Below are 141,568 nucleotides of genomic sequence, written 5' to 3'. Positions count from 1 at the left end.
TGGAAAATGCCAGTGTAAGGAGTGACTTTAACCAAAGCATAATAAATGATAGCATAATACAAAAACAAGAGGCATTTTTCCAGAATCCCATGTCTATCTTTATATCGGAAAGCCCTGTCTGTATTGCTTTACATGTTGGCCATTAAGTAAATATAATTGCAGTATAGAAATTCCACATTTAACTAAAATTATAGGAGCAGCTTTTAATCTATAGGTCCTAGTTCTGTCACTTTTGGTCAGTTCTTAAAATACCCCACAAATGTACCACTTTTTTTGGCATAAGCTTGGAAATTGTAAAGTAATGCAGACAGACGTCAACTGAGTGACCTCTAAGGTATTATGGGATGTTTGTTTATGGTCAGTAAAACATGCTGATGCCGGTAAACATTCACCCTCTAGTTTTTGAATAATTTTCAAGCACATATTTAATGTCTGTCAGCACCAAAGGAATATCTGTGATGAATTTGAGAGTGGTTTCTCGCTTCATCTTTTAGTACATTTTTGTCCGAGATAAGTGCACGGTAAAAATGTGTTGTATAACGTTTGCCGTTGCTTTGTAGTTTTAAATAAATGAGACTTGGTGTTAATGTGGGACTGTTTTGATGTCAAATGCAAATGATCGGTTGTTGTGTGTGTTTTTGTAATTCTTAGATTAACTAAGATCTTAGCGAGAAAGAGAGAAGACGTGCATGTTGTGGGACCTTTTGGTCTCTTCTTGAAGACTTTGTTTTATTTAACTGGCCTTTAGCACTTGGCATTCAGCGATCAATAGCTCTAGGGCCAGAGTTTGATGGGATGAATACTAATGTAGCGGAACAGCATTGGCGTCTAACTGGCTCACTATAACTTTATATCTGGTGTTATCTCTTAATCTTATCCAGAGTGTCTCCCATGGGGCTCAGTGAATGATCACAGCCCAGTACATTTGTTCGTTTTGGTCACTGCATTAAGGCTCATCGATTAGAGTTAATCTGAAGCTCCTATAAATCATAACGTGGTGCCATCTAAATAAACACCTTCATCCTAGAGTTCCCCGCTGCAAGTGAAGGTCCCCCCTGTGCAAGTTTGTTGTGCTGTTAACAGAGATTTTGGTTACGCATTCAAGGACACCAGTCATTTATTATGGCTCTAATAGCATTCAACCTTCTTTGGAAAGACGAGCATAAATATGAAATTGTTTTTTATGTAATATGAACAGTGTCCCCTCCTTTTCTGTCAGGTATTGTCTCCAGGGAGTTCTGGTCTTGTGGATCTTAAATTTGTTTGGTGCAGGATGGTGAATTGGTGATGGGGACGATCTTAGAAGTCACACAAACACGACTAAAGTGTATTACCGCTAACTTATTGTGTATTAATCTGCCTGTACATGGTTTTGAGTCGGCGATTAATGTCTTTATTATCTCTCACAATGTCTTTACTTGATCATTTACAAGTCAAGTACAAGTTGTTCAAAGAAACAAAGAAGGAACTGAATGCTGTGAATTTAAGACTTGATTTAAAAAATACTATTATTTGTTTTTAAGTCTTAATTATATGGCACCTTCGTATCCAACAGACCTCTTAAAGCCTCACACTTCAGCCAGAACTCTGACGTCAGCCGACCGACTATTTTTGCACTTGCCTAGATCGTGGCTAAAAAAAAAAGGGGATAGTCCTTTTTCATTGGCAGCTTCTAAGCTGTGGAAGAGCTTACACATACATGCGAGAGTTGGTCAGACCATAGAAGAATTTAAAATAACTTTTGAAGACTCATCTCTTCTTACTGGCCTTGAGCTCTGGTTGAGCAAAGATACCTTTTTTTTTAATTGTGCACAAAAAACACTTTTGTATTTTTTGTACCGCACATTGATCAGTTGAGGTTGCTTTTAACAGTGCAATAGAAATAAACATTAACTTGACTCTCTTGCTTATTTTTATGTCTAATATCAAATGTAAAGGTACATGCTACCACGAGATGGACCGCCAAACTAAGAGTTGAACCAAATCAATTGTCAGAGCTCTTCCAAAGTGTCAGATGAGAACACATTCTCTCCCTTTTCTTGCAATAAAAAAAAGAGAAGTAATCTTCTGTTTGGAAATAGGTTCTGAAAGGTTTTATCTTTTCAAAGAGATGAAAACGCAATCTTAAAAGACTGAGCAATGAGCCTGGAATAAGAATTAATCTGCTCTTATCAGATTATCACAAAATTAAACCCCCGGGACAAGAAACTTGTATCGAGTAATAGATCACACATTTCAGACCTAACCAAGGAAAGAGGCTCTATTTATATTATCTAATCTAAAACCACCTTAATGAATGCTGGGATCTATCAGGGACACTTTATTTGCCAGTTTATCCGAGTTATCACACAAACGCCGTAAAACGGTAAAGCAGGAAGTCTCATGACGTTGTAAGACCCTGTCATATCTACAAATATGTTTTTTTGGGATCTGTAAACTAGTTCCATGGTGTATTCATGACATGTTGTCTTATCAATCTGTCATTTCTTAGGCTTTTTAGATACTTAATTATAATGTGAAGTTATAGTCTGTGCTATGTCTTTCAAACAAAATTTTTTATCAATTTTTTTTAATCCTCTTATGTCTTGATAGCCATCAGTAAATGCAGTGCAGTGTCATGAGCTGTCCCCTCAGTGCTCACTTTTCCACTCATCTACTACAGCAGAGTTTGTTCATGTGCTTGGTTTTTCCTTTTTCCCCAAACAACTTTTATTAAATGATTGCTATTCTGATGTCAGAGTTTGAAAATGTTATTAAGACTGAACTTCCAGAATATGAATATGATGATATGAATGAAGTGCCACTGTAGTTTTTACAATTCATTTTATGGAGGGTATGAGAGGGTTCCCACAGGTCCTTGAATTTGACAAAAAAAATGTGATTGCATGAAAAATTGATGGCACTTCAATTCAAAAATTGAAGGCCATTGAAAGTTTTTTGAAAATCACTCTAAATAGATATGGATCATTGAATTTGCTTGAGTTTTGTGCATGAAAGAAGCTAAGTTGATATTTAGATAAATGTCTTTCTTGTTTGTTACATCGCCACCGACTGTTTCACGCGCCCTGCATTGCTTGACAAACGTTGAGACATAATTACTAGCAGTTAGAGCTGAAACGATTACTCGATTATTAATCCATCACTAAATTAATCGTCAACTATTTTGATAATCGATTAATCGGTTTGAAAAAATTTTCATTATTAAAACAAGATTTCTGATTGTTTCAGCTTCTTAAATGTGAGTATTTTCTGGTTTCTTTGCTCCCCATAACAAAGAAATAATAATAATTTTGGTTTGAGGACAAGAACAAGACATTTAAGAATATTATAATTTCCAGGTTTGACAAACACTGATTGACATTTTTCAATATTTCTTGGCGTTTTATGGACCAAACAATTACTTGATTAATCGAGAAAATAATCGACGGATTAATCGATTATGAAAATAAACGTTAGTTGCAGCTCTACTAGCAGTGTTGTGGACACTGTACACTCTCTCTCCGCCCTTGTCGTGAGATTCCGTGCAGAAAAAGAGAGCACACAATGACGCGATGCCTGGGAAATGCAAATTCCTAGATCTCTGCCTCACCAAAGAAAATTACAAAGACTGGTTTGACTAAGATTCCAAGGACAATCACTTGGCCAGATGCAGACCATGCTGCAAATCAATAAAAGTGGGCGAAGCGGCTCTTACAGGTTGCCCTTCCATCTCGAGCTGTGTCAGCACATTTGGTGCTTGAATTTGAGCAAATTTGTCCTTGAAAAGTTTGATGTCAACCAAGGTGTATGAACATCTATACCTAATGTAATCACAATACATCAAACTGAAAACTTCAAATGTCAACCTCGTGGAGGCAGTAAATCTCACATAAACTCGAGGCTTTCGCCCAGATTCCAGGCCCTTGCACATTTTGATCCGGCCTTATATCCGTGTAGATTGTCAACACATTTTGGACGGGACAAGCTGCTGCTCTGGTCTGCACAGCATCGCACGCGTGCCAAGTCAAACAGACGGGTGCATCTCCTCTGCGTCAAGTTAGCAAGCTTTGCTAACATAGAATGGCACCGGAATGGAAAGTCAGTGCTGTAGGCAAACATGATGTCACAGCTCTGGTCTGAACAAATGTTGTCTGTAATGAAGATCAACAATTCCTCCCACAAACAGCCTGCCTCTAATCCGGCAGTGGCCACAGTTCAAGATGTTAAGCCAAGAACTGATGAACGTGCAGGAAAGACAAGATGTCAGGTGTCTGGAAGTAGATCAATTTGTGCGGCTGCACATCATGCCAAACTTGATTTGTCAAGATTTATTCTGCGAAAAAAAGGCTCCATCTGGGTTTGTTTAGAGTAAATAGTTAAAAAAAAAAAAAAATTAGTTTTCATATTGAGACTCATCAAATGAGTTGGTTGTGTGGCAGCATACTTATAAATTACCCTTGACAGCTGTGCCAGCCACTGAAGTTTTATATGAACGTGTGTGTGAATGGGTGAATGTCATCTGTAATGTTAAGTGTTTGGAGTGGTCGTTAAGTGTTATATGAATGTAGTCCATTTACCATTCCATTAAGAAGGGACGGCAATAGGCATTAATTTGCCTGAATATATGTTGACGTAGCAACGTTTTTGATGACTATTTCTCGCTTGTTGAGGTTCTTGACTCACCTTACCTAGTCCCATCCTCATTTGCTTGAGGGTCTGGAGCTATGGTCGCTTCCAAACCCTCCTGTTTCTAGCTGTGTGGGTGCATTTGGAGAATTATTTTTTTCATGAACATCCTTGTCCCACCTCCTACGTAGTCTCCCGTGGCTCCCTCTACCACTGATGATCCCTTGCAGAATGTGTGTGTAGAAATGTTCTGTGCCCTGCTGACATGGCCAAAGTACAAGTGTTCTTTCTGTGGCTGCAAAGATTCTACATCTATTTTGATAATCGATTAATCTGTTTGGGTGTTTTTTAATGATCAAAACAAGCTTCTTAAGTGTGAATATTTTCTGGTTTCATTGCTCCATTTGACAAAGAAATTCAAACTGAAAGACATCTGAGAACATTTTGAGGTTTGGGAAACACTAATCAACATTTTCTGACATTTTATAGACCAAACAAATACTCGAATAATCGGTAGATTCATCGATTATGAAGAATAATCGTTAGTTGCAGATCTAGTTCTTTACAGTCCCAGCTTCTCGAGTACAGAGTTGTTTGTGCGATGTGCAGTTCAGCTGATGCAAAGTAGCTTCCTGTAACATTTCATCTCAAAAGGCCTGAATCTTCTGGATGTCACTGGCATGGCGAGTCCAGGCCCCGCAGTCGTAGGTTGCCACAGGCCACGCCAGAGTTTGCAGCACTTTCAATTTGGTGGTTATCGTAAAGGCTCTATCTTTCCACACCACCTCTGGAGACTGGAGAGCTGTTCATGTGACTCCAAGGCATACATTTAATTTTGTGGTAGCAGCTGGCAGTTTCTTCCATCACGGAAATATGATAGAGATGTTGAAAGGGCAAGCCATGATATGCATAAATAGGAGTCTCTCATTTACTGCTCTAAGCCTCTGCTTAGTCCTGAGTGTGTGACCAGCTCTCCTCCTGCCGTGTTGAATCATGTGCCAGTCCAATGGGTTTTGGCGACACCGAGGACATGGATGTTGCACCTTTCCATTTCCCTGCGTTTGTATAGAGTTCACACCATTTGCCATGGTGCAAATCTTGCAGTTTTGTTCAGGTTGATTCTTGCACCCTGCCATCCGTAGTGGGCCTCCTGTCAGGTTTACCATCTGCGTTTGGATTACCATCTCTCTCAACTGAACTATGGAATATGGAAAATAAGCACATTCAACGATATGATGAAGGAGTTTTCGTGCCTCGCTCTCTCTCTCTCCCTCTCCCTCTCTCTCTCTCGCTGTGTGAGAGAGCCTTATTTCCCAGTTTGGCTCTTAGTGAAACTGAATTTGACTCCTCTGCACAAAATGAAAAGTCAGGGGAACACTGGAGACATTGGATTTCATTGTGGGAACAATAAGCATCTGTGCAAAATGTTGTACTCTCCCAGCAGGTAGATGTATAGATGTGTTTGACCTGCCCGTGGCTCTAAATGAAAAGTCAGGGGGATCACCAACCTTATTATGATTCATCTTCTGGGTGTAATGACTGTACTGTATGTTCTCAGTCCTACATATTACAATTCATCTTACAAAGCACGAGTCAGCAGTATTAGCTGAAATGCGGCGGACTTGACTTTCAGGGTTGGGGGGGATGTAGATGCTGTAGGGAAACACAAACCAGCAGAAATGAAAGGTGAAACAGCTTTTATGCACACAGAGTTAACAGATGAGCACAGCATGTATGCTTCAGTAAATCTTTATTTTATGATGACAATATTGTGCCTCGTTCTTAATTGTGTGCAGCAAAACAAAACTGGTGCCATTACAAACAATATTGGAATTTAGAGATATGAAGACAAGTTGGGAACATAATATGTTAAAATTTAATCAGACCTAGTTCTGTGTTATGTACAAGGCCTAGTCATAAATTAGTTTCCTCCCTTTATTTTTTTCATGCTGCAGTTAAAAAAATATCTGGTTTCCTTTTGGCGTAGATAACGTCAGTATGTGGAAGAAGGACTGGGACTTTAAATCCAAAGAGATCTTTTATCAGATTGTTTTCTCTAACCTTGATTTGTGAGTAAACATGAGGTTTGGGAGCGTCACTGATGTTGTTGGCTGGCGTCTGTCTTTTAAATGAAGACTAAAGAGAGCCTAATAGGCTAAACAACAAACAGCGGTGGGTCACTCAAGTGCAATTAAGTCCACATTTTTAATAGCCAACTGATTAATTTCTTTAATCAAAACTTTAATCCTTGAAGTGCAGTCAATTCTAATTATGGTGAAGCACAACAAGACAGAACCTGCTGTTACTCTTCTGTGAAAAAGCCTGAGAATTTCTGCAGACACATTCTAATGAATGGGTGATAAAATTTAATGAAAATTTAAACGGTGAGTCTAATTTCAGATTATCTTTTCACAACAGTGTATCTAGACTTGCATATTATCCTGACGGGTGTTATTTTTCTCCAGCTTTTCTCCCGTGTGCTCGGTTTTATTGACGTGTTTATTGCTGTTGAGGCGTTTTGTTCCCACCGCTGATACTTTGACAGGCAGCACGAATGGATGCTTGAAAACGTCCACATTTCCAAGACAGACTGAGAAGAACCGTCAGAGTTTAGATGCTGTTTGTGGTAGGCGATGTGATAACCACATAGTTGGAGGAGAAATGGTTCTAACTTGATGTTTTTTAGTGGAGGAAAGACATTGGCTGAAGAAAATTTGCAGTGGTTCTTTTACAACCCACATGGCCCTTCTTTATTGGGTAGTAATTTAAATGCTGGTTTTGTAGTGCGGCATTTATCAGGAATGTTTTAACAAAGTGCTTTTACGCCACGAGTCTTCATAGCCACGGACAAATTGCTCTTTCTTTGTACTCCTTTATTATCAGCGTGCCTGTTGCCAGTAATTGCCATTGGAATGGAATATTCAGCCTAAAGAGCAGCTCAAAATTGTCTCTGTTCCTCTAAATTACTGCAGCTTTGATTTGATTATTCACAGCAAAACATTAACCCAGCGCCGACTGACGCTTGAGCCGCGTTTCCTCCACGGCACAGTTTTTTTAATGCCGCTTTATTCCTTGAATCTAATGTAAATTCCAGCCACATGAAATGTACTGTCAGTGCAGTTGCTAAACCTAATGTAGGTCAATTCTTCTTCAGTGTTCACTGCGCGGGCCTTGTGATGATGTGTGATTTCATTTTGTGAGGGAACTGTGATTTCATTATTCATACCCCCAACCTAGATTGGAGTTGCGGTGCATTAAAGCACAACGTTGTCATTTCCACACTCGGAATTGTTATTCCCTTTGCCCCAAATTGGAATTAAACCCAACATTGGATGCTGGCCCTTATTGTTTTTTTCCCACACAGCCGCAAAACTCCAGTTAAACCCTGTCTCTCTGGATGAATAGTACACACACAGACACACACCTAAAAAGATGTTCTTTTATTTATTATTCTGCAGCTTTCCCATCAGGGATTCCTGAGTATTTCTGTCACTGTTTGATAACAGAAGTGGATTCTCTCACTTAGAGAATGCAGACCAGTGTGTATTAAATCTAAATCGCTCTGAAACCTATGTGATCCGATCAACACAATCTATTCATTTTCATTCATTTAATTTTTATTTTTTTTACAATGAAGTAGCTAAGCGCATTGGGTGAAAGTAGTGGTGTATGTGAGTTGCATTTTAAAGACTAAGGCTATTGAGTGGTTTCAAACTAAATGGACTCTATTTTAGACTTTTATTTGGAGTATGCGTATCACCAAAATGCCCTGACTACTATTCCCTCATGGTGGCCGCACTCTTAACAGATGCCGGATCATCAGCAGCGCCAATGTAATCACAACTCTTCTTGGGAGCAGTTTCTCCCCATTTGTTGCTCCAAAGCAGCATGAGGTCCCATATATCTTTTTGGTACTGTCTATTCTGTTGATCTAATTGGATACCCTCTGTTGCCTACAATGAATCATTGCTGGACGTCCTCTCTCCCCTCAAGTACTTATTTTTATTGAATGCAGGGTTCCCCTGAATCACAAGGCTCAACCTTAAAACTTGTATTTGTCCCTTGGCTCCAGTCATTGATCTTTTTTCTTCTCCTTTTTTCCCTTTTAGAGCCGTGTCAGTATCACTTTTATTCCAGCAGAGGATTATAGGCCTGCTTTTATGTGTTCTGCTTCCCAAGAGAAAGGCCAGGAGTTCGGGCCATTCTCTGCACTCCACTAATTGACTCCTGATTTGGCAAATGCATTTTTAAGGTGGAATGAAAAAGCCGAGCCCTCTTTATGTTCCCATCTGCGAATGACACTTGCACCCCTCCTTTGTGTACAAGTACTTATCCTTTTTCCTGCCCTTGACTCTTGACTTCTACTGGTGCAGAAGAAGCTCTGCTGCAGCACCGGGGGGATTTAGCTGTGACACATTAGAAACAGAGGTGTGGTGACAGAGTCGTTTTGGCATGCTTCCCATAGCTTCTCAGAGAGAAGTTTTAAATCCTGCCAGTTTTTGGGGCTCTTCAACATGGTGATCCTGTCACCGAGCTGCTGATTCACACTCATGAGGAAAAACACCTTCAGGAAAGTGGCTCTCACTAAGCCAATCGAAGGCAAAGATTTTTTTTTAATTACTTGCCCACCGCAGAATTGAAAGACACAGGTTTTGCCCGTGGCCATCGGCATTGACTTGAGTGTATGATCTTTTAATGAGCATGGTGTGTAAGTGATTTGTTTCAACTGTGAATGCTTGAGAGCCTAATTTGTTTGCTTCTGTGTTTGCAGTGAATGGATTCTCGGTCGACTCGGAGGCAGATTTAAGGTTTCACACGCAGTCCAGGATGTCAAAGATCTCCAAGGCAGCCAAGGCTGTGAAGAAGTTGGACACAGGCGGCATAATCCGGGCTATCGTGAGGTCAGGGCAAGCTTCCCCAGGACCTCCACTGGGCCCCATTCTGGGACAGGTAACTGATTACTTGCTTACGATTTCACCTCATGTTCCATTTGTTCATGCCACGTAATCAGTGTTTTCACCTAATGGCTAAAGCAGGGCTTCATTTTATCGACTGACCTGTTATACACCTCTCATTAACCGTGCGACAACCCGATCCTTCACCTCACACGGATGCCTTTCTCTCTCTCCCATCACTCACCACCTCATACATCTGCACCACCACTTCCATCTCCTCCCATAGCACTCTATGTCTCTATATATTCTTATTCTAGTCGCACAGCACCAGTGTGCAGGTGGGTGCCACACTCTGCCTCAGTCTGCCACTGCCTTTCTCACTGTCCCCAGGGACACCAACACCTCGGTCCGTAGCAGCTGTCCATACACGTTAGCTTCACACTTGACAAGCCGGTTGATATAATGGGATCGAAACCTGTGAAGGTTTCGTCTAAATTCCTTTGTGTCTCTCCGTGCTTTCATTTCTCCAGAGAGACACGGCCGAGGATGTCTTGTTCGTTCTTGAGCACCTATGCCATTTCCAACCGGAGGAATTACTGTATCGGCTTATGCATTAATATAATAAGTCGGCAGACTTCATGCATATTAAACAGGGCAAAGATGATTTGGAGTGAGTGGATGAAAAGATAACAAAGGTTTGTGTTTAAAATGGTTTAATGCCAAATTAACTACCTGCTCATTGACCTTATCTTTGTTCCTAATCACAGGAATATACTTTTTATTTTACTTGAAAATTTATATTTTATTTTACACCATAAAGTTGCCATCTGCTCCTGATTTAGTGTTCATTTGTCCATTAAAGTATGATTGTCCCTTGCAAGATTGAATGGATAAAATCCGGGGCTCGATCTCTACATACAAATGATCCAGTTAGCCGCTTTAATGGACAGTGCTCATCAGCCTTGGATGCTGTCGCACGCTTGGAAAGCAAATCAGTTCTCACAGTTAATTCATCTTTGTGACTTAATGACCACACACACACACTAACAGCCACAGGAGAGTAGAGGAGTGAACAGAACTGGCAGGGAAGGGATGTACATGTGATTATATCAGGAAATAACAAATGTCAGAAAGGAGAATGTCATAGTTATTTTACTGTATCTGTTACTGAATGAAATGTAAAGTATAATCGGTTAATTGCTGTAAAACTGACAAACGCTTGGAAACTGGAACTTCAATTTCACGCCTGAAATGACTCATATTCATTTTAGGTTAATTTTTAACACATTTCTCTAACCTTTTTTTCCCCCTAAACTTGTTATCATTTCTCTTTTTTATTTAGGATAATGTTAGTTTTTATTGGCAAATTTGCAATTCTTTCAATATATTCAGTTAAAAATGATAAGGGCTGCGACAATGAATCGAATAACTGATTACTGTATTAATATTTACACCAAGCTCTTTGGTTTTTGAGCTTTTTCAATTAGAATTTTTTTCCCTTGGTTTCTTTGCTCCATATAATGCAGAAGTCATTAAAACTGAACCATTATGGTCTGTGGATGAAACAAGACATTTAAGAGCGTCATCATTTCAAGGTTTGGTAAACACCTATCAACATTTTTTAACATCTTATGGACCAAATAAGTAATAAATAAGTTGAGAAAATCATTGGCTAATTCATCGATTATGGAAATAAGCATTAGCTGCAGCCCTTAATAAACCAGACAAAACAATTGAGAAGCTGGTAACATGACCCCCTTGGCATTATTGCATAAGCGGAACTACTGATCAATTGACATTGATTTTTTTGTCATATATTTGACATTTCAGCTTTGCCACATTTAAAATGTCCCCCCTTTTATTCCCATCCAAGTGTTTTCTTTTCACTTTTACGTATGATAATAAAGTAATTTAGTTTTACCTCGTTTGTGATACAGTTTCCAAAAGCAGCTGATTGAATTCATTGAACTCCCATTTTCTAAGATCGTGACAAAAGAGATTTATGATTCTGCTTGTTGTCGTCACTTATAATAGGTCTACGGCATGCGTTACTTGTCTGCTGGCCTGTTTGATTATGTTTCATCAACCTAAAGACGCCGTGTGACACCGACTTTATCCTCATGCTGTTGCAGGTTTTATTTTCCGGCTCAGAGACAGCAGCCAGTATTATTGCTGCAAAGTGTGCCAGTTGTGCCATCTCTGCAGTGTTTACTAGTTAGACGTGTAATTGATTTTTGGATTTTTACTGATGACATCTGAGGCTCAGCTAAATCTTGTCTCCTTGAGCGACTCTGGGAAATGTCAGACCTGAAGCAGAAAGAAACTTGCCACCATGTCATCGTGTCACTCATCCATTGACTCCAGAGGTCGTAGTGTTTTTTTTTCTTTCTTGGCAATTTCATAGCCATCTGTGCCTCGGTAACTTTGAAATATGACTGACAAAGTATGCTCCGTTGCCTAACTTTGCATAACAGAGGCCGTTGTAAACTTGTAACACGGTAGACAAGAACACCTTTCATAAAAAAGGAGAGAGAAAATCAATAACCGTGATTGACGGGAGCGTATTTCTTTGATGGCAGCCACCAACGTGCATGCATGAAAACTGAAACAATGGCAATCATGCATTTTTAAACAATCCTTTGTGTTCCTCACATCATAGAAAACTCGTCAGAGTGACTGGTGTGTTGGAGGTTGTGCAATATTCTCCCTAAAAAAAAGTGTTGGGTTTTCATGTCATTCTGAATCAGACCTTTCTGCCTCATGTCTCAAAGAGGCTAGGGTTGAAATTTGATCATTTTGGGGGGAAAAAAAGTGAAATATGTGACAGCTCTTGATAACACGCAGACTGAGTGTGCTGGATATTTACTAACTCTGGGTACACATTGTGATTGTTTCTGTGGTCTGGTTCACCAGACAAACATGTCCAGCTCAGATATTATCAGCAACATTGTATTCTCTCCTTTAGTCTCCACATTTTCCTTTTCTTTACTGTCCTTGTTTTTGATTTCATTACCCTCTATGTAGGTGCAGTGCAAAAACAAACGTCTGCCATTTAAAGAGCTTTAGCTAACAACTGTCCACCCACTCGCACTGGGGGAGAGCAACCTAATGATCAGAGGTTTTCTTGGTTCCATCCTGCGTTGAATTGTCCTTGTATGACACGCTGAAACCCCATAACTGCACCAAATACTGCATCGTCGGGAGTGTGTGATTTTGTTTATGTATATGTTTTATTGAATAAATACACGAGACAAACATTGAGTGGTCGACAGACAGGAAATGACTATGTAAGTGCATTCAGTTTATGCTTTTTTTTGTGCTTTTAGCCTCACCCTTTCATCTGACAGCTACTTTGCATACTCAGATTATTAATATAGTATATAGTAAGTAACACACGATGAGACACAGTTGTAGAAGGAATTAAAATGTTGTTTACTAGCTGTAACAAGAATGCGTCATCTTCAGTCCTTAAAATACTTTAGATGTTTTTTTTCCAAAATGTCCCATTACCCATAACTAGCATCAGAGGGTGTCTCTTTCTGTGGTTTTCCTGGTAAATATTTCCATAACTTCTGTAAAGTAATTAGTGATGTAAAACAGCGGCAACTCCTCAGATCAGTTCAACCATTTGTATTTCAGCAGCAATTATGACTTTGACATGTGAGGCCAGTATTGGGGTGCGTTAGTAAGTCTTCAGTATGGCATTGCATATCATAAGAGTCCCACATTTTATTTTTTTTGCATCTTTTCTTTCTTGCAGAACTGTCTTTGAAGTTCTTTCCTCAAAAGCTCGGGGTCCTGATGGCGTGTGTGCGTGTGTGTGAGTGTGTGTGTGTGTGTGTGTGTTATGATGAATGATTTAGACATCTGTCTGCTAAGTGTGGCTCCTGCTGGCAGACTGGTGGGTGTGAGCTCGTAGGCACACTGTCACTGTCACCGCATCAGGTGTAATGAGTTGAGATGGTTCGTAACCAAGTGCTCAACCGAGCAAAAACAAAGCCGTATGTTTGTGTAAAGGGTTCTGGAATGTTTGGGATGTTTGGGGGGGGGGGGGGGCAGCGAGTTGTGTGCGTGTTTGTTTCTCGCCTCGCATGCCCCGTCAAACACACACATGGCGAGCAATAAATAAATGGCAGTCGGCAGCCGCACCACTTTAGGCAATGGCCCAGCCCTTTACTCTTAACCAGCCTTCTCGAAGCATTCCCCCCCCCCTCCTCTCTGACTAACCACCCCTGACACACAAAGTCTACAGAGGTAGGCTGCTCGTCGCCTGCAGGGCAAATGAAACAAATGAGAGAAATAAAAGAAGGGACAAGAAACCGAAAAGAGAGACCGACACTGACATCTTTGGTATGGGAGAAGAAGAAGCCGAGTGCAATTAACACGGGTGAATGGAGAAGAATAGACGGCACTATAGAAGAAAGTGGCTTTGCTCTTCTTCAGGAGAAGGTTCTGACGGTGGGTGGGAGCTGAGGGAAAACGCTGAGCATTGTATCTAGAGCTTAACAGGTGTAACAAATTCTAGGAGCTTGCCATTACCAAGGCTGCTGCCTATGCAGTCACTGCTTTTAGTATAATAGAAATATGAGATGTTGCCCAACAGGGAGTGCATCCAGAATGTGTGTGTTTGAAATGTAGAGAGAGAGCAATGGAGGAGGAGATGAAGGGGGGGGTGGGGGTAGACGAGGCTTGAATGCTGTCTACTACACTGGTTTCCCTCAGTGTTTTTTTTTTCCCCCTTAAAAAGTCTCTCTGAAGCTAAAAGAAATTCCCCACTGAAACTTTAAATGAATTTGTTTTGGGGGCTGAGTGTGTACATTAGTCTTAATACGTCCTGTAAATACAGTCTGTAAATCAAGCATAAAGCAGTGAGAATAAGTGTGCATTTTGACAAATGGCCCCAATTTCAATTAATAGGACCATTAAATCTTAGAGGAGAGGCCGAGGAATGTGCATTCACAGCCGCTGTGAGCAAAAAGCCAGTTCACTCTTAAAAGCGTCGCATACACACACACACACACACACTTAATGCAACTCCTTCACATGCACCCCGGTACCACATCAAGACTTCACTCTCCCTCAACGTTAAAGACGGAACGCGACAGCACACATAAAGAGTGCTCCGAGAGGATCTGGGCTGATGGAGCCGATGTGGCCGCGGGCGTAATTATGATGAATGACGCCGTCTCATCAGCATACTACTCTGCGTAGCAAAGAGTGTGCTGCTTCCGTTTTGAATATGTGCGGCGTTTTCCCTTCACTTCACTGTGTTCAATAGCAGAAGAACCTTAAAAACATGCAATTTTCCGTGGCGGCAGAGTTGAATTTGATTGACTTTCGTGTGAGGCAGTCATTTATCTCTAAAGCCCCTTGGCCTTGAATAATATGAACCGACTCCTTCTGTGTTTTCCCCCTATGTGTGGGCGACAGACTGCCAATAACGCTCCTACATAATAGCCAATGAACTGTCAACACTAGGCGAGTATGAAACACTTTATTAGTTTGCACTCTGTCCTGGAGGTGTAGCTGACAGCTGTGGAATAACGTCACAGTATACACATGGCATATGTCCAAGCACCAGTATGGTACACATAACGTGTACGCCTCTCTGACAACCCAGAGGCTCATAGCTCCATGAGGAAACAAGGCACTTGACTGAACTGAACAATCACTACACCTGCTGCTCTAACCCATAACACCCATGATACCCAAATACTAACAAAACTGTGAATGAAAGCTCTCTTCAATTGTTGATGTGGAATTAAAAAAGTTTTACTCCATCTAAAGTGAAAAAAGGAATTTAATGTTGAGGCAAGGTTTTTTTTTTTTTAGAGATACAGATGACACAAGACGGTAAAACATGAATTTAACAAAACATTTAAAGAGATTCTTTACAGTAGTATTCTGTCTTTGTAATCCGTGTAGTGAAATAGACCTGTAGTTTGTTTTAAATCTCTCTCGGATGTTTTGCAGAGCTGGAGTTGCTCCGTGAAGAATTCAAAGTTTAAGTATAAGACTCTCTAAAATCTTAAACGAGATGGATTAGCTAGTTAATTGATGTCCAAATTCTGCATTGAAATCAAATTATCAGGAGACCAAAAAACCCAGTTTGGCAGGAAAGGTTGAACATGGGTCCAGAGAGTCTGCAGGTTTTCACTCCAGCCAAACACCACAGTAAATGATTCCTCTGATTAACATTCTCTCCCCGACAAGATGAACTAATAAGTGAAGTCAGCTACTGTTACCTTGGTTCAAAATGAAAACCATTCCACTTTTGTTGCACAGCCTTGGCACTGGAGCGCTTAAATGGGTGGAAAGATAAATCTGGGAGGTCGTCACATAGTGGGGAAAAAAACATTTTCAGATTCATTTGTTTCGGTGTCCTTTGCATTTTAATATTACAGGGGGAAAAAACTGGGTAGTTTTACATCTTATGGCCTCATAAATGTGTTCAAATTAAAAATTGTACCCAGGGTCACGTGAAGGCTGTGATTTAAAGGGTCACCAAAGAGGTTTAGAGCCAGTGAAATGTACATTAAAATATTGGAGCACAGTGTAGAGTGAGTTTTACTGCTAGATGGCTTTTAAATCATGCCTCTGTTGAACTGAAGGAAAAATAAATCATCTCTACTCTGTATCATTTTTTTCCTCTGTGAAAGTTCCCTGTGAAGTGTTGGAGAAAGTGTACACGGAAAGGTCACAGTTGGTTTTTTGGCATGATTGCAGAAGAGTGTTGTTCTGACAAATATTTCCACAATGAACAAATGAATAAATGAACTGAAGAGAACAGTCCCTCACCCTAATGCAGATTTGGTGCGGTCAGGTTTACAGCAATACGTTTAAATTAATTCAGAAATGTACAACTACAACGTGAGGATGGTGTGTGTGAAGGACAGAGTTCAGCAGATTGTGGCAGTTGAGGCGGTTGTGCCCAGATCAAACGAGAATAAACGCCACTTGACTTCAACGTCTGGAATATTCTTAACACTCTCGTGTTCACAGTGTTAAAATTTCACTCTCACAGATCACATTTTGAGTTTTTTCCCTAGCACAACAAAATGTGCAGAGAGCCGAGCTTGCCAAATGCATTTCCACAGCTCTGCATTATACCCATCAATACTGTACTGAAATTCAATACGAGTTATCTGTTTGGATGTGATACTGGCTTGGCTGGTCTGAGTTGTGAGTGTGGGTGTGCGTACATGTCGTTGTGCATGCGTGTGTGTTCAAACTGAGACTCTCTAGAGTTCGTGGGAGATGAAAGAGGGTCCTAAGGGCGTCTCTGCTGGCTCCAGGCTGACGTGGGAGAGAGAGTGGCTCTGGGAGCCAGTCAGTGTGTGATAATGAGAGGGAGGAGCTTTCCCCTGGGCCTGGCCCTCTCCCTCCTCCAAGCTCTGGCTTGGCAGGGTCGTGTCTCCTGGTTCCACTCCAGCCACAGTCCCAGCTCCTGCAGCAGCGCGGTCCTGCTTGTGTCTCTCCCAGGCTGAGCTTAGTTTGACAGCCAGAGCCAGTAGGTTCTTCCCCAGGAACACCGTGGACACACGAGGGTCCCGGTACCACAGCATGCCTGTGCCTCTCAGGGCCAGGGTGAAGATGTTGATGGTAACCAAGCTGAGCCATGGGTACAAAGCCTCCTTCCGAGGCCCCCTCTGTCCTGGCAGACCAGTGGCCCCAAGCTCCGTGAGGGCCACACACGGCAGCAGGAGCAGGAGGGCGTAGCAGTAGAAGAAGACCAGGCCCTCGACCCAGATGGGCAGCTTCTGTTCAGCTAACACTGCAGTACCCATGGAGGCTCCACCTTGGACTTCCCACAGCCCTGCCTGCAGGTCCAGTACATCCAGTAGATCCAGGACCACCCATAACAGCCGGCTCCTCACTTCCTGCTTTCTGCGCTGAGGAGTCATGTGGTCGGCTCCAGTCAGAATTAGGAACAATGAGGGCAGGCAGATGGAGAGCAGCAGTGTCAGGGTCTTCCTGGCCAGTGGGTCAGGCGGCCGGCGTTCCTGTCTGTAGTTATGGCAGACGAAGAAGAGCTTAAGCTGGAGAAGGGACAGGAACAGGAACCAGAGGGCATTGGCAAAACCACGGCGCGGTGACCGCACCTCGGACATCACGCCCACTGACACGAAGCGGAGTGCGAGCAGGAAGCCCACATCGCCTAGCAACACAGCCGCACACTGCCACACGCTAGGTCCTGGAGGACCGTGAGCTCCCAGCATGCTCTGCTCCAAAAGGTAGAGGTCCACCACTGCCATTGTGCTCACCGTGACCAGGGTTGATACGCACACCTGGGGCGTGGGCACCATGCCTGAAAGAGACACATGCACAGATGCACCGAGGGAAATCTGTTACATCGACAAAATTCAAACTTCACTAAACACACGCTGCCATCTGTCCCCAATAAAACTGACATGGATAAGAGCATGCTGGTTTTTCGTGACTAATACAAACCCACATGTAAAATAGTTTGTGCTTGTTGCTAAGGTTTGAGACACTGGCTGCTGAGAAACCACTGAACACCCTTTGTCCTTGGCCCAAGCTACATCCTTGATACTTAAGCTGAAAAGCTCTTTGAATTAAATAGTCTCCATTTTAACTAACATTACTCCCTTTTGATTAGGAGGCTTTCCCAAGTCCTCCACTCCTTTCTTCTGTTCATTGTTGCCTTTGCTAGTTTTTGTACTCTGCTCATTCATTATTAATTAATTGTGTTCAGGCACAGCTAGGTGCCTGTCAAAGTCTTTTCTTTGCCTCCATAGGCTGCCATGTTTATCCTCATACTGTGCCGCAGCCTTTAATCATCACAAATTCCCCTCTCATTTGAGATGAATATTGATAACTTGTTATTTGTATAGAAGTGCGTTTGCCTCGTGTCTTTGTGTGCACACTGTTTGTCTGCTTGAGTGCATGCAGGCAATGCTAATTTGTCTCCGTGTTGGGCTGATTCAATGTTGCGCCTCATATCTCAGCCATGGACGGTGCAATCTTCAGTATTGATCTCGACATGAAAAATCATCATTGACTTTTACTGTATAATCGAACCAACATCTGTTTGTTGTATTTAGCCGAAAAGCACAGCACAGACCCGCCGCACTGTCTGTTTATCTCCTCGGGGAGGAGGGGGGTGTCGGCCCCTCGGCTGGATCAATGGCATTATAATATAAAATCATTACTACCTCAGATGTGTCTTTGCGGCAACAGTTGAGCATGATTGAGCGAGGGATTGTGAGTATGATTGTGGCCTCTAAGAAAAGTGCTGGTGAAAAAAAATGTGTATTGATGTCTCACTGGTGAAAGACACATCGCTTTCCTCACTGTAAGACTAACAGGAGCTCTGGATGAAACACTGAAGAGGGCTGAGGAACTCTATTGGGGGGGAAAGTGGGGTTTTTGAGATTGTGTGTGTGTGTGTGTGTGTGTGTGTGTGGAGAAGGAGAATGAGCATGAGACGGAAAGTGAAAGATTAATCTTCCTTTTGGCTTTCTACATGTCTCATAAAGTATTACTGTAAGATGGTAATAGTTCATAAATAAGCCCAGGGCGAGAAGGGGGTGAAAGAGATAAAGAGGAAATGACTGAAATGCAGATACAAAGTGACTTCTACTCAGTTACAGAAACACATGCATATCATGAGCTAGCTTGGCCTACACAAAACCCAGAATGCACTCATCACTGCGGGCGTCGAAATATCCCAGACATTAGAGTTTGTTCTGAAACGGATGAATCAAAGAGATGAAGAAAGGAATGATCTCGACTGATTAATCCGCTCGGAGGTATGGTGGGAGGACAGGCGTGGATCACGCCAGCCTTCATAATACCCGATTGTCTATGAAGCCTTTGTCTCACCGCATACTGCAACTTGATTAGCATTCCCTAAAGAATTGAATGAAATTTCACCGAGCTGCAGATTGAGAGGATATTACTATGAGGGGTTTTTTTTTCCTCTCTCTCTGGGAGCAAACACCTCTTTGCGGTGGTGAGGGTGAAGGCCGACCACTTAAGTTTTTCCACCTGCTCCTTGAATTTCGCCCTGGAAATCTCCCTGTCACACCGTGTTTGTGTTGTGACTCGCTCTCAGCACTGTGTAATTGTATTCCGCTCTGAGTGAGCGACTGGAATGACAGCCCGTGTGTCCACTCAGCCCGTCAATAATGACCAAATTCATCATCCCCCTGTCTAGGAAATGACACTGCTGTTGACAAGGTGAGACAACCTATTTTCACTGTAAGCATGAGTGATGACATGTAATGGTGTGCTGGTGTTTTTTTTTGTTTTTTTTATTTTTACTGCCTTAAGCTTGTGTTGTGTTTTACCTTGGAGAAAAAAATCCACATCTGACACTAGTGAAAAATGAAGGGGAGCCAGGTGCACTAGTATCCCTGCAATCACCCTAGAAAAGGTCCTCCACTCTGCAGCCTACACTCTGACACAGATGAAGCCAAGTCTGTACCAAGTCCCACTTAACACTGGCTGATTTTCCATGTGGAGAAAAATCCATGAAGCAGAGATTAATGTCACTCCATCCAGTGCTCGTCTAACAATTAGCATCATTAGCAATTCATCTCTTTATTAAATAATTATTTGTTTTGACTGTGGTGTTGAACAACACTACCTCATGTGAAGCCATCAAAATATTAACTTTTATATAATGTATTGCATGGATGAGAAGTGAACATTCAAAAGAAAACTAACAATGAAATTGCAGTCCTTGAATTTTCTATTTAAAAATGATTTTCTGGCAGAAAAATGGCAAAAAATAGTTCTTTGTTTCCCAAATCCCAAAATGATTTCTTCTGATTTCTAAGGGTCAGGGACTGTCTGTCCACACAAACAAGTGTAGGTGAATCCGACATGGTGTTTTTTTTGTTTTTTTTTTTAATTGTATCGGCATTTCATCCTACGCGTAAACGGCATTTTGGGAGCCCTGAAGGTGTATTTTTTTCTCAAAACGGCAGACTTGTGTTTTTGTCAGACACACAACTTTGGGAGTAGTCCCATTGCTGTGCTGTGCTGGTATTCACTGTCAACATCCTGTGTTCGGAGATTGTTTGGTCAGTTCGCTTTACGATTACTTATTTTTCTTTCTTTTCTACTGTTCCCCTGGCTTCGTTCATTCTGTCTCTGTGATCGTATACATTGCATGTTTGAATAAAACTTTTTTAAATTTTTTTTAAGGTTGCACATGTTTAACTTCTTCTGTTTCTGGTGTTGCAGCGTTACAGCGCCACATACAGGCCTGGCATATGTACAACATTTAGAGTTATTTTGGGCACTGTTTGGATGAAGACATTTCCTAAAACAATGCCACGTTAATGCGGAAGTTTTAAAAAACGACAAAGGAAACAGATTTGTTTGTTTGTTTCCATGTGGATAAGGGCCTCGTTTGCAAAGAAATCAGAACATATTTGCATGTAACACTCAAATCAATGAGTGAGAACAGTTGATTTACTTATTTCGTAATCAATTAATAATGGATTAGTGGTTGCAGCCCCAGCAGCCAGTTCATCACCATAAACGCGGATCAAAGACAGATCCCTGAGGTTTTCACAGGTGGCACCAGAGCACCAAGGGCACCAGGACAACACCTAAGCCATTATGTGCAAACTAATTAATGAATGTGAAAGCAGGCAGTGTGCAGTCGCTGATAATGCGCTACAGAATTAATCCTCTCTCCAGACTCCATGACTGAAACACATGTTGACTTTTTTTTAATGTATTTATTTATTTATTTTGAAAGAGTTTGCCACATTTGTTTTCTTTGTTTGCCTCCATGTAAATGTGCTGATCATTCAGCATGCTGTCCTGTTCTGCGACGCCTTAATGTAGACATTTAATAATGTCCACATTAAACCACTTCTCTGCACCACCTGTTTCATAACCGCCCTATGATTCCACCAGCAGCTCTCACTGCTTTTAGGAGAAGGTTAATTTATTTTTTTCTGTCCGTGCATGGCTCAAGTGAGGTTCAGCTTTAGTTACCCAGACCATTCGTCTTGCACTTGGGCTTGATCCTCCTGGCAAAGTGGTGTTTCTAAGCGCCGTCGAAGACCAATAAAGTCGCTTTTCTTTTATTGTCGCCGACGAGGCGATAAAAGTCTGGTTCTGACAGTTGTTACAGTGCACAGTCAGGGCTCCAGCAGGAGGCTCGTGGTGCGGCTGCGAAAGGAGAAAGTCACCGCCAGCCACTGCCACATCAAGCCCGACCCGAGTTTGCAGGAAGAGGGAAGAAATGAAAAAAAACAGATCTTACTTATCAAGATCTCCCCCGCGCAGATCTGGCATGGCAGATACCACCGTCCCTCGGCTGCTGCGTGGCTGATGCAGGTGGAGCTGATTCTGGATCTGTCACCTCCCGCAGTGTCGGGGGGTTCTGCCGCTGCCTGTTTATCTTTTGACACAGGGCAGAGAGCCGTAGAGCTGCTGCTGCTGCTGCTGCTCTTGCTGCTGCTGCTGCTGCTCGATCTACCTCCCTCTGTGCGCGAAGTCGGTCAAAAGTGGAGCAGCAGCGTCGTCGGCGGCGACGCGCATGCAGTCGTTAAAGTGGAGACCGCGAGACCGATCCAGTCGTGAAGATGGCACGGGCAGAGCGGTGGAGGACGAACACAAACTCACTCATCCTGTCCGAGTTGGCTTGTGATGTTAATTTGTAAGCAGGCTACGTGCTCTATACTCCAGACCTCCCACCCTCCTCCTGTTCTCCTCCTCCTCCTCTTCTTCCTCCTCCTCCTCCTCCTCCACCACCATCAGCTGTGGAAGTTTGGCTGCAAGAATATATCATGAATATTTCAGAGCACCCACTTAACAGTGGACTCATTGGTAAATGGTAATCAGGGTGCAGAAGATTAATCACATTGTTTGGCAGTAGGATAGAAACCTTATTTACCATGTACCCTGTCCTGACGCCTGTAGCCTGTTGACACATTTGGCGCTCAGAAGGCAGATGTTACAACTTTAATTAGTCCGCCTTCTGTCATCTCACTGTCGTAGTCACACAAGCACATCATCCCTCCGCTGTGTTGGCTTAATGCACAGAAGGAGTGGGAGTTCCTGAGACGGATTTGGATGAAAATTAATTTTTCTGTGGAGGGGAAAAAAAAGGGTGTGTGCTCTACTGATTCAAAAATTCCATTTATTTTCCTTTGTCAGACACAGATGCAGTTTTTGGACGGGGAATTTCACAGCATCACCTTGTCCTCAAGGTCCTGCTTCTTCAAGTGGATCTGTAGGCACTTCAGCCAGCACATTTAGCCCAAAAAAAAAGAAGTCTTCAACTCCCCTGGTTTCTGTGGCTCTCAGCGTGCTGGCTTCATTTTAAAGTGAGAGGTTTAATCAGACTGGAGAAAAGGGATGGAGAGTCATCTTTCTTGTCAGATTCAGCTCTGCGCTCCGCTGGCTTCCAAGAGAAGAGAGATTTTCCATTTTCCTCACTTCAGTGTGCGTTTTTTTCCCTCTTCTTTTCGTCTTCGACCCTTTTATTTCTCTCATGTTTATCCAATTTCTCCCTCTATCCTGCTACTATTCCCCCATTTTTCTTTTCATTTCTGTCCCTTTTTTTTGTTCCCGTGGGTGTGGTTGAAGGTCACTCTGCACACTGGCTCACTTTCAGCATGGAGAGAGACACAGAGACAGAGGGAAAGCAATGCAGGGAAAAGGACAGAAGGGGAACAATGGCTATAGCAGAGTAAGGCGAGGGGCAGCCAGCTGGACAAACTGTCCACAGTACTGTGCAGTCATCACTTTTTGCAGCAGACATCATTGGGGAAGTTTGGAAGCACACATGGACTTACAGCCTGTCCGAGAAAGAATGTTAAAGGCATCAACAGTGAGCCAAGCTCCATGTCAGAGCCAAGGCTGACCCCCACAGACACGTCTGACATGGAGGACTCAGTCCCTGCACTCACCCGCTTTCCTCCACTTGACTCTTACTCCATCATCCCTGAGTGCAAGGCCTGAGTTAAGAGTATTCCACTGCTGTAATATTGTCTCACGGGCAGCAGAGCAGAGATATGATCCTTTTTAATTCTTCACACTGGCATCTGGTGCCTGCATTACCAACTACAGGATGTTACTCCAACAGCAGCTGCTGGCTCTTGCATTATGGTCTAATACGATTTAGCCTAATCACTATAGCCCCAAAAAACAAGCAGAGATCAGGTCATCTGACTTCTGTGTGAAGCCTGATTTAGACTTTGTCGCTTGACACTATGGATAATTTTCGCTTGACAAAACTTAACAAGTTGTATGGTGTTTTTAATTTATGCCCCATAGTGAAAGATTTCAGTCTGTGTGACCACACACCCTCCAGTCAGCTTGTTCAGTTTTACATGATATCCTCCTGATCAGTTTGTTTCTGCTTGTTGGTTCTGATTTCTATTTGTGCTACTTTGTCCTTGTTTATATAAATGATGGAGGTTGTTGGTTTAACTGAGTAGGAAGAGATTTATTTATTTATTATATATTTATAATAAATATTTATATATATATATATATATTATATTATATATATATTTATTTTATTTTTATTTAACCAGGTTAAAAAAGCCGTTGAGATGGAAATCTCATTTCCAAGGGTGACCTGGCCAAGAGGTCAGCAGCACACGTCATAATAATAATAATAAATATTAGATTAGGTATAGGAGACGGGTTACAAACAATGATTTTGACAAAAACGGTAATGTAACAATGTTAGCATGACATTTAAAGTGCAGGAATTGAGGTCACAGTAATAAATTAAAAACACAGGCACTGTTTACTAGTTTCTCTTTGTCTAATAAGAACGAAACGCTCCAAGTGAAATGATTTCAGGCATTTTCAGCGGCAAAGCTGAACGCTCTTAACTCTGTTTCTAACACGTGGAACAGAAAGATGGAGACCTTCACTGGAACGAAGAGAGCGAATAGTGGCTTTTAGTTCTTGAAAGGAAGAAGAGTGTGCACATATGAAGGGACTAAGCCAAGGTGAGCCTTATAGATTAATAATAGCCAGTGTGTACATCTGTGTACATCTGCGTACACTCAGAGAAGGCCACGCAGATTCAATATAAAGTTCACAATGATGAGTAAGTCGACGGCAACTGGTGACAAATCTCAGAGCACAGTGATGTGCAGTGTTCAAAGACTGTAAACATTTATTCAAAGCACCCATATACAGCACATGGCCATGATCTACTAGCGGCAGAGACGTTGCAGATCATACTTCTTGCTTTGATCGAGATTTAGATTTTCTCGTGAGAGCAAGAAATGGAGCACAAGTTAAACCAATTAAGAGAACAAGAGGAAGAAAATGTGTTGGTCTGACAGCTGAAGGTAGAACACCTACACTATGAATCACAGCGTGTGATGTTGTATGACGGTTTCAACGACCAGAAAATTCTACAAGTGTAAACTAAACTCGGGACAAAAGTGGTGAGCGACATTCTTTTCCTGTTCATTTCTGTTGCACAACGCTTGAATGTTCCAAGTGACTGAGTTTAAATCAGGCTTAATTTCCCAATTTTTTAATTTACAAAGTCACACTAAACACAACTGATGACTCACGTGGCTTCACAGTGGGATGCTAATTTGATTTTCTGCGGCTTCATCTGGAGCCACAAAAAATTTTCACATGTGCTGTCGTGACCCCGTTAACAGACGTTCATTCGTGACTAACCTCGCGTGAAGTTCCGCTTTAAATGACATCTTTACAAATGCACCGTTATCTCCGAATACAAATACAACACGAGCTTTGTTAAACAAACTATTTTTGTTGCCTGACTTTTCTCCAGCTCTTCAGTCTCTCTTTTTTGTGTGTCTGTCTCCTCCACTTGTCAGAATATCTTGTGATTTTTCTTTTCTTTTCTTTACACCTAGTCGTCTCCAGCAATCAGGTTCAGCAGCAGTGCAGCTTGTGCTCCTGTGGGTTTTTTTTGGGTTGTTTTTTTTGCTGCAGCCTCCCTCCACATGTGATTAATCATGTGAAGTGGCAAAAAGCACAACACTGTCAGAACTGTGAGGAGAACCTAATGGAGTTGAAAATGGAATGTTTTGTCGCAACGCTATCCATTTTGTTCCACCATCGCCAGCATGGTCACGTTCTCTCACTTCACCCCCCCCCTTCAAACACTAAATGGCTCTTTTGCCACCAGATACAAAAGGCTCATTAGGTAGTGTGGGTCATCGTCCAACCTAAAAGGTTGAAGGTTTGATGCTCGGCCAGTGCCAAGTGTACCTGAGCAAGTCACTTAACCTCAAAGTGCTTGTGAATGAAATGTGAAAGAAAAAACACTGAATATATGGAGGCGCTGTGTGTGTGTGTGGGGACATTTTGGCTGATCCTCACAAAATTTGAAAAGCTTTTTGAGGGTTAATCCTTGGTTTCTGGGTCATTGTTATAATCGTATTGATCTAAAGTACACGTGAGTGACTTATTCCAAGGCTAATGCAATGACACACTTAAATAAGCATATTTATGGGCAGTGTATTCCCTTTCAGCCTCCTTAAATGTTACACTCTGGACGTTTTTAAAGCAAAGATTTACTCCACAAAACCACAGCTGAGAAGTTTTGTCTTGTTTCCCCAAACTAAGTTCATGCCGCCAGTTGTGCACTCATGCACGTGTAAGCAAGACTCCTCACTTCTCTGATGCGGCACTACAGCACAGTTCACTGGAGAAACCGGGGGTGAAAATCGTTTTCATTTTCCACTTTTAAGACTAATCCACTGATTCCAGGGTGGAACATCAAGTGAAATGCATGTCTGGCATGAATTTTTATTTTATTTTATTTCGCCGCTGCAGCGCTGTCCTGCTTCTCCGCCTCTTGCTCTGTGTTGGCTCAACATGAAACCTAATCAGGTGGATGATGCGACAATAGGCCGCATGTGATAAAATGCCAACACTGGAGCAGATTAAAAGGACACAATAATGAAGGTAATGAATGAGAGGGTTTCACACTGAGGAGTTTAATTAACCTCGCCTCCCACCAGCCTATCTCCTCTGTAACACCTTTGTCACCATGCAGCTGACTTCCTGTGTGGCGACCACCCAGGGCAATTTATCCAGTTACCTTCTGTGCCAGGGGCAATTAATTCTGCCCCCTGTCCCAAGACCTTATCTTTTGCTTGTGTCCTTGGTCTCCATACGTGCCACACTTCCACAGGCACAGTGCTTCCCTTGACCTAGTCTCCCCCTCCAACTCCTCCTACTCCATTTTCTCCCTTATTTATTTGTTCTCTCTCTCTCTCCTCTTTATTCCTTTTTTTTTTTTTTTTTGTTCCTTCAGATTTTCAGAGACACCTGGGACCACACGCGGCGAACTCTTCCTCCCTGTCAACACTCTCTCACAGCTTAATATGCACAGATATCCACTCCTTAACTGATGGTCTTGTCAGATTGAAATGAGGCCTCGGTATTCATACATAAACATACACACTCACTCAGCCATATTCATGAGCACTTCCTGTGGCCTTCTCTGTGCTTCGCCCTCATTCTTCACCTCAGCCTGCTGTCATTGTTTAGATATTGACCACGATCGGCGGCCACATCCAGACAACTTTAATACACCTCAGCCGTCTCCCTCTTTCACATCCATGTCTCCTCTTCCCTCTTCACTCACACACACACACACACACACCAGTGCTACATCTTGTTAAAAAGAGTTAGTGAAGCTGAAAGGCCAATCACATTAGCACAGAGGGAGTGTCAAAAAAGAAAAAGACTGCAGAGATATGGTGGAAGGCTTGAATCAAAAGGACATTTCTCAGATTTTAATTGCAAATGCCTGATTGCGCTCATAATTATGAGCAATAATACTGCCGCGCTGATCTCGAATGGATCATATAGCAATTCCTCACTGCTGTTGCTGCTAGATTTGATGGCGAGCAATATCTTTAGTGGATTAGCATTTAATCCCAGTTCCCGGGATCGCAGAAGTCTTTGAAGATCCGCGGCTGAATGTCCCTTGTCCACAGCCGACGGGGAAGGCCCAGCTCTGGGTGATGGGCTGCAGCCATTTTATACTGGAGAGCGCTCTGCCTCTAATCAGTCATGGAGGGAGACAGAGGATTTATCCAGCAGCTCGGACTTGAGGGTGATTAGATGCTCAGATCCAGTGAGACGGGTTGGAGATTTGGCCCAGGCAAGAATGCAGCTCTGGTTCTGTCTCTCTGATAAAACAGAGGTCATCGGCGGTTGGCCGAGCAAACCTTGAACCTTGCGTTTATGACACACCAGCCCCTCTGCTTCATTTAAAGATTCTGATTGCAATAACGGCTGTGGTGGTCCCATCGCTGCACTTACTGTTGTAAAACTGTTAAATAGCCCGAGGCCAAAATATAACTTGCTTTCGCTGTCGTCTTCAAAGGATGAGATGTCTGGACTCTTGTGGAACAGCTTAATTAAAATATGATTACCTGTCTCTGGTGCATACTTGATTGTTTTTGCGGCGCTCAGGGCAAATTATCTGCTGTCCCCAAGTGAGTCGTGTCTCAGGTCTTTTTTTCTCTTAGAACTCCTTGGTCTTTTTTTAAGGTTTATACAAGTTTGTGTTACACCATCGAAGGACTGTCGTGGAAAAGCTTTTTTCCTTTGTCTAGCGCCTCCATATAATGTCTCTTTTTTCCCTCTTTAAGCACATTTTTAGAAACATCAGGCATTATCTCCGGCTGGTCAGCGAGGCCCTTTCTACATTGTGTGGCATGAAAGAACTGTCTGAGTCGGTGGGAGAGATCATTATCCGCCATGGGTTGAACTGAAGGAAAGGAAACCGGGACGTGAACGTGTGAAGCAGAGCCTGAGGGTTTGCTTTTGACTCGTACCCAACAACATCATAGCCTTTATATTAATACAAATTTAATTAGACTTTCCTTCGGTGCTTCCTCCCCGCTTGTTTAGCATTGCTATGTTGTTTTATGTGAACTGAAGGAAGGCACAGGGAGGAGATGGTGTGGTTTCGGATGGGATTACTATTAATAAGCACTGTAGGGGAGGGGAGGTTGAGCCTGGCTGCGGCTCTAGGGGATGTAAGTGTTTCATTTCATTAGAGGCATTGTAATTCAAATAGCACACATCAGCTCAAAAACTATAACCTGCTTTGATTCATGTGATGCATCGAAATTGTAATGTTTATTGTTTAGTTCTCAGATGCACAGAAATTCCAGCGAGCATCACGCGGCACTGTAGGCGCTAATGAAGCAGTGGCGTTGTGTCGATTGAGCGGCTGATTAGCATTCATCAGGTGCTTTGGAAGCCTTTAGTGCAGATGACGCTCTGAGAACTTTATGCTCCGTTAAGTTCAAATAAATGTCTTGCCCCGAACTGTCATTGGAGAAAGTGTCAGGATGACTGACTCTTCATCAGCTCCATTATTAGAATCCGAGGCATCGTTTGTGCTGTTGTGGAGCAATAGAAGCTCACGTGTCCGGTAAACTGTATAAAAAAAAAGAGTCCTCTTTCCTCTCCCTCCTTTCTGAAGCAAACGCTTCAATCAGTGCGTTGCCTTTGGGAACAATGGCACGTGAAGGTCGGTTAAAATTTCAGCAGTGTTAATTACATTCTTTATTAGTTTTTGCCACCGAATTCAGCTCTAAAGAAGAATGGAGCAGAGGCGGCGGCGTTGCGGCGTTGGCCGGGTGTTGACTTAATGTCACCCATCCATTTTGCTTTCGCTCTGGTTGCCCTCGCCGGAGCTGGAAAATTGGAGCCTCATTCATCACTGGGTTGCTCTGGGCTCTGGGCACCAACATGTATTCAGTCATAGCCCGAGTGACAGACACGCAAACACACACATGCATCTCAGCGTGAACAATATAGAGTGCAAAAATGTCTCTCGCACACACACACACACGCACATACATATACATTAGCCCTCTCTGAAGCTCTGACTGAGTGACAGCAGCTCGGGCATCTGTATTCTTGCAGTGCAACACTTCAAGTGTTAGAATGAATGTTTAAAGCAACTCTCTATTCACCATTTTCACCATGTTTATTCACTTGTGTTTTTCCCCCTCTCTCTATCCAGAAAGGAATACCCATCGGGCAGTTCTGCAAAGACTTCAATGAGAAAACCAAGGAGCTGAAGGAGGGCATCCCTCTCCCGGTCCAGATCCACGTGAAGGTGCGTCTGCGCGGCTCCGTGTGGGCCTCGCTAACCCCACGCCGACCCCTTACTTTACACTTAGCACGGTGCCCCCCCACAGCTGTGGTTAATTCCACCAGCTGCATAACATTACTAGAGCCCCTCCATTATTCATACTATACCACCGAAGTAAGCCTTTTCATTTGCATTCATTAATGAAGCAATACCCACAGGAACTCGGAGTCAAGAAGCATTAAGTGCGTACAAGAGAAGTGAATTACTCAGAAAAGAGGTGTTGTTAGCTTGGGTTTTTTTTTTTTTTGTCAGAAGTACATGTTGTTTGACCCTCCCCCCCCACCCCCCGGTGTCAGAAGTTGTGTCTCTTCAGCTGAATAAATGGGTGTTGTAATGAGGTTTTCGATAGATGCAGGAGAAGCCTAATCCTTTTAAAGGCTTAAATTTATTTTGACATGCAATATCCAGCAACAGCCCTGCTATCACATCCGAGGCCTTGTTGCCGCTCGCTAGTGCCACCTGGTGGTGGGTTTCAAGTGCACTGATTGTTCTGTTAACATGTGAAACAAGTGTTATGTCTCCGTATGCAGTGTGTGGTTCTCAGCTGCCTTTCACGACCGCTTTGAACACACACTCTGCGGTGAATTTGGTCTTTAAGTGAAAGCTATATTTTTCTGTGAATTTACCCTTTCACAGAGTTAGATGACGAGGCGCTAATTTCTGCATTTTAAGTACGAAGCTGAAGCAGGAAGGTAATTAAATTAGCATAAAGACTGGAAACCTGGGATTCTGACTTTGGCCAAAGTTTTCAAATCAGCCTGCTTGCACCTTCCTCAAATTGTCTCTCATCAGTGCACTCCATGCACAGATAGACCTATAACTATACTAGAGTCATAGTGGTGCTGTCGGCGAAACTCTTAACATCAGATTTCTCACATTTAATTAGCAGCATAAGTGTTTTATCTGACAGGCCAGTCAAGTTTTTTTTTTTTTTTTTATATATCACATTAAAATCACAGGAGTTTCACAAAAGGTTAAATGAGACAAAACACTGAAAACACATCAAAACAGTGGTAAAGCAAATGTCAGGCTCAACAATTACAGTTCATCCTGAGGAAGAGGACGGAAAAGTTTCAATTTCATGGTACTAAACTCAAAGCCTCTCATCTATAACTCTTGAAAGCAGAAGTGTTACACTTTTGGAGGAGCCGTCGCTCTCCTACCTGTCGTTCACTGTCTAGTTTTGCCAGTGGAAAAAAAAGGGGCTGCTCTTGAATGTGAATGTGTTTGTTTTATGAGATGACGGTAGAAATAAAAGCATCCCATCAGGCTTTTCCAGCCATAAGCTTTTCCAAAGGTAGAGAAAAAAAGTCCGTTCCCTCAGTGGAAAGGTCACCGCGGTTAGATTACATGACTGTGATGACAAATCACCTGCTGTGGTATCCTCTCAGCTCAGCCTACAGTTTATTGCCTGGTGTTTGTTTGTTTTTGTTGTTGCTCTTATGTGACAAGTAACAGATGATCCAAAGTAAGCTCTCCTCGGGTGATTTATCGATCGGATCTATAGGTCAGATTTTTAAGGCCCCCATCGAGGAAATAAATCTGAATGAAAGAAGGGCGTCAGAATAACTAGGCGATGTTGAAGAGATTACTTTTCATATTGCTCCTGAGGGGAGGATGAAAAGGCTGGAGAGCAGATCTGCAGCCGCATATATTTTGAACGCACGCTGAAATAATGCAAAATAAGTTGCTGATCATCTTAAACGGTCAATATTTGTACATCTGTGTCATCAGTGTAGTCGTTGTAGATCGTTGGTCTCTCCACTTTTCACTTGGTTCTCGTGTTTGTGAGCTCGTATTGATATTTTACTGTTGTGAACCACAGTGTCGATGCTCCTCATTAGTATAGTTTATGCTGCAGCATTAAAAACACTCTTAAACACTCCACAGTGGGCCGTGTGCCCGGCTCCAGCTGGCTGCAGAGGTGCTAGAAACTACATTCAGACATTGACGGAGACTCAAACAGAGCTGAGAGAGGAATTAGCATTGTTCGCTCGGTGAACGAAACCCCATGTCTTTTGTGTTGTGTGAAGAATCAGCAACCTCATCAGATCAGTTTAGGTATCGATTATGTGCCAGTGTTGATGCGCTGCATCCAAGAGGCCCACACACAGAAAGGAATCAGTGTGGCTTTAACTTACCGTCTCGTATTCAGCTCAACGTCAGCTCAAACTGTGGTGTTTAACTTTTAAAAATAAACAAACGTCTGTTACATTCGAACCGCTGTCAAGTGAGTTCACACAAAGCTGACGAAGCCAATCAGCTCCTCACTTCTCTCCCTGTGTATAGCAGCGTTTAGATCTCATGTTTGCCTGTGAAGTGATTTGTTTCATGTGATGACACACGGAGGCAACGGCAACATTGTGCAAGGGAAAAGATACAGTTTGAAGTTTGACTGAAAACACAAAGAAACGCCCCCTGAAAAAAAAAACCTCACCATTAAGCGGTTTGATGGGATAAATGCTTCTTGCCCCCTTTGCTGCTGCTGTATATACACAAATGCACCATCAATCATGTCTAATAGCATTGCTTTACAGAGGCTGTTTTAAGATGAAGGATGCAGTATGCACATTTATGGAGCATATACAGTATTTCCAACACGTTTCACAGTGTTGCTGTTGAAGTGGTTACTTGGGTTTTGCCTCACCTCACCACAAAATGTCAGGGAACATCAGTTCAGTTTTTTGTGGGGGGGTGTCACTGACAACATAACCTCCTCGACAGGGATAATAAAACAATATTTTTTTGTTTCAGACAGTAACTGACTGACATAATAATAAAAAAATATATGAAAGCCGGGTGTTGGTGGTATGGCTCAAGTCTATCACACTTTTCTGAATGCAATATCTGACACAGTGTGTGAAAAGCAGCAGTGGTGCAGTGGTGGTGGAAGTGTCACCAGAATCTGATGAAAGAAAAAATCCGCTCCAAATCTATTGGGAATTTACTTCCTCCAAATGCTTCATTTAAGACCTTGAAAAAACAGGAGGGAGCTGTTAAATTGTGGCCTTGACTATGATTGACATTGTGTGTTTTTCTGTGAAAAGGTTTCTTTAATGTCCTAAAGTTTTTCAAATTTGTCTCTGAAGGCCAAGTCTGCCTGGTTTCTACAGAAGTGTATTGCATTCACCTAAAATCATTTTTATAAAGGATCTGTTTTAACGAGATTTTTTGCGGGGTGGATGAGTTTTATTGAGTGAATGAGAAAGCAGAGAAGCTTATAATCTTGATAGCTGAATTGAAAGCAAAGATGTCCCATTTGTTTAGTTTAATCCAGTTTTTCTTTGCTTTTGGTTTGAGACATTGGGAGATTCTCCCGTGTTTAAGTAATATCGACAGAATTCTCATTAGTTTGTTGACTTTGCGCATGCAGGCACCTCAGGACTTTGTGGTTGTTCAGACGGAAAGAACGCTTAGATTTGCTGGAGATTGCAATGTTTCTTCAAGATCATTTGAGTAAATAATACGGCATGCTTCACGGATATGAAATGGTGCACTTGAAATGCACACTGTACAACTAAGGAAGCTATGGAAGCTTATTGCAACCAGTTTCTATTGGACGCGGAAGGAGGAGCAAAAAAGCCCCCCAAAAAAATCTTTGTAAAAAGACCACGAAAAAAAATCTCATAAAAACAGACCTGGAAAAATATTTTAGAAAAAACCTCGTAAAAACAGACTGTGACAAAAAATCTTGTAAAAACAGACCCGCAAAAAAATCTCGTAATTAACAGACCCGATAAAAAATCTCGTAAAAACAGACACAAAAACAATCTTGTAAAAACACACCCGAAAAAAAAATCGCAAAAACACATCCAAAAAAATCTTGTAAAAACAGACCTGGAAAAAAATCTTGTAAAAACAGACCTGAAAAAAATCTAGTCTTAAGCGTTTCCACAGCAGAGTTGAACACTGACAGTGTGATGACACACTGTCTAACATGTTGAAAAATAACTGTTACTGTCACAGCAGTCCTGTCAATCTCTGCATGATAATACAGTGTGCAAAGGTCTGCAGTAGAATAATAATGTAGGTGAATTGTGTCCCCTTTTTTTGTGCAAACGTGTATGACAATCATTAAACATTGTGTTTATCTGCTGCAGTGAAGCTGCAGAATGTAACTCGTCTACAAACATCACTATAATCAGCTTCACCTCCAGGCTCATAAAGGAAAAAAATCTCCTAATTAAATTTCAAACTTTTGCAGAGGACAGAACAAATGATAGGTTTGCAAACCGCAGCCAACCTTAACACAGACAGATTTACGTTTACCGGTGGACTGGTGTAAGTCTTCAAAGCCCTTTTTCCCCCCCCCCACAGAGGGTTAGAAGTGAGTGTTAAAGGAACGCCCTGATCGCTGAATGGTGACAGCGCATGACATATAACTGAAACACTCACAGTTGGATTGCGACTGTGGACATGTGTTGCATTTCAAACTCCTTTCTGCGACTGCACTGCTGCTGGGCCACGGTAGAAGGAAAATGCCACATATGAAACCTTTTGAAAAGAAACAAATTTCACTACCTCTACACTGCAGGGAAACGATGTTTAATTATTATACAATGTCCTCACCCTAACTCTTCCATCAACTAGTGAAAATGTAGATTTTATTGCATTTTTAAATGACATTGAGCTGCAATCTTTGAGCGTGATTTCACACAGTCTAGTGCATATTGATGACCGCTTTTACAATATTCTCATTTCAAAACGGAGACAGAGAGAAAAAGAATGTCATCATTTTTACAAACCATGAAGCTTCCCCTCCAAAAAAAAATGAAAAACAGCTGATGAAATCTGCCAGTGACAGTTGTTAAAATCCAAATATTGATCTTGTTTTCATTTACTGTGGTCTGAAATCATGGTCACCCTTGTCTCAACAGTCTTGAATTGTGATGATAAATGTGCTGCTGCAAACAAGAACATAGACTTTGAAAGCGGTAAATCGTAGTCTCTGTGCGTCTATTGGGAGAGCTGTGTAATTCAAATGTTCTCCAGGAGAATATCTATTCTTTACACATTCCCAATTCCATCAGGGGTTACATGTTTATTTCATCTCTCGTCTCCACAGCCCGACAGAACGTATGACCTGAAGATCGGCCAGCCCACGGTCTCTTACTTCCTCAAGCAGGCGGCAGGAATCGCAAAAGGAGCCGGCAAGACAGGTGAGCAGTGCTGCTGCTGCTGCTGCTGCTGCTGCCGCTGCACTTAAATTTCTGCCCTCGCTCAAATTTTCACCTGCTGAGTCCATCCTGAAACGGACGCCCATCCCTCCACGGGCTAAGTTTTGAGCTTAGCTTGTGTGATTGATGTTCTATTCATGACATGTGGGGAAGTGCGGGTGGAGGAGAGATGTGGCCGAGCTGGTGCGTTCAGAAAAGAGAATTATGGATCTCCAACTTTTTCGTGCTCTGAGGTTCATCCAGACTCTTTTCTCGCTGTTGACTCTTGATGCCACATGATGACCTGCGCTTACACACACACACACTTTGACCCACTGTTTCTTGTATCAAAGGTTTCCTTGTACGTTTATCGAATTTTTTATTCTGACTTTATTCACACTTCCCTTTCTGTGTGTGTGTGTGTGTGTGTAAAGGCCACGAGACAGCGGGGATGGTGTCAGTGAGAGCAGTGTATGAGATTGCCATGGTGAAGGCTGAGGATGAGTGCTTCAAAATGAGGAACACCTCCCTAGAGACCGTGGTCAGAAGCATCATCGGCTCGGCCCGTTCACTGGGCATCAAGGTCGTCAAAGAGTAAGTGTGTTTATCTGTGTGTCTGAGACCCACAACACCGTGAACCTGACTCACACACTCACAGCAGCAGCAGCAGCTTGTGTTTGTCCTTTAAATGAAAGAGGACTCCATAATATTCTTCAACGTCAATATAACGACTGTTCAATATAAACCAATATAGCGTTAATCCGTTGTGCAGACAACCTTTCAGACGCAACACCAATTTGTCTTTAACCAGTGTTTGTGTTTTGAAGTTAAAACTACAGTTTACTGAATTATTTTTTTTACAACCTTCACTCAGGGGCACAACTCAAACTTTGACTATATGGGATTTTATGGAGATGATTAGTTTTAGAAAGGTGATGTAGAAGTTATACCTCCCTAACAAAACGTAAAGGGCTGTTTATGCTGAAGACCAAGATCAAAACTCTTGATCACAAGTAAGAACAAGTAAGACTGATCATCTGTTCACACACTCACAATTTGAGCTGCTCCCTTCAGGAAATGTCCTGCTGACCACAATGAGACTAACACATTAATAAAAGAGTCATAAAATACTATTTAGTATGGTCGTGAACAGTAAAGTTTACAATGGAAGTATGGACACTGCAAGCAACATTTGCAAAAAAAAAACATTCTGCACAGTAATAAATAATAGTAAATGGTCAAATAGACAGAACACGGTTACATTACAGATCATTTATATTTGACACGTGTCAATTCTTTTTCTTTTCTCTGTCTCAACTCTTATTATATGATTAGGTTTGTTTATTTGTTAAGGGAAGTAAGGCTTATCTCCCAAGCTTTGAATAGTTGTTTTTATTTGTAATTTATGTTTTTTTTAATAACCTATCCTGGAGCTAAGATGAGAATGACGACATAAGCCCTTTTCTAGTCATGATGACCACGCAAAGCTGCTTTTTACACTACATTTCAGCCATTCACACATTCACACCCATTCACGGGAGCAACGTGGGGTCCAAGGACGCATGTGGGTCGACTACCACTGAGTTGCAATGTTGCCAGTTCAGGTCAACCAACTTTGATAATTTACTGAGAACGGCACGACGTGTTCGCACATTTTTTTCTCCTGGAACTTTTCTCATAACAAACACGTTAGAGTGTGTGAAAGAAAACCAAAATCAGAGGAAACTAAAGGACCAAGGGCAAAGCTAAGCAGGGAGATAGCTCTCCGGAGAGAATGGAGACATAATGGCAGCCATCAAGGCAACAGAAAATCTATTTTTTCATACCATCTACAAAACAAAAAACAGCTTTTTAGGACACCGCAACAGAAGAATTGTTGAAATTGTTGAAATAATTTGCAAATTTCAGTCGTTTTTAAAAATCCATATCACTATATACCTGCGCTAGGCTTTCAATAATGAAAATACAAAAGTGAGCTTAAGCTGTCAAAAAGTATATAGTGTTATGTTTACAGTCTTGCAGCGTTAGATGTTAGAGCCGTGACATCTCCTCACCCACACCTGCAGACTCACCCGCTCACCTGTGAAGAGAAGCTTTGCATCTGAAGATCTGCCGACGTCTACTCTGACACCACGTATATATTATTTACTGCCGCTTCACAGCGTATGTGTTTATTTTGTCATGAAGTGTTTCAGTTCAGCACTCGGGCAGAATCGCACACTCCCTTGAACCACTGCCTCTGTTTCTACTCCAGTTAATGATTTTGTAGTTTACCCACAATCCCCCCCTCTCTTTGTTTTTTCCTTCCCCTCTCCAAGTTAAAACATAAAGTGTCTTGTGGCTGCAGTGCATTATGATTTATTGAGTGCACTGTCAGTAGAGAGACTTGTATCTCTGCCTCTTTTTTTCCCTGGATGCTTGTTGAACAGTGCTGCATTGTGGTGAGGCTCAGATAGAATCCGTCCCTCTGCGACTCTTGCGGCGCCATATTTCCAGATTGTCCATCTGTCGCGCTCCGGTGAACGTGATGTCGGCAACACTCTGAGGGAGGTTCTTCAAATTTAGTCAGTCAATCTGGGGAGGAACTCATTAGATTTTGTCAAAGTCACAGGGAGTGCACTAAAAAATGATAATTATGATTACACAGAAAGTAGAGCTGAAACAATTAATCAATTATTAATTGATTACTAAGTGAATCGACAACTGATTTGATCATCGATAATCGGTTTGAAGCTTTTTTCATGATTAAAACCAGATTTCCGATTGTTTAAGCTTCTTAAATGTGAGTATTTTCTTCATTTCTTTGCTTCGGATAACAAAGAAATCATTAAAAGTTAATCATTTTGGTTTGTGGACAAAACGAGACATTTGAGAACATCATCATTTCAAGGTTTGACGAACACCGATCAACATTTTTTAAGGTTTTCTGATATTTTATGGAGCAATCGATCAATCGAGAAAATAATCAACAGATTAATCCATAATGAAAATAATTGTTAGTTGCAGCGTTAATTGTTGGGAGACTTTCTAAAAAATGCAATAAATTAAGATATGTCCATCTTAGATGAATTTGGGCTCAAAAATGTTGTTCGTGTTATTAGTTTTACTGTACTGTACTAATTCTGTATGTGTTAAAATGTATTATTATAATTATATTTTATTTACTTTATACGACTTCCTGTTAAGTGACAGTGACAATGATTCAACAATCAATCAACATATACTTTATTCCCCCCTCAGGGAAATGTGTCCTGTACTCATGCTGAGCATATGGATGTCTTACAATACAAGACGATACAATAACAGCACTGATAATAATAATAATAATAATACTACGCCATGACACGATAAAAGCCATAAACAAGCAATAAAAAAAACTGCATGAAAACAAAACACACACTATATCAATCTCTATAAAAAACGTGTGTGTTATCACAACAGTCGTTAAGAACGCCATAAAACCATTGTTCAATCCCTGCAGCCTCTGGCAGCGTTATTTACAAGTCTAACAGATGTAGGTGTAAAAAGAGGATTTCAGAGCACTTCAGAGCTCACTCGTCTTTGTCCATCATGCGATCATGACAGGTCTCTTATACAGTATCGCCTGAGGCGGTGCGGTCGTGCATATTCAAGGTTTCTGTCAGAAAGTTTCTGTCCCGTCCGTCTTCTAGTGATTTATCCTCCACATGAGGGCGCTGCTGTCAAGCCCAGCTGACATAGGGCGATAGTCTTTAAATCATATTGTGATGGAATTGTGATGGCCGGGGTACACAGGGTCACATAACAACCATCCACTCTCACGCTCATACCAACGGTCAATTTAGAGCAGGGGTGTCAAACTCATTTTATTTCGGGGGCCATGTACAGCGTCATTTGATCTCAAGCGGGTCGGACCAGTAAAATAATAGCATAATAACCTATAAACAAAAAGAACTCAAAATATTTCCACAGTTATGCAAGTTTTACCATTTACACATGTGCATTACAACTTACAGATCATGGTGGATCTTTAAAGGCACAAAAAAACCTGAAAAATATCGTTTTTCAGTTCCAGAATTTTCTCAAATTTATCATGTGGGACCCTCTGGCGAGCTGATTATGGCCCTTGGGCCATACGTTTGACACCCCTGATTTAGAGTGTCCAAAGTGATGTTTTTCAGAAGGAAGTGGGAGCAAAACTGGAGGGAAAAAAACCCACGTTTACACAGGGAGAACATGCACACTCCATGCACAAAAGGCACTTGTTCCAACTGGGGCACAAACCTAGGTACAAACCTAGGTACAAACCTATCCTGCTGCGAAGGCAAGAGCGCTAACTGCTACATCAGGCATGATCAGGTGTGTCCAAAGTCTGGCCCGCGGGCCAATCACAGCCCTTGGTGAGATGTTGTACGACCCGCAGCTTCGGTTTTATAGTCCCGGGTTTGAAACCCACCTGTGACACACAGGTTTTATCTCATATTATCTTATTTGACTGCAAAGAAAGTCAATTTTTCTTTTAATTTTTTCACTCCTGCACAACTTAGATTTGGTTACATTTCCATTTAAAAATAGTAATAGTGACAATGAAAATTAAATGTTTTATAAAACTGTGTTTTTTTTGCGTTTACATATTTGTAAGTGAATGTTACTGTTTAAAAAAGGGGGGGAAAAGCACCATTGGCCCCCACAAATCTTCACATTATCAAATATGGCCCTCGTTTGGAAAAAAAAACGTTTGGACATCAACCGCGTGGCTCCATTTTCAGCCCCTAAGTCTTTTACCATGGTGTACCGTCGATGGCAACAAACTCAATTGGTTTGCAATCTTGTGCTCGTAAACCTCACTTTTGAACTGACTGACAAGTCTTTAAGTAAGGTTGGCACAAAGCGGTGAATCGCGACGCATTCCTTGTTCACAGAGATTAAGCCTCTCGTTGATGTTTGTTTTATACTTCAGGTTTACAACCTTTGTGAACGGATGCACAGCTTTATACTGAAGAGTCCCGGTAGTCGAGTGCGGAGAAGTATTTAAAGTTTTTAAACGCTTGTCGTGTGATTGTCTCTCTATAAAACGCGAGGCACACGCTGCACAGAAGCTCTGCTCACAAACAAACACGCAGCAGTGAATTCAAGTGACTTGAGAGTCCAGGAGGAGAAGGGAGTAGCTATGAGTCATTTTGCAGCCCATCTGTGGCTCGTAGAACTCTCTGTCATGGAAATACCAGGACATTATTAACCCAGGTCTCATCTGTTTTTAGCAAAGACGTGCTCTTTTGGAAGTTAAATCCACAGAGTCACCTTCAAGCTGGAAGCTTTGATCTACTTTGAACCACTAATTAACTGCGTGCCACGGGAGGCTCGTCATGACCCGCGTTTTACTGCTGCATTCGAGTGGAACCCATGAATCAAGACATGGACGTCGGGCGCAGGAAATCCTGACCTTAACATGTACAGGAGAATGTTATTTTTAAAAAAACAACACGGCACAAACAAAAACCTTTAAATTAACAGGTTTGAAAAATTTCCCAGACCCTGGAAAACATCACACAAAATCCAACTGCTAATAGCTGTTTCTGTTCAAACTGCTGCTTCACAGCAAGACGGTTGCTGTCCAAAAACATGCAGAGGTTAATTGGACACTCTAAACTCTCTCACCCCAGGTCTAAACTGAGTGGTAGAAGATGGATGTTTAGAAAGCTTGAAGAAATGTTACCATTGTGAGGAAGAAAATGAGTTAATAGTGCTGGTGCTTTTGTTTGAGTAAGAATCCAGGAAAAGTAAATGAAAGCTGAGTTTCCTCTCTCTCTCTCTCGCTCTCTCTCCCCCCCCCCCAGTCTCTCTGCTGATGAGTACAAAGTCTTCTTGGAGCGCAGGGAGGAGAAGTTGAAAGCTGATGCAGAAGCAGCTGCAGTGGCTGCAGCCGAAGCTCTTGGTAAAAAGAAATGAAGGCCTGCAACATCCAACGCTGACCCAAACTCCACCCCCCTCCAGAAAACCATTCCTGTTTGTTTTTAACTTTATATAAATGTAGCACATCATGTTGTGCGAGTCTGATCTGAATAAACAGTTGTTCTGTGATTCACTTCCTTATTCACGCCTGATGTTGAAGGCGTCTCTTTTTCACTATTTTCACTGTTTTAAAGACGATTGAGAAGACGAGTTGACTTCCAGTTACATTATGGAAATATTTATGACCCAGAGCGTTTGCGTTTCTTGTGAGCCGAGCTAATGAAACCGTAATTGCTCCGTACTGTAATTGTACATTCAGCCTCTTTGATGTCGTTATCTATTATTAAGGCCGCTGGAAGAGATCTGGCTGTTTGTCGGGTTGAGCAGATGGTTTTAAAGTGATCGCCGCATGAATTATTTCACAATTCATACGTCTCACAGGGAGGGGGAGCTATAACTGTTGATATGTTTTACCTGGGACCGTCATGTATTGACACAATTCACTTGGAACACTGAAACAATTAATGACTATTATTAAAAGTAACCGTTATCTTATTTACTTGGAAAACAAACCGGTTACAGCCTGTAACTTTTGGGTTCTGGGTTGTTGATCTGACAGAACAAGCTATTTCTAAATGTCACGTCACTCTGGGATTTATTATTGGGCAATTTTCCCTCTTGTGACATTTATGGCTATAATCGCTGCCTGCAGCCCTAAACAGTTTATTGCCAGGAGCCTCAGCTTCACCATTTTATGTGTATATTTTCTGCATTAACTGTTTTTATAATACGGCACCAGAAAAAATAGGCCTCTTAAAGGATATGCAGGCATTTTTCAAATGTCTTTATACATTATCATACACGCTCTTGCCCTCATTAAGTAGATTTTCTTTGCATGTGTTTGTGTGACTTTGAGCAGCGTCTCTCAAAAAGTTAAAGGACAGATTTTGATTGAATTTTCTGGGGACGTCGGTTTTGGCGCGAGGAGGAAATGTAGTTGCACAAATGTGGACATTTGTGTTGCTATCTTCCGTTAGTGCTCACCACGGAGTCGTACAAAGAGGCGGTGAGTGTGTCTTCAAGTCTTTTCCAGGAGGAACGATCTCGGGCAACCGACAACAATGTTACACGTGAGTGAGTTTTGTTTCTTCATTTCAACCTTGTCGCTGCCAAAGGATTTCTTTTGGCCCACTAGACACAATTTCCATATCATTTAGATTTGGATCTGCACTTTTGAAGTCTATACGTCATGCAAAAATTTAAGTTTTGTGACAGTAACATACAAAGTGAAGTTGTTCAACCTCATTAAAATAATAGTTAATTAAGGAACCTGCTTGCTTGTATCTTAATACAATAGGTATTTATTTTGTGGCCCACAGCACAATCCTGGGCACCCTGGATCTTTCATGGCCCTTAAATATAAAACTGTCCTTGCATTTGTCCTCTTCACAACCATTTCCTATAACATGGCTCCTTCTTCTTACACTGTACCTAAAATTGCTCCTCTGTGGTGCAGTACTAGTCTTTTGCCAGACGATAGCAGCAGTTAGCTGTGCATCAACAACACATCTTCACTCCAGCACCAGACTCTGCAGCAGTGACTGATGATGGCACACAAAATGTCTCTTCCAGGGAAAAACATCATGTTTATTTTCTGTGAGATGAAGATTTCTGGCATGAATTATATAATTTTCTGCCTCCTTCTGCTAAAAAAAACAAACAACACACCATATTTTTGTCATGATTTACAGAAAATGTGTTACCTATACATGATGTGTGTGTATTTTTATCTTCTGTGATTGTGGTGATTCAGGTGATGTTGTAACCTTTTCATCCTGTGGTGACAGAGAGCCTCAGTTTGTCCCACATCCCTCTTACTGTACCTCTAATTTTAGCCTCCCCTCACTCTCCCCTTTGTGTTCCCCCCTCCTCTCTCTCCAGCCCTCCCCGCTCGGATCCTTCTGAATGGAGGCTGAGAATAGATGGGAGGCTGCTTCAGTCACACCGCTCTGGAGCAGGAATGCCTATATATGGAGTCTTACACCACGCAGAGCGCTGACTGAGTCTGCAGGTACAGCAGTGAATGTGGGCTACTGTGGTTTGTAAAGAGGCAGGGAAGGGGGGGGGAGAGGCAGGGGCAGTCATATGCCTACTATTGTGTGTGTGTATCATCATCACTGTAAGTGGGAGGCGTGTGCCTGTGTGCATGTCCTCGCACGCAAAACAAAAAAAAAAAAACCTTGATGCCAAGTGTGTGCGTCAGTCTGAGTCAGATAGTGTCTCATTCTGTCTCGTCATGTGTGTGCGTCAGTGCTGTTGCTGAGCGAAACTCGCTCCAGGGGAAGAAAAGGAGGAGAGTGTATGGGCGGGAGAGAGAGAGAGGCAGGGATGATGATGGTGATGAGGAGGAGGCAGAGGGAGGAAGAGAGGGGGCTTGACTGTGACGACACGGACGCATCAGCCGCATTAAGTGCACTTTAATATAAATGCATTTGTATGACAATCAAATACACTTATAAGCATCACAATAGAACACTGGTCCACAATGTCCGTTCTGCAAGTAAGTAAGATGGTTACAATATATTCCATCTTAGGCAATAAAAATCTTTCTTCCTCTGTCATTATGTACAGACCAATAACAGCTTTTTGTTCATACAAATGTACAAATGTGTACAACCTTTCATAAAAGAACATATGCGTACATCCTCGGACATAATGCATATGCATTAACATCTTTTTTTTGTTTGTTTTTTGTTCCAAATGTCACACTTACAGTAATATAATTGTACACATGTATATTATTAACTTAGCCTTGAATAGCTATAGAACGTAGGAATCAATCCTTTACTTGACCGTAGACAACTCTACGTGAGCACGTCGACACCATGGGAATAGTACCATTCTCAACCCGTGTCGCTTGGTAACTGAATAGAAATAGCACCCAATCCCTATTTGTTTTTCCATTTTTTAAAACAAAACTTTTAGTATTTCTAACCCCTCTCAAAAAAGAAGAATCGCTCATTCACATAGTCAATTGTGCCTCGTCACCACACCGCGCTCCAGGGGAGCAACGATGCCACTGTCCATGTTTGAATGGACATGATAAAGAGTTCAGCAGGTCAGGGCCATTTTCAGGCACACAGGAGCCGCTATAAGCTGCCAGCATTGCAAATATTGATGCTGCAGGGATATCCAGCTTGACTTGCCTTCAGGCCAGCACAGACCTGAAGAGCGCACATTCACAGTCTCATGTACAGTAGTAGAACAACGTAGCAGTGGATTTGTGTGGCATGAGGTCAGAGATCACCGGCAACACGTCTCTGTGTTAGGCGTCAGGACACATTGTAAAGCAATGGACACCTTTAACATTCGTGAGATCTTCAACATGCCAGGATCTCTTTCACATGTTTGTTTTTTTTTGTTTTGTTTTGTTTTGTTTGCACATCACATTGATACACAAGATCGTAAATGGAGAGATAAATATGAAATGTTCAAGCGCAAACTCAAAGCTCAAAGTATCCAGAGTTTAAAAAAGGGGTTTTGATAAGTGGATTTTACAGCAAGAAATCTTTCTTCTGTTGATTTACACGTAGTTTTCATACTACGCTTGTAAATTTGTAAACACATGCCTCCTAATACATTTGAGGTCTGAGTTTGCGTTGTAGTATGCCGGGCAAAAAAAGTGCTATTTTGTAAATAGCAAAGAAATGTACTTTTTCTTTTTTTGTTCACAACAGAGTTTTCACTACGAGTGAATACAAATGCGCGTCTGGAAGTTTTAAAACGGCGCGTACAAGTTCAGAGTGGTCTCTCTGACGTCTGATTATATTATCTGAAACTCATGTTACAGAGAAGCTGAAAGACGGACACCACATGGGCCCAAAACCCAGTCAGTTATGGGTCCATGCGGTCGCACCATCGTGTAAATGTTGCACCAGTTTTGTAGTAGTTTACAGACTATGGACTGAACAAAAATATCAAGCCAATCTTTGTTCTCAGGAGACATGTAGGAGTTAAAGTCCTTAAGTTGTATATACATTATGTATATTTATACACTTAATTATGTTTTACTTTTCAGTAAAAGTGGCTCCACAAAATATGACAATATGCCATACTTAATGAAGTAAGTCACAGACTTATTTTAGAACGGAGGAACACTTCCACTCCCATCTGAAAGACAAAGCAGAGAGAAGAAGAAGAAGAAGTTAGAGGTGCAATTTCTGACAACATTCTTCCATAAAGTATAACGATGTGTGAGACACTGAGGCAGATGCTTACCTTTGTGGAAGCACTGTGGCGATGGATGACATTGGAGTTGATACAACTCAGGTTGTTGCCCTAAGCCAGGGGCGATCGAGGCACCTGCCCCAAACATGGGTTCCAGGACGGCCAGTTCCTCCAGGAGGGACTGAGTGCAAGACACAGCAGGTGTGGGCGAGCCGATGGGCATGGCGGTGGCCGGGCCGGGGGAGACGGTGAGAATGAGGGGAGGGGACGCTGGGATGGAGGAGCAAGAGGACATAGGAGATGACGCCACCTCGATCTCCATTGCTTCCTCCCCAAGCCCCTCCCCTACCGCATTCACCCCAGCCTCGGAGGCCACAGTCGCCCCACACCCGGCTGTGGAGTTACATTGCGCCGATTGGACGCTACAGAAGTGGCCCACTCCCTCAAACTGGGAGGGTTGGTGCCAGTACACTGGGGTTTGAGGAGAGGCTGGGCTGGTGGGGTTGGGCACGGGAGAGGTGCATGGGGATGGGGATGAAGGACAGGGGGACTGAGGAGGAGGGGGAGCGAAGTCGTCTTGGAGCAAAGTTTCTAGGATGCTCTCTTCAAACAGAGAGTCATCATCGTCTAGGAACATGGGAATGTCCAGACCTCTCCATGCTTTGATGGGATAAAACTCCCTAGGCATGTGGACTGAATCGACGCCAGCGGTTTCTAAGCTGGGGGACAGGAAGGGGGAGGGAGGGGAGGATGAGGGTGACATGGAGGGAGGAGAGAGTTTGGACAGGAGTGGATCTAGATAGAACCCCTCTGCCAATGAGCTGATGTGTTGAGCTAAGAGCGAGATCTCTGCCCTTTCTTTCTCCCTCTCTCTCTCCAAGGAGAAGAAGGAGAGGCAGGGCTGTTTACCAGGTGAGGCCTCAGGGGTGAGGAGGCCCTCGGGGGGACACTGGAGTGGCCCCATTGGTACATCTACATACAGTGGACCCCGCACCTCGGGCAGTGTCATGACTGTGCAGTCACCATCTCCAGGGCTGTCAGGTGTAGGGGGCAGCTTCTCATACAGGGAGCCACTACATGGCTCCACTGGGAAGAGGAGGTCAGTGGAGAGAGTTGGTAGAGTGAGGGGAAGCTTGGTAGAGAGTGTTGTGGGTGGAGCAGGGCTGGAGGTGGTAGTGGGAGGGGCAGTGGAGGGCGCAGAAGGGGCCAACGAGGTGGTGGCCGTGGCTGTTGTAGCAGAGAGCGGAGGTGTGGTGGTGCCAGTGGGGTCGAAGCTGAAGAGGGGTTCACCAAAGGGGAAGCTGGCCCCACTGATGTGTGGAGTGTAGGGCGGTGTGCAGACAAACTCTTTGGTCTGCTGAGCTTCTGAGGTGGGGACAGGTGGGAGAGGCAGGGGGAGAGATGGCAGCGGGGGCTCAAGCTGGAAGGACGGCGGGAGGAGAATGTTTTGGGTCAAAAAGTCCAAGTCTGTCACTGTTTCAACAGTAACCGGGGTGGGGGAGGAGGCAGCGGAGGGGCTCTCCGTAGGATGCTGCTGGAAGAAGGTTTCCTCCTCCAGGGAGGAGATGCTGGAGCGAGGGTCACCCTCCACCTGCATAGGCTCTGCAGCCGAGCTGCCCGGTTCATCAGAAGAGCCCACACTGCAGCCAGTGGTGCTGAAGTCAAAGGACTGTGCCGACAGGCCGCTGCTGCCTGGGGTGAAGACCTGGTCTGGGCTGGACAGGGTGTCTGGGGACTGCAGACTCAGACTCTCTTGCTGGGAGGTGCCAGTGGTCAGAACCAGGGTCAGCTGGGTCTGCTCTGTGGTGAGCTGCTGACGCACTGACCAGGCCTCAGACTCACTGATAAAAGAGAAGAAACGGGGAGTAAGATTGGGGTTTTTAGTTTTATTCAGCCATGCTGTGTAGAGCTGAGTGTCAAACTGTAATGATGTTGTAGTATTGATTAGGTATCGGGTGTCCTTTCAAAATGTGTTGTTTGATATCAGATTGTTGGTACTTAAGGAGTTAATCTCATCAGCGTCAGTTAGCCAATAATCTTGCAGCATTATGTTTGACTGAGATCTATGTGTGAGTGTGTCTGTTGTTTGTGTAATGTTTTTACACAAACAACGAGTGAATTTAATAAAATTACACAATGTATTTAATAAAATTTGTATAAAGTCCAGATATTGATATTGTATCAATATCAAAGCGTTTATCACCCCAGCCCTAGTGTTGTGTCTCTGTTGTGTTTGTTTAAAAACATACCTGATGACGTAGTTGTTGCTGCTGATGGGGAATTCTCCCGGCTGCAGCTGTAGCACCATGTACAGCCAAACCCACGACTGGTCCTGAGCTTGCACACGCACCACCATCTCAGCTCTGCCTTCTCCTCCCTCTCTCACTGTGGAACAACATTTAAAGCACCAGTTGGCACAGGTTTCTAATCCCATTAATCACTGTTGTGGGTTTTGTGGGTTTTTTTTCACCGTGCCAGTGGGCACAGAGTGTGCTTCTGTGTGGGCATGTGTGGTTGTAATAGGCATTTATGTGAAGAATACACTTACATAGGCTACGGTGCTGAGCGGAGGCATGTGACAGATCCTGTGGGTGGAGGAGGCTGTACCAGGAGCGGGAGCGTAAAGCTGTCACATCAAAGCCAAGATAGGCGCTCACACTGCAGGGGAGAGTGGGTGGTGATGAGTTAGGCTCATAATGTCTCACTGCTTTAGTTATCTTATAAACACACACATATACAGGTCATAATGTAGCAACAGGTCAGGGATGTGCACAGATAAGACCCCAGGTGGCGCTCATGCACCTGTCCTTTTGACAAAAAGGCCTTTTATTCATTCATTTTGTTAATTTAGTTTCTAGTTTCAATGCTAGTCTGTGCTTATGAAATAAATCATTATGTAAGTACAAACTTTGCCACTAAAACTTTTTTTCCATTTAATATGAGGTGGTGTCTATTTTGAGCCCATGCCCCCCTGAATATTTGTGCGCACCACTGTAACAAGTGCAAGCATGTAATGTTATTAAAGTGACCTCACCTGTCCTGCGCTGTCTCCAGCCTCATGTCCCGGCCATGTTGGGAGAAGAAGCAGGTCAGAAACAAGTTGGTATCAGCCAGTGGAGGGGTGGAGGTCAGCTCCCTCTCCGCCCCGGGGCCGGACCGAGTCGGGTGCGTCTCCAGTGGGGAGCAGAAACACACCCACACAGGGTTGGAGGTCCAGTAGGACCCGCCGGCTGAAGAAGTGGAAGGGGGAGAAAGGCAGCGAGCTCGGATCAGAACCAGCTTGTTCCCAGCACTCTGCCTCCGCACTGACTTTGAGGTGTTGAAACGACAGCGGAAGAGACGATCTGTAGAGAAGATGAGAGGTTAGATGTAAATAAAATCACATTTGGCAGTAATTCAAACTTGTAAGTTTAAACGTACACGCCTGTTATCTTACCTATCTCAAGTGATGTAGAGGTTGACAGGTTCGTCCTCATGGTCAGGCTGTCAGAGGCGTCGATGATGTCGTACACACTGTCACCCTGTGCCACAAGATCCACCTGGAAAAATGACAAACAGACAAACGTTTTATTAAGCACAAGTGGTGGAGGAGCGCTTTCTGTGGAAAACACCCAAGAATCTGGTGTGTATACTCACCATGGAGTGTCCAAGATGCTCAGAGACGCTGTCTGACATGTACAGGAGCTTCCCTTCCCCAGTCAGCAGCATCAGAAAGCCCGGCAACGCCTGCACCAACTCCGACAGTTCATGGAAAGACAGAAACTGCCTGCTTTCCTCGAGGCTGCCAGCGGCTGTTCCCGCTTCTGGAGTGAAATGGAACCAAGAGAAAGATGTGTCACACTTGTTAGTTAATCCATTCCTACAAATAATTCAACAGAACATACAGTATTCTGGGTTCCGCATTAGAAAAAAAATAGCAGCGGCCGCAGTGTGTGCTTCAGCACCACGGACAGCGACGCGGCTGTGTTTCTGGCGCTTTAGCGGTTCAGCACCACGGACAGAGACACACGACGGTTTTTTTTATCAATTTCTGTATCGATTATTAACCTTCAGTTACTGAGCCACTGTTGTACAGGTTATATAAAAACACAAATATGAATCCGTCTGCCTCTGGTGACTCTAACACTTGTTGATTCTGCTCCTGTGAAAGACTGCAGTCTGTCAGCGCACATTCATCAACAGGTCTTTTCTAAGCAGAGTAAAAATCATTGTTACCTTGGGTGAAGAAGACGGATTTCCTGGTGTACATGGAGGCGAGTGACATGATGTGCAGGTATGAGAGCCGAGCTTTATCTGCATCGGTTATGGGCAACAAGTCCTTCAGGTTCCGGATCTCGGCGTTGATCTGGTCCCTTCGAGCCTTGGATGCTCCTTTGGTTGAGCGGTACATTGTTGCGGTGAACTGATCGGAAATTCCTGCAGGTGCGGGTTTGGAGAGTTGTGGAGCGGAGTGCTGTTTGACGTCGTGTCGCTGCTGAAAGTGTCCCCGTGTCTGGAGACAGTTTGTGAGAAAAGCTCTGAGGTGTGTTATTGCACTTTCATCTCAGCTACGGTGTGTGTGTGTGAGAGAGTAAGGTTCTGAAAACCTTCTCCTGTCCTGTCCTGTCCTGTCTGTCTGTCTATCTGTCTATCTGATGTAGTAGCTCCACCACAGCGCCCAGCTGGGATGCTGGCCGGCTGCTGTGGATGTCCGTCCCCCCTCACGGAGTGCAGGTGAATCGGCGGCTCTAGTCGCCGTCTATCGCACACTCAAGTCCGGAACCCGTAAATCTGGTTGAGGGACTCTGCTCGCCGGTCACTTATATAGCCTGGGACTCCGCCGGAGTAGGGGGGCTCCCAACACCGACGTAAAAGGGAAGGAGGGGGGCTGAAGATATCTGTGTTTGCATTGGTTAAGCTCTCCCCCCTCCCTCACCTATGCCCTCTCCTTTCGGTGACTCTTCCTCGACGTCAGCTCTTCCCTCTACTCGTTGATGACGTCGGCCTGAAACCGGGAGCTCCGGCGACGCAAAAAGCCCGATTTGGACAAAACCGACTGAGGGGCGGAGCAAGCGTAAAACGTAAACGGAGTCACCGGACTCCGGTGTATTAGAGGAGGAGGAGGAGGGAGGGGGGTGCAGAGGGAGGAGGTGAAGGGATGCTGGGCTGCATACGAAACGGATCAGTGTGTTTATAAGTCTGGCTCTTGAGGCAGGATGCCCGTCACTGCGCTGTTTGCGTCGGACCTGCCGCTAAATACACAGCAGGTGCACGTTATTCTTATTATTACAGTGAGAGCAGCTTATTTTCAGCGTCAGTGCGTGAAACATGTGAGACTGACGCTGGTCGGCTGCAGACACACGCACAGGGGGCGGACATGGATGCTGTATGTTGGATGTTTATGAATGAAAATCATTCCTCAGCAGCTGTAGAAACATCATCATCAGCCTGGATAATAATCAGCCTTCGTTAGCCTCCACTGCTCATAGAGACTCTGTGTTTGAGGTTCTGCTGCATATACTTCCATGTTGTTCATTATAGTCGAAGCCTCGCGCACCATCTATGAAATCTGACACAATCAGGGGACATTTTTTAATAACATTTCATGATTTCATACTTTCAATATTCAATATTATGGGCTTTTTTCGGAGAGATAATCAGGACAGTCGAGGTGTCCACACATACCAGCACAAACAGCTCGACGCGAGAAACACTGCAGCAAATCAACCGGCTGTTATAAAAATAGTTCCACAAATATTTTTTTCTCTCTCTCGTAATTGCTATTTAATGACGTGAATGAGTCAGTGAGTCACAGTCGTCGCTCGCCCTCTCTCTCTCTCTCCCTCTCCCCTTCTCTAGCTCTCTCTCTCTCTCTCAATAAACTATTATTGATTGATTATTTTCAAGTTCATTCTCCTGACGGGAATCATTAATTATTTGAAGCACGCACGTGCACACAGCCGTCAGTATTGCACAATTCCGCGCTGTTTCTAAAAATAGACTTCACTGGCGACCGACACAAGGACCGCGAGGCGCGCGCCCCCGCGTCCTGGCTCCGAGAGATCTCCAAAATAGTATGTGCTCCACATGTTCACACACACACACACACACACACACACACGTTAGGTTTCTCTGACTTACTGAAGGACAAGGACTTTGATTTCAAAGCCAGTAAAGGCAGGCGCGTTTCAAGAGACTTTGGGGCCCCGGGCGTTGGGCCTCATTTGGGATCACTCACATTAGCATCTTGAGCATGTTTTTATTTTGAATGTAGACACCACAGCACATGCATCCACACACTGATGAGATGAGGCATTCTGCACTTTTGGAATGCAGCTCTGTCAGTCATGTGACAAGAATGAACTGGTCATCTTCACAGTAGACCCTCCATCTTTTGATCCAGGGCCAACTTTTCTTAGAAGTAGGACAATAAGCTTTGAACCTCCTTTCCTTACAGACAAAGTTCTTGAATGAGTCTGTTTTGAAATATTCTGTTTTCCTCCTGTGTGATGAACAGGATGCACCCTGACATGAAATTATTGTTGCAGTGTTGGTAATCCATTCATTGTCTTTCTCTCTCTTTTATTTTTTGGTCTTGGTTGCATTAATTCCGTCTGTGCGGCTGCAGCAACTTTCACAGTCATCTCAGCACAGTTTGGTTGCTTAGTAACGACAGACTTAACATAAGCTCAAACGCCAGACACCTGAGTTGAAAACATCTCTGTCTTCTTTCACGTGTGACAAGTGTTTTGAGATTCTCTGCTACATGTGACCAGGCCCCTTTTGTGTGACATTATAATGCCCTGTTAATAGCCAATTATTAAGTGTTAGGAGGTGACTAACATCACTAAGGGTCTTTCAATGATGGTTTTAAAGCCTGTGCCCAGATGTAAGTTTATTTTATAAACCCAGTGATGCACTAAACCTCCCTTTATTACTTATTTGTTGAAACATCAGTTTGTGCTGAACTGCTAGTCTACACGATGATGCGTCCTGCACTTAACATCATGTTGCTCCTGACGGTTGTCATCACTGTGTGAATGGCAAAACTGTAGAGTGGTCATCTATAGCCTAGAAAGGCACTGTATAAATCCAGATAATTTACCATTGAACTTGAACATCAGACATCAGAACGTGATTTAAGTGACTTTGAACTTCTGGTTAAAAAATGGTAAAAAAAAAGAAAATCCAAGTAACCTGTACTAGCCATGCAAATATACATTGGTTTCAACCAAGATATGCAGAAGACAGTCCTTGAATGCACAAAACACCAATTGAAGCAGATATAGGCCACAACATTGGCTTCATTAAATGCCCTGTGTACCTAATAAAGTGGCTGATGAGTTTATTTTCTAAAGCAGGACAGCAGTTTGCCATGTTGGACAGTTTTCAGTGCACAGAAGATACATCTGAGATGATTCATCCTGTGTGTGTTGTTGTTGTTGGAGACGTTCAGCTTCACTTGTTCAGTCCCTCTGTCTCTGTGTTTTTGTGTGTGTTGTTGTATTTGTGGCTTTGTGGAGACCAAAAATCCTATAAATCATACAGAATGAGGACATCTTGGCAAAGTGTGGACATTTTGGCTGGTCCTGGTCCAGGATATGGATTAGGCATCTAGTTAACATGGTCTTAGGTTAGAGTAAGGATTGGGCATTTAGTTAAGATGGTCTAAGGTTCGGGTAAGGATTAGGCATCTAGTTAAGATGGTCTAAGGTTAGGGTAAGGATTGGGTATTTAGTTGACATGGTCTAAGGTTGGGATATTGGTTAGGCATTTACTTGAGATGGTTAAGGTTATAGGGTAAGGGTTAATCATTTGGTTGTGATGGTTAATGTAAGGGGCCAGTGAATGCATTATGTCTATGGGCGTCCTCACTACAACTGCTGCACAAATGTGTGTTTTTTCTTGTCTGTTGCTAATTCCCATCATCAGATCCTGTTTATTAAGAATGACCCTTAGTTGTTTTTAGAAATAACTGTGTTTAGCACTCAAATCAATTTTTTTTAACCAGAATGTTTGAATCTGTAGAAATAAAAAGCTGCGATTTTTGTCGTCTGTGCTGCTCCTCACATGCTTCACATACATAAGTCTGTTGCTAACGTGAAGATGAGAATCTGTGAGGGCAGTGACATCAGTTTTCCTTTCGGCTATTCTGGATGCAGCGTCACACTCATTCATTAGTGCCGTGCACTCAGAGATGCATAATTATATAGAGGTTGAGCAAATCTCTTTTCTTTTTTCAACCGACGCTGAGAGGACTAAGGTTGAGTCATACTCTTTGTTTCAGGTGCATCACATTAGCTTTTGTTTGGTTTAATGTGGACTCTGTTGCATCAGTGTGATGTCAAAGATCATACAGCTGATAGAGGGATGTCGTCCATGCTGAAACAGGTGCGTTTAACCAAGACGTCCAATAGCAACATGACAAAACTGCATCATCAATCTTGGAGTCATAATATCTGTTATCTGTTTCCATTTTTGCCACGACAACGTATAAAGTATAAATGACAAATCAGAAATCAAATTCAGGCCGATTAATCAGTTATTTCTGATCCTCTTTCCTGTTCAAGGTATTTTGGTGTGTGTTTTTTTTGTGTGTGATTGCTAACTAAATATAAAAACAAACGAGTTTTTGTGCCTTTAGTAAAGGTGAACAAATCATAAAATACATAAGCATGGTTCTTGAACTTGTTCAGAATACAAATGAAAGTGCTATTGAGTTATTAACCAACTTAATCTAATTGATGACTAGTCCTAGTTGGTTTCTATATATATATATATATATAGTAGTATATCTATATCTTTATTTTATGGATCTAGATTAAGTTTATTTAGGTGGAGAGGAGACAAAAATGGCTCTTTTAATACTAAACGTTGCAGACTCCTGGACTAAGTCATCACCACCCACCACAAATTATTTAGATTCCAACTTTCCTATACATTAAGTATCATGTTACTGTTTGCTGATAATAAGTATCAAGGCTAGTAGGCCATCCATCCATCCATCTTCTACCACTTCATCCTCCACATGAGGGTCGCGGGGGTCACTGGTGCCAATCCCATCTGATAGGGCGAAAGGCGGGTATACACTCTGGACAGGTCACCAGTCCATCACAGGGGCACATGGAGACAAACAAACATTCCCGCTCACACCTAAAGACAGTTTAGAGTGTCCAATTTGCCTAATCCCCAAATCTTTCATGAAAACCCACACACACATGGGGAGAACATGCATATGCCATGCAGAAAGTCCCTTGTTCCAACCAGGTGGCTATTAGGCCTCAAAAATAACCTTTTAATTAAATGTTCTAAGTAGAATACAGCATGTTAACAAATAGGTTTTTCAAACATTTATGTACATTTCTTTTTGCAAATTCATACCTAATGAAACCCAGATTATGCACAGTGAAATGTTGAATAGCACTAAACAACAATCCTCTGCATCTGCTCTCCAAAAACCCCCATGAATGAATTGATTATTTTTAAGCAAATCACTCCCAGATAAAAGAGAACCAGTGTGAGTTTGCTGCTCCACATATGAATCTAACACACACTGAATTTGTGGCCGAGCACACAGACACACATACACACACACAGCACTTCTTTAAGACGCAACGTTTTCAGAGAAGAAAAAAGACAGTAGAGCCAGAGTTTCTCTGCACAGAAATAGCACACGTCGTCTTTATGCAGAAGTCCCCTCCCTCCCTGAACAAAAACCCTCAAAGTTGTTTGTTATTTTTCACCCAGCAGTCTCACGGGTACTTAAGCTGTCCCGGTGTCCCACACACGCTGTTGTCTCAAGAGCTTGTGCCATTGTTGCGGTTGTCATGATAATCTCTGCTGTTATGAGATGAGGCTGCGAGAGCATCGTAGGTGGGTGGTGGAGAAGAATGTGGCTGTGGTGAAGAGCGAGGGTCACGGGGACGAGTGCCTCATCACTCTGACAACAAATGGACTCGAATGAATCCAATTAGACGAGAGTCTTTGTGCCAGAAACTCCTGTTTGTGTCAATATTCATGTGGAAGCTCATTTAATCTTATAACCCTCATAAGCACAATTACTCATCCAGGTATATTCATTTGGGCGCTCACTCATTCACTCATTGATTCCCCCACTCACTCGTCCATTATTTTTTTCACACAGTTACTCCCTATTCATGTGTTCACGTACTCACCATTTTACTCTCCCTTTCACAGACGCATGTCTGCTCGATTTTAAATGGCCTTTTTTGGTTTGTTTACGTCCTCATGTCTAACTTGTTAAGACATGCGTCTCTTTCTCTGTGTCACTTATTTCTGTCTGTGTTTGTTATATAAGCGGACACATGATATTATGGTGTGCATGAAGCTGGACAGTGTGTGTGTGTGTATTTGTTATCTCTTTAGGACCTTTTCTGACACAAACACTGACCTTCTCATGACTGGTAGTCCTCATGGGGTCATGGGGACCAAAAAAACCTGGTCTTTAATGAGGCAGAACCTTAATTCTGAGGAACTAGTTTAACTTTAGGGTTAACATTCAAATTGTGGCCCGGTTAAAGGTAGGGTTAGGCAATAACTGGCTAAGTGAATTGAAGTCAGTATAGAGTCCTTGTGTAAATGACCTACATTTTTCTAACCTTTATTGTGGTAGGTCATCTGTTGAAAAGTGATGCTTTTATTTTGAAAGGGTAAAATACTGAAAGTAGGAGAAACGGCGAGAGAAACGTAACGTGCCAATTAAGACTACAAACGAGTCTCAAGCACGTTTCGTGGTTTGTTTTAGCACCTGACTGACAAGGGCAAAAGGTCTGTATATGTTTTAGTTGGTATTATGTGTGTTTTGAGTTGTTTTTAATCTCAGTTAGTACTTCATGTAGTTAGTAGTTTCATGTGAATGTTATACTAGTAGCATCACGTCATTAGCATCATCCTATGTGTGAGTTATTTGCACAATTAATCAAGAAACTGTTTTGTTTTAAACATTTTATTGCAATATTCCGTTATTAATGTGTTTATTAAAATATAAATACCATGTTTGGTTAGTGATATTGTACATTTAGCACTCCGGTAGAGGTTGTTCCTGAAATAGCATTAAAAGGGCTAAAGAGGAGTAAAATCTTGTATTTATTTATTTAATTTTTTTGTCTTTTCACCAGCTCTTACAGTGTGTTCAGGATAACTTAACGGCATGTTTGGAGTGAATTAAGTTTTCAATAAAGCATTCTGAACATCAGTAAAGGAGTCAGACAATGCTACAGTAAGGGTTAGATAGGCTGGAAGTCAATGCAGTGTCCTCACAAGAATAACTGTGCAAACCTGTGTGTGTGCATGTGAGTGTGGGCATATGTGTATATAAGTGTTTGTTTGTAATTTCTATTTGCTTACTGCCTTCCTTGTGCATTCATGTTTATCTCTCTGTTAGACCAGTAGAGCATTTGAACGCTTGTAAACTGCTCACTTTCCTCCACCAAAGTGCATAAAGGAAATCAACAGCTTTTTTTTTCACCTTTGGGGACACGAGAGCTGCTGATGTTCTGCTGCCTCGTTCTGTAACTTTGGTTCACTGAGGTAAATTCAAACAAAGGATTTCAAACACTGACTCACTAAATAACACATATGAACTTAAGGGTGGAGGCAGCAAGTGGATCAACAACAAAGATTTTCTCTCTGGACCCTGGTGTGTGGGGGAGTCAGTGGTTTTTACAAAGTTTTCAGTAAGAGACTGTAGACTCGTAGATTTTATTCAGTAGGTTTTTTCTTTCTTTTTTTTTTCCAGTCGCTGGTTATGTTTTCAATCAGGTTAAGTGTCCATGTCTTGGCGATGCAGAGGTTGAGCACGGCAGAGTAAATGCTGACTACGTGCCGCTACCTCAAAATCACACATCTAAAGACCTTAACTTTCCCTTTACCTTAAATATTTGGGCTCAGTTTTAAATCTCACAGACAGAAAACACAATTTAACTTTGACTTTATAGAGATTTACAGAGAGTTTCAGCTTCCCAGTGATGTGATGACTGCTTTAGGGAAAAAGAAGAAACTTGTTGTGACAAGAGAATCTGGAAAATCTTCTCATTCATACATTCATTTCTCTCACAGCCACTCCTTCACTCACCCACTCATTCCCTTTCATACCTTCCCAAATTTGCTCACAGAGGCACATATCAATCAGTCACACTCTCATTTAGCAACACTTGCTCAGTGTCACTGTTCTTCACACACACACTTACCAGATGTAGAAAGGGCAGGAGTATTCTGGCTCTTTGTGCACACGCACACACACACACACACACACACACAAACACACAAACACACACACAGAGTCATCAACAGGTGTGACTTTCACAGCTTCAGCTGTTAGTGGAGTCCAAAACTGCGGATGAGGGACGAGCAGCATGTTCCTCCACAACCTGAGTCATCACATCACAGGGAACAGAGAGGACAGATCATCAGTCAGTGCTGCGGCTCCATCACACACTGTGCTGTGAGTTATGAAAAGTTTATCCAAGTTAAAATGTCAATGATTTCTCTCATGATGAGAGATGGATTGTGTTGTGTGCCCCCCCCCCCCCCCCCACAAATATAAATGCAGTCATAAATAATTGGGTTATTTTTGGAACTCTTCAGGCTGGACAGAGCAGGACATGATGAGGGCTGAGGACTACTGAGAAGGGATGAGCTGTGCCGAAAATAACCACAAATGGCGAGGTTCTCATCCCAGAGGTAAAAGACACTTGTCCTAAGAGTAAGACTGTCTTTTCTTTTTTAGTTTATTTTTACATCCAGAGAGTCAAGGTCTCTGCTCTGCTTCTTGAAAGGAAGGAGCCAATCTGTTGCTTAGCAACACCTCCCACTCCTGCATCGAAGCAGGAGCTACACAGAGAGAGGGAGAGAGATAGAGAGGAGGGAGGAAAAGGAAATTTGGGGTAGAAGAGAGGGACAAATGGGAAGGTGTTGACCTAACAGGTAAACTGGAAGATGGACATTTGTGTTTATAATAAAGGCTGGAAGTAGAGATTAAATCTCATACATGAACAGCCTTACGAAGACATCTAATAGATTATAGATTATCATTCATCCAGGTCATCGCTGTCTAAAACACATGAGTTGGTAACAACTGGTCTTGAGGTTTCAGTTTCAGTTGTGAACTATAGAAGCCTCTGGAATGAGAGGTGAAAGGTTTTCAAAAGAAACTTCAAGTTCAGTTTCTAACGACTGTTCCGAAAAGCCTTTTGAAGAGTATTTGCATGCTCTCACACACACCTGCTGTGTGTGTGTGTGTGTGTGTGTGTGTGTGTGTGTGTGTGTGTGTGTATGCAGATTATTTTGCCTTCATTAAAATCATGCAGATAAAAGTGAGTAAAATAGTGGAGAAACAAAGTCCAGTTGTGACAAAGTTTGCCACTTGTATTTGAACTAGAGATGATTATATAGTTATATAATAACTAAAGTGATAATTCAGAGTTTTTTTTTTTTCTTGTGTTCAGTGTGATAACATGAGGCACTGACACATACTGGAAGTGGCATGTGCTCTCTTGACTCGCTGCCGTCACCAAGAATTGGCCCGTGACACTCGTTTCACTGAAAACATGGCATTGAGCAGGGACACACAGAAAAACAGATTAATGCTGCTTACTTTTAGAGCTTTATATGGACAAGCTCCTTCTTACATCTCTGACCTGATCCTATACCTCACGCTCCCACCCGCATCCTGAGGTCTTTAGGTCAGAGGCGGTTATTCATTCCCAAAACAACCTTTAGGAGCAGAGGGGATCGAGCCTTTCAGGCAGTGGCTCCCAAACCTTCTTTACGTTGCTTAAATTGTGTGGATTATTTAAAAAAAAAAAAACACAGCTAAGTATGGTTATTGTTAGTATTGTATTGTTAGACAAGGGTTTTTATGTTTTTGTATCTATATACTTACTTGCTTGATGAACAACGGCACTACCTTGTGGCATTCACCACAGTAAACTTCACTTTTTTATTAGTATGCTCAATATTATTACATAATGTCCCATCCCTATAGTGAGGAGACATGTTCACATATGTAACACCAGTGCCTTAGTTCCTACACTAACTCTGTTTAACCTCACCGCACGTCTCTGTCTAATTTAAACCCTGCTGAGCCTTTGACAGACAGGAGCAACTTTGTGAATATAAACCACATAAACGCCTACGCACGCAGCTCCACCCACACTCCTGCTCCTCACCTCCTGCCTCCATCCATCACTCCCTGCCTCCCTCTTCTGGTTTTGGCTTTGTGAGTCGGTAGCCTTGTACCTTTTCTCTTCACTTTTCAATATCCAGTTTATTTTTAGCAGCCAGGGCACAGAACAGGAGGCAGAAGTTTTTTTCACTATAGGGCTCTTCAGTTGTGCTCAAGGTCCTCTGGCTTATACTTAGACTCGCAGGACAACACAAGGACAACAACTAAGACAGCAAATGTCCGCATGTTTGTTTTTCAGCATGGAGGAGAGGCTTGATGATGACATGTGACAGTAAACGTGCGTCTCTGCTCAAAGATGAGATCTGTAACTGCATTTAAGATTGACAACCAGGGGATGTACTGTCATAAGGGAAACTTTATCATACACTATTGACTCTTATTGATTAAATACCATATTTGTTACCATATTTTTTGCCTGTCTGTGTTGTGGACATGTGCAGTTTCCATGTGCCTACTGTAACATACCAGCACAGACTCTGACTCTTCTCTCCCCACAGTAAGTTGGTGCTGATGCGGGGTTGCCATGGCGACGTGATGTAGATGTGTTACATCATGAGAGACCTCCTAGCAGCAGATCGCTCACTGAGACACCCTCTCTACCTTCTTCTCTTCTCCCCCCCCGTCTCTCGCTGTGTGTGTGTGTGTGTGTGTGTGTGTGTGTGTGTGTGTGTGTGTGTGTGTCTCTCGCTCCCGTCAATTAACCCTTGTTTTCACATGACAGAGATTTAATATGTGAACAATTTTTGCACTTTTGCTCTTGGGCGTAAGTGTTTTAAAGCTTTAATGTGTGACATATGTGTTCAGTATGAGCAGCAGAGATATGGGTTGTTGGCGGATGAGAGCAGAGAGTGGGTTGATGAGAGTGAGTGAGGGGAATGAAAAATTTGCTGAATGGACTTCACATCAACCTGTGAAGCACATTTTTACATTGTTCTTTTCTCAGATTTGCTCCATTCATCGTCCTTTCTCTGTTGTTGTCCTTGCAGCTTAAAATACATCCCTATCGACCTTACGTTTCCATGTCGATTATATGACTCTCATATAACACTCATATAACCGTTACAGTGGGCTTCGTTTTTGCCCCCCCCCTCCCCGCGTCGTCTACTGTCCCAAACAATTTACTGATTCATTCATCCCGGGCTGATTCATGACGGGACCGGGTCAATTACCCCGTCAGCTGTGGCTTCCCGTTGTGGCCTGATTTCTACCCACAATAGACTCCAAAAATACATCCACACACAAACAAGACACTGCATGGTGTCAACGAGCAACAAACAACAGGTAACAGGTTAATAGACACCTTTTTTCCCTGGAAAAAAAACAGGCTTTTATTGAGTATTTTTATTCTATTGAGTCATAAATTAATAACTGAAATAGAAATGTGTATTAAAAGCTGTGCCGGGAATAAATAATTGCCAATTTTAGTGAATCTAAAGTCTATATCTATATAGATCTATAGTAGGTGAAAGTTTGTGGGGCAGATAGTAGTGGCCAGTGTTACTGGGCAAGTAAAGTTGTATTACTTACAAAACTGTCACACTGTGTGAGGATCAGACGCCATTGTCTGGAACTGCTGAAATTTATATTCAAACTTCCTGTATTTAAAAGATACAAAAGATTTTTTTAAGGGGTTATTCTGAGAAATTATTTCTCAGAAAATTTTAATTAGTTTTAATTTTATGTGATTATACACTTATATAAACATTTTTATGGGTAGTCTATTCAATTTCTGCCAATACACCCTCCTAAATGTTGCACACTAGACCTTTAATGATAAACATTGTAATGGATTGGGTTGTAATGATGTGACTCAAAGTTCATCCATTAATTGGTCTTCTACCACTTTATCCTCCACATGAGGGTCACGGGGGGCACTGGTCAGCTGACATAGGGCAAAAGGCAGTGTCCTCTGTGGACAGGTCACCAGTCCATCACAGGGACACATAGAGACAAACAACCATCCACTCTCACACCTGTGGTCAATCTAGAGTGTCCAATTTTCGTAATCCCCATATTGCATATTTTTGGACTGAGGGATGAAACCGGAAAACCCGGAGAAAAGCCACGCACACACGGGGAGAACATGCAAACTCCATGTAGAAAGGCCCTTGTTCAGACCGGGGCCCTGACTAAAAGACCAGGCATTAGTTCATACAACATGTTTATGTAATGACCAAGCACGTCATGAGTAAACATGGTGTAAATCTGGGCCTTTTTTACAGCAGATGTTTCTCGATTTGAAATAGTCAGACAAACACAGGTTTTTACTAATAAAATTAATTATGAGTTTCACTCCAATTTTTAAAAAAGTCAGGGTTGTGCTATTGTTCAATTGTAGGTGCATGTCACACTAAATACTTGACACTTTAACCTGTAGAGTAGGGGTGAAAAAATAAAAAGTAAAATATAGTATTCATGACATTTTCATAAATTCATCCTGTGGGCCGGATTGGACCATCTGGAGGTCTCGATTCTGGCTCACAGGCCATACGTTTGACACCCCTGCTAGAGGCTAAATGGTTTTAAACTGCAAACATGTTTCCTACTCCTGGTTCTGTAGCCGAAGCCTGAGCAGCTAAAACTCAATCACTTTGTGTTTTCTGATTCACAAAATTCCTCTCCAGTGTGTGTGTGTGTTTCTCTCAGGGCTGAATGTCTTTTCAGCATCGGTCTCTTTTCGCTGCCTCCCACTCTCTCATAGCAACACGTTGCCGTTTCTTGGTAACCACATTTACGCAGTGAGTGAAGAATATGAGGGTAGAACAGATGTGCGTATGGTCAAATTTTGAGTTTTATATAAATCTGTCCAAGGATTTTGAAAGGGGGGGGCCCCCGTTCTCAACATCTCGTCCTCAAGTCTCTACAGCACTGATGACATTATGCATCTCTGCTCAAGTCATATTTTTATATTTTTTTCCTCTTATTTAACTGCTGTGAATGAGCCACATCACTTAACTCTAGACGTTTTATTTTTCAAAATTTGGCAGAGTTGTGGGTTTTTGGACGAATAAAAGGTTTAACACACTGTGGAAAGAAAATGAGTCAATCCGTGTCCCTATGGCATCCCATTGTTAAAATTATAAAAAAAAATTAATATCTTTTATGTATGGAAAGAAATTAAAGATGGCAATCATAATAAATAGGAAAAATCCATTGTTACATAATGTTTCTAGGGCAGTCTTTAATAAAGATTGTTTTTGTTAACCCCCAAGAGATAATTCAGTAGTTTTTTTTTTTTTTTTAATTACAAAAACATAAGGCCCTCTGTTTTCATTCGCTTGTGTATGTGAGCATAAGCTTCACTCGGAGCACATATTATGTGCAGTCGTCCTCTCTAATTGCAGGCATATTTTTAATCACTCTCCTGTTAATCACCGACACGTGACCCATTACGCTGTTCGTTACACTAAAGTCCCAGGGTGAATGCTGACCCGAGATAATGAACGTCACCCAGCGATTGAACCTGTAATTGGACCAGACTGATAAGCTAATTATTTGCAGAGATAACAAGGAATGACTGCATGTTTTATTGCAGGATTGTGAATTTGCAGAGCGGGTTTGCGCGTGAGCTTGTGAGTGAAACGTGGAGGTCGCTCCTGGTTTGACAAAGGTTCCTATTAGAATGAAATTCAACCATATTTGAGGACACAGAAACACTTATCGGTTATAAGTACACTTAAGTACATTTATTTCAACATACTTTCAAATATACACTCACTGCTCACTTTATTAGGTTCACAGGACAATAAAGACACAGTTAGTGTAGTTTTCTGCTGCTGGCATCCATCAGTGTTGTGCCTTCAGAGATGCTCTGAAGTTACTGTTGTCTTACTATCATCTCAAACTAGTCTAACCTTTTCCTCTGACCACATCTGTCCACAGATCTACTGCTGGAGATGTCTCTGTGTGTGTGAAAATCCCAATAAATGAGCAGTTTCTGAATGCTCAGACCAGCTTGTCTGACACCAACAACCAAGCAATTGTCAAAGTCTCCTTTCTTCCTCATTTTGTGATCCTCGCTTTGAGTTTCAGCAGGTCATCTTGACGAGTTGCTGCCATGCTTGGCTGCTGGAAAGTGACACAATGTAGGAATGAATGTCTCCAAGATTATTTTGATGGTACATTAACTTACAACGGAGTGAATGTCACCTCTGTCAGAGACACGGTATAACTTATGTTTCGGGTCCAGGCCAGAAAAACAACTACAACATTCTACTTTACGGAATAGGTCACAGAAAACACAAGTGAAGCAAACTAAAGCACTGTTGTTATTTTGTAGCTTTTTGGGGTTATTTTTTATCTCTATTTGTATAAAATTCTATAATATATGCTACTGTACCTGCTCTGAATATGTTTTATGTCGAAGCTCTTTAACTGAAATTATATTTTTAATGCTAAAATATTCAAATGTACTTTTTAACAAAAAAAAACTGAAAAAATGGTTAAGCACATTATTATGTCTTCTCAGAGAATAAACACAGTGAGTCGGCTCAAATTTGTGGTAAAAAAAAGATGAATTCAGTTTGTTGTTTGCCAAATTAATAACAATTACATTTTGTAGTTTTTGACAATGACAGATGGTCTAATAAATGTGTTAATATTTTATGGCAGTTGTTACAAACAACACCTTTCACCAGCTGTGGGGGGAACCCAAGAGCAAATCCTACATTGACTTACTTTAAAAAGTAACACATGTACCTAATAAAGTGGCCGATGAGTTTATGATCTAACTACAGAGATCAGTGATGTTATAACAGCTGCTTTCTGATCAATCATGGTTGTTGTTGTGTTGGACACTGATGTAATTGTGTGTTATTGTGTAATTGTCCTCCTCCTTTGTTCACACTGTACATACTGTATGCAAATGTCCAGAGGAGAGAGCCATTTTCCTGCCTAATGCTGTCACTAATTTATACTCACAAATCACTCTCCCCCCTCTTTGTATTGTGCAACGTGTGTTTTTGATGTCCCACAGATTCCACTGCCTGCTCTTTTCATTAAAAGAACGCCTCTCAGAGGGTGGAGGGAAATGACACTCCACCTTGGCGCTTTCATTCATAAATACAATACCTGTATTGTGCTTTGCTGCAGCACTGAGGGCTTTTTTGTAAAGCAATAAGAGGAGATCAAAAGGGAGCGGACGCTACATGTATCAAGGCAGCATGGGTCAATCTAAGGGGCACAACAACAGGACAGTATCGTGTAGAAAGGTGTCTTTACTGTACTGGACCTGGTGGCACACCCTGTGCCCAGTGTGAGCCTTCACTGCTCCGCTTCCTGTGCCACACCGCCCCCTCACTGCGGCCTACAGGGCACGTTTTGCCCAGAAATGAGCTCATACTCCGGCGAAGGTGCCAAGAAACAAGGGCCCAGGCGATCCAGTGCTCCCCTCTGCCGCCCAAAACACTCCTCCCACCCGTCTGTGTGGGCACCGCCGCTCCAAAACACTCACAACCTGCAAACAGACACAGTTTGTGCAGACACGAGGTACAAACACACACACCTGCAGCATAAATGCACACGTCTGGTTTCTACAGTTCCATTATTCACTCATACTTACATTCACACACACTCTTCTCTGTGCTAACTGAGGTAAAAGTTATCTAACTGTAGTCATGGAAAGCTATTTTTAGGTGAGTTTTTCATGCCTGTGGTTATTTTATGTCATTATTTTGTGGTCTTTTCAGGTTCAGTGTGTAACATTGATGAGGGTTTATTGGCAGGAATATAATGTACTCTACTCTCAAGTCATCATGTTTGCATCAGTAAAAAATGTGCTTCAAACTAAAAATGTTGGTTTTGCAGCCTTTAACTGAGCTGCCATCTTGTGCCATCGTTGTTTCCACAGCAGCAAATGAAGAAGAACGGCGTTCCTTCCTGGTCTGTGGAGGCCACCGTAGTTCCCTGACATGCATCGGTAATAGGAATGGGTGAGTACAAGAGTCCTGCATTTGTCACAATCTGTACTCTCACCAGTGTCACTATTGGTGCTTTTCCACTACATGGCACCGTGCAAATCTGCACTTTTTTCCCCCCACTTTTCCATTAGAGATAATACCTGGTACTTTTTTAGTACCTGTTCTGGTGAGATTCCAAGTGAGTTGAGCTGATACTGTACTGTACAGACCACAAGCTTTCTATATATATACTGTATATACACAACACATATATATATATATATATATATATATATATATATATGTATATATGTATATATATATAGAAAGCTTGTGATCTTACGCACTGAGCCTTTAAACCTGTTATTTGTCTCTTCATCTGTCATTTCTGAGTTTCTGGATTCTCTGAGGATATTTTTGTGTCTCTTTGGTTGTTTTCTGTATTATTACGATTGCTGGTGGTCTTTTTTTATATTTCACCTTGTATTTTTGTTGTTATTATTTCTATTTGTAGCCATTTGTGTGTGTGCGTGTGTGTGTGTGGCTCTTGCTTGTTTCGTATCAATTTTCCATAATTTGTGTTTTTCTTTTTGATCCTATCTGCATTTTGACTCACTTTAGTTGTCTGACGTCAACTCTTGGTCCTTTTGTTTCTCTTTGTGGCCATGTTTTCTTTTGTGAAACATGTTGCAGGTGAAGCGCAGGGCCCCCGACACACACGAACACACACGGAGAGAGATTTGTGCGTCTATTCTTCTCCTACCCACCAGCACTTTTTAGATAAAGTTATGTAAGAAAAAGGAAAAGAAAAGTCATTTGTTGAAGTCACTGTGTTGTGTGTTGAATGTTGAGAAGTAGACAAAGTTGCCATCACTTTTTCCACCCACAGGTGTGTGTGTTCGTGTGTGTACATGGAAAAACGGCTGAAAATGTGAAAATGCAGGTTCACTAGTCAACTGGGTCATAAAACTAAACTCACATCTGTGTGGTCTGCTGCCCCCTGGTGGCTGAAGACTGTCTGCTCCTGTTACATAAAACAGGACCGTGTGTGTGAGTCATCACCCCCCTCCATTCGGGACAGATGGGAGGTGTGTGTGTTGTGTAGGAATGGATTGAGCAAACAGCAGTGGACTGTAAATTAGGGGTTTCCCTCTCTCTCTCTCACTCTGTTTTTTTCCCCCACTTTCCATGTATTTATTTATTTATTTATTTGTATGTAAAAACAAACAGGGCCGTTAAACGCAATTAAATTATAGCCATTCGCTGCCTTTCATCTCTAAAGTCAACATGTTTACAGATGAATGTGAGAATTAATTTACCTCTTTGAAACTGCGTTTTCAGATCACTAGTGAAATTCAAACTTGTTGCTGATATTTCATGCATTTCGTGTTATTTCTGAGCATATTTTTAGCGTCTATTGATGCGTTGTTGTTTTTTTGTCAGGATGTGATTTGTGCTGATGTCAGCTGTGATGCTGAGCCTGTGGATGCAGGGAGAGCGTGTCATGGATGAGTATTTGAACACACGCATGAGTTTTCATATCAATCAATCCGACTTTTCATACAAAATGATGTAACTCATAGTACATTACACGATAGCCCACGCATCACTCATCCAACCGACACATAAATCAAAGTAGAGAATGCACTCAGAGAATGCTAACCTCCACTGATGCTGTGTACTTTTCCACAATCAATACAATACACGCCCCTTTAAATAAATAAAATCCTGAATCTGGATCTGGATCACCATCAAAATCATATCGTACATCCCCAGAACATTGACAGTCTGGCTATTGAATAAACCATGTAGGAGACAGAGTGTAAAGAGTGTAGATTTAAGGTCACACCACCGAGGATCTGCCATATGTTTGGGCTAAAGTCATGAATGCAATTCAATATCAGCCTGATTGTATTTTGAAGTGCAAGCTTAAAACAAAGAGCAATAAAATCCTTCCTGCTATGTGAAGGATTTGTGAGTTACAGGCTTTGTTAGCTTGCTACGAAATGTTAAGGGTATTAGGGCCACATTTAAAAAGATTTTTTTGAAAGAAAAAATTAAATAAAACACCATGAATGGAAGTCAGAATTCTGAGATTCAATTCAGAATTCTCAGATTAAAGTAAGAATTCACCTTTTTTTACTTTAATCTCAGAATTCATGCTGTTTTATTATTTATTTTTTAAAGCCCTAATACTTCTTCATAGTTGGCAGTCTCACTGTAACATGGCATTAATTTACACTGGACCTTTAAATAAAAGGATAGGCATCAGATGTTAACGCGTTAGCTGTTAATAAAGTTACTAAACTAAAGCAAGTCCTGTTGTATAATATACAGCTAAATCCTGAAAGTACTGCGACCTGATTGTCTGAGAACTGCCGCAGTTCTTTTCTCTGGTTACACCATAAAGTACCATTTAAAAAAACAAAAAAAAAACACTTGTAACAAAGTATAAATCACCTTTGTTTGACTTGTTTTTCAGTGCTGGATCTTCTTCACCGTGTTGTGTGTGTCCAAGTCAAAGTGGCTGCATTAACTTCCCCTCAAGCTGCTCCTTGACTTGTGAGAGCTGCAGTTACACAACTGGCTGTCTTTTTCCCCCCATCACAGACCTTCAAGGTAAACACTGAGTCTGTCCTGCACTCGAAAACAAACTTCAACAAACAACGAAAACTCTGTTTATTGAACCATCTGAACATACTGGTGTAATGTTACAGGACGTCATAATGAAACATCCCCTTGGCAATAACACTAGGCCTCACTTTTAACACACTGGCAACAAATGTATCAGTGCTATAACTATTTCTATTATCAATTAAACTGATAATATACGCATACCAGCCACTTTATTAGGTACACCAACGGCTTTTTTTAACACAAACATCTAATCAGCCGTGGCAGCAGCTCACTTCATTTAGACATGATTGAGATGAGCTGCTAAAGTTAAGAATGAGGAAGAAAGGTGAGCAAAGTTCTGTTTTTGTTTGTTTTTTATTTTAAAAACTGCCAATTTACTGGGATTTAAACACACCATCTTCTCCAAGTTTTACATAGAACGGTCTGAAAAAGGGAAAATATCCACTGAGTGTCAGTACTCTGTTGTTTAACATTTAACAACTTGTTTAACATTTTATTGTGAATGTAATTGACAACATCACATTTATAATATAAAAGCAATGTAATCATTGCTTTTATATTATGTTAAAATTAAAAAAATAGACACTGAGGTGTAAATGTATAACGTTTTATTTTATTTGGCTTCAAATCTTAAAACAAAAAAATACAAAGTACAACACGTGACAATCCAAACAAACAAAAATGGCAGTTACAGAGAGCTTGAACTGAGGAGTGAATGGTGGCGGGTGGTGGAGAAGGAGGAGCGTGGATGGATGCTGAGGTCTCATATGAGTGGTTACGGAATCATGTCTGTCAGAAAGGAAAACGGGGCCGACAAGAATGAAGCGGCAGACAGAGTGGAACTGAAGATAAGGATGTAAACTGGTGAAAATGGATTCATCTGGTGACTCCGGGGCGTAAATCGGTGCACCTGAGGCCATGCGGCACTGACTTGTGATCACACTGTGTGAAGAACAGGAAATGTGACGTATACCGTGACAAAAAAACAAACATTTGACGTGAAATCAAGTGAAACATCAAACACGGGGGAACAATTCGACAGGACTCATCTTTTTAAAGGCGGATCTTTCATCTGTGAGACATCAATGCTACATGTACACTGTATACTGTACTGCATGTATATTCTTAGGTGTAATACGGTGTGGGCTGACAGAAACGTGTGGCTTTCTTTGAACAACTAAGTACAAAAAGCTAAGAGTGTAACATCACAGTGACTGGTTGAACTGCATCGGCAACAGCTTCTTTTTTCTTTTTCTTTTTTTTTGCATCTGTTAATCCTCAGCTCTTTCTCTCTCTCTTTTCTCTCTGTCTCCCCAGTCTTCTTCTTCTTCTTTTTGTTTCCCTCCCTCCTCTTTAAAAGGTGTAAGGCCCAACGTAGATGGTGAGTCTGAGGGCGGAACTGCCGTGGTAGCTGAGCAGGGGGTTCACTGACACCATCTCCAGGTCCAACGTGTACTCTCTGGGGCCGGACACAGCGCGGGCCAGCACCAGCATGGCACTGATATTATTGATTTGCTGGAAAAGAAAATGTAAATATCACCATATTTTAATAATTCCTCTGCCAGGAAGGTTGTGGCTCTGGAACAAAATCTATTTATGCAAATGTTCACCTGGTGAGATAAGGGAGTGTATTGACTCTGGAAAATTGAGCAACCTCATGGCCAAGGTTTGCACTCAGTGAGTGCTTTCTTTGTTACTTTCTGTTAATCGTATTCATAAAATGATACACCAGTCCTACTGTTTATCACATTTAAACTAAGTGTTGGTTCAGCTGTGTGGAGGCGTCTCCCAACCTGGGGCTTAATCAGCCCACTCAATCATCATAAGCCAAAAATATAATTTTCCACTCTATCCATTCTACATTATATCATATCCACTGCAGGATTTATTACACTTAACAGAAACTAAAGAAATAATGAAAAAAAATGAAAAATAAAATAAAAATGTGTATCTTTACCCTGTTGGCTATATATATATATATATATATATATATTATTATTATTTTTTTACCTAACCGCACACCAACTATATCTGACCTCAGCTGTATTATACACATTTTCTTGAAGACTATTATATTTGATTCAGGGATGGTTGTTCATCTGTCCTAATAAACTTTTAAAATGGCATATTTTGCTGGGTTTTTATGACACAATACTTGTGTCATAAAACTAAAACTAAGCTTTTTTTAAACAAAATCAAAACTAAATAAAAACTAAAACTAATGAAAAATCCCAAACTACTATAACCTTGATCCACTGCACATTAAGTTGGTTGGTGCACTTAAAGACACTTCATTCTGTATTCTGATCATAGCTCCTGTCCTCACCCTGATGTAAAAGTCTCCGTTCTCATCACCGGAGCGGATGCGGAAGGTGTTGTAAGCCCCCGGAGAGACGCTGGTGGCCTGGATCTGGAAGATGTCTGAGGGGACGGACCGCTCCGAGGTGATGGTCATGTAGCGGTGAACGGTAGAGAAAGGTAAATCTCTACAGGCCGGCTTGCTGACAGGACACACACAGCGGCTGGACACACAGAGGGTGAAATAATTCAGGGTGATTTGCAATCTGCTGTGTTCATTTGGGGTCACTCTCCATCTCTGTGCACTTGTTTCATTTATTTTCATGCTGTTCAACTGCCTTTACAACAAGACAAATAACCCATTAATGATAAGAGCAGAAGATAACAGCAGTTCATATATCATCCAGCAGAGGGAGTAATATGACTAAGAAGAGAGAACTCTTAAAATCTAAACAAATATTGAACAGTAGCCATTGTTTTCTTGTTCATCTGGGATATGTTAATAGTGACCCACGCCTCGTACCAATCCAGCACTTGTCCACAGCTCTAATAGTTTTCTTATTGCATTGGACCACATTCAGAAGAAAATGTTGCTGAGTTGGACTGGATTGTGGAAAAAGTAATTGGGATAATCTTTGCCACTTGAGCCATACTCAATACAGGGGCTGATTATATTCTGAGCTGGAGGCCAGCACATATTTGAATAATTGGGAAAAGGTGTGTGAAAGTGTGTTGTGTATGAACATAATCAAGCTTTCATGAGGTGTCACTCACTTCTCAGACACCTGGACGTATGGTTCTTGGCAGCGGTTCGAGTCCACACACTGGTACCGTCCATGGACATTCACGCAGGTCTGCGTCTCTGTGCACTGGTTTTCACCTGTTTCACATTCGTTTATATCTGCAGGGGGGGAACAAGATGCGCATGCGTTTGCTGTGAGTGAATGAATAAGTATCGACTCGCTCAGAGACAAAGGTGTTTATTTTAAGAGGGAAACAAAAAGTTGGACAGGTGTGTTTACCCTGACACAGTCTGGTTCCCAGCAGCTGATATCCTTCCGGACACACACAGGAGAACTTCCCCGGTTCATTGACACACTGGTACTGACACAGGTAGCTGGAGAAGCTGCACTCATCAATGTCTGTAAAGTTGTGAGTTCAAGTTATTGTTGAACTGTCCACAGATGGATATCACAGACAAGAGATGGGGACAGTGTCTTACCGTTGCAAGCGAATCCATCCGGCCCCAGCTCATAGCCTTGGTCACAGCGACAGAGGAAGGTGCCATATGTGTTGTAACACCTCTGGGAGCACGGAGCGCCCATGTCACACTCGTTCACATCTGAAAGGAGGTAAGGTAGAGTTGATTGAACTTTAAATGCAGAATTTGTCATTTGTGCTCTCAGTTAAAACAACAATAAAATACCTAGTTTGATGACATTAGGACGAAATATTTTAATGCATGAATGTTACATAATATATCTTTTAATGATATATAAGATTTCTTGTCATTTTGATGGAGACAACAGACTGGAAATCTCACAAAGCCCAAAAACCTGGATCCAAAACTCAATGTGATAGAAGTCAATATGAACGCTTTAAGTCCAAAAACACACACACACACACAAGGATTTTCCACTCAGCTGCATAGCTCCAACATGAGCTATTTTCTTCCAGAGGTGAAACATTTTTTTTTCCGCTCATCACAACATATTTTATTTGTGCTGCTGCAGCCGATTATGGTAACACATGTTTAATATGGAGGTTGCATTACGCAGCTGGATATAACTTGGTGATTATTAGAGAAATAGGGTGGTATTACCATAACATTTATCACCATGCTATTACACTATTGTTACTGTGTTGTAAAGTAAAGCTTTGCAATTCGATTCTGGTGGATAAAAGTACTCTTTTTTTTTTATTTTTCTGGTACTACTTTTGTGCTTTTTACAGATTAATGCAATACTTTTACATTTAACTGGGTATTTGTTAACTGCTTTTAAGAAGGCTGTGGATCAGTGGTAGACCAGGTCTTCTGCCTAACAGAAGAGCAGGGGTTCGATATAATAGTTAACATGCAGATGTGTCGCTGTGCAAGACATTAGACCCCAATCCTGAATGTGTGATAGAAAATGTGCTGCATCAGAAGATACAACACATGAATGTGTGATTGAGTGAATGGGTTTTACAATCCAAATCTTCTTCCACAGCTGGTTGTGTAACTTACCAATGCATGATCTGTTGTTTCCTGCCAGTTGGAAGCCGGGTTCACACTGACAAGCGAAAGAGCCGGGAACGTTGACACAACGATGTTGGCAGTATCTGTACCTGCACTCGTCGATGTCTGAGAGAAAAGAGAGCGTGAAAATGAGTTACTGACCTAACCTCTGTGGCTGTGACCCACTTCAGCACACGGCATTGTGTGAGTTAAACCTTTTCTCTTTCCACGTTGCTATATTTAAACTTTCTCATCTACAACAAGTTGAACTGAGATGATCTCACCGATGCACTCTGTGCCAACCTTGCGATAGCCATCTGGACACTGGCAGGTGAAGGCGCCCAGTGTGTTGATACACTGCTGGCTGGGCTGGCAGTCGTGTTCGTCTCGCTCACACTCATCGACATCTGTGTTTGTGGGGGGAAGTGACACAGGGACACACAAGTCAGGGCTGTGGCTGTGGTGAGCACATGCAGCATCAATCATTCATTCTGTCGGCTCTGAAACACTGCGATTGTTAGAGGGCCAGCGGTGGCGGACACTACGGTGCCCTCACTCGCACTCAAACAGCTGATATCAAATTATGTTGAGTCAAGTTTGCTGGCTCATGTGGACCCCCGCCGTCCTCCCAGCACAAGTAGTGTCTCACTACCTAAAACACAGCAGCTGTTCTCGTGTGAAATCTTCCACATTCCTACACTGTCTGCTGGCCCCCGTGTGGACTCACGCTCACTCACACTCACACAGATTACACCAACACGTGGCCTCCAGTCCCGACACCTGCTATGGCCACCTGTCCTGCAGTGTCTGCAGCCGCTGACAATAAATTTACACAATCACACAAGTGTGATTAATGATCACTCATCCTGTTGCCACCTGTTCACCTCTGACCCCCAGACCTACAAACCAGACACTCACCCACACAGCTGTCTCCCTGTGGCTCATAGCCCAGAGGGCAGGGGTTAAAGGGCTCGGTGGGCGTGATGGGTGGCTCTGGGGCGGGGATGACGGACGCAGAGCGAGGAAGGCACAGGTACCCTCCATAGTGGTTGAAACACTTCATTTCCCCTTTGCAGGCATCTTGAATGGTTTCACACTCATTTATATCTGGTGGGAGATACAGATATTTAGTAACGGTTCATAAGAATTGGGCTTTAACTGCAGGTAAAAGAGAGCTTTACCTTTGCAATGCTCAGTCTGAGGGTCCCAGTGATACCCATCTGTGCATTCCTATAAAAAAAAAGCAACAGAGAAAAGGAGACTGTGAGGAGCAAGGTGGAGAGAAAGACGATGTGAGCAGTTGCACATTCATAATCCATAATATGGGACATGAACAGAGAAGCACAGAAAAAAGAAACCCATTTCCTGTATATTTACAGAGGAGCACTTGGCCAAAAAGACGAGCAGTCTAGCTTTTCTTAAGCCAAGTGTCACTTCAAAAACAAAGACTGTAAGGCCACTGTTTAGAAGAGGGGTCATTATCATTCTGGAGAAAAAGGCTTAAAGAAACATGGCATTAAAACTAAAATTACCTCCACATAGCACGATGACTAAAGAAAATGTCGGGAGTGAAAAGCAGCTGAAGAATATTAAACATGCAGGGAGGAGGTTTCATGGCAGGTAAACACAAAAAAAGCTTTAAAATCAAATCGGCAGGTTTGTGGTTTGTAATAAAAGACGAGATGCTAACAAATAAAAGGATTAAGAGAGGAGACAAGAAGGAGTTAGAGAGATTCATCCATTCTCACCGTGTAGGTGTCACTTTCTGTAGGTGGCTGTGAAATAACACTGCGGAGGAGCACAGACACACATATGCACACGCACAATTTTGACACACAAGCACCCTGCATACTAATGCATTAATTGGTTGGAGATGAGGACGGGAACACACATACACGACATACACACAAACACACCCACACCCACGCCCACGCACGCACACACACTCACACACGACTATTGGACAGGTAGCAGTGCCTTGAAGACGGGCCTTTGTGATGGAGAGGGCCACCAGGAAGTGATATCTGTATTTCAGAGAGACACAGAAGGACAAGGAAGAAGAAGGAATTAGAAAATGGTTTGATTTAGTGTAAAAAAACACACTGGTGCTGTGAGCACGTACGTCCCACAGCTGAAATGGATAAATCAAACTGTAAGCACAAATCCTGGAGCCAGTTTTTTAAGGAGTCAGTCCGAATGCATGAGTCACAGTGGACTTTGTTCACTGTTTGTAAACCAAACAGACCCACTCACCCCCCCTCGATTACAGGGAGAATAAATGGAATAAATCACTCTGCCAGGTAAAAACATAAACATTGTGATGTACGCCATCCTTTCTGCTGAAAAAGTCAACATCACTGGAATACTTTCATATTAGCTGCACACAGAAAGCCCTCTGTGTCTGCAGACTGGCAGACTACAACTCACTGGAATGATAGTCTCGCTGAGCGCTGCCTCCAGAGGTTCACTTTACTGTGTATCGGAGCAGAAACGGTGGGAGAACATAAATCCTGACCATTACTGAAATCGTCCACAACAGCACCTCTCTTGTTCAGACGGTTTTCCGAGATAAGGAGTCTGTTTCTCTACTGCGACCTTGTGTTTCGGTGGAACATCTGCTTTTGTCAGTGATGAAAAGTAACTAATAACATTCAAGTGCACAATTTAGGGTCCTTTATTTTGTTGTGACGGTATGTTATTAGGTAAAAGCGTATGATTAACTTATGAAACATAGTCATTTGTTGATATAGATTAAAGGTCCACAGATATCGTTCCAGGTATGAGGCTGATTAGATTGGATTTTGCATTAGGTCACCATTAGAACGACGAGAAAAAGAAAAAGATAACAGACTTACTTGTACACATCAGGGTTAAAATATCATGCCATAATCTTGGAATTTACATAAAGCACAACTTACATACTTTTACTAGAGCATAAAGGCAGGACATTACAAGATAACAGTATTCTGACAGAGACAAACGGCAGCTTTTACTCTAAGGTCCGAGCATTTCAACCACCACAGGTCTTTTCTGTGCCGTGTGTTTCTGAAGGGTATTTTTAGAGTATTATGTTTGCTGAGTGCTCTGATGGACTTGGCTTTTCTCCCAGCTGAGACACAACCATCCCTCAGTTAATGTTCCTGGAGAGTAGTAATTCTGCTGACTCTTTACATAAACACATCACCTACTCCTGCTTCCACAGAAATACAGAGGGAAAACAGACCAATTAAATGAATAAAAAAAAAAAAAAAACACCAAGTGACATGAAAGCTGTCTGTCTACGTGCACAGAGGCACGTTGTGATCTAAACTCTGCAGGCCACATTTACAGGCAGTGCCTATTGTTGCACTTCATGTCGAGACAAACAGAAGTCCGGAGGGTGACGTGGACACCCTCAAATACTGGATGGATGACATCATGGGCATTTTGTGACCGTTGTGTGGTGAAAAAGTAGCAAAACATCCCTTCACTCTGTACGCAGGGACAGTTAACACATGCCACAATGTGACCAAACCACCGCAGTACGTGACCTCTCTGAACTGGCCGAGCAGCCACTTACAACCAGCAAGAATGTGATTTAAAACCGACCGAAAACAGACTGACCCTCAGTCCAGGGTCCAGTCACTCGCTGGCTACTAAATGTGGGCAGCAGGGATGCATGGGTGTTGCCCTGCTGCCGCTGGAGACCAAGTGGTGGTGGACCTCTGGAATGCCAGTGGCAAGGATGTGGGAGCCAGTCCTGAGCTGGGATGCCCTGCCACGGCTGTGGTTCCCAGAGTATCAGGTTCTGGGAAACCCCCCATGGTTCACGTAAGAGGACAGCCGGTGCCAAACCTCCAGCCAATGATTGCAAAACTCACTTCTCTTATCTTTGTGTAGGAGGATGTCAAAGAACATGGCCCATCATCTGGCTTTGGACGACCACTGAGACACAGGTTCACTGGAACACCACTGCACTAATGCTGCTGCTGCTCTGACACCTGTTCACATTACTGGTAATGGTAAATGGTAAAAAATGGTAACTGGTTAATTAAATTAAATTACTAGGGAGAAACAAAAGGTCAGTGAAGTGATTTGTTGATTGATTGAGTGAGTGGTTGAGAAATGAATACACTGATCTCTCATGACATTTAAACCAGTAACTGGTTTAACTGTTGTGGAATATCTTTATTCTATCTTTGGAATATATTTATTTCTGAGCTATTCAAGCCATAGAGATATGAGAAAACCCAACTCATTATTGATGGGTTAGAATTAACTCTATCTATCTCATTTACTTCTATTAATATTTTTTAAAAATCATCCATAATAGTTAAATGTACGTACTGTGTTTGGTTTAAGGATACTGGAATGGAACTGTCTCCATCTCCTGAGATTGCGCAAACCAAGCTAGTAATCAAGATATCAATAAATAATTGATATTTATAATAATAAATAATGACAATTGCTGTTATTTGTAGCAGATGTAGGTCATAGCTTAAAAAAAACATCTGTTTTATGCTCCATTCACATTTCAGCTCATGATAAATTAATTATAATCTAATATAATTACTATTTGGCGCTTGCCCTTGACATTCTTTCTGAATTTACACAGTCGGCATATTTTACAAAGCCAAATGTCAGGCAGCTTTTAAAAGTGACCACGTGGGGACCAGAAAAAACACGTAGTTGGACCACACACACAAAATAACACACAGTATAAACTACAGGAGGGTCATGTCTTAGTCGTGTATATGTAGCTCGAGTTGTGTTGTTCTCCGTGGTGCGTGGAGCAGTTTGAGAACATGGTGGCCCAGCGAGCTCCAGCTGTGCTCTGTTACCATTGTGGCAGCAGTGAACCTGCAAATCCACAATCAGGGTGTCTGCATCCACACAAAGCCCAACTCCTGTTCTGAGAATCCCCATACTTCTCCCCCACCCACCTCCCTGAGCAGTTCCTTTCCCCAGAGGCCATGCTGCTGCTGCTGCTGCTGCTGCTGCTGCTGCTGCTGCTGCTGCTGCTGCTGCTGCTGCTGCTGCTGCTGCTGCTGCTGCTGCTGCTGCTGCTGTCTCCCTCTGTAAAGACTATTAGAGGACTGTGATGTGTCAGTATATGCAGACACTGTGGCACTTGATGATGGGCTGCTCTTTAGGAGGCTGTTTTCTTCCCTCCCGCTGCATTCATAATTCCACTTAATTGTGATGGTGGAGGTGTCATGTGTTAGTTATTAGGAGTTTACTGCACAAACAGTGATTACAGTTGTAGTGAGACAACATCCTCCACTGCCTGTCAGGTTTAAACATTGCTTCTTTGTGTAATGCTGGCACCTGTTCCTCTTGTTCAATAGAAGCTGTTTAATCAGAAAGTTGACTCAAAACTTCTTCCACATTTTCTTACAGTCATTCCCCCCCCCCTCCGTGTATCAAGCGAAACCGGGACACTGACGTGAACAGTTGAACAAGAGGGATAAGGTGAAAAAGCATTTTGCAACAGACTGCACAATAATACATGCCCTGTGACTCACTGCCTCTCTTCCTGTCTACCCCCCCATTACAGTCTCTAAAACGCAGAGCCAAGAAGCAAACAGACTGGGCCACATTATCTTGGCTCTTGTGAGGAACCAAGTGTAGCTGGGAGAGCGTAGCAGAAAGCAGAGCTGTGGTGCGGCTGTGACGTGTATGGCCTGTAGCAGAAAAGTGAGTTAGAGGTGCATGTCACCTCGGTTACTTGGAGGAAAGTTTCACAAAAATGATTCGTCTCTCACCATTTCTCTGTTTGGCACAAATCTCCTCTCACATCAGCGCAAGACATTAGAGAAACACATGGAAACTCACAGATGAATCTTTTCCGGCAGCTCCTCCTGTCTCTCAGTCTCCCTCTGACCAGTACGTCCTGCTGCAGCCTGCGGTCGACCCGGTGTGGTTGGCGTCCAGAACTGGTCCCTTAAACTCTTGTCTGTGTGACCCTGAGAGAGTGAGTGGGGAGACGGACAGCTGGAGCAGCTGAACACATGAACAGGGAGGGAGAGAGAGAGCAAGAGAGAAGGAGAGCGAGAGGGAGGGACAGCCCATTCTTACCCCCCCTCTGGCCCCCTGCACTGCCATCCTCCACTCTCCAAACCCCCTCTCCCTGACCCCCCAGGATGCAAATTCCTGGTCTGCGGCCCAAATTCCAAAATTCCAAATCCGTCCAAATCGCAGGCGGAACAACAACTCACAGATTCACACACACACATGCCCCCCCATCGTCTTACCCAATGCCCCTCTCACTGGTCCCACAACACACCTGGTTTCATTTAAACCAAATCCCCGCAAAAGCCCCAAGCTCTCCCACCCTTTCCTTCATTTTTTCCCATTTACCCCCCATCTATCTATACTTACCTCCCCCATCTTTGTCTTATTTTCATCTCTATAAAGCAACTGAAGCCCTCACTCTCGCTCAATCTGACATGCAGAATATTTATATCTGGTCAGAGAGCAGTTAATGGAATGCAGACAAAAAAATTAGAACGTGCAGAAGAGAGTGTGTGGAGACCGAGTTGGAAAATGTGTCAGCTTATTTAGCAGAATAAACTGACGGTGCTGACTGCTGCTCACTCTGTGTTTGTACAGGACTAAACCATTACTGCACTTGGAATCATTTCCGGTCTTCTTCTTTTTTTATAATTCTTGCAAAATTTGCAGTGTCATGTTGTAATGTTGAGATGTTGCCTAACCCATATTAGTCATACAAGTCAGAGTCTGACTTGACTTAAGGTCAAACTGCAAGGCTTCCCTTCAACTAATTCAAAATGAAATTAGCAGCATCCACATCATTATAATGATTTTCCAAGAAAGATATCGTCCATTGCAAAATGATTTCCTGTCCATCCATTTCACAATAACTAATGACGTATCCTAGAGTGAGTAAACCTCCAGTGTGTCAGTTTAAAAACCTTTACTTAACCTTCGATTGTTTATCTGTCCTTTAGTTGTGGGTGGTGACAGAGATGGCAGCTGTCATTACAGGAGACGTTGTTAAAAGTCACATTGACGACCCCCTAGTTGGACCAACTGTGCCCCCCTGTAGACTGGACCCTTATGCCCACGGCCACACACAAACCTCCCACAGACTGGGAGAGCTCTTCATGACACATTAAAACTGCTGGTCATATTTAAAATCCAAAACACTAACAGAGCGTCTTCTCTGCATACTGGCAGCAGACTGCTGACAAAATCTTTCATCTTCACACATGTGATTTATCGCCTCCTCTGACTCTTTACATCTTTAATCTCCATCCAGCACTCACAACATCCGTAAATCCTGTCTCTGGAATGGGTTAATGGCAACATCTCCTTCATATAAACACAGCAAATAAAATGATGATACAAAACAGGATGTCGTTTTAATTGATAACATAAAACGGGATAACGTTTTGATGTAAATGCGTGAATTTTATTAAACAAATTAGATTTACAGACCCTCGTGGGACACCCGAGGAGCATATGGGGGGGTTCAAAAGTAACAATGGAGCTCTAGAAAAAGAAATCATCAGTAAAAAAAGAGAAATCGCACACTGAAGGGCTAAGATGAAAGACCAGTGGGGGGGGGACAAACCAGAGGAGTTGCAGGCAACAAATATGTTTCAGTCGTGATACATTTTGAAGATACAGCTTTTGACGACGCCCATGTATCTGTCCCACACAACCTGGTGTCTGAGGGGCAGAAAACAGACAGAAGGAGAACAAAAGTCAGTCAGAGTTATTCCAAGTCCCATGACACACTGTAATTGTGAAATCTGGACGAAGAGGGTAAATGAGGCAATCTTTGTCCACTCGGTGTAATGTGTAATGAGGGGGGTCTGCATCTCTTTTTATGAATATCTCTTTGTTGAGCACGTAGTGGTGCAGAGCTGTGTAAACCCTTAACTACATTCCTGAGCGTTTGCATGAGAAACAAGGTAACTACAGTTTAAGGAATCAGGGGCACGATAGGGAGACACCCACTGCTAAAATATGCAAGTCAGTATTAGAGACGATTTTAAAACACTAACTTTATGTTTGAGTAATGTTTAATGACTGCCAAAGTGTATGTCATTCAGTTCCTGGCTACTTACCCCAAACTCTCTACACAACCATGACTGTATTTTTAGCTTTGGTTGCCCCCCACACCCGCCCTGGGGGAACTGGTTTACCTTGGCAGCGTTGGTGCCATGCTCTGCCTGATAAGTTGTACAGAATAAAAGCACATTGACTCACTTGAATGTGTCAAGTATGTGTGCCGAGTTTGTGTAGTGAGTGAGGTAGAGTCTCATATCCGCAGCTGTCCATCGGTCTGAACGGCATGGCTCAATAAACTGGAGGAGAGAAGGAGGGGAGGAGACGTTACATCACACTGTCTCAAAGGCAGATTCTAAGGTTGGCACAGGACTCAGAGAATTTGGAGCTGTTTTGCTTACAACACAAACTACAGGATTCTGAAAACGCACAAACCTTCTCCACGAGATCAATGAAGAAATCTCTGACGTCTTTTGTGTTGGTTAACTTGGCAGCGATGTTGACAAGGCCTCTGGAAAGATTCTACAAAACAGAATTAAATATATATATATGTATATATATATATATATATGAAATAGTTGGCTCGTTTGACTGTGCAAGTTAATGAACACTTATTTGCAGGACATAATGACCGAGTGAACGTTTATACCTTGAAATTAGCCTCCATCTCATTAAAAGCTTTAGTCTTTCCTCTGAGAGCTGTACAGACCAGACTGAAGAGAAAACAAAAATAAATAGAAATGAAAGAGTGTGGTTCGCAAACACGTACCTTTTTTTTTTTCAATCATCAGCATACGTATGTGGATGTTTGTGCTTGTTACCTTTTGTGTTGATCCAGCAGATCTTTGTCTGTGATTAAAACCTTTAGTTCCTTCAGCTCTTGTAAAAACTCTTTGTCAAGATCGACGTCCATATCTTCCACCATGTTATCTACAAAGACAATTCCAGCCAGAACCTGTCAAATTAGCTCCTGTCACACTTTTGTTTAATTTCTCAGAATCTGCCCCGTCCAGTCCAGTTTACCTTTTCCCACTTTCTCTTATTACTTGGAAATTCATCCTTTTTCTAATGTTGACCAGAAAAACCTGGAGGACCTCTAGTGGTCAGTGGGCCTCACTGACAGAGTTCTTATTTCTTATTTAAACATTAGCCACATAGACAGCATACCATCTATTTTAAAAGCAATTTTAAATTCTTTCTCAGCTATTTATTGCATATTTTTGTCTGAAAATTTAGCAGAAATGTATTATCTCTCTGCAACCCTCAAACTAAAGACACTTAAATTGATAAATGTCTTGTGTGACTGTTAAAAGAAAAATATGCCTCTTTCATCTTATATCCAAAAAAAACCATGACCAAAGATAACAGAAATCACTCACCGACTGCCCCGACAGTCCAGTTGTTGATAAGCTGCCCGGCACAGAAAGCAAAGTCCTGGAAAGTGATGTATTGTAGCTTTCTTTTCCCCGTTTCAAATCGATTGTTGGCAAAGAAAACAATGGCAGCATAATCCCTGTAACAAGTAGTGAAGACCTTATAAGAAATAACTAAACGGAACAAGACAATCACATGTAATTATGTTGATTTTTTTCTTTGTTTGGGTAATCTGAACACCAACCCTTGTTCTTGGATATTTGGTAAGAAACTAGGGTAACGTACTGTAAAGCAAGTTCATAAACGAGATATAATTTTGTTATCTGGCTTCATTGAACACAACATTGGCCACCATGTACTACAAAGCTGGGTAACTCGCTCGATTAACTGTGGGTTTCGCAGTCAACACTGTCAGACCCATGAATAATTTACTTAATATTATATGAGAAGAAATGCCTGCAGGTAAATTCAGTTACAGCGACATCCAAAAGTCCATCAAGGCTGAAATGTAAACAATATGATCACATTGCTCGAATAGAAAATAAGCACATTTTGAAATGATTCCTGGGTGTTTAAGTCAAGATGTGCTGAAATTAAGCGGTTAAATAATGTCTGTGAAGAGAAGTAGTTAGTGTCAGGTGATCTGACTGAAACACAAATGTATTTAAAAAAAAAAGGAATGTATTTCTATTTACAATCATCATCATCACCACATAGTCTCCTCTGTGTTATTTGGATCAACAGTCATAAAATAATATTGTCAGATCAATAACACCACAAGGAATCTTTGTTTAATTAGGCAGGAGCTATAATAGTTATTTATTCATTCTGTTTGTTAGAAGCTCTGTTTTAAAGCCAGAGAGGACACTTACTGTAAGGTGGTTTTAGATGTGCACTCAATTCCTGAGATTCTCAGGAGGGGCCGCATTTTCCTGCCAGCTCTCTGCCATAATCTCCGGTTAAATATATTATGTAACAGACTAATGTTGTATATTTTGTGGCATACTTTAAATCCATAGAGATTAATATTTCTATTCAAGGTAACTGACCACTTAATTTTGGTCTTCTAACTACATCATTGGTGGGGTGGAGTGGCTCAGTGGTTAAGACCCTGTGTGTAAAGACTTCATGGTCGCAAGTTCAACTCCACCCCTCGCAGATTGTACTCAATTCCCTTGTAAATCGCTTTGGATAAAAGCGTCTGCTAAATGACATGTAATGTAATGTAATCATTGCTTTTATTTAGTATTGTTATTGCTCGTCCTTTGACATATATACATTTTAATGTGTGTACGTGTCACTATTGGATCAGGTGTGCTCTGCCGCCAAAGCTCTCCCTCTTAATTTGATTTGTTATCTTGTACTTCACCTGCTCCAGCACGTTGGAGGTGCAGCACGTTAGAAGAAGAGAAGCAGCTACGTGCACTGAAAAACCTCAGCATTTAACCTGAGGTTACCTCTCTATCCACAAATGCTGCTTTGTAGTACAGGCCCCAGGCCTCAATCATGCAAATATGATGCATTACCGATGTCTGACGTAAATCTGAGGAGGGTGGGCATGTGCTCCGTTTTCTTTTCTCAAGATTTACCTTGCAAGTTTGTCAGAGAGAAGAAAATGCTGACGTATGTTCTCCACTAGGGGTCCCTTCAGCTCTTCCACAACTTTGAAAACACGTTTGAAGTTGTCAAACTGAAATTAAACACAGGACACAGAAACGTCACTGAAAAAAATGGTGTCAAAGTTTGGAAAGGAAAAGGAAAACTTTCTTTTAAAAACAGAAAATCAGTTGAAATGTTGAAACCTGTTATTTATGGAGAAGAAAATGAAGCCGTTTTTAATGAAAAATATGAGGTAATGTATGATAAATTATTATAGGACTAAAAATATATAAACACTACTGCCGTATATATCATAAACTATTGTACATATTTACCTGTCGCCTGCAGCTTTTCAGTGTCACAGCTGTTTTGGCGCTGATATCGTCCAAGTCTTTCTTGGTTCCTTTGGAGAGTTTCTTTCCCAGGACTTCACGGACAAATGCATCATCAAAGGTATAGTATCTAAACAACGAAACAGGCAGAAAAGGAAATCTGTAAGACCATATATTCACCTACAACGTCAGAAAATAACGTAGCAAGGTATGGCAACATCTGTCGAGATTAAATTGATCTAGTGCAAAGAAAGATAGAAAGATAGAAAGATGCATGTTGAAATGTGGACACGAAAAACACATTAGATGCTTAAACAGAAATAAATTAGGACATCACAACTTCACCTCTCTATGAGGACTGCCTGACGATGAGGTGGTATCTGGAACAGGAGCTGGTTGGCTAGTTTGGCTGGACTGTGCAGAAGACGTTCACACATCTGGAAAGTCCTGTACTGGTCCATGGTGTCACTCAGCAGAACATCTGCACTCGCCTCACACTCCTCCAGTACTCCTCCCTCCATCCGTACCTTCACAGCATCGTTCACTGTAAGAAAAGAAAAATATTAAGCGTATAATTAGGGCTGTCAAGCACTTTTTAAAATAATCAAATTAATGACATGTAAGTACAATATTTGCTGTTAAAAATGAGGGATGAGTGAATCAGTGAATAATCAACGGTTCAAACTCAAAGGCTCAATGTTTCTTTTATTTCAGAGCAGAAATGAAAAAGGCTTCAATGAAAGTCTTAATGTGCCAAAACTTGTTTGAAACTGCACAGCCTGCAAGTCTGTGCGTTTCCCCCAAGTGGGAGCGGTGGAAGTGGGTCTAATCTGCTCAGGTGGTTGATTATGATTAATGCACAATTTTGCATAATTTTGGATGGTGTGGAATGACTCCCATGTTGTGAGGGTGCTAGCTAGAAAATTACAAAAAACACAACTTTGACAAGATGATGGGAAGAGCTCATTTGTCTTGTTTCAATACATATGAAATGCTACACAGAATCCATTTTGCCACTGTTAATGTCCTGTACATAGTGCAAATTCCTGGAGTTGAGAGTGCGCCAACACCCTCAGCATTCACGTTCCTGCTCACGTTTTGTTTTTTTTTGTTTTTTTTTACAGTTGCCGTGTGAAGATGTTAACTTGCAGCCACCCCCAGGGAGAGACGACAGTTTGCCAATATGTTATAAGCCACTGTAGGCAGAACAATTTCAGAGTTGCGGTGTCCAATCCAATCTGAATTTGACAGACATAAAAACAACAAAGCTGGTGGTGCAGCAGGTAAAATGGACTTGCTACCTGTATTGGCTCCCACTCCCCCTTGAGATGAATTAATTAATGAAACCTGTTTGCCGTATATAGTTCTTTAGATCACTGGTTCCAAACATTTGCCCAATTTTATTCAAAAATTAATGTTGGCAGTTCAACCAAATAGTGTTTTATTCCATTTGAACAGTTTTTGAGGCCCAACAAACATTAAACTATCCAGTATTTCACAGTGGAAACAACTTCTGTAGCAGCAACATTCATCTCTTTCCCTTTGAATCCTATTTATCATTATAAGGATAGTCAACGTTTACTGTGCACCCACTGAGGATAAAAACCAAGAAGAATAAATCAAAATAACTATTATACGTCAGGATTCTATTTATGTACCTGCGTGGTTACCGCTACACTAAGTCTGTCTCCCCTGAACACAACTAATCAGTGAAACACATGGCAAAAACTCAGTGCATGTAGGCATGTAGACAAGGTCAAGACTGCCTGCTTCATTTTAAACCATTTTAAATCAAACTAGACTAAATCAAAATACTATCTAATCTCCAATCCATGTTATTACTGTTTGTGTGGTTTTATAATCTGAAAAGCAGACAAACAAACATTAGAACAAAGGAATCCATGCCTGCTTCTCTCGCTCCACTGTAACAAAAAAATAACAACATAGGCACCCAGGTGTATTCTTGTGCCTTACCAGTCATCCTACATATTAAGCAACTTGTGTGGGAAAAAAACATCTACAAAAGTCAATAATAATTTCAAGTAGTATTTCAGAAACTACTCATCTACTTGGATTTTAATACACAACCATCTCTAAAGTTCACAGAGAATCGTGAGTTGCATTTCTCTGGGTGAAAATGCCTTGCTAATAAAATGTCTAGGTGAAATAATGGCAACCGTAACTCAAATAACCACTCAGGGTTTGCAGAAGAGAGAGAGAGCATTTCTGAAAACGTAACCTATCAACCCTTGAAGCAGTTGGATTACAACAGTGTTTCACAAACTTTTCACAGTCCTGTACCCCTTCAGACATCTGACATCTGACCTCTGTCACTTTGCGTAACCCTGGGGGCAGGAGTACCACCGTTTGGGAACTACTAGACTACAGCAGCAGAGAAGCCACATTCTCAGGTGTCCTGTGTGCCTAATAAAGTGGCCAGTGAGTGTGTGACGTGACCAGTACCTGTGTATCCATCCAACCAGAGCTGATAAACCTCCTCATCCATGATGGTGGTGTTACCCACGAACACATCCAGCTCCATAGCCATCTGTGTGGAGACATGAAGAAGAGCAATGGAGTCACAAAATGTTTAGCTCAAATAACCATCAACAAACACCAGCGTGTTTTGTGTTTTTACCTCGTTTAAAACCTTGTCCCAACCACCTTTAAGCACCAAACTACAAAAAACACCGCAGCGTATATCGTTTAATTATATAATCTGAATTTAAATTGACACTTCATGGCTAACTAGGGAGCTAACTTCCTCCATTTACACTTAGCATCCTGTGCTAGCTGCGTCGCAAAGTTAACGGCGGAGACTGAACTGACAACCAAACGTTAAAACTGTCGTTTAAGACCAATTCAACATGACGGTGCGATAATGTAAGTGTGACACTCTTAACGTTTGTGATTAAAGCACGAAGATTTAGTAAATGCTGTTGTGATTGCAGTGTCTATGGGTCCGCAATGTCAACAACAGCCAGCCAGCCAGCACCAACTTCCGGTTATGTGACGTCATGGTCCGTGGAACAAATTAGGAGGTACAGTGTTTTTTGTTTTTGTTTTATGTATGTCTCATGTATTTATTTATTTTAGTCGTTAAGTAAGCGACTGCAATAATAATAATAATTAAACTACAAACCATATGGAAAGAATGTACTTTTTACTACATGATAAAGTTTATTACTTCACAGATTGTAAAATATTAGAAAGATGCACTGGGCACATGACAAAAAACATAATAAATCACACACACACGCACACATATTATATTATAACAACAACACATCTTTTTTATGGAAAGGGACAATGCATATTAATAAACATCAAAATGTACATATGGCAGGTTGTGGCCAGAGGCTGATTCGATCCTTGGCAGGTTGATGTTACAAGGAATTAAAAAAAGAAGAAAATAAAATACAATCAGACAAGCAAAAACATGGCAACATAAGAGATCACAAAAATACAACAGTTATATAAAGAGGACATCTGGGGTTTATTATCCAGAGTACAAATATATTAAACCAAAGAAGAACAACTGCCAGTGTAATGGAATGATAGTAAAGTACTTAATGTAGAAAGACAGGTCTATTATTGCACAAGTTCCCAGTACAGAAAATATAAAATGCTCTGTTGCATAATTGCTTGATTGCACAAAACCCCTTCAAATAATGCACACACGTAACCCAATTATGCTCAATACTAATAATACTTATACTAATAATTTCAGAGATGGTCACATGTTTGGTTTCCCCTGAACCACAGTTCCAGCTGCTTCTTAAATGTTGTGGGGCTTGGGCACTCTCTCACTGACGGTCGGACACTGTTCCAAAAAGCATTAAACCTTTATATGAGAAGACATTTTGAGAAAAAGATGTCACAAACAATGTTACAGTGCTGATAAGAAAATAGTTTCTTGTCCAGGACATTCAGTGCTTTTTTAAAAACAGGATACAATAAGTGTAAGTGTTAAATCACCAGATGAATATCAGCTGGTGATGCAGTAATTAATATGTGAAAATGTCGTGGAGTGTAAATATAGAGAGCTGCATTATCTGATCTGTTTAAAATCAGTAATTGCAGATCACATGTTTTCCTAATATTGTGCAGCCCTGACATGATGCAAGTACTTAAAAACACGCTCCCACCTCAACATTTAAATCTGCCTGATCTGTATAAAAACATTTAATGTATGATGCATTTACTTGCAGTAAGATAATAGAATATTTGTTATACAATATTTCAGCATTTCGGTTCCTCTACTTCATTTATTCTGTCACTGCTATTACAATATTTTCACTACAGATCACAGCCAAAAAAAACTAAAATAAGTCAAAATGCATTATATCTCTTTAATATTCATTTATTTACTGTAAATATAAAATGCTGTATTTATGTGATGTGGCTCTGGCTGCAGGGATCCTTTGAAACTTTTCAAATGTGCTGCACTGAATTGACACATGTATACAGCATGAATGATTCTGTGGGTGACTGAGGCCTATACTTGTTGCTATGGTTACAGGTGAGCCAATAAAGCAGACACATCTCCAGTATTTATTTTTGGCCTACAGTGCAGTCTGTCACAGTTTCAAGCGAGTAACCCCAATTGATCTTTTTTGTCTATGCAAACTCTCGTTATAAGTTATTATTCTATAAACTGAACAGTCCAGTTGTTCTTGACTGGACGACTTATCAGTATAGATGTGGATGTAAATGCATGACAATAGCAATTTGAGATAAGAATAAGGACGGTGGGTTTTCTCTGGGTTCTCCGGTTTCCTCCCACATGTCCAAACACATGCAGAGGTTAATTGGAACAATGAATTGATTGATTGATTTTTAGAGTGGATAGTTGTTGTCTATATGACTGGTGACTTGCCCAGGGTGTACTACCGCCTGTGGATGATAAAGTGGCAGACGATGAATGAATGAATGAATAAGGACAGTGATTTTAGGTCCTAGTTATTCGGAATCTGTCATTAGATTTGACAATCAGGGTTAGTACACAGATAAAAACCACCATATGTTTTTCATATTAGTATTATTTGTGATCATTCTGAACTAAGTAACACTGTCCATGTTCATTGTTATTGTCTTTGAGACTGGTTGTTGTTTGTGTCTTCAATTGCAGTTACACGACCTCCCACTTTTGACCTGATCACTTTTCAAAATGCTGTCACTTAGTTCAGCTCATTTATGGCCAAAGTCATCACTGGCCATAGAAACATAAAAGAGCATGGACTCAGATTACACCAGCACAGAGTCGGTCTCCGCCCTGTCATTCATACTCTCAGACTTTTTTTTTTTTTTGAAACATGTCAGATCAGAGACAGGCCTGTGTGAGAACCAGGCCCCTCCATCCCACTGTATGCACTCTGCCTGCATCTACACAAGCTGCTCTCTTTTCCTCCAGCGATTAATCTAAATAAATCCCTGCAAATCCCTTTCTCCCCACCCTCCCTTTCGTTGTCTCTGCGCGCGTGTCCTTCAAAATCACAACATGAGGGGGAAAATGGCCTCGTCAACATGTCTTTTTGTCAAATCTCCCTCTCTCTGTGTCTCTCTGTCTCTGCACATCAAAGCTCATTTCTAACCTCACATGACACCCTGATTCCACCCCCCGGTTCCCCCTTGTACGGTTAACACCCCTCATTGTTACGGCCTCAGTGAAACAATGGAGGTGGGACAGAGGGAGGAAGGATGTGGCTGAATGCCTCAGCATAAACCCATGGAAAAAAGGCTGCAGTCACACTTTCCGCTAATGTTCTTTGAAAAGAAACAAGTGCATCCAGGAGTTAGTCATGCAATAACTACTCTACTACACTATGGGGCATTCATGTATATGTATATATATATATATATGTGTGTGTGTGTGTGTGTGTGTGTGCATACATATATATGTATGTATATGTATATATATATATGTGTGTGTGTGTGTGTGTGTGTGTATAGAGAGAGAGAGGTGGGGGCAACATCTGGTTATCTCTGACACTGAGGATGTGTGTGAATAGAAAAATCTCAGAGGAAGTGGCTTCATTCAGGCTTCTTATTGATTTCTTGAGAAAACAGGTTATATCCGTTTAGATTGTTTGCGTTTTGATTTGTGTTTTTAATACAAATAGGGGCGCACAGTGTTCCTCATCCTCACATCCTAATGTTTTCACAACCCGATCGATTCTTCGCTGTCCGTTACTGCCGTTGTGGAAGAGCCACTGGAAACCTCAGAGTAAAAACCACAAATATTCTGATTACTATCTAAATGACGCGTCAATCGCCAGTCAGCACGAAGACTGCAGCTTCCGGCAAAGTCACACAAAATAAAACCAACCGTTGTTGAGGAACATGACCGTATCACAGCCAAAAACTATAAAAGTGAATCAGAGAATTGTTTTAAATATTTAAATATTTAAATGTTTTAAATGTGCAACTACAGATTTGTTAATTCGTCTGTTTTGGTTGGAAAATGTGTCTAATATGGAACATGATTTTAATTTAAATTTATTTCAATCCATTTGAGTGTTACACTGGAAAACATATATAATATATTCATATAGTTATATTAACGTATATGAATTAAAAATTAAGTCAACGTGCTACAAGGTTTGACTGCATAAAATAGGCTTTAAACATGGCTGTTCACTTATTTGTTATTATTTCGTTTGTGTATTCTATGTTTTATTTGTAGTATGTCAGTCATCATCTACCGCTTTATCCTCCGCCAGAGGGTCACGGGGGGTGCCAATCTCAGCTACATCGGGCGATAGGCGGGGTACACCCTGGACAGTTCGCCAGACCATCGCAGGGCCACACACAGATAGAGACAAACAACCATTCACTCTCACACTCACTCCTATGGTCAATTTAGAGTGTTCAATTTACCTATCCCCACATTGCATGTTTTTGGACTGTGGGAGGAAGCCGGTGAACCCGGAGAGAACCCACGCACACACGGGGAGAACATGCAAACTCCATGCAGAAAGGCCCTTGTTCCAACCGGGGCTCGAACCCGGGTCTTCTCGCTGCAAGAGAGAGTGCTAACCACTACACCACCGTGTGGCCCTTTGTAGTATGTATTTAAGTATTTAATGTGTATATCTCATTTATTTAGTTTTAACATATTTAATTTTAGAGGAGTTTAATGGTGATGTGTTGTTGTATGTGTATGTTATCTTTTTAAATTAATAGCTAAAACAATGTATAAATCTATTCTATACTTAAATATATGGTATATCTTACAATTCCTTCCTAATTCTCTTATTCTAAGTCCTTACTAATCCTTCTTTGTATAGCTGTGGTGTGTGATATGTTATATTTTAATCATATTTGTACATTTTGAATGTATGTATGTATATATTCTCAATAACCGCCAACAGGTCGGTGCTTTTATTTTGAAGGGGGCATGTGTCTGTTTTCGGCACTTTCGGCTAGCTTGACACGCAGCTGCTGTTGCTCCGCGGAGGCACAGCCGTGAAAGTGGTGGAGGCGGACATTGTTGTGGCAACAGGATGAGCAGTGGTGGTGTCCCTGCCGCGAGGAATGGCGAGATAGGGATAAGGCTGTGCTTTGTTTTTGTTTGTTAAGAAGAAATCTTTTGGAACAACAATAACAACAGAAACACAGTCGACGGCAGCAGCGGCAGCAGCAACAGCGGCGGCACCGTGCGGACTCCCTCTGCTTCTGCAGCCACCGGGGGAAGTGAGTTCATTGAGCCGAGGCGAGCGCAGCGCAGCGCAACCTGATGAGATGCAAGCCACGTAAATATCACAACATCTGCAGCAGCGGGTCGTGCGGCTCCGAGGCTGCGGGATCAAACCTCCGTGGATGAGCCGTTAGAAAAAGGGGGGAAGAACACCCCGATTTTTGCCTTCAAAACACAGCGAGAGGAGGTGAAAGCAGGCTTTTCCTGCAGGCCTTTCAGGAGAACACAGCCTGCTGTGGAGAGGATGACAGATTGACATTAATGAGGGTTTGCGGTGCCGTTTCATACACGACCTCATTAGAGCTTTTTCTACATAGAACAGACTCAAGGTTCGGCGTCAACACCGGGCGACTGGAGGGAAAACCATCCAGACACAGACATCACATGTTTCTGCCTGGATTTGGCCTCTTGTACTGGAATAATGGTGCAGGCTTCATGACATCAGCCCAACAAGATGAGGATGAGGATGTGGTGTTGAAGCCTGGGGTATAGAGCCGTCTCATCGAACCGAATCTCAGGGTACCATCATCAAAGTGTGCAGGTTTATAAGAAGACAATGGGCAGCGAGGGTGAGGTAATAAACAGAGAGCTGTCGAAGATGTCTGACGAAGACCTGCTGTCGTGCTCCAAAGAGGAGCTGGTGAGCCGGCTGCGTAAAGAGGAGTCCGAGAAAATCTCAGCCCTCATCCAGAGAGGACGCCTGATCAAGGAGGTAAACAAACAGCTGCAGGGACACCTCCTGGAGATCAGGGAGCTGAAAGTCATCAACCAGCGCCTCCAGGAGGAGAACACGGAGCTGCGGGACCTGTGCTGCTTCCTGGACGACGACCGGCTCAAAGTGAAGAAGCTGGCCCGGGAGTGGCAGCTGTTCGGGCATCACGCCGCCAAAGTGATGCGGGAGGACCTGGGCGGATATTTGAAAAAGCTCGCCGACCTGGAGCGCATGCAGGACGGCCTGGTGAAGGAAAACCTGGACCTGAAGGAGCTATGTCTGGTCCTGGAGGAGGAGTGTGTCAGCAGGAGTGACTCCAGCCCCGGCGGCTCCACCGAGCTCAACCTGCCCTGCATGGTGGCCCGGGACCTGGGGGACGGCAGCTCGAGCACAGGCAGCGTGGGAAGTCCGGACCAGCTCCACCTGGTTTGCTCACCTGATGACTGACGACGGTGAAAGAAGAATGACTCACTAACTGATGCTTTGTCAGACAGTCTATATACACAACAGTCTGCAGCAAAAAAAACAAACCCACAATATTATAGGGCCTGAATACTGCACAGATTTGTGTGCCACCACTTTTGACTTGACAAAGGTTCTTCACTATGGACGTTTTTAGGACATTTAATAGGTGTTTTTTCCAGATGATAATGTATTTTACAGTGTTTTTCTAAGGACTTGACATGTTTTGGGGAAATCCTTTTTCAGTTGTCTGTTGTTGAAAAGAAAATGGGACCAGAAAAGTGGGTCACATAAATTTATCTCATGCACTGGACTAGCCTACACTGGTAGAAGCCTTTTTTCTATTGCACTGGACAGTGTTATCATGGATCTTTAAATCTTTAAAAGATTCATTACAATCCAGTTTTGAGCCATATTTAGTCCACTGAACTCCAATAGCACTGACAGGTGAGTTGTGAGAAAAAGGTTAAAGGAAAAAAAATGAAACTATTTGATAATTGCTTTTGCTATTGATGCCCAATAATGTGTAATATTTTATGCACTCTCTTCCTCAGGACAGGAGTGGAGTGCCATATGTGCATGATGACTGTCACACATTTGTACAGGCCTGTGAATCAGACTTGAGTTGAAGTCCCATCAGGTTTACTGCAGGTGGCGCTGCTGTGCATAATGTAACCTGTGCTCCATGAGCCAGCGCGCTTTTTAAAGGTCCACAGTGTATTATGTAGGGTGGGGTTTGTTTTCAGGTAGTAATTGTACGGAAGAGTATTAGGGCCACATGTAAAAAAATTGAAAGAAAGAAATATTATCTTATTATATTATCTCTATATTTAAAAGAGCATGGACTCTGAGAAATAAGTCATAATTCTGAGAATCTGAGAAAAAGTCATAATTCTGAGAATCTGAGAAAAAGTCATAATTCTGAGAATCTGAGAAAAAGTCATAATTCTGAGAAAAAGACAGAATTCTGAGATTAAATTCAGAATTCTGAGATTAAATTCAGAATTCTGAGATTAAAGGCAGACTACTGAATTTATAGTCATAATTCTGAGAATATGAGATTAAACTCACAATTCTAAACTTTTTTCTCAGATTCTCAGAATTATGACTTTAATCTCAGAATTCATGCTGTTGTATTTTTTTGACTTTCTTTCAAAAAAAGTACACATGGCCCTTTTACTCTTCTGTAAAATTGAATATTCTGCACATAAGTGTGTTGTAGAATATATTCTCGCCTCAGAATAAGCATTTTACATCAGTGTTTCTGCAGCAAAAGATGCAAAACTGCATAACACAAAAATGAAGAAAACAACATCCTTTCTGTCATGAGAAGGCCACCTAAGTAATAATTTGCAGTCTCACCATCACATGGAGTAAATTGTTACACACTGGACCTTTAAGGCACAATAAATGTCCTTGGACCTCACTCAGAGCTGAACTGCATAAGTTCTGTCACTTTTTTTAAAATCCGACTGGAAACTCTTTATATGAAACTGGAAGGTCTAGAACTTTTATGGATTTCTGTTCTGATCTGTTCGAGCTGAGCTGTTTTTTTTGTATCATTATTACCTTGTTGTTGTTGATGTTTTATTAGCATACCACGGTTTGTTTAAGTTGGGGGCAGTGGTCAGATTTTTCTCCTCTGTATCTCATGCTTTGTATTTATCCTGTGACATTAGGGATCTTAACTTTCTTAACTTTGACTCTCCTTAATCTTGGTTTATCTGTATTACTTAGCATAACTAACCCATCTCAGTTTGAGTCATAGATACCGCACATTGATTAGAGCAGATTTATTTTGTTGTTACAGCTGTTTTAATTGGTGGACTATGCTCGTAGTGCATTGGAGAGAGCTTTAAATACAATGGGTATGACACTTTGGGCTGTTCTGACCTTTTTGTGTGTGTGTGTTTACATTTGCAGAAACAAACACTCAGACATGCATGTCACAGAATGAAGCATTGATTTCTGCATGTGTGGTTTCTGACCTCCACGTCTGAATCAACTGTGCGTGCTCCATGTTCCCTTCATGCCACACAGAGGGATTTTACAGAAGTTTTATTTTTAGTCCCGGGCACTGAGGAAGGCACTAATGCTTTTATGCACTTAGTGATGCACAGATGCCCTTTGACAGCAGCATACACTGATTTTTTTTCTTCTTCTTCCTCATGCTCTCCAGCTTTCGATCCTCCCCACTCTCTCTCTCTAACCTCATTTTAGCAGAGTGACCCGATACCCGCTGAGCCGTGTGTTAGCGAGAGATTCAATTCATTTTTGGGGGAATGGAGTAACAGAGAACTCTGTGTTCACAGCGTAGGGGCAAAGGACACTGTCATTAGGAGTTTGTCAGTGTTGCAGCAGCCAAAAGCTGCTAAGCCTTTTCCCTAAACCTTCACTTTATGCCCATTTGTTATTATCTACTATAATACACTGCTCATTATTGTCCCAATGAAAGTGTCATAAAATAATGAAATAAGCCCATAATAATAATTGACCCATTGTCAAATGCTCTCTTTACATTGATGTTCAACATAGAAAAGAAGACGCAAATCCTGACTTTATAGAAGATTGAACCAGATAATATTTGGTATTTTTGCTTGATTACACGCATGAAACAATCACAGTTATCAGAATAACTCAGTTAATCTACTACGGGTGTGTTTAAATTTCAGTTTGTGCTAAATCTTTTTTGTACACTTTCAATGAACTGATCTGAATCTGATAAATCTGTTGCTTTGATGTCAAATTTCAGCCTCTGATTCCTCCCCCATTGTTGTTCCATCCATCCATCTTCTACCTCTTTATCCTCCACATAAAGGTCGAAAATCAATGTCACATTTTCCACACATTTTTGAACATTTGCTCTTTATTTCTTGTGAAGTAGTAGCTTAGACAAAACAGAAAAGTAAGGCACTGCCCACCCAAACAGTTCATATACCAAAAATATATTACACTTCTAAAAATAAATACATGCTTATGTAATCTATGTTAACTCCTATGGCCCAGCCTTAGTGGTCAATAATTTGCATAGACTATATTAGGACTCTTAAAAGATTCATACAAAAATATGGACCAATTATTTGTAAGTACCCATTCCCTTCTTGGAGAGTTGAGTTATAAAGTGTTACATAACATGACGTAACAAATCCTTAAAAGCAACATTATACAAATATATATATTTATTATATGAGTTATTTCTGATATAATATTAGATTGCGTTATCAGTTATTTGTATAATAATCCTTCAGACAATATATTCTGCATGCCATTCTTTCATAATCTGAAACATACTCCTTCCATCTCATAGCTTTTAAAATTAGAAATATATAAAGTCTCTATAATTATAATAAATCTAATACAAAGTGTAACATTCACATCCAGATAATGCCACTAATTTGTTTATCTAAGTACAGAAAGAACTTTCTAAGGAGATGAAATGAAACAGATGTCATCTCAAACACACAGCGTCACAATGAACATTAGTGTTTTCCCAGGATCACAGGGCCGTCAGTCACAGCGTGAGGATGGTCGGCGAGTGCAGGGAGTGATCCGACTGGTCACCGCTGCTGCTGCTGCGGCGATGAGCGATCCCACAGGGTTGTGGAGCTTGAGACTGATGTGGTACAGCATGGGACGTGGTGGGGCTGTTGGTATCTAAAGAGGCGGACGGATATGTGAAAACCATACCAGCAGTGAATGGCATTAGTGATGGAGTAGAGGTGAGAATCGGGGTGTGGAGTGACTCGGACTCAGTGACAACAGCCAGGGCAGGCGTTGTCGCAGACTTGGTGGAGATGGTTATCTTTGGTTTGAGTTTCTCCATCTTCGATGGAAGTTGACGTCCAGGTCGGCTGGGTTCCTCGGGCTCTATTTTGATGCATCCCAAAGAGGAAACTGATGGACTTGGGTCAGAATCTGAATCAGATGACTCTATTTTGCAGATGGGACGATGAGCTTCCAGCACCAGCTCAAGCTTGTCTTTTTCCTTCTGTAATTCAGCTATTTCCTTCTGGAGACGGGACTTTTCATCTTCCAGCTGGTCAGTCTCCTACACCGGAGGAAAGCAGAGAAAGACATATGTCAATTATCTCATGCCCAAGTTAAAACAGTACCTTGACTTTCGTAGTATTAATGTTACAACTCTTAGAACATGTCCACTCACACTTTGGAGAGTGTCTGTGAGCTCCCGTCGACGATTGCGACATTTTGCTGCCGCCAATTTGTTCCGCTCCCTTCTTACTCTGCGTCTTTCCATCTCTTCCTGTGAAAGCTTGGATGAGAGAGAGAAGAACATTTGAAAACCTAAACTATAGTTTAATCTGATACAAAAAAATGACTGAAGTCAAATCCCAAGTCTAATTTTATGTTCTAAGTTGGACTTTCATTCTCTTGAACACAATCGTGTCTCAAATGTACAGTAGGAGACAAAAAGAGTCCGCCATTGGCAACGTGACACAGAAGAAATACTACCACCATGTGTCTGCTGTGAGTCACCACACTAACGGCGGCTGCCAGATTTTGAAATGCTTTTGTGCCTTTGTACCACCCTAACTCTGACTTCATCCAGCACCCTACTGAATAATTACCCTTCATCCCATATTTCCCGCCCTTTTGGGATGATGAGTCACACTCACACTCCAATAGTGACTCAGGTGTGAGTCACAGAATATGACTTGCCCCCTGTGAGTCACATGACAGTCCACTTCCTGTACCATGAAATTACATCTCCAGGAACACAGTCGTGAGTGGGATATGTGCCAATAAGTAAAGGAAATTGTATTTAGGGAATTTATGGTGACAAAAATGATGAATAATGTTCCCGTTGGTTGCAGTTGTGTTGAAGTGAGTCAAGCGGTTTTAAATGGCACGTTATCTTGCTTTGACAATAAACATTGCTCTGCTAACAGAAAGCAGATCATTACAAACACTGCGTCACGGAAGATCATTTTACTGAGTAAACACCAACTTATTGTAAACACAGAAGACAGAACACAAACATGGGGAATTTACTGCTTGTCTTCTCTTATAATAGAAAATTATGAAATGTTGAATAACATTTTCATAATCCTCCTATTTAGAAAACTGATTAATCTGATGTGTCATAGATATTCTATTAGTCTCTACACCTTTTAATCCGAGTCCCGCCTAGGAAAAAGCCCTTTTATAATCTCCCAATGACAATTATCATGAAATCCATGATCCCCAGGTTCCGTATAAATATGCTTTAGTATTAGTGTAAGACTCTGTTATTCAAGTACTGTTTTCTTACATGTTCATCCATCCTGCGTCTTGTCAAACCTGAAGTGTTTGTGGCTGCTCTTATGACGCCCGGTCTGATGAGATGGGAGTGGGAAGGTGGTGGACCTAGGCTCCGTGCCCCAGAGAGGGTTGGGTAAGGAGGTGCTGGTGATCTTGAAGGACCGGGTGGATGCATGAGGGAGGGTTGGACCAGCCACTGGAGGTCCTGGTTGGTTGTGATGGCATTGAGGCTTGGCACGAACTGACTGCTGCCAGCCATGGCATACTTCTATAAAACAGAATAATTCATTATTACGATGAAAAATGATCAAGTCAAACACCAAAAAAGCCAGCTTTGATTCTGGGTCTACAGTGTTACTACAGTGTAAATCTGTCCCAAAGACTTTGTCCCATAACTGTCATTAAGTTTGCCTCGGCCCAAAATGCGTGTTGGTGGGTTCTGATGACTATTGACAGGTTTTAGTTGAGAAAGTCTAACCCAAGACAGGTGCAGTCTGTAAAATATCTTAAATTGGATCATACTGTGCCTGACACACATAAAATGCTTTGTGGCTCATTACAAAGGATGATTTCCAGATTTCATCAGAGATCCTCATCACCCCATTTTGATTAAAGGTGGTCCAGGGATGGTGAAGCAGCAGAGAGTGACACATCATAAATCTGAGATATGGAATTCTTTTCAATGATAATGATATATGACAGTAGGGCATAATACATGTGTAATAGTGTTAAGACTGTGGTCTAAACTTACAAAGGTGTTGTAAAGTATGTGAGTAGCAAGTCACATTTCATTCTTCAGTATTCATTTAGTTTGTTTAACGTGACATTTAACTTTTTAAGTTTTTATTCATATTCTCCTGTAGTGCCTGACTCCCAGCTGTCAGATGTGGTTTAATTAAAGTTCACCTACCTGCTCTTGTGTGGTGGTGGTGCTGCTGCTGGTGTTTGACTCGGACACACTGCCTGTGTACGTCGGGTTGCCCCGTCCTTGATTCCCAAAGTTTCGGTACATCCTTCCTGTCAAATCCTTCAATGTCAAATGAGAAGAAAATTAGTCCCAGCTGCGGATAAATGCTCTTCAAACTACACGCAGTTACTTTCGTGTTGAGTTTTGTACGTCAATTCAAACTCCGGGTAAACCCACCACCGGTATTGCGGTAAGTCGGTAGAGTCCAAACAGGCACGTCGTCAAGGGGGATAAGGAAGACGAAATCGCCAAGCCCTTTTTTCAAATCGCGCTAAAACGCCAGAAAAATACTTTCAGTTTATTCCGTCATCGTTAGTCACTCGTTTACAAGCCAGGGTCTGGTTCTGGTTGCGAAGTTGTAAACTCTTAAAGCGGGACTATACTTTCACCACGCCCCTCTGAAATTACGGGAAATAGTGTTGTCTGGAATCTCTCACGAACCTTAACCACGTGCCGTGACGTCGTTGACCATATTTGGTGAGAATTTCCTCCTGAGAGTCATTCTTTCATACAGGGATTCCTCCTCACTCACACACACACACACACACACACACACAGCTTTACCTTACGTCTGATTCGAGTGTTTCTGGTTTCTTTTAAAATGGGAAAATATTGCCAAAATGTCCCACACACGTGGAAATGACACCACGTATACACATTTAACTGTTTTAAATATTACATATAGATATATATACATAAACAAATATAATTCTATATTAAATAATAATTTTAAAAAAAATGTAAAGCTGTGCAGGGTGATTGTTGTTAAAACAGAATGTTAAGCCTGTGACTTCAAATAGACACACACTGCTTTTGGAGTGTTAATAACGACTATATTTAGTTAAAAATGTGATTTTAACTGCTTGAAGTTGAGCCAACTTGTACTTTTACTTATTCATTTCATATCAGTGTAAAATGTATCCTCTAATAATAACCTGATCTTTGCATGATAATTTACATGAGCATGTAAAAATGTTGTTGTATATTTTGTACAATGACAAATAAAGGAAACTAATGTAATTTAATCTAAAAAAAAACAAACAAAAAAAAACATTTGGAACACAAAAATACTCACAGGCATTGCTATTGGGGTGAGAGGGGGGCAAATTGTGTTGTTGATTTTTTATTTACAAAAAAATTTGATTATGGCTTCAGTTTTAGACACATAAATCAGTGTGTGTGTTATAACTTGCAGTCCTTAAGGAAACACTCATAGTTGGTGTTGTCATGTAACAAAGTACACATTCTTTGTTAATGTAAAGTACCAAATTCATGTATCTGTACATTACATTGTAATATATATTTCTAGCAACTACATTTCCTCTAACTATCTTTGTTACTTGGTACTACTAAATAAAATCAGGAGAAGAGCGTTTCTAGCCATTCACCCATTCCTTATACCTATTCATATGCTGCAACATGGGGTTAAGTGTCTTGCTCAAGGACACATATAGACTAGCAGTGGCAGGAATTGAACCCACAGCCTGCCAATTGAAAGACAACTCACCCTACCACAGAGCTATCATGACTTAATCCTCTCTTTTTTAATACGTTTACTTTAATCACACCACACTACTTTTGATACTTTCGTACAGTAAATGTCTTATACTTTAAGACATTTACTTACCAGACCAGTCACCCTCTCTTAATGCTCACCCCTCAGCCCAAAGCAATCCAGAGTTGGGCCTGTAATGAATCAGTTTCAAGGTTACATTTGCTATATTACGAAATAGATCATAAAGTGTAGGCAAAGTTGGGTGCGGGTTCTTAATTGTGTTGGGGGTTTTTTGGCAACCACTCTCACTTACAAACCACATCAGCGTTTGCACACATGTCTGTGGAGATGAGTCAGGCAACTTCCACAAAGCTGCTCGTTTTATTTCAATGACTGTTTTTTCACTTGCAAGCACAGTATGGCTCCTACTGAAGATTAAAAAAAAAATGCTGTAGATTTGGTAAGTCTGTCAACAGCTGCTGACCTTGCAGTCCCTGAGGACAGAGTTCCCGGCAAAGGACGGTTTCTGTTAGCTGCTGACTGTTGCACCGGTGTCTCATGTTACTCTGAATACTACTCTTGGGAATAAGGATTGTCAATAAGCCTGAATATGTTAATTGAAAAGAAAGTCAACTAAAAACTTTTAGTCATAAACACTGTAAACTGATCATCTAATCTATATTAAGATGTTACTCTCAGTTTCCTTGTAAACAATGAATGAGGGATAGTGAACAAAAACAGAAGCTGCCAGGAGTCATTTAGCAGAGTCTACACCTGATGCTCACTAACCTATTCAACTTACACAGTCTCCTATTTCAGATTTGAACAATATCACACCCTGTGATAATGAAGACAGACATGCAAAATAACCCATTTAAGTCCAGGTTTGGTATCACAGGAGGGGAATATGGGATAAAGGTGAGTGTGAGATGACTAACGTGTCAGGAATGTGATGATGACACTTGCTATGTCTCTAATAGTGACATGTCACAACATGTTGACCACCATTTTTTTTCCCCTCCTGAGTACACTTCAATTCATTTTACCTGTTGCTACTTCCCCCCCTCAGTTTGATCAGGAAACTGCTCCACACATATAGAGATTTTGCCATTTGACCTTGGGTTAAATTCCATTGCAATTTACTCATCCTAAAAAATCTCCGCTCACCCACCCACACCCACATACTCATCCCACACACATGTGCGTCTAACTGCAACCTCATGCCACACAGACACTTGAATTTGTTTATTTTAGTGGGTGTAGCAGTTTGTATCTCTTTACTTCACACTTCAGTTCAATGGGTAGTGAACTGGTACTGAACTGTGGAGGTTTGAACATTTAGACCAATCTGATTGTCTCAGTCACGGTTTGTTGATGTAATGACATTCTGTCCTTTCTATAGAGGTTAAGATAAATGAACAGTTTCTGCAAGTAAATAAAATGTGAATGACATTGAATAGGAGGTGTGTAATGTAAATAATCTGTTTTTTCCTGAGGGAATTAGGTAATCCTGTTTAGTAAAAATGTGTGTCTCCTTGTCACCTGAAGCACTGACCCTTTACAACAAACATAGTACAAAGCCTTGAAATGACTAAAATACCACATACTCTAGAAGTCCTGACTGTTGTCAAGTAGCTGAGGTTAGAGCAGCACTACAGCCACAGACACAGCTATTGCATTATACACCAGTCACAACACTGTTTTGATGTGATGACTGACTGATGCTGTTTACAAGTTGCTTATTTCATTAACTCATCATGAATTTTTAATTTGGGTATGGGTCACAGCTCTGAGTAGAAACTGTAGTTTCTTAAAATATAGTCAGTCAAAAGGACACATAATTTTAACTGAAAAAAATTATTGATTAATGAGAAGCTGAAGCCAGGATGTTTATATTAACAGTTCCAACTCTTTTTACAAGACGTCTAGTTCTTATCATTATAAATGTATATTTTAAAAGCACTCTGCGGCTAAGTTAGAACGAATAATAATTTTCAAACAGACTGAAACTAATTTAATTATACAATGTTTAAGTATATAAAATAGCATTAAATGGAAATAGGTATGAGTGGAGTACAACATACATAATGGAATTTAAGTCACATAGATTCAGAATTTATATTCAGAAAGTATAATCCTACACTAATGGACTTTAAATTGCCTTTCTATTGTACATATGTATGTATATGTATGTATATGTATATATATCTATATATATATATATATATATATATGTGTGTGTGTGTGTGTGTATATATGTATACGTATATATACATATACTTACACATTGCTATAATAACATTGATCAGCTGTATCATTTTTACTGATTCAGCTGACTAACAGTCCATGAAAACAACTATTGGACACATATCAAAGGAGCATCAAATCAGTCAGCTGGAAGAAGAAAGAATACAGTCATTTCTGGGTTTTCTCAACAAAAGCAACAAGCATCTACTACAAAATTCAAACTTTAAACTATATGGTTATTTACTGTGGGTTGTGATGAGCACTTTTAGATAGTTGTAAAAGTGGTTTGTTCTCAAAATTCCTTTTCTTAGCATAATGGTGCACATTATTTACCCTTTTTTCTTTTTTTTTCTTCTTGCCACGCAGTCACTGTGAACTGAACCAGCCCCAGTGAATGGGTGGGATCTGTCCAACACTTCCATAGCCACGTAGCTAGCTACAAGCGTTAGCTTCGCAGGTAAGAGCTTGGTCTTTTTGTTTTCATTCCCCCATTGTCGTAATATTATACAAACAAAAGGCTGTGTTGACATTAATAATGACAACAGTTAACGTGTGTTTATCGTATGTTCGTGTCGGCGTAGCACTCCGCTGACAATATGCGACAAGTACTTAGCTTGTTTGCCTAGGTAGCGTTAGCTCAATTAAAATAACGTTTCTACGAAGGTTAGCTTAGCAACTACCAAGTGTTAGCACACAAGTGTTGTGTGTCTGTCGCTTTTGTGTTAGCCATGGCGTGACATTTAGATAGTTCACTTAAATGTTCAGAGGGACTGGTGTGATTAAATGTTGCTAACGTTTCACTCCGACTTTATTTCTAGCTAACGTCAGCGGACGTTACAATGGATTTGCCACATCAGGGATACCGAGCATGTAAGTGTGAAAATGAATAACAGTTTACCATCTGTTAACTTTTTTCTTTCTTTTTTTTAAACAACAACCCACAGTGGCTCCTTCCTACTTTTCATCTGTAGCCAGATGCACACAGCTCATCATACTCAACTAGAAAGTGCTCCACACCTAGAACCATATTTCACAATATTAAGTTCGTTTTTCCTTGCGTCACACCTTTATAAAGTCATATTGTATGCTTTGTGGCTCAAGTTTCTTTCACATTAACTAATGCAACATCTGTGAGTTTACACAATGGTGTAGGTGTTGCTAGAATCTAAAGGTGATGAAAGAAAACTCATTTGTTTTGATGCAGTGAACAATGACTAAATCTTCCCTTAAAAGTTGTGGTACTTTTGTGATCATTTGTTCGTGCATTGTTTGCAAAGTTGCTTGCCTTAAATTTCCCCTTGAGGACAAATTAAGTATTTAAAATTGAACTTAATCAAAGGAGATCAGGGAGGGATCCAAATCTGGCCTTGAGAACACAATGTTTCTTTGCGAAAGACGATCTGTTTAAACACTTCAGTCAGATTCTACCCTTTTTGCATTATTTTTTTAAAGGGTTGAATTAAGGTAGAGAAAAAACTCAGTGAGTGCAAACCTCTGCCAAGGCTGCTCAGTTACCCACACTGTCAGTATACCTATATCGCGCAAGTGTCTTCTTTTATTTTTTTTCTAAATCTGGATCTGTGTACAGATCACTACTAAACTCTTAATAATTTATTCTTCTGACCATAGCCTACGTTGCCAGAAAATATCATCCAAATCTGCTGCTCACAAACAAACATAGCCAAAAATGTAACCTCCTTGATGGGGATACTAGTGCCATGTTGAGCACTAAAATATGCAAATTTGTGTAGCACAGATAACTACAACAGATGGATAAAGCTCAGTAGTGTTAGTGCTTCAATAAATCATATCTTTATCCACTGATGTACGGTACTGTGCAAAATGTTATGGTACTAAAGTAAAATAGAGTGAGCGGCTCTGTGGGGATCAGACCATCTGCTACAGGACTCCTTTTCCTTGTTTCTCAAGATACTGTATCTTTTTACAACTCGGGCTATCACTGTGGGAGTGCTGTCATGTTGCAGTGGATTTAGGACCAAACAAATCTGATGTTTTTGCATGATGGAAAATCTCATTGACTATGGCATGTGGACAGTATTGCACATGGGATGGATGGGATAATAAATACAATACAACAGTGATACAAAACAAAACCTGCATACTGAAATGTTTATTACAAATTTTATTTTTGGTGTTTTATCAACAATTGAAAATCATATATTTGAGATATGATGTAATGCAGAGCTGCAGCAAGTGTGCCTCACAAACTTGAGTACATCCTAACTGACTTTGAAGGTCTCTTAAGTAGATTTGTTGGATTTGGAGTAACCAAAGTGAGATTAAAAAAGTCCTACAAAAGTTTCATTTGTTGGTCAGAGCAATGTATTTCTATACACTGAATATAGTTTAAGTATCTTCAGTGATAGGTTAATGTACATATAAAACAAGGATTTCTTTGTTTGTGTGCACTTGATCTTTATTCGGCTTCTTCTGTTAGGGGTCGCCACAGTAGATCTCACTCTATCCCATATTGTTTTCAGTGATCCGCATATTGCAATTAATATTTTGGCTAGTAAAGTAGTAATTCTATGAAATAATCTCTTTCTGCATTCATCATTTCCAATTTCCAGCTAAACAGAGAGGTCGTACCGCTCCCTCCGCAGCAGATTCTGTCCTTTTCGATGATACCAGCTCTGCAGCACCAGCAATGAACAGTCAAGGATACTACACTCCTGGGTACAATATGGCAGGACCCTCAAATGACATGCAGGGAGACGCTGGAGTGAACAACCTGTTTGCTGACCCAATGGCAAATGCTGCAATGATGTACGGCTCGTCCTTGGCCAACCAAGGAAAGGATATGGTAAACAAAGAGGTAAGGAAAGGGAAGATGATCACAAAGTCCGTTAGGCAAACCTGTGCAATGCTGTATGTGTTCAAGAGGGGTATGGGAATATTAATATAAATTTAGGTTATGACCTCGATTTGGTAATAGGCACCAATTTCTCTTAATGACATGCTTACATTATAAAACATATGGGTTTAAATACACATATAACCTCATTCTGAACAATTTTCTCAAGGTTGTAAAGCTTCTCTGTAGCCATAGTACCAAGCTTACAGATCTAAACCTAGGCTGTTTCACAACACATTTTGTATACAATAACATATTAGGTCTACAGAGTTTAAAGTAATCTGAAACACCACTGTTTTATCACAGCTGTGCCTTTCTGTGTGATAAAGTGATTTGAGGTTTTTATATTTAAGAACCACACATGTGACACGGTCTCCTCAGAAGCAGCACAATACCCTCATTTAATATCAGTCGCATGCATTCAGAGCCTTTTTCACTATTTGAGATTAACAGTATAATGGGTATCATTTTATAAGGTCACAAGTTTACAGGTTTTCAATTACGCCGTCTCTCTTTATAATGACTTTAATGTAGCCTGTGGCTGGCAGATATGTTTTTGTTCTACTGGTTTGATAGCTTTAATGCTTAGGTGGTTCCGAATGCATAGACAGGGTGGGAAGCTAAAGTGATGCACAGTCCCGAGGGCAAGGACAGCCTTGTTTAAATTGCATTTATTAACTTTGGCAGACTGTCGCGCCTTGTTTGTTTATCGTTCATGTTTGCCCTGCTTCTTTTCAGATCGGAAGATTCATGTCTATGAACAAGCTGAAATACTTCTTTGCCGTCGATACTCGATATGTACTGAAGAAACTCATGATCCTCATGTTCCCATATACACATCAGGTAATCAGAATTACTGTTCATTATCAGACTTTGTCCCACATCACTGCATTGAACAACATATAACTTGTGTTAACTTACTGGGATAATCAGGCAGTTAATCACTGTTCCAGCTTCATTTGTGAACAGCATAATGCTGAAATTACCGCTGAAGTTGTAAAAGCACAGTGAGCTTAGTCAATTCCCACACACTTTAACTTCTTCAGATTGTTAACTTAGTCGGTGTTCCAAACATCCTGTGCCCTGATGATGTACAAATAACACAAAGCAAACTCTCCTGATAACAAAAATAATAACAAAAACAGTCAAACACTGGCAGCATTTGGAAATATTCAATATAAGGAGGCCATTAGTGATAATTATCAAGTTTTTTTCCCCATTAATTGATTAGTTGTTTGGTCTGTAAAATGCCGATTACTGGTGAAAAATGACTAACTGTTTCCCAAACCTCAAAAACACCTTAATTGTCCTCAACTTATTTGTTTTATAGAAAAAATACTCACTCACTCATTAATGAATTATCAAAATAGTTGACAATTTTTTTAGTAATCAAGTAGGGAACAATTAATCAGTTAATTGTTGTGCCTATACATCTTGATCTGTGATTTGCTGGATAATCCAACCCATATCTTTATGGTTTAACTGGTATGATATCTATACAGGATAATAGTGTGGCATCATATTTTGCTTTAACCATCGTAGGAAATGTGTTCAGGACATCTTGATAACTTGTCAGTAGACTACGCTGTTCAAGAACAGCAGTAGCATTTGACAATGTGAACCTGCACCGACAATGGGAAAATAACAGCATTGTCCCAAAATGTGTACTCAAATCCTGATAAACTATATTCGTATGCTACTTCTGTTCTCATAGCTATTGAAAGGTTATTAATAAGCCATAGGGTCGCAGCAGGTCACTGTCAAAACCAAAATTGCGCAATTATTTTGTCAATGTGATGCACAAAGTAGCACTGAGCATTATTTGCATGTAACTCTGTTGGACTCCTACAGGATGAGTCATACTGTGTTTGTGTGTTCTTGGTAGGACTGGGAAGTTCGTTACCACCGGGACACTCCACTAACTCCAAGGCAAGATGTAAATGCGCCTGATCTTTACATACCAAGTGAGTTTTTTCTATAAATGCAGTCTTCATAAGGAGTATTTTGAGATGTCTGTGTAATTTATCAAATACACTTTTTGTATTTTAGCAATGGCTTTCATTACCTACATTTTACTCACTGGGATGGCCCTCGGCATCCAGAAAAGGTGAGTAATCCTCTTGTATTTCATTTGTTGACACACAATAAATGTTTTGCGTGAAGAAGTTTAAACACTCTTGTGTGTGGTTGCCCTTGCGTGAAGGTTCAGTCCAGAGGTTCTCGGTCTTTGTGCCAGCACTGCCCTCGTGTGGATCATCATCGAGGTCTTGGTGTTGCTGCTGAGTTTGTACCTGATGACTGTGCACAGCGACCTCTCCACCTTTGATCTCATCGCCTACAGTGGATACAAATACGTTGGGTAAATAGATCTCGCATGCAAATATCTCTTAAGTGGATTAGTCATCCTTTATTGGCAAAGCGAATAAGGGTCAGACTCAAAACACTTATTATGTAATCGCACGCTAGACGACTTGATTATCATTCACTTCATTGATCACATTGTATTTTTACATACAAGTGCATTTTAAAAAGAGTGTGAATGTATCTCTTAATGTTTGTCCTCCAGGATGATCTTCACAGTGTTGTGTGGCTTACTGTTTGGCAGTGATGGGTATTATGTGGCCCTCGCCTGGTCCTCTTGTGCCCTTATGTTCTTCATTGTAAGTATTTTATCATCCACTATATGTGTGACTCAGAAAAGGAGATTATCACAACTTTTAATTGCATATATTATGACTTAATCATAGTGAGAATATTCAAATGTTATGAACAGTATTTCTACACAACCTGCTGTAAAGTAATATTGTGTAGTTTTTTTTTCCAAAACTAGAAGTCACATAGTGTCAATACAGTACAATATAATACATCATTATTGGAAGGTTGAAGTAGAGTAGACTAGCACCTCATGTGTCCACACAAGCTAAAAAAAATGCTGGTTTTGTCTATGGACTTTGGTGCAGAAGAGTAAACCGTTTACAAGCTTGTGTTTAAAGTTGGAATATAAGTGTATGGTTATATCTTGACAAGTTAAATGAGTAAATGAGTAGACCAGTTCCACACGTGTCCCAATTTTTAAGATGAAACTGCAACCAGTTGCTGGTTAGTTGAGCAAAAAACTAGTGGGACCTGCTTGTATTAAGTCTGTTCTTTAAGCCGACGATGTCAGGTATGGCATAACCAGTTTTAGTTGTTTCCACCTGCTTTCAGTCTTTGTGTTTAGCTAAGCACAACTCATGAGAATGATATCATATCTAATTGTGTCATCTTACTCCTGACAAGATGATGCGTAAGCATATCTCCCAAAGTCTTGGACTTGTCCTTTAAGTACCTCAGCATTATAACCTCTACAGTATCAATGTCGGTGTGAATAGCTGGTTTCAAGATGGTCTTTTCTCTGCAGGTTCGATCTCTGAAAATGAAGATCCTTCCCTCTCTCTCCTCGGACACAATGGGAACTGCATCAAGTGCCAAACCTCAGTTCCGCCTTTATATCACCGTGGCCACTGCAGTCTTTCAGCCAATCATTATATACTGGTTAACCTCTCACTTGGTCAGGTGACCTCGAGGCATTTAATAACCCATGTGTTTTTTCCATGTGTCCATGTGTACTGGACCCAAAAAAAAAGTGGTTGTTGAATATTTGTACAATGACCTTTATACACTTTTGTCAGTACGTTCAGAACACATGGAGACAGAGTTGAGCTGCAGCGTGTGTGCAGCAGCTCGCAGCAGATGTCAATAATGCAGTTGTTTTATTGATTTAACAAGAAAATGAGAGAGAAAAATAACTCCCTGGAAGACTCTTGTTTTACGCCTTGAATGTACAGCAACTCTGCCACCTGCTTATTTTTGGCCACTGACATTTGAAGACAAGGGATTTAATTTTGATTTAATTGGTTTCAGTTTGTGTTTTATTTTATTTACAGTATAAATTTACTGTCCGTTCTTTCCAGTATATACATGTCACTGCCAGACAGAACACACACCACACACAGACATGATTCAAGAAGTACCTTTTTTTGGTATGGTAATGTTGCTGCATTACCTCCCCTCTCCTGTAAAGCCTTGTTTTTATTTATCTACATTTGACAAAGCATGGCAATGTTTGGAACTTTTTGTAGGGGAAAAAAATAAATATATTTGGCGTTGTTGGATTCAGCTTTAACAGTTCGAGACATGTTTTGTGGGTTTTTTTATGCGTGCGATTTCCTTTCCATGCAACGTTAATATACAGATGTTTTACTGAGAATTACTGTTCTGATTCTTTCTGTGGCATTATATTTTGTGCAAACATATTTCACAGGCCAGTTTAATCATTTATACTTAAACCTTTTTAAAAGGATTATGTATTTGTAACAAATGTATTTATTCTGCATATAATTGAGTTATTGCACTTGTGAGTGAAGATATTTCATTCAGGCAAAAGTGGCAGTACAACAGTGTAGAAATATATTTACAGGTAAAATTCATGCTTTTAAAATTATTCTTACATGCATATTGCAAGAAATGGCACAAAACCATGAGTAAAGCCAGTTTTAGTGTCTTCATAAACGATTCAGTATATTATTTTTATAGGGGAAGCATGAAGAAGAACTATAAATGCAGGTTTTTATTTAAAACAGAGTATATTGTTACTCTCTTTGTGCCTTACTGAAGTTCTGTATCTCAACTGGCGCTGTGTCAGCTTACCACCCGCCATTTTATGACTCTTGTATTTTCTCGCTGCTTTACGACTTTATTGTCTTTGAGAGAAGATATACTATATATATATATACACTATGTACATTAAACAGCATGTTGAATTCCTTTTTTTTTGCTCTGCTGGTCGGTGGGAGACTGTGCACGTGTAGCGGGAGCGTGCACGGGACCGCGCAAAAACGCAGAGCGTCCTTTTCGTTTCCATGGCAACCGCAGACGGCAACACAGCACCGAGGCAGAAGTGTCCGACTCAAGACCCGAGTCAGTTTTAACACCGCGCTTTTTAATTTTTTAAAACTTTTCCAACGAGCAGGTTCTGGAGTTGAAGTGAATCTGAAGTGTGACAGATACCGTGTGGATAATTTGGTGAGTACATACATGATGTTTTTGTTTCTGTAGTAGCGGCTGCTGCTGCTGCTTATACCTGTGTGGAGAAAAGGCGGCTTTCTTTGACTGTATGAAACTTTATATTGTTCCGCCATTTGCCTGCTGAATGGCGGATGTTATTGCTGTGTAAAGCCATGTGGTGTCACATGCAAACTTTCTGAGCGGGTTGAGTTCATTTTAACATGTGGTAAAGTCGATCACGTTTAAGTTAGTGAAATCATTTTCACCGTCTGCAAACGTACAAGCTACAATGAGCTGCGTCTCTGCACCTGTACACCTGGACAAGTATACACACACACACACACACACAGAGGACTTTGAACGTCCTCTGGTAGATTTTCATCTGAGTGGAACAAGTAGCTAACATTTAACTGAATTAATTTCCTTGAATCACCTCTTTGCAGTCTGAAAATATGTGAAAACCAGAGAATGTTATAAAAAAAATGTATCCACCAGGGGTGTGCAACCTGCGGTTCTAGAGCCACATGTGGCTCTTCAGCCCCTGCAGTGGCTCCTTGTCCCAGTAAAAGAAACATATTGTATTTAAATATTTGTCTTTCAAAGTGAACTCCTCTCACTTGGAGATCAAGGCGATAAGTAAAAGTTTTAAAAAATGTGTCACATCCTATTTCTAAAAACCTCCCTAAACTCAACAAAAATTAAAAGAACCACATAAAATTGTAGAAAATATAGTTTTTATATCCATATAAAAAACTATACAAGATGTTATCTTCATTTTATGGATCAAATAGGTTTTGCGGCTCCAGATTAATTATATTTAATTATAAAATGCTGATACTAGAGGTTGCAGACCCCTGGTCTATACAATAGATATAAATGGAATATATAGAAATAAGCTCTTCTGGATGTTGTTAAACCCTTACGTGAAGACGTTTTTTGCTTTTCTGCAATGTCTATGATGTACTGGAGTAGTAACTTGCTGCAGGTGATCGATGAGAATCACAAAGATGATGATTGATTCCTTTACAATTGACCAGTGACAAAGTGGTGCTGTGTAAACCAATTAATAATAAACAAGAATATGGAGAGCAAATATCACATCAAGAAATGTGTAACATACCAATAAATTACAGTTAAAATTGAACATGTCACATAATCAAAACGTTTCACACAGTCAGAACGCCATGTCAACCTTACTGTGAATTATTCACTCACTGACCACATTTTTCAAACTCCATGAGCTCTTGTCATCCAGAGGTGTCATCCAATATATAATCAAATGTAGATATTTGCAGGTGGAAATCCTTAGTTTCTTTTTATGCATTCATCTCTTTTCAGGTGTGGTGCAGCTGAATGATCCTGGACGTTTCCTCCTGAGAGAGAGAGATGGATAACAGCTCTCAGACACTGCCACTCTCGCCCCCATGTCACACCTCTTTAGAAGAGTCTCTGCCCTTCTCCTCTTCGCCGCAGCAGCTCTGCTCCAACGGCCACATTTCACTCCCACTATCACCTATTTCCTTCCCCCCGTCCCCTACCTCACTATCTCCAGCCACAGCAGAGTCCCTCCAATCCTTCTCCCCGCTCTCACACTGCACAGCATCTCAGTACCTTGAAGGACAACATGTAGATTACCTGAGTCCTGCAAACACAGCTGACCAGGACGACCTGACCTGCCTCAACTGGCTTCATCAGCGAGGGAACCTGCTGCCACTGCAGCCTCTTCCCAAAATGACACCACTGCCTCAGATGGATTCCTCCGCACACAGCCAGCCTCTTCCCGCCTCGTCCAAGCCGCCGTACTCCTTCAGCAGTCTGATTTTCATGGCAATAGAAGAGTCACCAGATAAGAGACTTCCGGTGAAGGACATCTACGACTGGATTGTGAACAATTTCCCCTACTTCAGGACGGCCTCTGGAGGCTGGAGGAATTCCGTTAGACACAACCTGTCCCTCAGCAAGAGCTTCTGTCGCATTCAGAGGGACAAGAGCCAGGTAGACTCAGTTTCCACAGTGATGACGTATACTGTAGCACGGAGCTGTTCAACTTCAGGAACTTAGCTCGTGTTTTGTGGGCCTCACTGAATATTTGAAATAATAAAAAAAAATAGTTTGGCTTAAAATAAAGGTATATTTATAGCAAATATATTACTACAAGGCAAAAAAATAGCCTTTTAATTTGGCATTATAATCAAATCCAGACTGCAGCCAGTCCACATTACAGGTGGGACAGAGTTGGACATTCAAGAGACGTGCAAAAGTTAAATCCCACGCCAGCAGACAAGAACATGAGGCATTTTATTTTGTCAACAATTGCACATGATTCACATGGCGTCACTTAACTGTGTTGAGAGGATGCTAATAGTAGCTGGACATTGAGAAATGCAGTCATTGCATAGTAAGCACACCAGGTCAGTGCTCGTACTCGCTGGCAAAGTAAAAAAAAAATATTACTCTGTCTATTTGCACAGGAACAGACTATTTTCACTTCCACTAACGTGAGCTGTCCACTAGCCAATGACAGCCCAGCCCTATCATGGGTGGGCCCTTGAGACTCAGCTGCTCTTCTTTAACTAGTTTTATCATAAAGTCAGCTACAGAGAGTTCAGTTGAACTGGTGCTGCTGTAGCATGTGCAGAGAATATGCCTCATGTTCCAGTGTGTAAGAATAAGTGTCATCCAAAGGTGCGACTGCATGCTTACTGTAACAAAACGGAGGATTTCTCCGCCCAACGCTGGGCGGCAGGATGGCGGGGGACTTTGCCTTAATATAAATACAAATACAGACTTATTCTAGTACCTTAAAGGGATAGTTGAGTAAGAGTGCAAGTATCTGACCAGAAAATGACTTTGGTAGAAGTTGAAGTCACTTTTTTTATAATATTACTTAAGCAAAAGTCTTAAAGTGTATGACATTTACTGTACTTAACTATCAAAAGTAATTTTTTGAAATGAAATATACTTAAGTTTAAGAAGTAAAAGTATTAAAAAAGTGAGGAGTTAGGATTGAGCCATGGTAGCTCAGTGGTAGGGCGAGTTGTCTTTCAACTGGAAAGCTGTGGGTTCAATTCCTGGCCCTGTAGTCTATATGTGTCCTAGAGCAAGATGCTTAACCCCATGTTGAAGTGTGTGAATGGGTGAATGGTAAAATTGTAGTGTAAAGCAGCTCATCAAGACCCGAAAAGCTCTATATAAATACAGACCATTACCAACTCTTCCTCTTCTTCTTCTCATTTTATTTGGTAGTAACGAGTAACAAAGATAGTTAAAGAAAATGTAGTGGAGTAAAGGATGCTAGAAATATAAATAATGTAAGTAAAGTACAGATATGTGAATGTTGCACTTCATTACAACACTGCGACTATGAAAAGAAAATCTTACACACTGGACCTTTAAATTGTGAATCACTGCCTCATAGTGCAGTTAGTGTTTAAACGGCACTACAGGGACTTTATTAAAACGTGCTCAACATGTGTGTTTCCACGCTTTAATGTTGTCAGCATCGCTCACATGTAACACCAGTGCCTGGGTTGTTGCTGTGTGAGTAACTGGCGGTGGTTTTGTGTTATTGTTTTCAGACGGTGGGGAAGGGATCGCTGTGGTGTGTTTGTCCAGAGTATCGGCCCGCGCTCCTCGAGGTGCTGAAGAAGACTCACAGTTATCACAGCACCAGCATTAATCTGATAAACAAGCCCACACTGTGAGTATGAGCACGTGGTTCAAGTTTGCACAACTGTGGTTTTCAAGCCAAGCGAGAAATGAGTAGGTACATATAGGTTTTTTGTTTTTCATTCATTCATTATCAGCTCATGTTCCATGAAGATGATACCTGATAATTTCATGTTTAAAACAAGTGCACATGTAGTGGGGCTGAACAGTTTTATATAAATATCTAATTCAGATTCTTTTGACTGAAACTGCGATATGATGAAAGGGAATGGTAATTTTGACATATTTACATATGTCATTTTCATTTGAATAACATATTTAAAATGATTACTGTGTGATATTTGTTTCATTTTCAAAATGATTACGTATGAAATGAGTTTACAAAGACTGAACATTGATCATTTTTAGTTTGTTTTGTAAACAAACAGTTCCGTTTCAGTGATTTTTTTATTTTATTTCAGTTCACAAAAATGTTTTTTCAGTTTTAGTTTTCATTCGCTTTTGTTAACCGTAATAACCTCACTCGCTTCTCACTTGTGGTCTTTCACACTTTAATTTTTTTAAGTGTTTCCTCTGAATAGGCCGAGTTGTAAATGCGTATGCGTTTCCTCCTCCTCCTGTTGTGTTTGAGGTGCTGCTGAATATATTTACATTTCAATGACTTTGCCTTTTCCTGAGGATTATTTTAAACAAAGCAGACAAACTAATATTTACTCAGTCGTCTAAGTGTGTTGTCATGTTGCGTGCAGGTTGGACGGAGCTGACTATGGGCTGCCTGCAGTGTGTGACTCTATGGACATCTCAGGTTGGTAATGTGGGCCCACAGTGGGCTCATGTCACTTAATTAGCATAGGAACTTTCATGTTTGACCCTTTATGAATTTTTTATAGTCCACAGTCTGTTTAATCAATGGCGTAACAGCCTTCTGTGACACTTTTATTACCTGCAGCCATTCTGCGTCTCCACGGCGTTCTCAGCATGCAACATTGTTCCTGTGTTTGTGTTCAGTTTTCATGGCAACAACCTTCTATTACCGTGGCAACCCAGCATAAGCTTGGCTCAGAGTCCTTTATGTCCCCCTCGTTTTATTTCAGAGCCTATGTGCTGCATTGGCCCGTGTGCTCGCTGGTGAAGCAAGAGACAATTGCATGTCCTGCCCGTCATTAATATTGATGTCTTATCGTATCACTCATATCCTGCGTGTTTGCTGTATTTGTAACAGTAGCTAAACGTCCCTGCGGCGCATATTTACAACACTGCCGCACACGTAACGTCACGGCGTAAGACAAAAGACAACAAACGGTAACACATAGGACACTACGAACATGAGTCAAGAACTTTATAGGCAGCTCTGTAATCCTATTACCTCTTACTTCCACACAACACAGTAAGGCAAAGATGATTAATCGACTAATCAATTGGTCCATAAAATGTCAGAAAAGTTGATCAGTGTTTCTCGAATGTCTTGTTTTGTCCACAAACCAAAATGATTTCTTTGTGATATAGAGCAAAGAAATTCACATTCAAGAAGCTGAAAAATCAGAAAAAAACACAAACCAATTAATCGATTATCAAAATAATTAATTGTTTCAGTCCTAACTAGGAGTTACAGAAATGGCAGTTAAAAAATAATCAGAATTGTTATATTAAGCACTAATGTGCTCATCATGATATTGATTAAGAATTAAAGCTGCAGGTTGTAAAAAAAACTTTGGACATGTTTAACCTATTATTTCTTTTATGTTTTTTCATACAGATGCTCTTTCTGAAACACTCCTCCTCCCCTTGCATTCTCCCCAAACTCTCACCGCTGATAATCCATCCTTTGCTGAAAACTCAGCGTGCCCTTTGACCCCGGATCACGAGGAGCTCGTCTCAATGGAGTCGATTGACTACCAACAGGAGGAGGTGATTGAGGACATGGAGAAGGACCCGCTGTCAGACAGCGGCTACATCGAGTTGCACTACTACCAGTCTCAACAGTATCAGTACCTGGTTCTGCCCGGTGACACCGAGCTAGACCTGGAGACTGTGGAGATCTTTCAGCTGGATGCAGAGGCTCAGGAGGCCGCTGGCTCCCTGCTGGATCTCGCAGGTGGTGGATATTAGTTAGATATCGAACAAATAATCCAGTGACAGATACTGGATCTATGATTGGGTAAGGATTTCTGGTGAATTGACTGGTTCTTGTTGAGACACAAATACATGTACTGCCCCAAGGATTGTGTAATTACTGATGGACTAACACAACAGTGTTGTCACATGTACCCAGGCACTTTTTATTGCAGCAGCTGAATTAAGCATCATAACAAGTCATATATATAAAACACAAAACTGGACTCAGGTTTGAGAGTCTAACGTTAAACTGACATGCAGTATATTTTAAAAAAAAAATGACACGAGAGGAAAGTACTGTGTAGTATTCAATACAATAAGTTTCCTCCTGTCATTTAAAAAAAAAAAAAAAAAAAATGTAATGGTCATTTTCAAGGCTGGAAGGACTGTTTTGTTCTAACTATTGATTTCCAAATTAGATCTATAATATAAATAACATTTGCAGCAAGGGTTCTGCGCTCTGCCAACTTCAAACTCAATCTTCTACCAATTATTAAGAATGTTTTTAATTGAGGTTGTTTTTAAAATGTTGTCTTTCTTAAAGTAGTTGTGTAATAGGTCCAACTATAGATTGTACTCAAAAAGTGAAAAACTCTACTTGTTTTTCTATTTGAATTTTTTCCATTGTCACAGACCTTTGACTTTCCAGCTCTGTCTGATTTTTTGTCATTTGGCAGCCTGGATGTGACCTGGGAAACTCATCGAAGCTATTTTAATTTTTACTTATCATTATTATTATTATTATGTAAGATCAACTCACTGCCATTTAAACCATTTACATATCACATAACATATTTACATACATTGCTTCCCTGTTTGTAAATTGTATGTATTTCGGAAAATGATTCAGGATTTTTTAATCTAACAAATAAAATGCACCATAGTGTTGGTTTGTATGAAAAATGTCTTTGTATTTTCAGATGAGGCGTGTATTGCTTTTGTCTGTACTCACAATGTGTAGATATGTGAGAACAAAAAGTGCAAAAACAATGACGCAAACTGAAACACAATCTGAATGTTACTGTTGTTACTCGACTGCAAAATATGTTGTAGGGTTAGTTGAATGTATTTTGAGCACCTGTTGAATGCTGTTTGTGCGTTTCGCCACTAGAGGGCGTAGCATGCACATTTTTCAGAACCAATAAATACCATGAAATGTCGTCCAACAAAAAACCTGCTGCTATTACGACGTGCTTTTCATCCTTTGAAGTATTTCGCGCGTTCTGTTTTAACGCAAAATAACTTTTTTTTAAATTACACGTGGACTACCTGTTCCGTATTCGTAACACTGCTTAAAAAAAAAAAAAAACACGTTCCCAAGTTAACGTTTTGAGTTGCACTTTGGGTAACGTATTTCCTTGATAGGTTGAAGTCGAGCAGGTAGCCCCGGTGAAAACTACATTTCCCTGTAGTCATTGCGCGAGATGAATACGGAAGTATGAAGGAGGTTTTCGTGGTTGGAAAAAAGTTCTCATGATTGTTGTTTTCATGCCAGTTTAGAAAAAAGGTCAGTTGCAGTCGATTGTCGACTCCCATAAGATTGAATTGAAGCCGTTTGAAGTCACTAAAGGTAAAGTTACTCTGAGAAACATACGCTAATGGAACAAAGTGTATTTTCAGTGTTTTCAGGTTAAACATACTCAAAGTTTCCACGCAGCTAAACAACAAGCTAACGCGTCTGTTTATACTTCTTTTTGTTAGAAAATGCGCACGTATTCAACCTGACAGCTAGTTTGCTCAGAGTCGTGGGTTTTACTCCTCAAATTCATCTCATGCAGTTAATACAACGCATCACTACAATGTGTTAACAACATGTAAAGCGTAGCTGGTTGAACTTCAGCCAAACGGTGCCCACTGCCAGAGTTATGTTTGCAGCTGCGCAGACCAGGAAATGTCCATAAATAATTATGTGTAGTTTATATTATTTATGCGTTACTTTCTCATAATAAAACTAACAAACGCACATTTCTGTCTTGTATTCGCTCTACTTGAACATACACTGTAGAGAAATGCCTGGTATGCTGTTTCTGAAGTGCCACACCTTTGAGGGGTGGCGTTTTCACAGGGAGGAGAGAGAGAGTGGTTTGGTTTTTGGAATTATAATCGCACATAAACTGTTGTGAAAGCCCTTCCCAGACTGTGTTACTCACCATGGGAGGAGAGGGCATCCTCCTCACTCAGCACTGACAATGGAGTCCATTCAAGCAGCTTTGATCAGGGCAGTGTATCTACTGGCCTGAGGCAAAGCAGCGTCACACCCACATTAGAGCTACTGTATATTCATTATTACAGAGTTATATTTTGTGTCTCGTGGAGAGATGAGTGCTTTCCTGATTGCCCAGTAGGCGCTGGCTCACAGATAGAGAGTTAACAGTTTGCAATATATTTGCAATCCAAATAAGGGCTGCACAATATTAGGAAATCATGCACTAACATTGTTTGATATTACTAAGACAATATGGCCAAGGAGAAGACTGTGACTCTTCAATCCCTCTACAGTGGTTTATTTAGAGATTGAGGCAATAAATAGAAGTGTTTTAATATTTTGTGAACTAGAAATATGCGTCACTTTGTATGTCTACATCAAATGCGATATTTAAAAACCTCCCCAAACCTGACAAACTTGTGTTTGAAATATGGAAAGCCAATCCCAACACTGAAATGCAGAAGCAGTTATTTAGATCCACATAATTATGGCATCAGTTTTTCACAAGCTTCTGGTTATATGTTATTTTAATGTAAATCATTGAGGAAATGTCGGCCACATGGTGTTGTAGTGGCTAGCACTGTTGCCTTGCAGCAAAAAGTCCTGGGTTCGCGACCCTGCCCGTATGGCATGGAGTTTGCTTTCTGTATTTCTGTTTTTGCTGTATTTCTGTATTTGGAGTTTGCTCATGTTCTCTCTGTGTGTGGTGGTCAAATTTCTAGTCTTAGTAAAGCTGGAAAAATGTGTTCAATAAATGAATCATTTTAATAATTATCTTTACAGATAATCAAAAAAGCTAGCACCTCTCTTAAATATAGAACAATCACTTAAATTTGAATAAAATATTTCTGTATTGCAGACTGAAAGTGAATTTGTAGAAAAATAATTTAGTATTAAACTGTGTTAATGTCATAAAAATGACCGTTTCTATTGTCTCAGTAATGATACATTTTAAATAGTGATTGCTTTCTGCTAAAGGAATTGATCCAGTACTAATATCAGTACTAACATGATGTTTTTGTGTATACTTTCCACACAGACTCGCACCTCCTGAAGCATGAGGGGTGAACCAGGCCCAGTTCAGATCGTCAGAGTGTGTAAGGATGATCATTCCTTTGAGTTGGACACAGAGGCTTTGTCCCAGATTCTGTTGGCCCCTGAGATCAGAGACAAGCACGTGGTGGTGCTGTCAGTAGCCGGAGCCTTCAGGAAGGGAAAGAGCTTCCTGCTGGATTTCATGCTCCGTTACATGTATAGAAAGGTGAGTGACGCTGTAACATGATCTCTGTGTCTCCCTAATCTGGACATTATGTGTGTCTACATCAGTCAGAAGCCAAGGTCGCACAGTGTAAACTGATGGTGAATCATCATGTCACATTGACATAGCTGACCACTCAATAATTGGAGGCAATTAATCTGCAGCTATTTTATTATTTGGTTTAGCATTTATGTACATTTTATTATTAAATAAATCATTACTAGCTCAGATTACTTCTTCTTGTGGTGAATGTGTGATAATCTAGAAAGTTATAATTAGACTGGGGTCAAAATATAAGACTTCTACAATATCACAGTTTCTTATACACATAAGGTCTTACTCTCAGTTGTTCAAGACAAGTTCTGAAGTAGTCATTTGTGTTTTTTTCAGGGGGATGAAAACTGGCTGGGTCAAGATGACGAACCACTAACTGGATTTTCTTGGAGAGGTGGTTCAGAACCAGAGACAACAGGCATCCAGCTGTGGAGTGAAGTCTTCCTCGTTGCGAAGGACGATGGAACCGAAGTACTGACTTTAACTGACTAAATGTATTAGTTGATTGTATATTATTCCATTCCTATAAAATCCCTGTAAGACCAATATTTGATTTTTTTTCTCCTTAAACTACATCTACTTATTTTCACCCTTTACAAAATAGTTGCATCAGTGGAGGTTGAAAGGTTCTCCCCAGTGCTTTCATAGTTATGGTGCCATGCATTTTTTTTATTATCTCTACATAATTTGTACTTTATTTTACTAATTTTATGTGTATGTAATTGTGGTTTGAAGGAAATACTCACCAACACTAATAGGAGTAATTCCCTCTTGTAACAAAGTCATCATGTTGAATGTGCTCGTCTATCTGCTGCTGTAGGTGGCAGTGTTATTGATGGACACTCAGGGAGCATTTGATAACGAATCCACTGTGAAGGACTGTGCCACCATCTTTGCCCTCAGCACCATGACCAGCTCAATACAGGTAACAGATCTCCTTGGATCGTCATTGATTAAGTATATTATCAGTGTTCTGATACCATACGCTTACTTTTTTTGTAGATCTACAATCTGTCACAGAACGTGCAGGAGGACGATCTGCAGCAGCTACAGGTCTGTTTACATCGGCTGCTTTGATGCAGTTTGTCAAGCATGTTTGAAATAATTTATCTAAAAGAACAATTTCATCTTAATCTTTCACCACACATGATGTGAAATTTGAAGATTTAGAAAGCTTTTGACCCTGTATTCATTTATATTAATCAGTGTCTCCTCCTAACAGCTGTTTACAGAGTACGGTCGTCTTGCAATGGATGAAATCTTCCAGAAACCCTTCCAGGTAATACAACACACAACATTCCTCCTAATGTGGAACACATTTTCAATTGTATTTTTGATTATTTGGTTGTCCGTTTGTTTCTTCAATATCTTTTCCCTCCTTCCACAGTCTTTGATGTTTCTTATCAGGGACTGGAGCTTCCCCTATGAATACAACTATGGGTTTAAGGGAGGTAATGAATTCCTGGATAAACGGTTACAGGTACGAGTGATGCCTCAATTTGGAATCTGCTACATACTGTTTCTTATCTAAACACCTGATTTCAGAGTTTGGGATTTCTAACTAACTATTTTATTGATTCTTAAAGGTGAAGGAGGCCCAACACGAGGAGCTGCAAACAGTGAGGGAACACATTCATTCATGCTTCACCAGCATTTCCTGCTTCTTGTTGCCTCACCCTGGGTTGAGGGTTGCTACCCACCCCCAATTTGAGGGACAACTTAGCGGTAAAATCTCCTTTTTTTTCTCTCGACTATCATAATTAGTTTGAGCTTGGCATTTAGCAGAATTCACAATAAGCTAACTGCTGTTGTCTTTACTTGTTCAGACGTGGCACCAGAGTTCAAAGAGCAGCTGAAGAGTCTGATTCCTAAGCTGCTGCGCCCAGATCGTCTGGCTGAGAAAGAAATAAATGGAAACAAGGTCACCTGCATGGGCCTGCTCGAGTTCTTCAAGGTAGCATCATCTTCATCACGATGTTAGTCAATTTTTTACAGCATATCTGACTTCACTTTTGTGTAATATTTGTCTTACTAGGCTTACATCAAGATTTACCAGGGAGAAGACTTACCACAGCCAAAGACAATGCTCATGGTACATGCAGAACATAGATGTGAACAGGACACAACTGACAAACGCGAGCTGTGGTAACTGTGTGTTTGACATTTGCTTCCTACCAGGCTACCGCAGAGGCCAACAACCTGGCAGCTGTGGCAGCAGCCAAAGATCAGTATTACAAGTGCATGGAAAAGGTGAGTTCACTTAAGTGGCTGTCAGACATGAGCTCCAGGTAATGTTTAGAGATTTAGATTGGGGCATTCTCTGGGAGTTTTATCGGGGAGCAGATTTATCTTCATAAGCAGCTTTAAGTAACTCATGGAAGAGGTTTCCCACGTCTGTCACATCTTTTACTACTTTAATGTAATGTTTGATGTGTAACATGTAAATCAGACAAGGCTATAAAAAGTGATTCACTGTCAATGTAACCTCTATTTATATTGGCAGCAACCAGTTTGTCCAGAATAGTTGATTTGTATGCAGGTCGCATAAAAATCAACTACTTTGGACAAACTGGTTGCACATAAAATCAAATGATGTGATGCTCAATCGAGACACATGTTGGAGACTCACAATAATGTGTGTGAACTGACTTAGTAATGTGTGATCTGATCACCCATGACCTGTGTTCACGCCAGGTACCGTGAGGGGTTACATGGTTTAAGTCCCTGTAAAGTAATAAAAATCTCTCTTCTGACTTTGTCACCCCACAGCATCCACCACACACACTTACACACTTATACTCCATAGGGGGGACTTAAGTCAGTTTTTGTACAGAATATTAACATAATCGCTCTGAGGTCAAAGCACTTGTCTCTCTCACTCTTCCTCTCTATCAGTGGTACCTGCAGCCTCACAGCAGGACTCTGCTCTTCTTTCTATTCTACTCCTCTTCATAATAAACTCAGGTATGCCAGTGTGTGATGCATTTATTTTAACTTTTCTTTGCTAAGGTGTGTGGGGGAGACCTGCCCTATGTGGCTCCCGAGTCTCTGGAGGAAAAACATGTCTTCAACTACAGAGAGGCTCTGCATGCCTTCTCATCCACCAAGAAGATGGGTGGACAGGAGTTCTGTGATCGTTACCAGGCACAGCTGGAGAAGGAGCTGGAGGAAATGTGGCAGTCTTACCTTAAACACAATGACGTAAAGAACCAATCATATTCAATATTGTTGTTTTCTTTTGCAGTGATCTGGTTTCAGAACGGCTCATGATTATCTGTTTTTCTCTCTGTTTTAAAAGTCAAAAAATCTCTTCAGTGCTTTCCGGACACCAGCAGTGCTGTTTGTCCTGGTGTGCATCCTCTACATCCTGTCAGGCATACTTCTCTTTGTTGGCCTGTCTACCTTTGCCTTGGTGTGTGACTGCACTCTGGGTGTGGTCATGATGGCCATGCTGACATGGGCCTTCATCCGCTACTCTGGTCGGTACCGGAATGTAGGAGGGGCCATCGACCAGGCTGCAGGTGTTGTCCTGGAGCAGGTGAGAATGATGAGGCTCGAAGCCGAGAACACAGCACAGGTTTCAGTCAATGAAAATGCATTGAAGTTTAATGTACCCATCAAAGCCACTAGATGGCACTATCAATGCTGGAAAGAAACAACAACAGCACCATTCAGCAGGAGAAACCTTGTGTATGATTCACCTGCCAAAACAAAAGCAGAATTGAGTATGTTCTGTGTTATAGTTTTATGAGCCTCTTTGTGTGACGTTAATGTTATATGAGCAGGATTTAAAATTAAAATATTCAGTCACTGTCTTTGGTTGTCTCAAATTAACAAACACTTACCTAACAGAAATGTAGAAACCCTTGCTTTTAAGCCAGTGTCAAATGAAGTCAGTAAAAAAAACAGTTTAATATATAGAGTAACTGCTGCCTTATTTTAGTTTTACTTTAACGGCTGACGTTATGCACACTTTAGAAACAAAAAGACTATTCAGCTGAAGAATTTCGCTGAGAGTAGGTGACGTCATTTCTCATCTTTTGACAGTAAAGAGTGTGTTGTCATGGGAGAAATGCCAGAGGTCATATGGCTGCTTGAAGTCTTAGGATAACAGTGAGGTTGTGTGATAAGACAACTAAGGTTGTGCTAAACTAGAGGAGAACTAGCACATAACTAGGTGTAAATATAAAATATGTTTACTGGAAGCAAAGACACTGTTCCATTGTTAATTCAACTAAACTATTGAAATCTCTTCCATGTAACATCAACTTGTCAAAGTTGGCTTTAAATTAGCCTCAAACCTTCATTTGTACTCAATAATGAGCTTAAATGAACATGTTTTTGGCTTTCATGCAGGAATAATGGCACAACTGACACAAATGTCTAATTGAATAAAACAAAAAGGTCAAATTCACATTCACAAGGTTCTGTCAAACTATTTTGTGCACGTTACTCAGTGATGAGAACGAGCGGATCTCAATTTTATTTGTTTAGTGCCAAATCATAACATACATTATCTCAAGACAGTGTACATAGACAGTGCCTTGAGATACTGACAACACTTTTTGGTTTAGTTGTGTCAGAGATACTGACACAAAAAGAGTCAAAGAGAAAACATCAGTCTTATTGGCTTATCGCGAATGCACGACACACGTCTTAGTCAAAACTTGTGAGTTTCAGTGTGTAGTCGTCTGGCTTGGAGGTTGTTTCCTGTGGCAAAGGGAACTTAAAAAAGAAAAAAAAACACTAACGGCAGATGGGGAGGAGAATGCTGCTAAAATTGGCCAATGGCTGCCTTGTATTAACAGCCTACATAAGATGAGTCAGTCAAGCGGAAAATGAAACTAGCAATGACCTAAGGATCTTAACTGTCTTTACTTGCAAAGAAACCACAAGTAGTTTTGCTTGGTTGAGTGCACATTCACTGGAAGGTTTAAATGTGAAGAAAAAGGCTCTGTCAGGTTTCAAATCTGTCTTCCTCTTCTTCTCTTCTCAGGCCACTGTGGCGTTGAACAAGTCGAGGGGGGTGAGCCCTGCTGACCAGAAGAAATCCACCTAGAGGACTTCTGATCACACGTAACCTGGATCCAATGCAACCAGCACACAGCACAAGCACACATTCAGCAGTAAAGCCCTGGCGCAAACATGCAGCTAAACCACATTTTGGCACCAGGTACAAACCTGATGCCACTTCACCAGCATCTCAGTTATTATGCACATTACTCTGCCTATTAAAAGTCCAGCCTTGTATAGGGGAGACTGGATTCAGTGAGGCAGGGACTTTAACTTGTTCTCACTGTCTTTAATTGGCACTGCCATCATTTTACACTTATACAATTAGCCTTAACAGACAAGGTCAATGTTTACTTTAAAACGAAAGAAATAAAACACTTATTGTTCAGACAGGATAGTCGGGTGCTTTTCAAACAAAGCTTCTGTTGCTGGCGTTAAAGCTTACGCTGTTATAATTATTTTTTGTTGGTTTTGTGTAATTTTATTTTAGTTGTTGGCCATGTTCCATTCAGTTTATAGATTGGCCGTTTATTTGATATAGAGTAGCATTTAGAGACGGGCCAAAGGTCACTGCTTTGACATGAAGAGGCAATGCACTTTGTAATTAGCGCAGCACATTTTTGGAAGCTGCATGTAATGGGAGTCGGGCGCTTTTCTCTTTACGATTTACGTAGTTTTTGATACTGCGTGCTATGCTATGTACTGATATACAGAGACTTAAAAAAAACGGGACCTTATATTCTGCAGAGCTTTCCAAAGATGGAGCATAAAGGTGTTGACCACACAATGCAACCAGTCACACCAAAAAGATTTAGTTATTTTTATGCCTTAGATCAAATAAATTTTGCAACGGCACTTTGTAGCTCAGACTTTATAGCTCAACACACACAAAAAAAACGTGAGCAGGATTTCCAAATTGCAGCTTTTAGATCAAATTTGGTAGTTAATGGTTTGAAGAAATCTACCACATACATTCGACTTAAAAATGACTCCCTGGCATTATGTCTTACTAACCTGTGCTGTTATCTTGACTGTTACATTCACCATATGATTGTGATGCAGTAGATAAAGTTACTTCATCTACTGCATCACAGTGATCTGGCTTTCAAACAAACAGGAATATTAATATTGATTTTTTTTTTTATGTGCAGATTCATGCTCAGGTCACAGCTCTGCCTGACACGACATGGTTTATCACATTATCAAACCACATTACTACTTGGGAGAAATAATGAGTTAGTGATGACTTGTTTACATGCAGCCTTTCTATCTAATTCATCAAACTGATTCTTCTTCAAAACGCAATCATGCAGAGAATTAAAAAGGGTCAAATATGCGGTGGATTTATAAGGTTTTTAGTTTTCATTGTTTTGCTCAAACTGAGCGTCTCAGGCCAACTCAGATGGAATCTGGCATTGGATTAAAGGACTATGATGATTTGCAAATGTGCCCTACATCGCTGAAAATTATGAAATGCAGCTTCTTGCAGTATGAAATACTTTAAAATACAGAAAAGGTAAAAATCCTGATTACTTACACAGAAAGCTGATAGATCGATAATTCCATGTAACTGTAGGTAAAGGCAGAGGAATACAAGACCAAAGTGACCATTAGAAATATATATAATAGATGTTTTGCACATTCCTGGGCTGTGTCTTTCTACACGGAGGTGAAACCTTTTGACGTGTTTTACAAGCAAATACTATTGCACTTACCCTTCTCTTTGGTGCTTTATTGCACACTACTCATTCCAAAAGTGAATAAATGCGTGCTATATTGTAGCAAAGGCTGTTGTGATCATTTCTTGCAAACGTATGGTTGCCTTAGATTAAGAAATGCTGTTTTATGAAGAATAAAAGCTTTGAAAGTTCAGTTTATTCAATTCAATTTGTTAAGAACCCCCTGGGGATTCTTTGGATTTTGTACAAATACCAAGTTGAACTTTGGTCAGGTCTTGAAGTGAATATTCTGTCCTGGTTGAGGATGTGTGTGAAAAACCCATGTTGTAGAATTTTTGTTAGAGATATTTGTTGACTCTCGTGGTTTCATCTCTGAGGTCCACACGGCATTATTGGTCAAGCATGTGAACACGTACAAGGAATGTGGCTGTTTTTCTTTCTCTCAATGAACTTGTGCATAACTACAATAGAACAAGAACAGCAAAGCTTAACAATGCCTCAGTACATTTTTGTGTGCCTTAGCGGGCTTCACATAATTCTAGGGTATAATTTGGCTAATGTTTCACTATAGTATATTGGTTGAAAATTGGTATTTGGTCATGTGTGGTATAAAAAAAACGTGACTAAAGATTCTTCATTTCACACGTTTTACTAAAGCATTTTTTCTTCTACAAAACTTGAAAATCCTCAGAACAATAACAAAAAAATGGTAGATTTCAAAATAAAGTGCATCACGGGCCACGGTCAAAAACTAGTGTGCTTCAAATACACGAATAAGCTGCAACAGAAACACTTACCAATCAGTCAAAAATACATTGTAAAGTATTTCAGTGGCTCCAATAATTATTTTTTTCAGAATTTTCTTTCACCATTTGCCACCAATTCTGCATGGGGCCTCGTATACTGTACTAGGGATCAGCAAGTAAATGTGGTCAGGGTCCTTTTTTTGTAAGCAATTGAATATTGGGCCAAAACATCATATCTTCATCAGACAAAGTACCTTCACACGTCTTCTGTCACAAAGAAAAAAACAAGTTTTTTTTTCTGCCTTAAACTAACAATAATGTGGACGTTGTCTTTAATCACCAGCTTGTTATGAAGACAGATGCGTGTGAGATACGTACTTGTACTGTTAATATTTGTTATGCATTATTTAAATTTTAAGAATTATTGCTTCTTCTTTGAGCCTAACATATAATAGTTATTTTCTGGACATTTACTCCCCAAACCTGTCTTATTTTTATTTTTTAAACCATATATTTAGTTTAGGTTAACTGTCAATTCTAGCAACGGCATCTATTTAAATAAGTTCCTATTTTTTCACAATAAAAGCTCTGAATTCGACATGAAATTTAATTTTTTTTGTTGTGAAGATAAAGCAAATAATTTAAGATCAGATTTGTTAAATCATCTTTTTGTTGTGAAAATAAGCAAATAACTTAAGATCAGATTTGTTAAATCATCTGCCGGGCCAGGTCACTGATGCTGGCCGGCCAGTTTTGCCCCACAGGCCACCAATTGCTGACCACTGTCACTATACTCCAATTAATGACTATTTAACTTTATCAACAGTAATCTAAAGTTATATTCTGTGGTTGAATAAATTAAATTTATTTTTCTGATAAAATATTTCATAATATTTTTCATCCTGGTGCTGCATCATCACGGTGTCAGAAATGTGTGGATTCAGCTGCTCTCCTCCTACTGCCTGCACTCTCACTCTCTCTCTCGGTCTCTCTCTCGGTGCTGTACAAAAATCTGCTACAGCCGAGTTTCTTGTCCCTTGTTTCCTTATATGGTGATCAGCGTCGCGGGCTCGACCCCTCCTCTCCTCCTCTCGCTGTGTGCGAGGCGCGTTCACTGTGGCCTCCGACGCCGCTCACTGTTCACTTCCATATTTGGAAGTGAGTTCAACAAAAACCGCAGGGGAGGGGGAAGTAGGTAGAAGGAGGGAGGAGAGGAGAGGAGAGGAGGAGATGAGGGGAGGATGGATGACTGGCAGAGTGTTGCCTCGTAAATCGCTGAATGTCCGTCAAAAACAGCCGTTTTTTGTATTAATCACTCCTCGATAATGATTTTATACACACATGCATTGGTTTTAAATGTGTTAGAATAATAACACTGTATGAATTCAGTCACAGGTTTACAGTATTGTATACAAATACATAAATATGTTTCGATGTTCATCCAGAGTGATCGATTTTATTTATAAAATAAGCCAATATGATTGAAAAAATATGTATACAATTTTTTTTTAACAAAAAGCTAATAAATCGGTTGACCAGTGTGAGGGAAATTATCATTATGTTGTTTTGAGGCTTTTAAACTGAAGCCATTTGTGACTTAGATTAGATTAAAATGTGATAAAATGTATTATATAGTAAACAAAAAGTAGGAAATAAAAAAAAAGAAAAATACAGAGCGCGTGCTCACAGTCAGCAGACAAGCGCTCCCGCTCGTGCACCTTGCACATATCGGGGTCGCGCTTATTGGGCGCGTTCCCGTTACGTATTCACAGAGAGTGAGCGCGAGCAACGGTTCATTACCATCACAGTCCATTGAGTTTGTGTCCAGACACTGACCAGTCCCGACGACAGCCATGGTAAGTTCAACGGCTCTTTATTGTTTTTACCCTCAGTTTGTTTTTCGCCCGCGTATATTGTCTCTCAGTCACAGTAAAGGTAATGTTTTATTTTTGAAGATATAACAGAATCAGCTTTCAGCGTCAGCGTTCCGGAGCTACTGTTAGCACCGGGGTCTACGCTGTGACCGGCTCGTGACGCCTTCATTGAGCACGGCGGTGCCGCACATCACACGTCGTTAAATTCATTTACACATAATTGTTCCAAAACAAGCCGTCTCATTCCAGTTGTTTGCCCTGTGTTGCGCAGAATAAATCCAGTTCCCTAAATGGCCTGTTACCACCGTTTCCATGCCGCTGTGATAACACTGCATTTCACTGAATCATGTTTCCGTTATTTGTCCGCGGCTCATCGGTATGTGTATGAGGCGGAGCCGGCAGGTGCAGCAGCCTCAGGGCCACTGTTAGCTGAGCTAGCTCCGTTAGCCGAGGCTGACGTTAACTGTGATTTCCTTGTTCTTTGTCCGTGTGTGCGGCTCCTTTTTGCTAATAGTGTCACACATTCTGGCTGATATCGGGCCTCAAATCAGTGGACCAAATTAACTCCGCAATGCTACTAAATGTATGTGCATGTCTAGTTTTGCGAAGTGACTTTAAAATGTGTGAATTGACGGACGAACGTTCCGTTGGAGCACTTTTGCCTTATATAGCAAAGCTAGCGCACACATGTGCGTGTGCTGCATTCATGGCCCCACCCTGAATTTGGTGCAAACACCATTTTGTTTGGTGTCGTATTATAACGGATCTTCACTCGCATTTTATCCACAACCCGTCATTCATGGTGATTTTGTCACTTTATTGTGTGGATGTGGTGAATAATTGAGTGAATTGTCACCATTATGTGACGCCTGTTTGTCATTGTTGGATGCTTCAGCGGAAGCTAACGGGCCGCTGTCTCTGAATTGTCTTATGATGCTGCGCATTATTATTTTTTTTCTATTTATCTAATTTGCTGAGCAGTTTATATTCACTGCTTACACCGTCATGTCCTTAGATTATAACGCACCATCAACGGACAATCGATTGTTTTCATCCGTGCACACGCATGCCGGAAATGGCCAAGTATAGTATGCATTATTGTTTGGTGTGATTATGACTCGTAAAAGTATTTCACATTATTATTATTGTTATTATTATTATATCTGGGATTTTATTATGTATGTGAGTTTGTTTGTTCTGTGCTGAGTCTGCACTATGTTAAATCTGACATCTGTTTTATCTGCTGTTGCACAACTTCCTTCCTTATTTGAATGTTATTTCTTCTAATGGATCAGCCCTGTACCACAGTGTTTGCTAGTTAAATTGGTCCCTCCGACAAAAAACATCCAGACTAATCTTAAATTTTACTGCAGACCTGGGTCGATGTGATTATCCTGTAAAATTATTGTAATTTTTAACAATTGCTCAAAAGACGTACCTTTTTCTAAAACGAGGAACGAGACCTGATGTTACTAATGACAAAATATTACTTATGTTACCAAAGTTACAAAATGTTGTAGCATATGGATACATACTTTTCATTATAAAATAAAGCCTTATGTGGGTGATGAAGTGGGAGAAAATTAATGAATGAATCTTAAAGCATCATAAGGTCATAGAATGACTGGAAAAAACCTAGGATTTCCCTAGTGGCAGTTCAAAATAAATCATTTGGGCTGAATTTTGGCAAGGTAGACAGCATTTACAAGTCACTCAAATGCTAAAGTCTTTCCGTGATGATTCTGATCATTGAACTTTTTATAGCGATGTGCAATAAAACCATATATCCTCCCTTCCCTTTTCAAGACTCTTGACTCGAGTGAGTAACTTGAACCTTAACTTGTTTGTAAAGAAAAGTACCAGTGGTTCAGATTAGATAAGGTGAGAGTTTAGTGATTGCCATGGTGACGTTATCCGGCTGCTACAACAAAAATAAAATAATCTAATTATATTGTGGCAAACTGAGTCAAACCAAAGCAGTGGAAACAGTGCAAAATGTGAATGTTTAAAAACAAGTTTGTCCCCATACAATGAGGATGGTAACTTATTTGTTGAATTCAGTAAAATCGAGAAAACATCTCAGTGCTTTTAATCCTGTACTATTCTTGATGGGAGTTTAAGGAAGTGTCTATGGTTCTCGGGTTAATTATTACACTGTTATCTCACACAAGCCTTTTACACCCTGAGCACAGGCCTTCCGCCCTGAGCAAACATTCAATGCTTGCTCAGGTTGCTTTGCAGTTAGGTTCCTTTTTCCATCTTTCCTGCCCCGTTATTTCCTTTTCATTGTCTTTTTCCCCTATCACACATTGACATGTTGTCGGTAGGTTGCAGTTTTCGTCCGTCTTCCCCTGAGGCTGCATTTTCCTGTCGAGTGCCTTAAACAGAGTCAGAAGATCTGACTGAGTTAGTGGAGCAAGCTCTGACTCAATGATGTGACTTGTATTCTATAGTTCAACAGAGGCCTCATTGTCTGATGGAACCCTGCACTGAAACACTTAATTTCCTGACTACACCCTCAACCACATGGTCATCTGTATGGTAGAGAATGATGCACAAATTCTCCCTGTGTTTGGAGCCGGATCTTATGTAATGTTTTATACCTGCTGGTCCTACCTCTTGCACATATTTGCAGTGGACTTTGGTCAATCAGTACTGTCCTGGTATTTGATTTCTGTTCTCCAGCATTCTCATAATTTGACCTCCATGCATAATAAATGGAATTTAACGGCTGCACTGACAGTTTGTCAGTATTAATTTCATTTCTTCTCGCCAGGAAAATAATTATCAGAGCATAATACACCACCGGTAATGACAGCGTATCATGGCCACACCTTTGCCTCTCAGTTCCTCCTTTATTGGTCGTTTTTATAAGCAGCACTCGTAATCGTGTGTGTGATCGTCACATGCTGCTCTCTCTTTTTCAGTTTCATCATGTAGTACTCGAGTATTTACTGTAATAGTATAATAATTAGTCAAAACTATCACTGGAGTAGTGCTCCAAGTGAGGCAATTTGTCAGTTGGTCTTTCAATACATTTTTTTTGGTGGCCATAATGGCCTGAAAATAACAAACACCCACTGGATTAATGTCTGCATTTTGTTTTCGGATTATGGGTTAACACTACTTTTAAATGTTGTAATCATTGGAGTGATGTGCCTGAAAGTTGGTCTTGGATATTAGCAAGCTGTCAGTGAGTTGAACTTGTACAACATGTGTATGTAACGCTCAAGCATGTCTGGTGTAATAGACCCTTTTTCACAGCAGCATCATTGCTAAAACAACTAATGGTGGCCCAAAGTCTTTTGGACAGTGTCTATACTCTCTTAATATTAATATTTGCCGTTTTAACACTTCCCACATTAAGCCGTAACCATATCAACACATTGTTCTCTCCACAGGCCTCCGGTGTGAAAGTCTCAGATGAAGTGATTTTAATCTTCAATGATATGAAGGTGCGTAAGATTCAAGCCAACGAAGAGGAGAAGAAGAAGAGGAAGAAGGCCATAATGTTTCGCATGAGCAACGACTGCAGGAACATCATTGTGGATGAAGCAGAGGAAATCCTGCAGGGACAAGTGGGATCAACTATCCCAGACCCATACATGCACTTTGTGAAGATGCTTCCCACAAACGACTGCCGCTACGCCCTGTATGATGCTACCTATGAGAACAAAGAAACAAAGAAGGAGGATCTGGTCTTCATCTTCTGGTGAGTGTGACCACAATCAAACATTGGGGATTAATAAATGTTAATGACCTTCAAAGATGACATTTGGTTGAAATGTTTCTCCCTCCTGTCACAGGGCCCCAGACAGTGCCTCTTTGAGGAGCAAGATGCTCTATGCCAGCTCAAAAGATGCTATCAAGAGTAAATTTCAAGGTGAGTTTGTAAATATACTCGTGTGTTAACAATTTGAGTATCATCAGGCTGAAAAAGCAGCAAATTAAATGTGAACTACAACCATAACCACATTCAACCCATACTTTGTCATAACAGTGGGTCTGATGTGAAATTGTGACAACCAACACATGCTTTTTTTTTTTTTAATCTAATTTTGAACATTGAAGCTAAATGTGTCTTAAAGTCATCATTATGATGTAAGGACTGACTGCATAGTGTTGATGTTGTTTGAAGGCGTTGAAGGCTCTGATTAGTAACCTGACATGACAAACGCCCCAATAGCAAGGAGGAGAAGTACCTGTGTCCAAAACAACGATGTTGTGATTAACTTCTCAATGCTGTTTTTCTCTCCCAGGTATTAAGCATGAGTGGCAGGTGAACAATTTGGAAGACCTCAAAGACCGGCGCACTTTGGCAGAGAAGCTTGGTGGCTCGTCAGTAGTCTCCATTGAAGGATTCTCTATATAAATATTACCATTCCTTCCCTCTTTGGCTTCAGTCGAGGCCTTTCCAGACACATCTGTCGGGTTTAGCTGTTCATTCCAGTTTGGTTTGGAAAAGGGCAAAAGCAAAAATCTTCACCAAATTTGCAGGACTCTTGGGGAGGGCTATTGTGGGTGGGTTTTGGGGTCAAGTGACAGTTAAAACAAAACAAACAAAAGTCTGTCATTCCAGTTGAAGAATCATAGGATAAGAACAAAACACACACACACACACACAGGAAATACAATAAGATGCAACTGCTGAAGGATGCTGATGATAAATACACATTATTGATGTTTAAAGACAGGGTTTTGTTCTTTCCAGGTTCCATTTGAGAAATTGCAGAGAAAGGGACATTTAACACCTTTTTTAATTTTCCAACAATTGAAATCTTAACTGATATTCCTCATTTAATTATATTTGTTTGCCAAACCTCTAGTCATGTGACTAGGTGATGTATGGACTAATTCACTCTTGATTGCACAAGATGTATCAAAACCTCTGGGGGAACATGGTTAAATATATATTATATTTGTGTGTGTGTGGTTTTCTTTTCATCCTTTTTGTTTTTTATTTTCTTTTGAACATGAAAATTCCAAAACTTGAATTATTCCTTCTCATTTCCAGTTCGGTTTCAGAAACCATGGCATTTGATGTAACAAACGTACAACATTCCTTGTTCGTTGTAAAACTAGGACATCCTTGATTTAAAAACAACAAAAAACGTTGGTGTTATGAAGGTGTGATGAGGAGCGATGTGTATATGAAGGACCAGCAGTCAGAGTTTAAACTGAATATTGAATGGTGGATGTTTTGTATCGTCTCCTTATCTCTAATAAAAAGCACTAAATTACTGAGTGTTCTGCTTCTCTTTTGCACCTTTTTTTTTTATCCTTTTTTGTTAAAAACAAATTGTGTGACCATTTGTATAAATTTGATCATTGACATTTTTCACGGTAGAAATTGACAGGTGTTAACAGATGACATAAATGTCTTAAACAGTTAATCTGTCTGATTTACACCTGCGATTTCCCTAGTGTGACTTCTCAAATACCCGTGCTTATGGAGGACGGTAAGTATTGTAAAGTCTAAAATTTAAAGGATTGCAAAATAAAGTTCAATTTGGTGCTTAAAGTAATTTGGAGGTATGATTATTATCTTAAAATGTAAAATGCTTAAAATCTCATGTCAAACCTATTCAGATGTCACATTTTATATTCATCTTTAAAAACAGTCACTCTTGAGCTCACAATCTATTTCCCTATCAACTGATTAATTACTTTAGTTCTAACTGCGTCAGAACTTCAGTATCACTGATATTCAGGTTCATTAATATTGCAGTAACTCTTATGACCACAAGAGGGCAACCCAACTCCACTGCTGAAACCAGAGACAAAGACAAAACACTTACAAATCTCAGTTAATTAAAATATATCAAGCATTTATTTTTACAAATAAAATAAAGATTAACACTCTGTCTCTCCAGTCCACACTTCAAACTGCTGAAATGTTCGGCATCAGTGGTTTCAATAAACTACAGGCAGTTATTTTGTAGCCGTACATCAATCAGAAAGCAGATCATGCCACATGAAGCTGAATGACCCTCGAAGAGCTGCAAAAATATCCAACCGTTTCCCCCCGTGATGTACAGCAAAGACTCATTCATCACAGTTGAGAAATAACGTGCTGTTTCTGACACATACTGAACACACAAGAAAAGTGTTTTTTTTCCCCCCTCTTATAAAAAGTGGTTTATGTTAACACTGGAAACACTGACTCCAAACATATTAAAATATGTCATGGTGATGATCCCACAGACAGAATCTTTTAAATTACATGGAGCAAATTAAAACAGAGAAACACCTCAGTGAATGGAAACTAAATTAAAAAGTAAGTGAGTAAGTAGATCTGGTGTGTCACTGAAGGGTAATCTGTTTTTAATGGATTTAATCCTGTTTAAAGTGGAACGCTTTAGTTGAAATAAGACTCTGCGAAAACGGTCATTATGTGCTTTCTTGTGTTGTTTTTCATGCTATACTTTTAACACTTGTTCTTCTCAGTCCTGGGCACAGTCTAGTCGGTTGCCGTGCACCCAGTAACAGATCTGCGCAAACTTCAGAGGAGTGATGCGCACAGCCACATTGTAATCCCGGTTCTCCCCATCAATCTCCAGCCACTGGTGTCCAGAGAATATGCCGATGACTTTCCGTTCCCAGCGCTCTAAACTGTTGTCCCAAACTCTGCCATACACCCCAGAGCCGCTGGCTCCTGGCCGGGCATCACAGTGCTGGTAAATCAGGTCGCTGGACTCTTCCTCCACTGGACAGAACCTGTACACCAGCTCCCCGGGTCTGTCACTGTCAAAACCGGAGAAGTGGATACGGTTCCCTGCGAGTCCATCAGAGGAGGGAGCCACAGAGAGGCGCATGAAGGGACGCCGGTGAGGCCAGCGCAGCTCCAGCAGGGCGTAATCAAAGTCCATACTGACTTCCTGAGGGCCCTGGATCCAGCCCTTTGGCACACGAGTACGTTTCACCCTCACCCAGCGCACAAGAGGCTTGTTGGTGGAGGTGAAGCCGCCGTTTGTGTTGTTGATAGACGGTGGGATCAGGAAGCCCACCCTCAGTTTCCTCGCCCCTTTCACATAATCCTTTCCATCATGCACACAGTGGGCAGCTGTGAGTATGTGCAGCGGAGACACAAGAACACCGGTGCAGCCTGTGGAGATCCGCACGGCTGTGGAGAAAGGGTAATCCAAGAGGAAGTTGTCGCCCTGAATGTTAAAACGACCGTCTGCTCCATAGATCTGTCGCCTCACACGCTTGTGTCTGGGCTTCAGTCTGGCTCCTCTGCCCTGTGAAGTGTACGGAAAGAGAGGGGCGTCGCCCTTGAACTCATCCTCATCCTCCACATCCACAGTAGTGAGAGTGCGGGAGCCGTCAGAGTACAGGGTCTCAAAGGCCATTTTCTCCGTCAGCTGCTCGTCCTGCTCTCCTCTGTGGAAGCAGCTGGAGTTGCAGTGAGTGGTGAGGTCCAGCTGAGTCTGAGCACTGAAGCGAGAGCGGGTGAGAGGCGTCGGCGTGTGAGGGATCAGCGTGGGGACGTGGATTGTCGGGGGGTGAGGAGGGAGCAGGAGGGACAGGCTGAGGGGCAGAAGGAGCTGGAGGAGCAGGAGCAGGTGAGTCAGGAGCGGGCTCTCACGTGGGCTCAACATGGTGATGGGAAACACTGGAAGACACAGTAAACAATCACATAAATGGCAGTAATCACTCTATATTTATATATTTATACATGTTTTCCAAGAAATCGACTCCTCACACAAACCTTTAATCCCCCTTAAATCTGGACTCTTGCTCAGTGGAGTGTAAATGCGAGAGGTCAGCTTAGTCTAATGTTGCAATGCCGGACTGAATTTCATGTGGTGTGCTGAGGCAACAATGAACCTCTTGTTCTTATGTTATAGATGACCAAGAAATAGGATTTCAGCCCGACAGAAACAAACAAGCACTTTATGATAAAAACCTTTCCTGGGACATTTTGTGCTGCACAGTCATTAAGAGTGGAAGCAACGAGGCCACAGGCAAAGGCTGAGGGACCCGAGCTCAGACTGGAGGAAGAAATGCAGTTTGTGATTACTGGAAACCAAAAACATCAGGATATCAGATATGCTTCCCCAGCCGGAGCAGATGGAGAAGTGGCTTGGAGTTCACAATAAAATCACATCCGAAAATTTGTAAAGAGGAACTTGTTTTCTATCAAACACTAAATCTTCATAGTGTCCGTGGGACTTTCAGGACAGATTAGCACGGACAAAGAGACACTTGATACTGGCTACAGACAGACTGTGGACCTGGAAGCATTCATGGCACAAAGACGGCAGGTGTGTGTAAAAAAAAAAAAAAAAAAAGAGAAAAAAAAGTGCAAAAAGAGGAGGAAAAAAAAGAACAAGTCGGGGCATAGCAGCAACACAGAGTATTACTGCTAACAAAAGACAGGGTGGGGCCTGTCCACACACCTATGTGCTCTCCCATATTGCACTACAAAGGCAGAGTAGTAAAAATAAAGGAGCTGCTGTAAGCAGGGAAAGTACAATTATCCTTCCATGCTCAAGTGTTAGCAACATGACAGCTGCAGCACACATTTAACACCAGCTACAGAAGTGGTGAAATGTGACCAGAATATAAAAGTATTATAACCAGACTGTGGCAGAACAGATGTAACCTTTGACTTTGGAGATCTTGAAGCATAAAATGTGTGTTTTCAGACCCTGTTCCAGGATTAAAACACAATTTATGTTTACCGTTTAGACACCATTTCAGGCTCTAAATCATTAAGACCACAGTTCTGATTTGAATCAACAGGACTACGATCCAGAAGATGTTTCAGAGGAACAGTAAGCAGCACATAACTGGACATGATGAAGGAGATGACACAAGCAATTATGTGAAACACAGAAGTGATGGGACTCGCTGTTCAGTCTAATGTCTGCAGCAGAGTCACAGAAACTTGCACAAAGACATTTAAGACTCAAATATGACATTTAACAGACTTTGCCCATCATTTCACCCAAATATTTGTACTGAAAGACCATCTCGTTTAAGGCAAAATAGTAAAAAAAAAGAAGTGGTGGCTTGTAGGGAAAGAACGATATACTATTTTATAAAGTAGTGATAAAAAAGCTGAATTTCCAATACAGGGAAATCTCACTTAACAATGATGTGTGACTCTCGCCAACATACAGTCCTTGTGTTTTATTCCGAATTGCCACAAGGGGGCATCTTTCCAGTCATTCCTATCAGATGTCTAGTCCAAGCTCCGCCCCGAAACACTGAAAGTCATGTTCTGTTTTTTTTGTAATGTTACTAAGACGTTTTTGTAACATTACAAGTAAATCATGCATTTTGTAACATTAGTAACATCTGTTTTCTTTCCTTTAGATGTGAGCTTGAGAAAATGTGAAATATCGTGATATCGCAATGATTCTGCTGAGGATAATCGTGACATCGTCCCATGTCCCAAACAGGTGGTGCATCCCTGTGAAGACTCTATAAAGGTATGTTACTAATAATAATCATAAGTATTCCCAAACCACTCAGATTAATACACTACCTCCTAGTAAGAAGTCGACGGTCTGTGTTTACATCCCAGTCAGGTTTTCTTCTCCATCAGACGACTCCTTCAGGATCACCTCCCAGGTTTTCTTCATCATCCCCCGTTGACAGACAGGTACTTTGTCCCTCCTCCTCTGTCTGTATCTCTGTCTCTGTCTCCTGCGACGAAACTGCGCCGTTTAACTGCGTGTACTGTATAATAAATATTAACAATAACACATTAAATAAATGACGCGCGAGATGCTACTGAACGTCCGCACCGTCTTCGCTCTGTAACCCGCACAGCTGAGACACAGGGCAACAAATAACGCTCCAGACGTGTTTCCTCCCGGTCCAACGTCCCAGCGCCCCGCCTCCGCTCCTCCCTGCCCGCGGAGAGAGGGACTCCTCTGTCCGGTCACCACAGCTTCATGTAACCCTTCACTTACAGGTTCAACTCTAACTCACTATTACATTTCACATTCACAATACGCAGTCTTGTATAAAGTACCTTAAAGGGATACTTGAGTAAAAGTACTAAAGAAAACGACTTTGGTAGAATTTGAAGTCTTTTTTTTATTTTTTTTTTACAATATTACTTAAGTAAACATCTTAAAGTATATGACATTTACTGTACTTCAGTATCAAGTAATTTTCTGACATAAAATGTACTTACGTTTTAGAAGTAAAAGTAAAAGTATTAAAACATTGTGGAAAAAGTATGAATGGTATTAAACAGTTGAATACAATAAATAATGTTGAAAAGGCTGCAAACATTTTGAAATTTGAATGGTGCGTCTACGTGAACGTATGAATGTGTTAGGAGTTGATGTCTTCATTCATTCCAAAATCCATTCAAAATGTTGAATAATTCGGAAAACATTGAATATTTTGGAAAACTGAATACATACATGTCCTGAGTTGAACGTTTTGAATTTTGAATGTTTTGAAGATCTTGACAACTGCAGAAGGAGTTACGTGTCAAATACGGACAGAATAATAATAACACATTATAGTAATAATTGTAGTCACACTAGTGTCCACTCATGTGTGCAGTGCTTTATCATCTTTCTTCCTCTAAATGGGAACAAACTAACACCATGTTCTATTGAAGAAGACTTTAAACTTGCATCTGAGACTAGTTACTCCTCAAGAAAATGTTAACTGAAGTAAATCAAGTGAGGATTAGACTCCTTTTCCCATAAACGTTCATTTAAGTTGAGGTTTTTGTGCAACTATAGAGGAGTCATCCACTTGTGGCTACTCACTATATTCTTGTTCACAGACTACATCCACATGTCAATCACTCATCATATGGCCAGAAACTAGAGATTGAGACCATTATCTACTCAGGTAAATGTTTACTGACTCATTTTCCAATGGACTTCCCTTCAGAAGGAGTTGTTTTTGCTACCAGTGGAGTTTGTGAGACTCCACCCGTTTTTTGAGCGAGGTCTGAGCTTCAAATACAGTCCTTTATAACGTGTACACGAGAAGAGTCCATGTCATTTATCCGCGTTGTGGTGTTCACAAAATCATATCTTGGAATTGATGTGCTTTCTAGCTTTCTAGAAATGGCTTAGACCGCTAAACCTCATGTTTTTATTAGCTGGTGAACATAATTTGAGTCATAGCTATCGTTTCATTCAGATACTCTCTTTCTGAGCAATGTTTTGATCAGTCAGCTTTACTGGATATTTGCTGCGTGAGCCTATTTTGGAGACGAAGAAATCTGACCCAACCCTTTAGGCAGCCTGTTTGAAGGCTTTAAGAAAGCTGATGATTATGTGGAGTTGTCGTAGCAGTGCATGTTTAAGACATTACACTGTTACCACACTGTGCAAATGAAGTCTTTCCTCACTGGAAAAAAAGGGTTAACCCAAAGATAACTCTTTTTCCTTTTCTGACTCAACTGTTAATATTCATCCTATCAGACATTTGGCACGTACAGCGAGGGCCTAAGGTGCCAAGCAAGAAAAGTCTTGTTCCTGGTATTAGTGCTGTCTTATTATCAGGAGTGCCAGAGTTATAATAGACACAAATGAAGACCAACTATAGCAGACAGGCGGGGAGAGGACTGTCGGGGCTTGTTGGCTTCAGTATTCACCTCGTCTCCTTTTCCCTCTGCTGCTCTGACCTTGATCTCCAATGGATCTTTCCTCTCCCTGTGAACCTGTGGAATTTGGGACGCTGTGCGGCGACGCTCCCGTGGGACTTGTTGCAGTTGTATGGTGGTGCCGAAACAGAGCTACCAGTCACAGCGACAGCGCTTTCAGGAATGCTGAGGAATGTCTCAACAAGGACACAGGTCAGGCTTTCAGTGCAGCGTGACTGCTGCTGTCCTCAGAGCAGATGTCACACCAGAGGGAAATACCTGCCCGCTCCCTGTCCCTTCAGTAAAATCATTACCGCTGCTGCTGCTCCATGTACAGCACAGCGTTGACAGGTATTCCCTCAGAGATGTAGAATTAAATCATTGTGGATGAAGCCAGGGACGTGTATCTGTGTAACACGGTGAGCCTGCTGTGTGTGATCATGGTGTCACTGTCAGTCCCTTGGCTACAGACGGCGAGCACTTTCTGCGTGTTTGTGTTTTTGGCTTTAAGCAATTTGGACTGGGTTTCTCTGGAGATTCCTCTCTTTCCGGCCCTCGCTCTGCTCCTCCACACACAAAGTTCTACACGATCTTTTCTGCACTGTAAGATGATACAGACAGAAGACACAGTCTTACACATGATGCACATTTGACCTGTTTGATTTTAAATATACAGAGTCCTGTCCAAAAAAAAGTAGGAAAAAAATGTGCAGCATTCATTGTTGGCTCATTTTTCAGGAGAGGCCCCAGCACTTTTATAGTTTAAAGGGAAAAAAACAGTTGTTGGTTGTATATCAGTCACTGGCAGACACCCTGTTATTTTCAGAAAAGTATTTATTCACTTGTTCAGGTCCAGGGATGCAAGGAGAATACTGTCAGTCAAGAAAAACAAATACACACTCAGAGCACTAATAACACCTTCCATGGATTAGACTCTGAATTCACGTGCATGTCTTTGGTGTTTGAGAGGACATGAAATTGACCGCAGGGTGAACGTGTCTACTCCGGATGAAACTTAATTTCTGCGCTGGCAATCGAACCCAGTGGCACTGACACACTGCTGCCTCTGTCTGATCCTGTGTTTTCACCACAGACGCACGTCCACGTCACTAACTCAGCTCATTG

At 41.2% G+C, this 141,568-nt stretch overlaps 12 protein-coding genes and 2 long non-coding RNA genes across 18 annotated transcripts in view; 8 read left to right on the top strand and 6 right to left on the bottom strand.

Moving 5' to 3' along the window:
- Positions 1–40,841, top strand: part of mrpl11 (mitochondrial ribosomal protein L11) — a 47,436-nt gene extending 6,595 nt beyond the window's left edge. Inside the window, exons 2-6 of the mRNA XM_058650481.1 lie at positions 9,377–9,555; positions 29,494–29,589; positions 34,691–34,784; positions 35,216–35,375; positions 40,598–40,841. Coding sequence (XP_058506464.1) covers positions 9,433–9,555; positions 29,494–29,589; positions 34,691–34,784; positions 35,216–35,375; positions 40,598–40,709 — 585 coding nt within the window. The 5' untranslated portion in view covers positions 9,377–9,432 and the 3' untranslated portion in view covers positions 40,710–40,841. The remainder of the gene's footprint in view (positions 1–9,376; positions 9,556–29,493; positions 29,590–34,690; positions 34,785–35,215; positions 35,376–40,597) is intronic.
- Positions 14,979–22,131, bottom strand: tmem265 (transmembrane protein 265). The gene is made up of 2 exons (XM_058650480.1): positions 21,751–22,131; positions 14,979–17,808 (listed from the first exon to the last, which is right to left on the bottom strand). Exon 2 carries the CDS (start codon positions 17,804–17,806, stop codon positions 16,742–16,744), a length of 1,065 nt encoding a protein of 354 aa, XP_058506463.1. The 5' UTR covers positions 17,807–17,808; positions 21,751–22,131; the 3' UTR covers positions 14,979–16,741.
- A 1,789-nt stretch (positions 40,842–42,630) lies between the features above and the next one.
- LOC131472333 (uncharacterized) lies at positions 42,631–66,547 on the top strand. Of its 3 annotated transcripts, XR_009242086.1 has the most exons (6): positions 54,837–55,706; positions 56,997–57,381; positions 57,525–57,620; positions 63,007–64,611; positions 64,973–65,054; positions 66,465–66,547. It is a non-coding gene; the product is annotated as an uncharacterized LOC131472333 (long non-coding RNA). The 3 variants fall into 3 exon arrangements; XR_009242087.1 differs by lacking the exons at positions 54,837–55,706; positions 56,997–57,381 and adding an exon at positions 42,631–42,783; XR_009242088.1 differs by lacking the exon at positions 56,997–57,381.
- Positions 44,573–50,212, bottom strand: npas4a (neuronal PAS domain protein 4a). The gene is made up of 8 exons (XM_058649383.1): positions 49,155–50,212; positions 48,576–48,742; positions 48,376–48,478; positions 47,974–48,283; positions 47,488–47,597; positions 47,189–47,324; positions 44,991–46,780; positions 44,573–44,882 (listed from the first exon to the last, which is right to left on the bottom strand). The coding sequence occupies exons 1-8, from the start codon at positions 49,327–49,329 to the stop codon at positions 44,854–44,856; spliced, it is 2,820 nt and encodes a 939-aa protein (XP_058505366.1). The 5' UTR covers positions 49,330–50,212; the 3' UTR covers positions 44,573–44,853.
- A 1,704-nt stretch (positions 66,548–68,251) lies between the features above and the next one.
- efemp2a (EGF containing fibulin extracellular matrix protein 2a) lies at positions 68,252–78,130 on the bottom strand. The gene is made up of 11 exons (XM_058649385.1): positions 77,989–78,130; positions 73,923–74,198; positions 73,356–73,404; positions 73,093–73,281; positions 72,459–72,581; positions 72,184–72,300; positions 71,179–71,298; positions 70,979–71,098; positions 70,731–70,857; positions 69,985–70,180; positions 68,252–69,173 (listed from the first exon to the last, which is right to left on the bottom strand). Exons 2-11 carry the CDS (start codon positions 74,022–74,024, stop codon positions 69,012–69,014), a joined length of 1,305 nt encoding a protein of 434 aa, XP_058505368.1. The 5' UTR covers positions 74,025–74,198; positions 77,989–78,130; the 3' UTR covers positions 68,252–69,011.
- On the top strand, positions 71,120–81,066 carry LOC131472332 (uncharacterized). Of its 2 annotated transcripts, XR_009242085.1 has the most exons (5): positions 71,120–71,308; positions 72,212–72,378; positions 76,054–77,625; positions 77,711–77,850; positions 77,956–81,066. It is a non-coding gene; the product is annotated as an uncharacterized LOC131472332 (long non-coding RNA). The 2 variants fall into 2 exon arrangements; XR_009242084.1 differs by having other exon boundaries at positions 77,711–81,066.
- On the bottom strand, positions 79,567–86,511 carry fibpa (fibroblast growth factor (acidic) intracellular binding protein a). Its single transcript, XM_058649386.1, has 11 exons — positions 86,134–86,511; positions 85,959–86,043; positions 83,841–84,039; positions 83,499–83,625; positions 83,154–83,254; positions 81,570–81,703; positions 81,012–81,120; positions 80,840–80,903; positions 80,626–80,712; positions 80,392–80,489; positions 79,567–79,848 (listed from the first exon to the last, which is right to left on the bottom strand). Exons 2-11 carry the CDS (start codon positions 86,041–86,043, stop codon positions 79,779–79,781), a joined length of 1,074 nt encoding a protein of 357 aa, XP_058505369.1. The 5' UTR covers positions 86,134–86,511; the 3' UTR covers positions 79,567–79,778.
- A 4,407-nt stretch (positions 86,512–90,918) lies between these two features.
- On the top strand, positions 90,919–95,107 carry ccdc85b (coiled-coil domain containing 85B). Its single transcript, XM_058650172.1, has one exon. The coding sequence runs from the start codon at positions 91,751–91,753 to the stop codon at positions 92,351–92,353; it is 603 nt and encodes a 200-aa protein (XP_058506155.1). The 5' UTR covers positions 90,919–91,750; the 3' UTR covers positions 92,354–95,107.
- Positions 95,108–95,204: 97 nt separating this feature from the next.
- On the bottom strand, positions 95,205–98,958 carry fosl1a (FOS like 1, AP-1 transcription factor subunit a). 2 transcript variants are annotated; one of them, XM_058650170.1, is made up of 5 exons: positions 98,772–98,956; positions 98,538–98,654; positions 97,638–97,895; positions 96,531–96,638; positions 95,205–96,416 (listed from the first exon to the last, which is right to left on the bottom strand). In XM_058650170.1, the coding sequence occupies exons 2-5, from the start codon at positions 98,637–98,639 to the stop codon at positions 95,880–95,882; spliced, it is 1,005 nt and encodes a 334-aa protein (XP_058506153.1). In that variant the 5' UTR covers positions 98,640–98,654; positions 98,772–98,956; the 3' UTR covers positions 95,205–95,879. The 2 variants fall into 2 exon arrangements, with proteins under 2 accessions (XP_058506153.1, XP_058506154.1); XM_058650171.1 differs by having other exon boundaries at positions 97,638–97,892; positions 98,538–98,958.
- A 3,640-nt stretch (positions 98,959–102,598) lies between these two features.
- On the top strand, positions 102,599–109,381 carry yif1a (Yip1 interacting factor homolog A (S. cerevisiae)). The gene is made up of 9 exons (XM_058648934.1): positions 102,599–102,793; positions 103,155–103,206; positions 104,928–105,172; positions 105,950–106,054; positions 107,097–107,175; positions 107,261–107,318; positions 107,415–107,570; positions 107,778–107,871; positions 108,612–109,381. The coding sequence occupies exons 2-9, from the start codon at positions 103,176–103,178 to the stop codon at positions 108,768–108,770; spliced, it is 927 nt and encodes a 308-aa protein (XP_058504917.1). The 5' UTR covers positions 102,599–102,793; positions 103,155–103,175; the 3' UTR covers positions 108,771–109,381.
- Positions 109,382–110,081: 700 nt separating this feature from the next.
- si:ch211-145o7.3 (forkhead box protein N2) lies at positions 110,082–116,248 on the top strand. Its single transcript, XM_058650201.1, has 5 exons — positions 110,082–110,275; positions 111,596–112,252; positions 113,836–113,957; positions 114,676–114,731; positions 115,683–116,248. Exons 2-5 carry the CDS (start codon positions 111,644–111,646, stop codon positions 116,033–116,035), a joined length of 1,140 nt encoding a protein of 379 aa, XP_058506184.1. The 5' UTR covers positions 110,082–110,275; positions 111,596–111,643; the 3' UTR covers positions 116,036–116,248.
- Positions 116,249–117,452: 1,204 nt separating this feature from the next.
- Positions 117,453–126,444, top strand: atl3 (atlastin 3). Its single transcript, XM_058650353.1, has 14 exons — positions 117,453–117,611; positions 119,287–119,508; positions 119,896–120,030; positions 120,380–120,484; positions 120,562–120,612; positions 120,782–120,838; positions 120,947–121,039; positions 121,146–121,284; positions 121,386–121,513; positions 121,595–121,651; positions 121,738–121,809; positions 122,569–122,760; positions 122,858–123,097; positions 124,556–126,444. Exons 2-14 carry the CDS (start codon positions 119,305–119,307, stop codon positions 124,616–124,618), a joined length of 1,536 nt encoding a protein of 511 aa, XP_058506336.1. The 5' UTR covers positions 117,453–117,611; positions 119,287–119,304; the 3' UTR covers positions 124,619–126,444.
- A 2,270-nt stretch (positions 126,445–128,714) lies between these two features.
- On the top strand, positions 128,715–134,111 carry cfl1 (cofilin 1). The gene is made up of 4 exons (XM_058650204.1): positions 128,715–128,853; positions 132,273–132,583; positions 132,678–132,754; positions 133,131–134,111. The coding sequence occupies exons 1-4, from the start codon at positions 128,851–128,853 to the stop codon at positions 133,241–133,243; spliced, it is 504 nt and encodes a 167-aa protein (XP_058506187.1). The 5' UTR covers positions 128,715–128,850; the 3' UTR covers positions 133,244–134,111.
- Positions 134,112–134,678: 567 nt separating this feature from the next.
- prss23 (serine protease 23) lies at positions 134,679–138,694 on the bottom strand. Its single transcript, XM_058650203.1, has 2 exons — positions 138,368–138,694; positions 134,679–136,486 (listed from the first exon to the last, which is right to left on the bottom strand). Exon 2 carries the CDS (start codon positions 136,470–136,472, stop codon positions 135,315–135,317), a length of 1,158 nt encoding a protein of 385 aa, XP_058506186.1. The 5' UTR covers positions 136,473–136,486; positions 138,368–138,694; the 3' UTR covers positions 134,679–135,314.
- Between the last annotated feature and the right edge of the window lie 2,874 nt (positions 138,695–141,568).

This window comes from Solea solea, chromosome 14, assembly GCF_958295425.1.
Source record: "Solea solea chromosome 14, fSolSol10.1, whole genome shotgun sequence".
Lineage (NCBI taxonomy): Eukaryota > Metazoa > Chordata > Actinopteri > Pleuronectiformes > Soleidae > Solea > Solea solea.
This window is presented reverse-complemented; position numbering and strand designations above follow the sequence as displayed.

Excerpts from the sequence above, each read along its gene's own strand:
- tmem265 (XM_058650480.1), bottom strand. The coding sequence starts at position 17,806 with ATGGTGCCCACGCCCCAGGTGTGCGTATCAACCCTGGTCACGGTGAGC.
- npas4a (XM_058649383.1), bottom strand. The coding sequence starts at position 49,329 with ATGTACCGCTCAACCAAAGGAGCATCCAAGGCTCGAAGGGACCAGATC. Across the intron at positions 48,479-48,575 it reads AGCATCTTGGACACTCCATG|GTGGATCTTGTGGCACAGGG; the intron begins GTGAGTATACAC and ends TCATTTTTCCAG. Across the intron at positions 46,781-47,188 it reads AGCAACAACTACGTCATCAG|TGAGTCTGAGGCCTGGTCAG; the intron begins GTATGTTTTTAA and ends CTCTTTTATCAG.
- efemp2a (XM_058649385.1), bottom strand. The coding sequence starts at position 74,024 with ATGCAGGGTGCTTGTGTGTCAAAATTGTGCGTGTGCATATGTGTGTCT. Across the intron at positions 72,301-72,458 it reads GGTTGGCACAGAGTGCATCG|ACATCGACGAGTGCAGGTAC; the intron begins GTGAGATCATCT and ends CTTTTCTCTCAG. Across the intron at positions 71,299-72,183 it reads AAACAACAGATCATGCATTG|ATGTGAACGAGTGTGACATG; the intron begins GTAAGTTACACA and ends ACCTCCTTTCAG.
- fibpa (XM_058649386.1), bottom strand. The coding sequence starts at position 86,043 with ATGGCTATGGAGCTGGATGTGTTCGTGGGTAACACCACCATCATGGAT. Across the intron at positions 80,904-81,011 it reads CTGCTGGATCAACACAAAAG|TCTGGTCTGTACAGCTCTCA; the intron begins GTAACAAGCACA and ends TTTTCTCTTCAG. Across the intron at positions 80,490-80,625 it reads TCATTGATCTCGTGGAGAAG|TTTATTGAGCCATGCCGTTC; the intron begins GTTTGTGCGTTT and ends TCTCTCCTCCAG.
- ccdc85b (XM_058650172.1), top strand. The coding sequence starts at position 91,751 with ATGGGCAGCGAGGGTGAGGTAATAAACAGAGAGCTGTCGAAGATGTCT.
- fosl1a (XM_058650170.1), bottom strand. The coding sequence starts at position 98,639 with ATGTACCGAAACTTTGGGAATCAAGGACGGGGCAACCCGACGTACACA. Across the intron at positions 97,896-98,537 it reads CCACCACCACACAAGAGCAG|AAGTATGCCATGGCTGGCAG; the intron begins GTAGGTGAACTT and ends TCTGTTTTATAG. Across the intron at positions 96,639-97,637 it reads GACGCAGGATGGATGAACAT|CTTTCACAGGAAGAGATGGA; the intron begins GTAAGAAAACAG and ends CTCTCATCCAAG.
- yif1a (XM_058648934.1), top strand. The coding sequence starts at position 103,176 with ATGGATTTGCCACATCAGGGATACCGAGCAT. Across the intron at positions 103,207-104,927 it reads ACATCAGGGATACCGAGCAT|CTAAACAGAGAGGTCGTACC; the intron begins GTAAGTGTGAAA and ends TCCAATTTCCAG. Across the intron at positions 107,571-107,777 it reads AGTGGATACAAATACGTTGG|GATGATCTTCACAGTGTTGT; the intron begins GTAAATAGATCT and ends TTTGTCCTCCAG.
- si:ch211-145o7.3 (XM_058650201.1), top strand. The coding sequence starts at position 111,644 with ATGGATAACAGCTCTCAGACACTGCCACTCTCGCCCCCATGTCACACC. Across the intron at positions 112,253-113,835 it reads TTCAGAGGGACAAGAGCCAG|ACGGTGGGGAAGGGATCGCT; the intron begins GTAGACTCAGTT and ends TATTGTTTTCAG. Across the intron at positions 113,958-114,675 it reads CTGATAAACAAGCCCACACT|GTTGGACGGAGCTGACTATG; the intron begins GTGAGTATGAGC and ends TGTTGCGTGCAG.
- atl3 (XM_058650353.1), top strand. The coding sequence starts at position 119,305 with ATGAGGGGTGAACCAGGCCCAGTTCAGATCGTCAGAGTGTGTAAGGAT. Across the intron at positions 119,509-119,895 it reads TCCGTTACATGTATAGAAAG|GGGGATGAAAACTGGCTGGG; the intron begins GTGAGTGACGCT and ends TGTTTTTTTCAG. Across the intron at positions 120,839-120,946 it reads TCTTCCAGAAACCCTTCCAG|TCTTTGATGTTTCTTATCAG; the intron begins GTAATACAACAC and ends CTCCTTCCACAG.
- cfl1 (XM_058650204.1), top strand. Across the intron at positions 132,584-132,677 it reads GATCTGGTCTTCATCTTCTG|GGCCCCAGACAGTGCCTCTT; the intron begins GTGAGTGTGACC and ends CTCCTGTCACAG. Across the intron at positions 132,755-133,130 it reads TATCAAGAGTAAATTTCAAG|GTATTAAGCATGAGTGGCAG; the intron begins GTGAGTTTGTAA and ends TTTCTCTCCCAG.
- prss23 (XM_058650203.1), bottom strand. The coding sequence starts at position 136,472 with ATGTTGAGCCCACGTGAGAGCCCGCTCCTGACTCACCTGCTCCTGCTC.